At 41.2% G+C, this 144179-nt stretch overlaps 9 protein-coding genes across 22 annotated transcripts in view; 2 read left to right on the plus strand and 7 right to left on the minus strand.

Annotated features, from left to right (window-relative positions):
* Positions 1-3420: 3420 nt before the first annotated feature.
* Positions 3421-10961, minus strand: LOC143123115 (interferon-induced protein 44-like). 4 transcript variants are annotated; one of them, XM_076284270.1, is made up of 9 exons: positions 10880-10961; positions 8474-8506; positions 6649-7000; positions 6168-6201; positions 5333-5531; positions 4909-5055; positions 4414-4591; positions 4121-4221; positions 3421-4026 (listed from the first exon to the last, which is right to left on the minus strand). In XM_076284270.1, the coding sequence occupies exons 1-9, from the start codon at positions 10928-10930 to the stop codon at positions 3868-3870; spliced, it is 1254 nt and encodes a 417-aa protein (XP_076140385.1). In that variant the 5' UTR covers positions 10931-10961; the 3' UTR covers positions 3421-3867. The 4 variants fall into 4 exon arrangements, with proteins under 4 accessions (XP_076140385.1, XP_076140388.1, XP_076140386.1 ...); XM_076284273.1 differs by having other exon boundaries at positions 6649-6915; positions 10880-10951; XM_076284271.1 differs by lacking the exon at positions 10880-10961 and adding an exon at positions 10311-10845.
* An 8689-nt stretch (positions 10962-19650) lies between these two features.
* Positions 19651-20568, minus strand: LOC143122612 (proteinase-activated receptor 3-like). The gene has a single exon (XM_076283395.1). The coding sequence runs from the start codon at positions 20566-20568 to the stop codon at positions 19651-19653; it is 918 nt and encodes a 305-aa protein (XP_076139510.1).
* A 4258-nt stretch (positions 20569-24826) lies between these two features.
* Positions 24827-40122, minus strand: sapcd2 (suppressor APC domain containing 2). Of its 2 annotated transcripts, none has more exons than XM_076284275.1 (6): positions 39086-40122; positions 33580-33713; positions 29895-30041; positions 29089-29190; positions 28125-28241; positions 24827-27824 (listed from the first exon to the last, which is right to left on the minus strand). In XM_076284275.1, the coding sequence occupies exons 1-6, from the start codon at positions 39918-39920 to the stop codon at positions 27696-27698; spliced, it is 1464 nt and encodes a 487-aa protein (XP_076140390.1). In that variant the 5' UTR covers positions 39921-40122; the 3' UTR covers positions 24827-27695. The 2 variants fall into 2 exon arrangements, with proteins under 2 accessions (XP_076140390.1, XP_076140389.1); XM_076284274.1 differs by having other exon boundaries at positions 28125-28244.
* Positions 40123-44914: 4792 nt separating this feature from the next.
* tmem141 (transmembrane protein 141) lies at positions 44915-46523 on the minus strand. The gene is made up of 5 exons (XM_076283269.1): positions 46365-46523; positions 46179-46245; positions 46006-46089; positions 45747-45854; positions 44915-45430 (listed from the first exon to the last, which is right to left on the minus strand). The coding sequence occupies exons 1-5, from the start codon at positions 46416-46418 to the stop codon at positions 45369-45371; spliced, it is 375 nt and encodes a 124-aa protein (XP_076139384.1). The 5' UTR covers positions 46419-46523; the 3' UTR covers positions 44915-45368.
* A 13170-nt stretch (positions 46524-59693) lies between these two features.
* Positions 59694-67079, minus strand: zmynd19 (zinc finger, MYND-type containing 19). Its single transcript, XM_076284276.1, has 6 exons — positions 66850-67079; positions 65460-65519; positions 63378-63484; positions 63099-63239; positions 62423-62603; positions 59694-59891 (listed from the first exon to the last, which is right to left on the minus strand). Exons 1-6 carry the CDS (start codon positions 66898-66900, stop codon positions 59748-59750), a joined length of 684 nt encoding a protein of 227 aa, XP_076140391.1. The 5' UTR covers positions 66901-67079; the 3' UTR covers positions 59694-59747.
* Positions 67080-70409: 3330 nt separating this feature from the next.
* Positions 70410-79749, plus strand: bspry (B-box and SPRY domain containing). Its single transcript, XM_076284277.1, has 7 exons — positions 70410-70932; positions 71715-71813; positions 72593-72823; positions 73598-73623; positions 74015-74139; positions 77092-77315; positions 77600-79749. The coding sequence occupies exons 1-7, from the start codon at positions 70462-70464 to the stop codon at positions 77909-77911; spliced, it is 1488 nt and encodes a 495-aa protein (XP_076140392.1). The 5' UTR covers positions 70410-70461; the 3' UTR covers positions 77912-79749.
* Positions 79750-98130: 18381 nt separating this feature from the next.
* Positions 98131-126670, minus strand: coq4 (coenzyme Q4 homolog (S. cerevisiae)). Of its 6 annotated transcripts, none has more exons than XM_076284289.1 (7): positions 126625-126670; positions 106152-106292; positions 105104-105200; positions 104162-104264; positions 103696-103825; positions 102448-102541; positions 98131-101060 (listed from the first exon to the last, which is right to left on the minus strand). In XM_076284289.1, exons 3-7 carry the CDS (start codon positions 105196-105198, stop codon positions 100856-100858), a joined length of 627 nt encoding a protein of 208 aa, XP_076140404.1. In that variant the 5' UTR covers positions 105199-105200; positions 106152-106292; positions 126625-126670; the 3' UTR covers positions 98131-100855. The 6 variants fall into 6 exon arrangements, with proteins under 6 accessions (XP_076140404.1, XP_076140405.1, XP_076140401.1 ...); XM_076284290.1 differs by lacking the exon at positions 126625-126670 and adding an exon at positions 107722-107742; XM_076284286.1 differs by lacking the exon at positions 126625-126670 and adding an exon at positions 107604-107714.
* Positions 109732-133588, plus strand: traf2b (Tnf receptor-associated factor 2b). 5 transcript variants are annotated; one of them, XM_076284281.1, is made up of 11 exons: positions 109732-110031; positions 113495-113708; positions 117053-117131; positions 117341-117439; positions 124312-124473; positions 124887-124961; positions 125435-125509; positions 127410-127895; positions 129747-129924; positions 130193-130341; positions 130979-133588. In XM_076284281.1, exons 1-11 carry the CDS (start codon positions 109980-109982, stop codon positions 131198-131200), a joined length of 1791 nt encoding a protein of 596 aa, XP_076140396.1. In that variant the 5' UTR covers positions 109732-109979; the 3' UTR covers positions 131201-133588. The 5 variants fall into 5 exon arrangements, with proteins under 5 accessions (XP_076140396.1, XP_076140397.1, XP_076140394.1 ...); XM_076284282.1 differs by lacking the exon at positions 109732-110031 and adding an exon at positions 110057-110171; XM_076284284.1 differs by lacking the exon at positions 109732-110031 and adding an exon at positions 113889-113952 and having other exon boundaries at positions 113630-113708.
* Positions 133589-133662: 74 nt separating this feature from the next.
* Positions 133663-144179, minus strand: part of fbxw5 (F-box and WD repeat domain containing 5) — a 12143-nt gene continuing 1626 nt past the window's right edge. The window contains exons 2-10 of the mRNA XM_076284278.1: positions 144173-144179; positions 143617-143774; positions 143324-143507; positions 141747-141895; positions 140418-140762; positions 139505-139688; positions 138549-138696; positions 136002-136214; positions 133663-135623 (exon numbers count right to left, since the gene is read on the minus strand). The exon at positions 144173-144179 is cut by the window's right edge and continues 189 nt beyond it. Coding sequence (XP_076140393.1) covers positions 135329-135623; positions 136002-136214; positions 138549-138696; positions 139505-139688; positions 140418-140762; positions 141747-141895; positions 143324-143507; positions 143617-143774; positions 144173-144179 — 1683 coding nt within the window. The 3' untranslated portion in view covers positions 133663-135328. The remainder of the gene's footprint in view (positions 135624-136001; positions 136215-138548; positions 138697-139504; positions 139689-140417; positions 140763-141746; positions 141896-143323; positions 143508-143616; positions 143775-144172) is intronic.

Below are 144179 nucleotides of genomic sequence, written 5' to 3' on the forward strand. Positions count from 1 at the left end.
CAGTCATGGGTGTCACGGGACAGTGTCTAACTGTCTCGGGACAGTGTCTGGATGTTACAGGACAGTCATAGGTGTCACAGGACAGTCATAGGTGTCACGGGACAGTGTCTGGGTGTTACAGGACAGTGTCTGGGTGTTACAGGACAGTCATGGGTGTCACGGGACAGTGTCTAACTGTCTCGGGACAGTGTCTGGATGTTACAGGACAGTCATAGGTGTCACGGGACAGTGTCTAGGTGTCACAGGACAGTCATAGGTGTCACAGGACAGTGCCTGGGTGTTACAGGACAGTCATGGGTGTCACGGGACAGTGTCTAACTGTCTCGGGACAGTGTCTGGATGTTACAGGACAGTCATAGGTGTCACGGGACAGTATCTAGGTGTCACAGGACAGTCATAGGTGTCACAGGACAGTGCCTGGGTGTTACAGGACAGTCATGGGTGTCACGGGACAGTGTCTAACTGTCTCGGGACAGTGTCTGGGTGTTACAGGACAGTCATGGGTGTCACAGGACAGTGTCTAACTGTCTCGGGACAGTGTCTAGGTGTCACAGGACAGTCATGAGTGTCTCGGGACAGTGTCTGGGTGTCTCGGGACAGTATCTGGGTGTCACAGGACAGTGTCTGGGTGTCCCGGGACAGTGTCTGGGTGTTACAGGACAGTCATGGGTGTCACAGGACAGTCATGGGTGTCACAGGACAGTGGCTAACTGTCCCGGGACAGTGTCTGGGTGTCTCGGGACAGTGTCTAACTGTCTCGGGACACTACTCAGGACAGTACTAACAGGACAGGACATTTTTTGCTGTTACTGCTACTGAAAAATCGCCAGATACCGGATGTCAAAGATGGCAGCTTTTTTGTAGGCGAACTTCAGAGGTCTATAAACACAGCAGAACTTTCAGTCCTGGTAGGTGAAACAGACAGAGAAACAGGCCTGCATTGTAGCACATAAATTCAATATCAAGTGTTTTCCCTATATGTGTGTCTATCTATTTAGCCAACAGCAGAAAATAACAGAATATCCAAACGTTTTCAGTAGGCTAGCCTACCATTGTTGCAGAAATCACGTATAAGAAGGTATCCCTTCGATTTCTGTTTATTTTCGCATATTCCAACATAAGGAAGCAGCATGAGCCTCTAGTCATAATCGTCATGAGGACATTCCTCCCAAATGGCCCTATCACGTCTTTGAACTGACGTCATGAGGGCGTGTTTCAGCTCGTGCAGCTCGTGGATGGCAACTGCAAGATCTGTCTGCAGGCTAAGACTCCCGCGATATTTTAAGGCCATGTGACATGGTGTCACGGTGGTAAGTCCCTCCCCGGCTGACAGAAGTCGGACAGAATTTCTAACCAGTATGCATTGCGTCCATCCCAGTATGCATTGTGTTCAACCCAGCATGCATCACATCAAGTCAGATCTGCACAGATCTGCCGCAAGTCGAACTCCCCTACTATAAAGACTGATGCAGACAGGTGATTGGACGGAAGTAATGAATGATGAGTGACCAATTAAGTCTTCCTGACAGAACTAACGCTTACGCTTCCATTTCCCTGTTGAATAGTCATCGACCTACCCTATAAAACAAATCAGCCTTATTTCATTGCTTGTGTCATTACATGCAAATGCGCTGAACTAGCTGCCATAACTACCGGTAGTTGTCATAGTCTGTCTAGCATAACTATATGTGACCTGACAGTCAGGAAGATGTACAGTGGTGCACAGCTCTGACCAAGGGGTGTTTTACTGTATATTGGTAATTTTTCATTTGCATAATGCTGTAAAAGCATTTGCTTTCTTTATAGCCTACTGTCACAATGTCTGTCAACAGAATGATGACAGAATGTTGAAATGTGCTAACTGTTGTGCAAATGTTAATGATGATTCGAGAAATGAACCAAAGCGACAGAAAAACTGTAATTTCATTCTCACATACAAGAGGACTAGTAACAAACACACATCCACAAGAAACTCAGCTTCTACAGACTACACCTCACCCATACCACATTATTGTGCAAGCAGACCCGAAGCAAAGTTCACCTGTTGAAGATAACTTTGTTGATATAACTTTGTTGATGATAGTTATTTGGTACAAGAACATAGCACAATTCAATGCAAAACAGAAACAAGCACAAATAAATGATCGAAATAGGCTACCATTTGGTCTACATGAAGAAGAAACACATGAGTCTGAGAGTAGTGTGTGAGACTTGGAAATCATATCACACATACACACCTGCTAATGCAAACTGTAAGAGGTTTTGTCACTACAATGTCAATAGGTCTCCACATTCCTCTTGGGCTGTGCCATTTCCAGCAGTAAGGGAGGCAAACATGCAGGATTCAATTGTTTCATCCACAGAATAACAGTGCTGCTACCCTGCATTAAGTGACCTACCACTCAAGTGAAATGAATGACTCTATTGTGTGTGTGTGTGTGTGTGTGTGAGTGAGAGAGAGAAGCAATTTTACTTTGCTTGTCTGCTTTTAGTAATTTGTTCATTTGAAGATACACCCATGATGGATGGATGGATGGATAGATAGATAGACAGATATATATATAGATATTTACTTTATTTATCCTGAGAGAAATTAAGGTGATGACCGGCAGAAAAGTTTAAGATTTTAACTTCTGATGGATCACTCCTCAACAGTAATAGGCTACTGTAACCTTTGCTGTAGAGTCTTTTAGCAGGAGTGTTAATCTTATTTCTGTTGTAATTAGTAGGAAGAAAGGCATATCACAGTGTTGTGTTAGCAAATATGTATCAATTAATCTTATAAATGGCTGGTTAGCACTTCTATCTTAGGACTGCTGTTTCAACCCTTATTACTAATCATATAGCTATAGGCACCTTCTCTTATTATTGGAATTGATGCGATATTCAAACATGGTTGTGATACATTTTGCAACTGGATGGGCAAGTTTAATAGATTTAGGTGCTCACCAGCTCACACCTGTGTAGAACTGCTTAATTGTTCTGTTTTAATGATGCTGTTTATTACTTACCAGTAATCTATAACCTAGTAATGGTTAGGGTTAGTGTTAATGTAAGAGCACACGTAGATCAACAGATCAGTGTGTGTGTGTGTGTGTGTAGCAACAGACTGTAAGTGAGAAGGAAAGTAACACAAAAACAATTCACATGAATGCTAGAGCAATACACTCATGCAGATACAGCACAATGCAGCGTGAGAGTGAACATTTTCCACACCATTCTCCATCAGAGAACCGGGGTGATATTCATAACTTTATGTTCTGTTGTTTTACTGACTAATTATCAGATTGGAGTGGAAATGCGATTTAAGTGACTGACTGTGGACTTGGGAGTGGGATACTTATTTGTTAATCCTCCCTTTTATCCTGTCTCTTCCATCTACTGAAAAAGTGGAGAAAATGAGGAAGGACAACAACAGTCTATAAAAAAGCAAAATGTATTATAGAGTACAATGCAGTACACATTATAATGCAAAAGAAAAACATCAAGTGTTGTTCATATAAACAAACCTTTTAAAACAAAGCATTTTTAAAAAGAAGTTTCAATTATTATAAACAAATATAATTAAATTAGGAATTTATTGGACTTCATTTAAATGAATTAGGAAATGATATACTGGTACATGTTTTATATGAAATATAAGTTCAAATATTGTTGACATATTCTCTTCAGATCAAATCGGAGCACAACATTAGGAGAAAATCATCCAAGAGAATCAAAGTTTTTTCAGTTACACACAGGAAAAGTGCAAAAGTGCTTGTGCTATTGGTTGCAGGGCCCTTCCACAAAATTAGTGTGACATTTTAATTACTCATATGTAATATTTTGAATCGTCATTAACCACAAAATCACGTTTACTAAAAAAAGTTAGTTGCTCACATAGTCATCTGCAAAAGCAACAATTTGCTGAAGAGCATTCAGAATCAAACAATTCACGTTATCATTCAGATGTATCTCCTCATGGTAGTTCTTCACTGGGAAGATGCAATTCATAGGAACACCCAACTTGTTACTGCACTCTTGCATCTGCATAAACAAACATATGTTAATCTGTTATGTTCAGCAACAACGTCAGGATACACACACACACACACACACACAGTGCACCAAAGGAACTCACTTTGTTCTTGATGGACTTGCTGGAGTAGGTGTTATTTAAGTTGTCCTTCACAAGCGGACATGCCAAGTCCACATGTGTCATGAAGACCACTTGTGGGATGCCTGCAGAATCAAACACATATAAAGACATTCATACAATCACACCTCACCCAGAAACAGACACACAAAATACATGATGTGCTCTAATCAGCCCTATATGTAGTTCTCAACATAGAATTCTGTCAACCAGACTCCATTTTCATTAGTTGCATCTCCCAAAATTCCCCATTTACTAGTAGAATGGCAGATTCTTACCTAAGCCACAGGCATGCTCTCTGACATCTCTCATCTTCTTCATTAAATCATCATCTTCTTCTCTCAGATGGATGGTGTTTGCTGAGAGAACACTGACCAGACAGTGAACCTTATCATCCAGAGTAGGGCTACTGTTGTAGATTGTGTCTTCTTTGGACAGTGGGGATGTTGAATTAAACTAAACAAACCAGAATACATACACATATATGAGTTCAGGTTCCTTTCTGTGTGTGTCTCTGTCTGTGTGTGTGTGTTGTGTCTGTGTGTGTGTGGTCACATGTGGAAAAACTTCATTGTTGAGGGTTACTGTAATAATATACAACATAAATTGCCTGCATTTAATGTGTCACTGACACTCTTTTCAAACTCCATACTATCCAAACTATACTGGCATTCCTTAGATGCTGAATGATCTGAAAATCAACCACGCATACCGCGTACTGTGCACTTGACCTATTCACATGGTTGTTTTAAAAATGTGTACTTGATGCCTACCTTGTAATTCTCTTGAATGTGTCCCTCTAATATACTGATGATATCATCAGTGTGTACCCCTCCATCAAATTTCTCAAGTCCCATGATGTCACTGAAGACAAACGGCAGAAGCCCCATCTGCTTGTCTTTGATTTGCCAGGTTTTGTACTGAAAAGTAAAACAAGAAGACCAAATATTACATCCTAAACTTTGTGGTTTAGCACATTATGAAATACTTTAAAGTGAATTTATTATACTGCATTGTCAAAAAACCTATTAAAGAAAAGAATATTTAGTGGGATAAAATTCAGAGAGAGAACAGTGCTGCACACTGGGTTATTTTAGTTTGATTTTCATGCATCAAGTTTAATGCACGAAAATCATCATATTAAAATATCTGCCCCTCTTAGTGGTGCAGTACTACCCAAAGATTACTTGCACTCACAACTTTAGTGAAGCTGAATTCACTTGAAGTAGCTGCCAGTGCCCCCACTTTGACTTTGTCCTGGAAGATGCTGTTGATGGAGTTGATGATGCTGGACTTCCCTGCCCCCACAGGCCCATGCAGCAGGAAACGCAGATGTTTGGGTCCTTGGCCACTGAGTTTATACTCTTGCAGACTTTTCTTTACTGAGACACTCTTTCTATCAAATGTGTCAATAGACATGTTCACACATTATTTTGTGATAATAGTATAATAAGCAGAGAGACATTGGAATTTATCCACACAAAGTGCCAAGAAGCACATCAATTACTTGAAATCCCACTTTATTACACCTCGGCCTTCCCAACGTTCGGAGGTCTGTTAAATCTATATAACTACCGCTGCAAAGTATATAATGACCACTGTCAAGGGTTGTCATGGTTTTGTGCTTTTGATTCACTTCTTTCATATCATTCTGCAAGAAGTCTGTTCGCTTATTGCAATGGAATTTTGTGTGTGAAAGTCAGCTAGTAAGACGTTGCCACGCAACACCTGAAACTGTCAAGTTCTATCTGTGTGGCAAACTATTTATTTTGTCAGCGGAAGCCACGAAACGGTAGCAAAATCATTTTCAAAATCATTTTCAATCAAGATCCGCCGACAATACATTATCCCTTACTTAACTTCTTCTCTGTAATGTATTTGAAAAGTTATAATATACTGTATGAAAAAATGTCATTATGATCATGATTGATTGGCCTCCACTGACAGTGAACACAATAAGGTCTGCACTGGCCAGAGTATTTTTTTGTTGTATTTCATGAAGATGGATGTGGGTGGGAGGTTGAGAACTTACCCCCAATTAATAGTCCTCCAATCTCTGTCAAATTCTGAGAAACAAACATATTATGCATATTATGTGTTGTTTTTGCTAAAACTATTTATTTCTATTTTTTTCTTTGAATAAATTTGCTTATCTTTAAAGGAGAAATCTGGCCTATTTTTACCTGAATCTTGATCGCTAGATGTCACCGAGTATATACTGTCAATAGGGAAGGGCACAATGTTGGAAGCCAGGAATTGAGTCCACAACTTTTTTAGGCTACTGCATGCTAGCGACAGTACTCTGTGACATCTAGCGATCAAGATTCAGGTAAAAATCGGCCAGATTTCTCCTTTAAGATTGGATTTTTCCCTCATTGGTTTTACTGTGAGACTAAGACAAATTGCCAGAAGTATTAATTTAACACTGCTTTTTACTCAACTATACCAGGGGTGCCACAAATGTATGTGCACTATTAACTGAGATGTAGGCTAGATGTCAAATGATTACATACGGAGTAGAGAGACTGAAGCGGACTCTGAGGCGGTGCCTGTATCATTCTTCAGGTTTATTGTGTATTTCCCTTCATCCTCTTCCTTGGCTTTGCTTATCGTGAGACTCAAGTCTTTTCCACTCTTACTAATGCTGACACGGTCACCATCATATAGCCTTTGTCCATTTTTCTCCCAGGTGACTTCCAATTGGTCTGTATTTGCCTCACATCGGAAAACAATGTCCTCTCCTCTTTTCACCTTCTTGTCACATATGTGAGATTGAAATTCTGTTGGAATGTTAGATGGCAAACAGCTCATGCATGAATACTTGCTTACTCCACGTTTACATCCTGACAGTAATTTACTGTAATGCTGAAACACAAAACGTTTATGACTAAAGGTCAACATTACATTTCTATCCAAAGCGACTTATGTCAATTACATTACAAAGTCCATTGTCCCCAGAGCAACTCAGGGTTATTTGCCTTGATCAAGGGCACAACGCTGGAAGCTGGGAATTGAACCTGCAACTTTTTTTAGGCTACTATGCTAGCCCAGCTCCTTTTCTACCACTGCTCCAAATGCAGTTAATCTAGGAGTACAGCAGAGACTTCCATTTGGATAAAATGATAAAGTACTGTATATGCAAACACCTGGCAGTCAAAGTTGAAATCCCCCCCCCCCCCCCAACACACACACACAAATCGCACCCTGAATACAAGCATGCACCCCCTTACAAAAAATTAACTGCATTATTTCAAGTGTCAGAACCATACCTGCCAACATTTGGTTTTCAAAATCCGGGAGATTTGTGCGTGGACCCTTCGGCACGACGGGGGGGGGGGGGGGGGGTGCTCCTTGTCAATATTGCAATACCCATAAATGAAGACATAACTTAATTTATTGATATTTCTTTAGATTTTTTTCTGCGCTATCAACATTGCCATCTTCAGTTCGGCTTGCATCACGTTTTCTGTCTCTGTCTCTCGTGATGAAGGATGAGATCGCCTGTGTGCCCTTTATACTGGCCTCTTCTGCGCGATGGTGCCGCTGTGTTTAATGTGCTGACTAATGTCATTTTTCCCTCCGTGGCCTACATTAAAATCAACACGACACACCTTACAAAAAGAGTGGAGGTTGTCGATATGACTGGGTAAGATACACGTAAATTGTTGCGTCCAACATTGCTGAAATTTACAAGTGTAGCCTACTTCGGTTTCTTTGCGGGGACACCGCGACCGCCTTCACCTGCCATGTCTATCGGCTCGCTTAAACGCGACTGCGCAACTGGGTTATAGGTTGCCAGGTTAAGGTGACAAACGGGTTGAAATTGTATATGGTGTGTGTGGGTTGTGTGAATATAATGCATTTGATACAATATCTGGCAACTGGTCAACATTAGACAAACATATTGGTCCGATTCATAAAGGAGTTTGGGCCATGCAAATTACGGGAGTTTCCCGGGAGAAATAACAAACCGGGAGGGGTCCGGGAGATAGGGCTAAAAACGGGAGAAACCCGGGGAAAACGGGAGTGTTGGCAGGTATGGTCAGAACTGCAGTTTTCTGAATAATATAAAATTTGCAGTTCTTATACAGGAAATGCAGTATTTTGGACACAAAAATTGCATTGTAGTGCAAAGTACTGTACTTTACTGCAGAAATGCAATATATTGTACTGCACTGTACTGTATAACTGCATTGTAGCCTACTTCAAAGAAACTGCAGTTATTTTTTGTAAGACTTTAAAAGAAATAGCTGAGGAAGAATGTTTGTTGTATAAATAAATGCATCCATTGAGCAGGCTTTTAAAATGTAGGCAAGGTCCTTTTCTACTGTGATATACCTGGTTTTGGAAGAGATGATCCCATGATAGACACTGAAACAATAAAATATCACTGGTTAGGCCTTTTAAGTAGATTAGGCCTATGCATTTATGCACTCTTTTACAGGTATAGCCTACGTTTAGTTTTGTATATGAGCCCGCGAAGGGTCAGGGTGGGGATTTAGAAAAATAGTTTTACGTTCCCTTGCAATGTTTGTGCGTTCCCTCGCATTGGGCTCGCAATAACTTTTGCGTTCCCTTCATCCAATAACTTTTTGTGTTCCCTCGCAATAAAGTTCATGTTCCCTCAGTAGCCTATGGTGCATTAAATGGAAGCTGATAGCACAAATGCCGCTAACGTCTATAAAAATGTTTATGGAATAAAACTAGACAGTCACCGCTAATTGGTAATTGCTAAACTGCCATGATGTGAGCAGCCATCGGAGGTCAGTGGAGGGCATAGGCTACAGCAATATTGTGCGCCTGTCCTAATTCTGAAGCAGTGGCTACGGCCACCGCTACAAAATGAAGAGGAAACACTGCGGAAGGAAGTAAGTAGCCTATTATGTTTTTGCAATAGTCTACATTCAGGGCCCGAATTATCTTTTTGTCTTTAAGGGGGTCTCTCTATCTCATAAAAGGTTGGCACACCCCGCGCATAGCCTAACAAGGCGATACAATTAAATAGCCTAGGCGCGAGTGGCACTTTTTCGCAGTAGCCTATATGCGCACGATAGGCCTAGACACACGCACACAATAGAGATTTTTCATAGAAATTGATTCCTTTTAATTCATTTCAACATATTATTGATTGTAATATTCCATATTTAATTTCAATTTCACAATACAAAGATAGACTAAAGGATTTACTCTGAGTGCCATTCTCAATTTCACAACGTAGGCTAACTCATTCGAACCAGACCACCGTCTCAGATAGGCTATCCTCAGTGTCAAACACAATAATGCATGTAGTATAACTTATACACAGGGAAAATAATAAAGCCATTGCAGCCAAACTGTTCTAGTATTATAGGCTAATGTGCACATAACAACACCTGGGCGTTCAGTCGTCTCGTGTGTTGAACCGTGGGAATAAATAGACGAACAATTTTGGAATTTGCACTGAGATGTTGTCGGGTAGCCATTGAATAGGCTATATTCCACCATCAGAGATTGCTAACAGGTGTTTCAAAATATCTGGGAACTTTCCGGAGCTCTGAATGACAGAGGATAGCTAGTTCACAGAATCATTGAAGTAAGCTGCATTATGGGCCATAATTTATGGCTTTGTTAATAAACATAGAAGAGGCGCAAGTTCAACAGCAAACAGGACTTTTCCGCACGTATCAACCCATGTAGGCTAGCCCAATGCCTATGTAAACAGACAAAACATTCTCATCAAGGGTAACTTCTTCAGACTTGCGAGTGCTGTCAAATCGATCATATGCGGTTTTTTCTAGTGGTGGTGAAGTGTCATCATGCTGCGTTCAAGAGCGTAGGGTAGGTCTACGTCCCGAGGTAGCCTATATTTTAATTTCACGTCTGTAATGGTAAGAGATCGCACAGGGATAGATAATGAGCGGTTGTTTAAGATTAAATTACAATGCCAGACACCTTCAGATATCAAAGACCCCCTCAGATTTTTGACTTTGTTGCTTTCATGGGAGCCAATCCTCACTCTATGGGAGCTCGGCTCCCTCTGGCTCCCACGTAATTCGAACACTGGTCTACATCAATACAATGTGTGGAGTGAGACGGGCCCTATTACCATCTGATCTAGTTCTCTCGCATCAGTCACTGACAGTAGAATGCATCGGGAATAACACCTATCAAAAATACTTTTCTTTCATCCACTTACCTCAATTAAGCGAGACCTCACACCGTTGAAGGATGAAAACCGAGAACTAGCCTATCTATGTGAGTTTTCCACTGTTGACTGCCACCACGTCCGCATTTCCGGGAAAAAACGAAAGTGGAAGATAAAGCGAATAAACATGCCTTCCTTGGCTTGAGCACTGTTTACCGAACTGTGTTCCATGATGGCTGCGTAGATTTGCCGCAGAAAACTTCCAAATAAAATAAGTTATTGCCGTTGAGAATAGTAAGCAATCGGTGGAATTTGGAGGCTATTTAAAGGAGAATTCCGGTGTGATATTGACCTAAAGTGTGTTGAAACATGATACCGAGTGTGAACGTATGTCTCATAGCCCATCTCGGCTTGTCCCCTGCACTCCAAAATCTGGCGCTAGTTAGCCGAAGCTAACAATGGTGGTGCTCCGGCATCGGCCTAGCCATACAAATAAATCACTGTTTTACACCATTTACTAGGCTCAATGTATCTCCACACTTCATTGGTAGACTTCCGAGGGCCCTGACATTTAAAACGAGACATTGAGAACTTTGAAAAAGCACTGGTAGTTTACTTACAAGACGATTTATACAGACAGGTCCTTCACGAAGTTTAGCGTTTGCAGCCATCTTGAATTTAGTCACAATAAGTCGAGCGACGAGTAAGAATGAACAGGTATGATAAGGGATCAGATTCCAAAAATAATTCAGTGGAAATGCATGGATTCCAGTTGCTGCTACTGGAAGAAACTGGAATCCATGCATTTCCACAGAATTATTTTTGGAATCTGATCCCTTATCATACCTGTTCATTCTTACTTGTCGCTCAACTTATCGTGACTAAATTCAAGATGGCTGCAAACGCTAAACTTCGTGAAGGACCTGTCTGTATAAATCGTCTTGTAAGTAAACTACCAGTGCTTTTTCAAAGTTCTCAATGTCTCGTTTTAAATGTCAGGGCCCTCGGAAGTCTACCAATGAAGTGTGGAGATACATTGAGCCTCGTAAATGGTGTAAAACAGTGATTTATTTGTATGGCTAGGCCGATGCCGGAGCACCACCATTGTTAGCTTCGGCTAACTAGCGCCAGATTTTGGAGTGCAGGGGACAAGCCGAGATGGGCTATGAGACATACGTTCACACTCGGTATCATGTTTCAACACACTTTAGGTCAATATCACACCGGAATTCTCCTTTAACTCATATAGGCCTAGTCCTCGTTAATTGGTCAATAAATGCTGCAGCTAGAAAACGCCATTGGTCAAAACAAAGCGTAAGAGGATAGGCTAATGGTCGGACTTATCTACCATGGAGAATAACAGCATTAGGCTACCTGTCGAGATTGGGTTCTCGACTGTTGTAGAAAGAAATGGCTGATCTTTAATTATCAGACAGCAAACATGTATCCAATGTTCCAAAGGCAATCTGTTTACTAATCTGAATCATTTTAAAAGGCAAGCTGAGAAAACATGGGAGAAACCTTTTGCAATTATGTACTTTAATAGTCCATGAGCCACAGGCCCATAAAGGGGCGTGTCACTACCACTTGGGGGGGCAAATTCTCACTATATTTTTCTGAAAGCTACATATCTCTGGAGTATAAAATGGTATGATAGCAAGTTGGATCTTGTAGCTTTGTGGCTGTACAGGCCTTCAAAGTTGACCTCTGATTTGAAAAAAGACAAATTGGCTTTTTTTTGTTAAACCACTCATAAGAGCCCAGAAAATAATCCAAACCTCATTATTACTGATGCATATGTGGTGTTTGATGTTGGCATACATATTTTGAATCATTATGTGATTTTGCCCTTCATTTTGGTTGATAAAATTCAAGATTTATGTGTAATAATGAGCAAATCTATGTTTTCAGAGACACAACGTGTTGCAGCACTAATTGAAATGCCCACTACTTCATTAATCAATGTATTTATACCTTCCTACCTCCCAGTAGAGACACTCGGAAACACCCCAAAATTCAGTAAATTAGTATTTTATTGAAACTACCCATAAGAGATATTCCAAGAGATCAAAACATCATGATTACCAATCACATATTACCTTTACATTCAAGGAATACCATATGAAAATTGTTCACATCACCACATGTACCCAGCTTAACATAAATATTATAATTTTATAATGTCCACATGAAATACATACAGTAATTTCCTGTGTATTAGCCGTATTGTGTATAAGCCACAGGACAGTGTTTTATGCAAGTTAAAAGAAACAAAACCATATACCATATTAACTGCCCCCGTGTATTAACCTCCTAGCTGAAGAAATTTAGCAAAATCAATGTATAAACTGCAGCTAATAGTTGGGAAATTATGGTAATTGCTAGCCTAGAAATCTAGACGCACCCTAGCGGCGGCAAATTAATTTGCTCAGCCTGTACGTCTAGTATCAAACCATAGGGATTTCTATTGGCTGACGCCGTGGACGTCATCCAATCACAGCGCTCTATTTGTTAGAGAGTCTTAAGGCGGGTTTAACAGAATAACGACAGTCCTGTGACGGTGAACAACAAGGAAGGTGGCTATGGCGAACGAAGAGCGGTTGTTTGAATCGGCGTTGGTGTCAATTTTGGAGGAGTTAGACTTGTGCTTTTCTTTGAAAGTTGAGCAACACAATGCACTTAATTCATTCCTTTAGAAGAAGGATGTATTTGCCGTTTTGCCGACCGGATACGGATATGGTCGTAGCGCTGACCTATTGCATGCCTAGGCAGTTTGAAAGACAATTCTCTGCCCGCCCCTTGGATTAAGCGAGGTGAATGGTTCAATTCCAGACTATACATTTCAATGATATAGAATGGCCCGCCAGGCTAGGTAATTGCATCACAGGTGCTAAAATGATCTACATTATACATTTCAGTTGTACTTTTGACTAGTAAGAATGTGGGAATGAGATGTAGATGAACTGGTTGGTGAAAATATTCATACTTTACACATTGTTATCATTATGTACAATTATTATTATTATTATTATTATTATTATTATTATTATGATTATTATTATCATACTTAAAATTGTCTTTCATCTGATGTTAAAATGTTTCCATTGAAAAGAAATAATAACTATTTTCCAAGACTTGATCTACAAGTACATACATTTACAACAGTTTTAAAAATTCTACACAGTTAGATGAGACAGAAACTGAAATTGGATCAATCCATTTTCAGAGGAACATGAGTTAATTTGCATATCTACAGCAGGCAAAGCAACACAAGGGGTTAGGGGTGATCTGATTCAGGCTCATACTACAGGCAAAGATCATGACATAGAGGCTGGAGTCAGATACACCTGAGCACGAATTCCATGATACATTGACAAAGCGAAAATTAAAGACATTTACGAGCATGAGTCAAAAAAGAAAACACAGGCACATGGCAAGACCATCATGTTAAAGACTGGACATGAGAGAAGTCTTTTGTCACCCTCTTGGACCTTAACCATGGTCATTGGCGACACCTGAGGGGACCCCAAGAAAAACCTCTAAAGCAGCACTTGCAAAGCATTTGCAGAAACTTGCATCACTATCAGATAATCTTCCAGATGAATATAATACAGCAACAATCATTGATGGAATGTCTGGTCCAGAAGGTCAATAACAATGTCTCAACTTATGCAGACATTGCTGCTGCTATTCATAGCATGATCCGTAAAGAGGCAAAGCAGAGGCAGATAATTTTTTAGATTAAATTAGATCAGATTTAACTTTATTGTCATTGTGCAGAGAACAAGTACAGAGACAACGAAATGCATTTTGTGTCTAACCAGAAGTGCAAAAAAGCAGAAAAGTGCAATGTGATATACACAGTATAGACAGGTGGTGCATAGACAGGACAAGAAATATAGTGCATTGTAGACAGTAGTATACAGTTGTTTTGCAGAAGGTGGTTTAAAGTAGCATAAATTAAATATAAATATGTGCAGTGTATTAGCAGTTACCTTATAAGAGCAGAATAAATATGGCTATGTACTGTAATATGAACAATGTATGAACAACATGTACAGGTATGTGCAATGTAGTGGCAGTACCATTATAGTAGTAGTAAGAACAATATATATATATGCAGTGTATTAACAGAATATATTACAGAAAAACTGAATAAATATGGATATTTAGTATGAACCATATAGACAGATATGTACAGTATGTACAACTATGTGCAGTGTGGTAACAGTACCATTGTAGTGCAGAAACAGTAACATTACAATAGTATTAATAATAAGTGTATGTGCAGGATGAAAAACATGGCTATGTACAGTATAAGTGTAATTACAGTATGCACATTTGTAAATAAATAGATGGATGGGATAGATGGGTGGGATAGGGTAGTGCAGTTGTGGGGGGGTGTCAAGGTTGCCATGGTCGTGGACACCTCAACAGGCACAGGCAAGGAGGCATCAGGCGGGGGCGGGGCAGGGGGTGATGGGGGCTTAGTTTGTTGGATGTCACAGGGATGCAGAGCTAGAGTTCAGTAGGGTGACAGCCGCAGGAAAGAAGCTTCCTCTGAACCTGCTGGTTCGGATGCGGAGAGACCTGTAACGCCTCCCGGAGAGGAGTGGGGTGAACAGTCTGTGGTTGGGGTGAAAACAGTCTTTGATGATGCGCGCCTTACGCAAGCATCGCTTGCCCTGGATGGCCTCGATGGAGGGGAGTGAGGAACCAGTGATGCGTTGGGCAGTTTTCACCACCCTCTGCAGTGCTTTCCGGTCGTGGGCAGAGCAGTTGCCATACCAAACTGTGACACAGTTGTTGAGGATGCTCTCGATGTTGCAGCGGTAGACGTTCACCAGGATCTGAGGAGACAGATGGACCTCAGAAAGAAGAGACGCTGGTGAGCCTTTTTGATCAGGGTAGAGGTGTTGAGGGTCCAAGAGAGATCCTCAGAGATGTGGACACCCAGAAACTTGAAGCTGGTGACATGCTCCACCTCAGTCCTGTTGATGAGAATGGGTGTGTGTGTGCTAGCTTTAGACTTCCTGAAGTCCACAATGAGCTCTTTGGTCTTCTTGGTGTTGAGAGCCAGGTTGTTATCAGTGCACCACAATGTTAGGTGCTGGACCTCCTCCCTGTAGGCCGTCTCATCGTTATTGCTGATGAGCCCAATCACCGTAGTGTCATCTGCAAACTTGACAATGGTGTTAGAGCCATGTACAGGTGTGCAGTCGTAGGTGAAGAGGGAGTAGAGGAGAGGGCTCAGCACACATCCCTGTGGTACACTGGTGTTCGATGGTTGAGGAGGTGCAATTATCTAACCTAACAGACTGAGGTCTGTTGGTTAGGAAGTCCAGAATCCATGAGTTTGTTTTTTCTTTTATCACATACACATATATTGGTATATGTTTTTTCTTTACCTTGACATGTTTCGACGTATACTTCCGTCTTCATCAGAAGGTCACACGGTGGAGTAGTGTGACGCGTTTTTATCAGCTGATGTTGTTACGGAGGTGTGATCCACCTGTCAGTTTTTTGACAGGTGGACCACACCTCCTGCATGCCAGAGTCATTAAGCAGGAGAACAACCGATACCACCGCTGGATAAAGGAGGCGATTGAAATAAGAAAGCGGAGCCCAAAGACGATGAACAGAGATGAGGGAGCACATATGCTCTCCCATACCTGGAGTGCCGTCCTGGGGTGCGGCTGACTGACAGCAGGAGGTGTGGTCCACCTGTCAAAAAACTGACAGGTGAATCACACCTCCGTAACAACATTGATCAGCTGATAAAAACGCGTCACACTACTCCACCGTGTGACCTTCTGATGACGATGGAAGTATACGTCGAAACATGTCAAGGTAAAGAAAAAACATCTACCAATATATGTGTATGTGATAAAAGAAAAACCAAACTTATTTATTTATAGTGTAGACACAATGAATGCAATACAAGTAGTCCAGAATCCAGTTACAGAGGGAGGTATTGATGCCCAGTTCACTGAGTTTGGTGATCAGTTTGGAGGGGATGATGGTGTTGAACGCTGAGCTGAAGTCAATGAACAGCATTCTTACATAGGTGTTGCTATTGTCAAGGTGGGACAGGGCAGAGTGAAGTGCCATAGAGATGGCATCCTCTGTGCTCCTGTTCTGACGATGAATTCAATGAATAGATTAAAGATCTTTTGTACTCGTTTCAGCTACAATTTAAAAAAAAACATTTGTACTGCAGACCTATGTATGTCATCATTTAACATTAATTTCAACTCGCAATTGAAAGTAAGGAAGGTAGAATAGTAATGATCAATAAGGTCTGCATTGAGGTATTGCCATAACATGTTGCTCTGAAAAGTCAAATTAGCTTTTTTTTGCACATAAATCTTGAATTTTATCAACCAAAATGAAGAGCAAAATCACATAATGAGTCAAAATATGTATGCCAACATCAAACACCACATATGCATCAGTAATAATAAGATTTGAATTATTTTCTGGGCTCTTATGAGTGCCAATAGGCGGAATTTCCTTTTTTTTCAAATCAGAGGTCAACTTTGAAGGCCTGTACAGCCACAAAGCTATAAGATCCAACTTGCTATCATACCATTTTATACTCCAGAGATATGTAGCTTTCAGAAAAAAATAGTGAGAATTTGCCCCCCCAAGTGGTAGTGACAACCCCCTGTGGCTCATGGACTATAAGCACATAATGTTATCTGAAAACTGCCCTGCATAAAAAACAATGCAACTGATCTCAGCTGGTATTCTGTCTATGACGGAGTGGAATGGAAATTTCTAAGTGACCCCGGTAGTGTATAAAATCATAATAATACAAATATCATACAAATCATACAAAAATCAAACAAACTCAGATTCTACACCCTACAGCTCAGCCATAGGCTACCATATTATTGTACAAGCAGTCCCAAAGCAAACAGTTCACCTGTTTAGGATAAGATAAGATAGCCTAGGCTAGCCTACTTTATGTATGGAACACATTGTTGATGGTAATTGTTTGGTTCAAGACAATTCAGTGCAAAATAGAAACAATTACAAATAAATTAACTAAATATTGTTTAGGCTACATGACGAAGAAGCACATGAAAATAGTGTGTAAGTGGGATTGGGATTGAGTGTCATATCACACACACACACAAACACAAACACACACACACACACACACACACTGCAGGCTTGTGCAAAATTCCAGAATTTAATTGAAACTGGCTCTTAAATTCCAATTCAATTCTTGAATTTCACTGGCATTTCAATTGAGGTAGCAAACAGGAAGCAGAATTGCAATTCGAATTGTGCACAACCCTGACACACTGACACACACACATATGCTACTGATGCAGACTGTGGTTTTGTCACTCATGTCCATAGGGGGCGCCACATCCACATTTTTCTTTGGCTGTGTGAATTCCAGCACTAAGGGAGGAAAACTGCTGCCATCCTGTGTTCAGTGATCTGCCACTCAAGTGAAAGGAATGGTGCTAGTTTCTATCCTGTTGTGTGTGCTGTGTGTGCATGTTTGTGTGTGTGTGTGTGTGTGTGTGTGTGTGTGTGTGAGAGAGAGAGAGAGAGAGAGAGAGAGAGAGAAATTGGGCATGTTTACTTTTCTTTGTCTGCTTTTAGTAATTTGTTCATTTCAAGATACACCTGTGATTGATAGATAGATAGATAGATAGATAGATAGATAGATAGATAGATTTATTATTATTTATCCTGAGGGAAATAGGTGATAGCCGGCAGAAAAGTATAGGCTTTTAACTTCTGATGGATCAATCTTTAGTCAACAGTAGGCTACTGTCCATCGTCTCCACATTTATTTGTCACCTTTGTTGTCTTCGGAGCCTTTTAGCAGGAGTGTTTATCTTATTTCTTGTAATTAATAGGAAAAAAGGCATAACACACTGTTGTGGAAGCAAATATATATATATATTTGCTTCCACAACAGTGTGTTTGCTTATATTGCTTATATATATATATAAATTCATCTTGTAACAGGTGATTAGCACTTCTATCCTAGGAATGATGTTTCAACACTTATTATTATTAAATACAATGGTTGTACATTTTGCAACTGTATGGGAAGATTTAATAGATTTAGGTGAGCACCAGCTTAAATAAACTTTTTTATGCTCACACCTGTGTCGAACTGCTTAATTGTTCTGTTTTAATGATGCAGTTTTTTTTTACTTACCAGCGGAAATAATAGTAATAATATTTACCATGATGAAAGTCTAAGACCAAAATGTTGTAATTTCTAAAAAATAATTGCTTGCGGAATGGTCAGTGTGCGAGATTCTTTCTAAGTTCTTGATCTGCGACCTTTGGTCATATCCAACGCACCTACCCGACAAAAGAGGTGTGCAAAAAGCCTTCCTGTAGGATTACTTACCAGTAATAACCCAGTAATGGTTAGTGTTAGTGTTAATGTAAGAGCACACATTGTAGATCAACAGAACCAAGAGTAAAAATCCTAATACTGTAAAAAAAATTCTCTTTTTCAGTTCTGACAGATATAATACCTTGTGCTATTGGTTGGAGACTTCCCAGATGCATAATTGGCTCAAGATTTTATTGACATACTTCATTTGTTTGGAATGGTGATACACTTCAATTTGTAGATATATAAATAGACTAAATTATTTTTAAAACACATTCATTTCGATTGTATATTATTTTCTTAATATATTTTAAATAGTGATATACTGGAAATTCATTAGTCTTTTTAAAACATAGGGTCAACTTCTCATAACTTCCTATACATGGATTAAGCATAGTCATAACTAAAAGCCTTTTTCAAAGGAGATTTTCCATTTCTATTTCTCTTTTAGTCTAGTCCTAGGCCTAATCCGGATCCCATACCCTACCACACTCATTAACTTTTTTTATTTATTTGAACTTAACTTAACTGATATTATACTAATATAGACCTGTTGTTATATGAGTTTGAGTATACTGTATACATATATGCATGTTGTTATGCCTACAAATATATGACAGTAAAAATAATAACATAGTGTATAAAATATACAAAAAGATATAAATCTAAAATCGGTTAGGCTGTTATATACTGTATATATGCATGTAGTTCTGCAAAACACATTTAGTGAGATAAGTGCATTTAAATAATGTGCAGGAGTAAAATGTTGTCATCGGGTGATACTGAAAAAAGTACCTATTACATTTGTTTATATAAAGTTATTTATCTTCTTCCTCATAATTCTGGAAGTATTGTTTCCAAAATATTTCTAGACAAAATTACAAAAACATTTCCTGATATTGACAAAACACTGGGTGATATTGACAAATCTACCCATTACATCAGTTTAAATAAAGTTATGCAAAGTTGCAAACCTGAAATATATCATCCAATTTATTCTAGAAGTTTTTTCTTTCATGTGCTCACCTCCTGTGCAGCTTTGCCTCCACAGCAAGAGCCTTTACACTTTACACACAGGGAGGCATTGAGCTTCTCTTTGGAGAGATAGAGCATGGGCTGGATACTGCTACTGATGTCCATGAAGCCGAACGCAAAGTAGTGGATGTAGCAGCGGAACACATCGGGTACAAAGTACTGTTTGAAGGGGAAGAGGGCGACGGGCGGCAAGTAGTTGAAGACGATGATGGCCAGGATGATGAGCACCATCTTGAAGGCCCTCTTCTTGACCGGGTGCATCTCGTCGCGGCCGGGGCCGGACTGGCTAAGAGCCCAGAGGATGGAGATGTTGCAGAAGACCATGAAGGCGAAGGCGGCCAGGATCATGACGATGAAGGTCTTCTCGAAGTTGGGCACGGTGTTCACGCAGCGGGTCACGGCGTAGGCCAGCGTGAGGGCCCACATGGCCAGGGCACAGACTTTGCGGTGTTGGCGGTCCTTGAGCTCGGCGAAGAGGATTGGGTGGCGCACGGCCATGTAGCGGTCCAAGCAGATGCAGGAGAGGAAGAGCAGCGAGCAGTCTTTGACACCGTATACGAAGCTCAGGGTGGACCAGATGTGTCCTGTGGCCAGGTACATGAGGTTAACCAGCTCCAGTGGAGGCATCAGGCAGAACAAGATGTCCAGGATGGCCAGGTGTAGGATAAAGATGTCCGACGTGGAGGAGTCCCCTTTGTTCTTGTGGATGAGCCAGAGGACCATGACATTGGCCGGGATGCCCAGGGACAGGTTGATGAACTGCAGGCAAAGATAGAAGAGGAAGCCAGCGGGCATGTCCTTACAGCTCTCAAAGACAGTCTGCTGAGCTGGGGTGGTGTTAGTCAACATCTGGATGTGGAGGACGGAAGAGTTGAGGTAGACGACCTTCATAGCCATCCGAGCCAAGAGCAGAGGTCTGCTGAGCGAAAAGGAGAAGTCACTTTAGATCATGATGATTACCAGTGCCACTCCAGACAAAAGTACTGCATGTCAAAAGTTTGGCATTACATCAGAAGATAAAACCAATGACTATCCTTATTTTATATTTGTGTATATTTATTACACAAAACTGTGATGTGGTTTAAAATACATTTAAGTAAAACTGTGATGTGGTTTAGAAGTCATAAAAGTTAGAATTACATCACCTTTCGCGCCTAATGTCTCCGGAACTGACTCTCCTCTGCGTTGACAGACTATTTCAGCAAAGCGTAGAGTCAGTCACCTTTATTAGAAAGGCACTGATCTTGTATGTACCCCAACCAAACACAATGTGAGGAGGTGCAGAGGAGGACCCCAGCTGATCCAACACCTCTGGGATGCTGCTCCATCCAATCACAACCCACCACAGCTTATGGGCTTCCTACTGACGTTTCAAAGGCCGCCATTACCCCATTAGTCTTACCCATTAGAATCAAATTCTCCTTTATGTTACAAGATTAACCAAATGAAATGTTTGAGCACATTTTTTTGCAATGTATGTTCAACTAACATTTTAAATTTTCTCTAATTGTGTGGTTTTCTAGACCAAATTTTGAGAACATAGTGCCAAGTCACTGTCATTTACACGATTGGCAATGATGCAACGGTACATGTTGGAAATTGCGTCGTAAACAACTGATGCAATAGTCGAGTGATTCATTTCTTTGATTCAGTGCAACATCTTGTAATTACTTACATGAGGATACAATGTTATTGTTGCCTGTTCTTTTCTGTGGCCTTTGGGTAGCAGAAAACAAAAGGTTTTGAGGTGTGGCTGGTGACATTTGTGTTTCTATTGGTCATTGTATCATTGCATCATCTGACCTGTCCAGGTTTGTGTTCTTTTTGACCCTTATTGCACCCTGTTGACCTTTTGGCACAGTCCGACAAGCCTGCGCTGAAAAGGCCACTCTGTAGTAAAGAATCTGTACGGTTGTTGAATATTTAACCATATAGAGAGTATCATATACATTTCTCATTGTTACCTATTTACTAATAGTTTTACCTGAACAGCATGCAAAAGTATGTCTGAACTACTTTTATGCAATATCTTACATAATGATCAAGGAATAAACATGTCATTAATTGATTATTGGGGGCATCTTCATGCAAATCTATGAAGTTGCACAACTGCAGCAACACAAGATAAGATTTGTTGTGTGGTGTTATAGTTGTGTTTCACATAAGTATCGCCTTTCCAGAGTGTCATAATGTTGTTCACATGTGGGACAGGTTCATCCCATTTATTCACACGAAATGTGCTTCCAGTGGCACCTACTAAATTAACAGACCCCATGATCCACCTGAATGCCTCAAGTGTTTTATTTGTTTGTTTGACAGTGCATCATCTTGTATCCAATCAAAAATTCTAATGAATATAACAGGTACAGACGTACCAAGGCTCTTTAAAGACCCTATGACAACACACACTTTTTCTGACGGAAGGCTTACTGTTTTGATGGAATTATGTCTTTTTCATAAGACTTCTTGCAAAGCTGTACTCGTATAATTAGCCATCATTATAAGGGTTTTTATCCATTTTGTCATTTTAACTCATTGACATCCAAATCTGAAAATGAAGCGCTAAAACCTGAACCAACTTGACATAGAGGATGCACAGGATTATAATGGGGGATACTATTGTTCTTTAAGATGTACTGTATCTAACTCTTAAAGGCCCAGCAGCATTTCTGTGTACTGAAATAAACATCAAGTTATGCGTTTGATACATCATCCCGAAAACAATCTGATCACCATTGTTTTGTTCTTTAGTTCAAATGTTTGATGCAGTGCATCCAAGCGCTGAAGCCATGCTGGCATGGGGCTCAGGCTAACACCACACTCTTTCTACCCATATTAGGAGAGACTCACGGAGGAGTGATACATTCAGCACCAGAGTTTAAGACCATGCTTCACCCCACAAGATAACACTGTCGTGACCAAGCGATCCTACATCAACAGCACGGAGATGTGTTCTCTCCCAGAGTATGCAGTGGTGTTGTCTTCCAGATGAAAAGCCTAGTGAGTCTCTGCAGCACAAACTATTTAGTAATTTAGTAAACCTTGTAGGCCAGTGGTTCTTAAACTGGGGGTCGCCAAATATTTTGGAGGGGTCCGGATTAAATACATTTTTCTAAAGTTTTTTAGTCAAAGGCTACCATTGACATAATGCCTTTGGTGTTGACATAGCCTACCTATGAGAGAAGACATTTTCTGCCTCTGCTTCCAATGCCCATCTCACAACATTTCGAAACCAAATTCCACCAGTTAGAGAGAAGGGGGTCACGAGACGTGGCCCATGTTTTTTGTGGGGTCGCCAGAGAAAAAGTCTAAGAACCACTGCTGTAAGCTACAGTATTATGTGACAATAAACTTCCTTGTATCCTTGTATCCTTGTATTTGCACCTCTGGAATCCCTTGTAGTGTTGCATGTAGTCTTTGCTTACTCTTTCATTTATACTGTCTAGCCACGGAAGAACTCATACTTTAGTAACGTTGTGATTCATATGTGTACTTTGGACAAATAGAAGGATTGTGTCTAGAACTCTGCTCTTGATGTCAGTGCATAATTGTAAAAAGAGAAGAAAAATAAGAATAGTTTTCTATAGTTTAGCTTTGTGTTCCAAACTGGGAGCTTTGTACTGAAAAGCTTCAACATTCTTCCAAGAGTTTTGGATGGTCTGTCACATTTTGGTTTGGTTTGGCCTGTTTTCATTCAAGAAAATTACATGCTTAAATAACTTGGCAGAGACAATATGCAATAGAAACATTCTGCTCATAATTTTTACTTCCCAGAGGGGGGAGGTGCAAGGAGAGAGAGAGAGACAGAGAAAGTAAGAGGTGGAGGGGGCAAGGGATGAGGGAGAGGAGGGGCAAGAGAGGGGCATGGGATGAGAGAGAGAGAGAGAGAGAGAGAGGGGAAGGAAGAGCATGACCCTATTATATCCTTTTGAGAGCCATTATGATCTGATCAGATGAATGAGCTGACTGGTCAGATAGCTGGACAGTAATTTCACTGCCCTCCCATGAAAACACTGAGTCATGTCCAATGAAACTCAGTGCCCATGGGAATCAGTGACATGTCAAATCACATTTGAATTGTCCTTAACAATTCAATCATTAAATTAGGCTAAATTAAACTAACCGGGGATGAAAAATTAATTAGTGTGATTTACGGATAAGTAATATCTCATTTTATCTATAGCAAAAATCAGTTGGGGTATCCGTTTGTCAAACACTACTTGATACCATTTCTTAAACAAAGTTTCACTTAGGAGCAATGCTTTGCTTAAATGAAAGCATAATATGTATGTATGGCCTGATAATGAAAGATTGATCATGGTTAGTGTAGTCCACAGTGCAACTGATCCATGAAAATCCCCCACAAATACTGTATGCAGTTCAAGAGATTAATCTGGGAAAGGGAAGATATTCTGTGCTGGATTCGGTCTCAGGTGAGTTTAAGTGGAGTACAAGGATGAGTTTCTCAGTGCTATACAATGTTTTAATGTTATTTACACTCGAAAAGCAAGTAAAAGCATTTTTTACAGGAGAAGGGAGGAGGAAAGAGGAAGATTATTTTGTATAATTCTATGCAGGCAACAAACCTGTGCAGACACACACACACACCACACACCTTTCATACACACCATTAAGTACAAGAAGCATGAAAAGGAATTAACCAGATTTCCTCTACTACATCGACATAAAACAAGAAGTTGATGCTGAGTACATATTCATAGAAATCAGAATAGAATCAAATTTCATTTCAGCTGGCTAACTTTGAAACTACTTTCAGGAACTCACTCCCAGTCATACATATAAACTTAAAAGGATGCGGCAACACATCACTAGAAATTCTTAAAAGTTCAGCATTCCATTCTTAAGCTCAATCTTCCCAACGTTTTTTTTATCTTTAGTTGCAGGGTTCTAGTACTGAGGCCAGAATAAGGCCATACAGCATTAATTGAAGTAATTTCTGTGATGTACTAAAAGCAAATTGGGCTATACATATTTAATATATGTTTATGACTATAAAGTAAACAGTAAGGTCAGGTTTTTGTAAACCTGCATTCAAACAAAGTAAAAACATAAAAACATGGGAAATATGAATTATATTCAACACACATTCATTTGCTCCTGATACGGAGGTCATATACCCTGTTTTTTTTTTGTCTTTTTAGTCTCCCACAAATGCATTAACAGTTTAGCATGTAGTCATAGCGGAAAAACAGAAATACTTCTCTTTACCAAAGATCCTTTATCAACCGTCTTTGTCTTTACTGTAAAAAGTAAAAGCTATATTTAAAGCACATTTTACCCTGCATTTTTAATCCAAATTGGTTTGCATTTTTGCAAGTAACAAAAGTAAACTGTTTTACTTACACCTTTGGAATTACACAATAAGAAGCATTTTTATTGTTTGTCATTATAAACTACATGCGGCACCATTCTAGATTGGAATACACACCATTTAGTGTGTTAGACTGTCTGTGTGTGTGTGTGTGTGTGTGTGTGTGTGTGTGTGTGTGTGTGTGTGTGTGTGTGTGTGCCTGCGCTGTGTATTTAAATACACACTCCTACACCCCTTTGAGATGTTCACTCCGATAACATGAATCGCATGTTTACAGCTTCGCGGTGGCTGATGTCTGCAGGGTTAACTGTCTTGTTCAAAGGCACAACAGCAGTAAGCTCCATATGTTACATGTTCCTTAATACCAAACTCCAGGAAGTGGCTACCGATAAATCTGCCATGCTGACGATCAAGCCTTTGCACGTTCGAGATAAGAGGAAATAATTAAATGTGCTCAACAAAAAGAACACACTTAACATTTATTTGCACATTCCAGAGGGAAAGCAGAGGGGTGTTCAACATGAAAGGTTCAGGGGAGAAATGACGCACACAGAAAGCACCCTACATGAGTCAGTGAGCACAGGGCAACACAGGGATGGGGAAAAGAGGTCGGGAGAGGAAAAGAAAGAGAGAAAGAGAGATAGACAGTCTAAAAAGAGAGAGATCTTGTCAATGTTTCACTATACATTGTATCATTTAATGTGCCAAAAAAGCATCTTTGACTTGAGAAAGGAAGAGTTTGAGTCTGAAGAGATAGAGGGAAAAAGAAAAGACAGAAAGAGAGAGAGAGAGAGAGAAAGGGAGAGAGAAAGAGAGAGAGGGAGGGACATGAAGGAGAGACAGGGTGTATGAGAGCACACCACAGCAGCAGCGTCTACAGGAGTGAGCGGTTCTAGGACCATTAACTACAAGAACAGGAACGGAAAGCAGCACTTCATCTTCAACAGAAACCATTACAAACGGGAGGTGCCACTGATAGCAGCTAAAAACGCAACATGAAACTGTGCGGCTCACTGTAAAACCGACATACATCTTACTGTAAAACCATACAGCTCACTGTAAAACCAACAAATGTCTCACTGTTAAACCATACAGATCACTGTAAAACCAACATACATCTCACTGTAAAACCATACAGCTAACTGTAAAACCAACATATGTCTTACTGTAAAACCACACAACTCACTATAAAACCATACGGCTTACTGTGAAACTATACAGATCACTGTAAAACCATATGTCTCACTGTTAAACCATACAGCTCGCCTGTAAACTCCAGGATAAACATTTGGATCAATGTCATAACAATGGCCTAGGTATTGATTAACATGGGTTATAATCAAGCATGTTTTTAACTATATGTGTGTATGCACAATGCACATAATAAAATAATTTCATGGACAGTGTCCAAGGTCCCCAATATGCCTAATGCCTGTGAAATAACGCCTTTGCATTCACTTCTTCTTTGTCATTTTGTCGTTATTATTGATTTGCGCTCCATCCATCCAAGGACTGACTCTGTTTCCTTCTTCTGCATTAGCAGCCTTCAACAATCCCATCAGAGTACATTCAGTCAGTTCCATTTCACCTCCTCCACAGTCTCCTCCTCAAGCAACCTCTTCTCCTTCCCTGGGTCCAGCTATTAGTCCTTGGCATGCTATGGTTTGTTTTTAACTTCAACATCCAAATCAAGTATTAATCTCATGCTAACCATAATATGTAAAGTGGCAAATTGATCTCAAATAAGTCTTGTGTCATTGTCAATGGAGAATTTAGTTGGGTTCAATAGCCAAACGACTTTATCAATATGGTTCTTCAGAAATACCGGGGAATGCATTTGAGGCTTGTTTTAGTACACATCTGTGTCTGGATCATCAGTATGCCTGTTCTCCGAAATCTTTCTTAATACACTGCAACACATTGAACACATCCGCTACTTACTTACAACCAGTCGTGTAAAAACCTGCTAGCACATAACACAACTCACAAGCTGACCGGGCTGATCGCCCAAGATGTCTTCCTCCATCATGTCTCTACTACAATGTAAGGTAACATGTCTCTACTACAATGTCGTTTGGTTACTAGTGAGCAGGGGGAAAAAACATTTAAAAAAAGCTCAAAGCAAGGAAGAGGTTTCAAAAACCCTTATGGTTGATGGAAAAGGGTAAAAGGCTGTAGGGTCCTTGTCAATTTGGTATGATGACAGAACGGTGGAACCATCCGAGGTTCTGTACGTCCTTAGCATCTGTCCTCATGCTCATTTATTTGATTCAGGTTTTTTTTGTCTAATTGTTATTACTCACTGGACAAGGATAACCGTAGAGAAGACTTTTAAGTAGAGCCTGATTATCGAGGTCACATCATGTTGGAGAATCAAGATTATTGAGGTCACATCATGTTGGAGAATCATATGTAGCTCCACTTGTTTAGCTATAGGATTCTTTGATGGTGTCAGTCAGAAAGTTTGTTCAAAAAGTTCAGATAGCAACAAAATCCAGGAAAGCTGTCTTGCGTGAAGTGGTTGAATACTGATAGAATCCAGGAGACAGTCCGAAACACATAGAGTTTCTTTTAATCGTGTGCTGCTGCTAGCTGTCTCTGCCCAATGCATGCCGATGCTTGCTGGGTGAATGTGGTCATATGGTTATGTGGTTATGTGGTCGTGGTTGCCACTGTGGTTGTGGTGGGGATCTCAGATGAAGGTGGAGTCCAGGGTGCTGCTGTCGTGAGTGCTTCTGGCACGGGCCTCAAAGAGCTGTTTTATGAGGGCTGACTTCTCCTGCTCCAGCTGGGTGATGCGCTCACTCCTCTCTGTTACCTCCTGGTAGGGGGGGGGGGCAGAGAGAAGAAGGAGGGTAAACGATTGAACAAGGAGTGAGAGAGAGAGAGAGAGAGAGAGCAGGGGAGGAGGTGGAGAAGAGGAGGGTAGAGGAGGTATGAAGTAACAGAACACAATGGAAAACACAATGAAAGCATAGGCCTCTATAATCCAGACAGACTAAAATAGTGATGCCCACAGCGATTTCTTTGCAAATATAGCCAGCCTACTGCTGCAATAATGCCATTGGTATGAAGAGACAGAAGCTTGTTTAGCTCCAAAAAAAAGCCTTAGAGACTGTACCTGTGTAAGAAGCCGGTTCTGGTCTTTCAGTCTCTGGATGGCCTGTGGGGGGGCCGTGGCAGAGGACTGGGCACTGGGAGAGATGGTGGGGGGCTGTGCACTGGGGGAGAAGGATTGCTGCTGGGGAAGAGAGAACAAGAGAGAATGAGACAGAGAGGAAGAGAGGGAGAAAAAGAGAAAGAAGATGTTGAAGAGACTTGACTATAGTAGATTTGATAATAGACAGACTTTCAGTAAAGACTTGTTAGGTTAACAAGCTAGTTATTAAATTATGCGGAAATAAAATGTTGATCCAAAACTTTTTAGAGGGCAATATTAAGCTATTTTGGATTGATATTCTTAAAGTCCCTGTTTTTTGGGTCAACTATCCACCCACCCATTGAGGTGAAATAAAAACCTATCACAGCAAGCCAGTATCCCGGTCGATTACCTCTAAATTCCTAACCACTGGGAAACTACACAATGTTAACGCATGTGGATCAGATGGTTTAGGAGAGTTTGCTTTTACGGCTCTTACCGCAGACAGGATGAGCATTCTTCAGCTGCTAATGCTAACTGTGGAAAATCTTATCTAGGTTCTTTAGCTCAAGGAAATGCGACAAGATACAGAAAGTGCTGGCATGCATTTGTGTAACTGAACTGAACTGTCATTAGAAAGCCAGGTTGAAGTGTGAAGTTACCAAAGAGAAAAGACTATAGCAGATGACATGTTCCTATAAAACTTCTAAAGGTAAAGTCATTCATAAGAGAACATTATGAAGCAATTGGGGTTGTTTTGGCCTTCCTGTAAAGTTAGTGAAATGTCACTTACGCTTACTCTGGTTTCAAGCCCTCGATATGTAGCTCATATTTTCTCAGTATGTAGTGTCATTATGTTGATGGAGATTACCGTATATTAGCATAGTATGTAGGTGTAAAAACTTTCTTCAGAGATGTGTGATGAGAGCATGATTAAGTAACTCACCATTCCCGAACAGGATATGAGGTCATTAAGGCAGCGGTTGACTTCCTGTAGTTTGGGTAGTAGGACATTAATGCGACTTTGATTGGATTCGGTCAAGAAATCCTGTAAAGGGAGAAAGAGTCATCTTAGCATCATGACAACTTAACAAGTGATCCTTGTCACACAGTAACATTGCTTAACTTACTACCTCAGTTGACAATACCATGTGATTAATGCACATACAAAAGCAAAAGAGGAAGTTCTAGGGTGTTTGATTATTAATTTGTTGACTTGTGAACAACAGGGATGTTAACATGTGAGAACAACTGATTAAACGCATCAATTACAACACCAGAAGAACTATTCCGCACACACTTGAGACTTGAAGATAACTGATTTGGCAATTATATGGTGCGTAAAATTAGCTTAGTGTTGTCAGACCATCCATCAACACATGTTTCACTGGGAGTTCTCAAATGAGAAAGCGTGTTACCTCTTGCTCTAGACCAGTTCCAACTCTTTTTGTCACCTCCCTCTATCCTGCAGTTGTTTTGCCTCAGATTTCATTGGAGAGCAATCAGTATTGACGCTTCTCTCTGGCTCCCAGAGGTTTTTTTGGGCCAGCAATCAGCAACTAAAGAGGTTTGTTTGTTAAGTTGACGATGTGAGAGAAAGATGCTAACAATGGGCTACTGGGAGAGAGTAGCGTCGATACTGATTGCTCTCCAATGAAATCTGAGGGGAAACAACTGCAGGAACTGACTTGGAACTGGTCTAGAGCGAGAGGTGACACACTTTTCCAAGCCCTCAGCATCTCTGGAACGTACCGAGCAGAGGTTGCTTTGGCCTACGAGCCTCTGTCTCTCGGTGACGCTGTGGATCTGGGCCTGGTACCACTCACGGGCACGCTCCACCACCTCAAGCCCCGCCAGCAGAGAGTCCTTCTCCTGTTCCAGCTCCTTCATCTGCTTCAGCTACGAAGGAGAACAAGACACACAAACACTGATTGTTTTTTTGTTTTTTTGGGGGGGTGGTGGGGTTCCCAGTACATGTAAAGTTCACAGAGAACACACAAGTTTGGAATTTGTAGCATTCACATTTAGCAAGAGGAGCACTAAAAAGTTCAAATGGGCTCAGTGCCCATACATGGAGGAAGGAGACTTCCATTCTGGTTTGTGTTACTTAGCAATTAGTAGTGGCAATTGCTATATTCCAGAGCTGACAATATGATACTATCACAATGTCTGGGCTACTATACAGTATTATTCCAATTCTAACATATTTCATGACACAGCAAGTATTATGATTAAATTCTGCAGTACACTGTGATTTATTTGTTTTTGTAGATTAGATTCAACGTTATTGTCATTGTGCTGAGTACAGTATACAAGTCCTTGGTGTGTTAAATTTGTTCTCAAGTCTAACTTCTAATTTTCACTGTGAATGAAGAGAAGAATGAGATCTTGTGACATATTGAACAAGCAATAATATCATAATAGATGTTTGTACCAAAATAAAATACTAAATAAATTGCAGTATTGTGATAATATTGGATCAGAAAATATCACAACACTACACTGTAGCATTTTTTCTGTTCTTCTTCTCTATTAGCTATGCTTCTTTGGTGTTAAGAAGCCCTTGGTTTGGGGCCAGTGAAATCAGATCCACTGGACTGGAATAACACTAGGATGGGCTAAGCCATATCTGCTTGACTACCAGACCTCATTTCTCGTTTCCTTCTCATTTGCCTAAGGGCACATTCTTGAGACTGGATGTCGGCGCTAGCCCATTTGGCCAAGGGGTGTTTTGTCTAAAAGAGGCATGGCAACGATGGAAGGTATCGTGTTGTCTATTCAGACCACCGGCAGCCATATTTGGTTGAAAGACCTCTGCAGTCGGCTCCTTGCCGTCTCCTGGCAATAAAACACTTGTTGCCGTGTGACAAGCCGATTTCTCCTGACTCGTGTGAGTTTCAGATTCAGCTGGCTTATTTGGAGTTGAGACACCAAACGTTGTTCCCCCTTGACACGGTTAAAATATACTTACAAGCTCATGTCAAGGGCTACGAGAGGGGAAAAAGATTACATCAGTGTACTGATTTGAGTCTCTCTATATCTCTCGCTCTCTCACACACTTAGACACAGAAACACACATTCTCTCTCACACATACAAACACACACTCATTCTCTCTCTCTCTCTCACACACACATAAACACATTTTCACTCTCTGTCACACACACACACACACACACACACACACACACACACACACACACACACGGAAACCATCCTGCTGCTTCTGGAGTTCTAGCTGGCTAGCTAAGTGGATGAGCTCAGTGCGTTGGCAGAGCAGCGGTGGACTCAACCTGCACCATCGTCTCTCATCCCGTCCCCGGGCATACTAAACACCCTCTCTACCACACACACACACACACACAAACCCTTTGAGCGGCCGCTCCGCTTCAATGGGAGCGGGCGAACACAGAGGAGGAGCAACAAGTGAGATAGCCAGAGAGTGAGAGAGATGTAAAGAGCGAACGAGAGAGACAGGGAGAGAGAAAGAGAGAAATGAACGAAAGAGAAAAGAGGGGAGGGGGGGAGGGATGGAGTCAGGCTTTTGTGCTGGCTGGAATGAAGCATGACCTAGTGTCAGGCTGTGTGTTTGTGTGGTGGGCCACAACGAGGGTAAATCCTCTTTCTAAAGAGTGCAGGGGGCAGGCAGTGGTGTGGGGTGGGGTGGGGTGGGGTGAGGTGAGGTGGGATGGGGGGGGGGTAGAATACAGAGCTCAACAGCCTAAAGGGGATGCTTCATTGACAGGACCACTGCCACAGTTAAAGCGACACTTACGAGTTAGAACAGACTCAACTGAAAATGACGAGATGCAACAGACAACTTCACAGTTTAAATAGCAGCGCATGGAGAACATGTTTAGTTATAGAGCCATACTGAGTCCTACAATATACTTTCAATCTAGATCAATCTCAAAGGAAATCATTCACAACATAACGTGACAGCTGTGTTCAAAGGCAGTGTACTCATTCCTCTAATAGTCAAATTGGAGAAGATCAGCTACTGTAAGCATATCAACTGTACACAAACCACAAGCCACAAACTGTCTGATATCAACCTGGCTGATGCCTGTTAATCTGTGCCCAGCACTAAGTTACAAAGTCTCATTCAAGAGCCATAAATCACACACACAGAGAGAGAGAGAGAGATTAGGCTTTTTCTTCTTAACCAACTTCATTACTCCCAATCACCTTGCTGTCATTTTCACTTTCCACCTCTCTCTCTCTACTATGTCTGCCTGTCCTTCTCTATCTCTTTCTTTTCAGACTCTACCATGTTCTCTCTATTTCTGTTTAGCTTAACCCCTAATTCTACCTCTTGTTTGCAATCTCTCTCTCTCCCCCTCTCTCTCTCTCTCTCTCTTTCTCAAACACAACACACTGACTCTTGGCCTCTCTCCACAAAGTTTCCATTCCACTCACCCAGAGGAAAAAGTGCAGAGCCTTGCTGCTGTACAGGCTGGAGCTCAGGGGGATGAAGACGGTGGTGTAGGCTGCCCAGACCGCCGTCCAGGCTGGGCCAGGAGGGCCAAGCGAGTCCCCTGCTTCCAGGCCCCTGGGTCCAACCCGGCTCACAACCATGAGGACGGGACGTGGTCAGAGGAGGTGGAGGAGGAGGAGGAGGGGGAGGAAGGGGGGAAGGGGGGGGGCACGGTGAGCCCCGCTAGGTCTACTCACAGAGATGCCAGAGAGAGACGGACAGGACCACAACAAGGGAGAGAGAGAGAGAGAGAGAAAGATAGAGAGACAGGGAGGGAGGGAGAGAGAGAGAGTGGAGAGATACAGAGAGATAGTCTGTGAGGGAAGCAGGGTCGGCAGAAAATGAATGTCAGGAGAGAGAGAAGAGGGGGGGCAGAGGGTGTGAGCGAGAAAGAGTGAGAGAGAAAAAGAGAGAGAGTGAAAGAGAGAGGCAGAAATGAGTGCTGAGAGAAAAGGGGGAGTGGGCAAATGGGAGGTCTAACAGGAGAGAAGGGGAGAGGGAGGGGAGGCAGGGAATGGGAATGAGAGAGGAGGTTTTGAAAAGGGGGGGGCATGTGTGGTGGGGGTGAGGGGGGTAGTGGTGAATTGGCCACAGAGAGTGCAGTCTGTGCAGCACGCTGCTGTAATCCAAACCCTCCTCTATCCAAACTTTCCCTCGCACACAGACCATGCTCACTAACTGTGCTCACCAGACCAGGCACAACCTCCAATTCCACTAAGTACACACAGCCTATGGAGAAACGGTTGGAGGGACTGATAGCTCAGAAAAGGGGCTCCTTTTCTAACAGCGAAATGTAATGAGTTTCTAATAAGCAGGATTTTCTGGAATTTCCTGGTCGAACCAGGAGAGGGTATGCTTGTGTGTATGGCTGTTGTAGTGAGCACATATTTGAGGCAGAGAGAGGGGGGAAGTGAGAGAGAGAGAGAGAGAGAGAGAGAGAAAGAGAGAGTTGGTATTCATACCATTCCATAATCGACTCCATTAGTGATGGTGTGCCTTCTCTGTTCGTCGCGGCTCCGGCAGTGGCGCCTGGAGCCACTGAAGCCTGTGGTCGTCTCACTCTGTGATCGGGGGAGACCAACAGGCTCCACAGAACCTGACAAATTGGGGGTGGGGGGGGGGGGGGGGCATGGAAAGACAGGGGAGGGGGGCAGAGGGGGTAGAGTGATTAATATCTTTGGCTCACCATGACGATCACATTTTCTCAACAAAACAGTTCCAGTATAAATTGTACAAAAACTCAGAGAGAGCACTTAAGTTCTCAGACAACATTTTGACTAAGGAAGCAGCCTAAGGACCAATGCAGAATAAAAATGTAATTGAAACTTTGAAACATCCTTTGATTATGTATCTCAGCAACTCTTAGTCAAACAACAAGATGAACCAACTCTTTTCAGTAAATAGCATCAGTAATGTTTAACATCTGCTAGCAGACAATTGCCTCATCATTCGTTTCTGCTCTATTTTGAAAAATGTGGTGCATTTATATAAAGGCTAATGTGGGATTAGGTATCCTAATACTTAACAACAATGTTTTTTTTTTTTCAATTAACTGAAAAGTAATTTAAATTTTTTAACACTGGCATCAGATCCTTGTAAAAATACAGGTTTCACAGGTTTCATCATGCATGGTGGGTATAGGTGGCAGATGGTAATGAGGCTTTTGTTAGCAATTTAAAGGTGTTAAAGGTATTTACACTCCAACAATAACAACAATGGTTAAAGAAGTGCACCGCTAGATGTGAGCTATGGCTAACACCCATATCATTTAAAGGATTTCAAAGAGGCTGAAAGGTTGTGATTAAACAATTACAGTAACACAGATAGTGCATTTCGATAATACAATCAACCACACGAGGGCGCTACACCATCTACTGTCAGCGCTCACTCTTATGATAAGGGGCATGCCAATCAAAATGCAGAGAACAAGAGTGAGGCATACCGAACTTGACGGTGATATTATTTGTGCTGAGTGCGCTGAGCTGCTGTCAGGAGAAATAAATTACACGGAGAGAGAAGAAACACTCCAAGAGTTCACGGTCGCTGTCTGACATTCATCCGCCCTGCGTTAATTGGCAATGCAACACTTCTCTGCACAGGCCGAATGTTTTGAGGTCAAAAGCTGGTGGGAAAATATGCGAGATATGCAGGTTTCACACTCGCGTCAGAACGACGTATCCTCAAGGCTATCTTTGGAGGTGCGCTGGCTACGGGCCAGCAATTGCATACCGACAGTGAACGTTAGGTGCGTTCTTATCAGCGCGAGAAACGAAGGAGCAAAAGAGGGGGAGGAGGGGAATGAAAGTAAGGGAGAGAAGGAGAAAAAATAACAGAGCTTGTTTACTTTTCAATAGGAGAGCAGGGGTGAAGAGTACAGGCCAGAAAGATGAGCTCATCATATCCGGGTTGGGATCAGACGTCTCGAGGTTGAGAGAGGGAGATGCCATGGGGGCAGAACCATATCATTGTTTGAACTACAGTAACATTTTCTCACTGCACTCTTTAGAACATATAGTGTTTAGATAGCACATGCTTATCAAGTGTAATGTCAATCTACAACAAGTACTATAGGGAATTCAGTTAAGATCAAGGAAATACCGGCAATGAGTTGATGTTTCCAATGCCACAGTGTCTTGGGTGTGTGGCGTGTGAACCAAATGCTGGGTGTGAACACAGCCGTCAGGCAGGTCCCTGTCATATTGGCTGAATAGTGAATGTGAGTAGTAGACCACATAATTAGTTTTCCTCTGATTACAGGGCCTTGGGCTGCCAAAGCAGACAAGCCTTTCCCTATAATCACATAATTTACTATCGACAGCTGCTGAAATGTGGGAATTAGTAAACATTACTTTTCTTCCTGTGAAAACATTACTCATGAGTTTGACTATCAAAAACATTAGTTTTCTCTCTTTTTTCTCACTGCAGCAACCTTACTGTTTATAAGTACCCGACTATTGAGGTATAATAAATAATTAATACAGTTATGAGTAACTGCTGGATGTCTGATATTTTATGAATGGCACGTTTAGCTTTGTGCTGGGTAGGGCCAGTGGCACGTGACCCATTCACAGCCAGAGAGCCAGTCAGTCAGAACCAGAGGAGCAGGCCGGCACGCAGGCGGGGGGTGGTGGTGGTGGTGACAGCAGCAGGCAATCTCAGTGGAGACCAGGGAACCGCCTGAGGCCTGGGAGAGTGCTGTGTTTGGCAAAAAAAAAAAAAAAAAACACTAATCCCAAACGCTGACCTGACACATCCACTGAAACAGCTCCCAAATGAGCCGTCTCTCTCCGGCGGGCCTGAAGTATCGAACGTGACCAGAACTGACTAGCTGTGACTGGCAGTGCTGATGGGGAAAGGAGGGTGGCTGGGAAACAAGCGGAAGCTCCATGCTCCGCTGATGTTAAATTTTGCATTGCGTTATCTAAGCAGGATCGTTCCCCTCTCTCCCTCCTTGCCAAGGGCCCCACTTCACCTCTGACCTCATTCAAAAGGCTTGTTCTGTGAATCCCAGTGAGGTGAGTTCACCACCGAAACTCCCAGGTAGTCGCCTGCCGAGAGAGAACAAGCTCCAACAAGCTTGTGTTGTGCTCTGCTCTGCCTCCTCCACTCAACTTGTCGTTGCTCAGGGAACGAGTGAGCGCCCTGAATTACTGGTAGATAGAGAGAAAGAGAGAGGAAGAGTGTCGAGAGTGCACTCACCAACACATACTGCTTTTATGTCAGTCTGTTATTATAATACCTCAACAATGCGATTAAAGCTGCCAAATAATCTTTCAAAAAGTTGGACTGATGTGATGCAGTGCATAAAGGATAAATTCAGGAAATGTTGTGTACAAACATTTAAGAGCCAATGTTTGTGAAGAGATTTGGATTTATCATAACATTTCAGCCCTCTTACAGCCACACACACATTGCTCACTTAATCATCACCTGATCCCAGTTGGAATGGGAATATTTTACTTGACCTTGTAAATAGTTACATGGTGCCATGGCGATCAAATATTTAGGGAGTATTTTTCTTCAAAGGGCTAGATAGACTGTATGAGTGGGTGGATCAACAGATGATAAGATAGGTGGATGGATACATAGAGTATGGAGGGCTGTATTGCATCCCACAGTCCAGAGGCTGGAGTGTTGCCATTAGCCCCCCAGGGCAGGTGGCTTGGGAACCGCAGGGAAGCTCCCGGCCTCTGCTGCACTACCGTGCCTCAATTACCAGCGTGGCGTAATCCGCTCAGATCCCCCGGTGGCCGTGCGAGAGGGCAAGGGGGATTACATCACCGGGCAGTGCCAGCCAGCTAGCCAGCCAGCCAGCCAGCCTGCCATCTAGCCACAGCCACAGCCTGGGCTCCACTGCCAGCGATGTAAGTATGCACCCAAGCTGAGTCTGCCCCGTCCTGACAGGACGGCAAGGGAGCGAGGGACTAGCCGTGTCAGAGTTATAGTTACGGACAGTACCGCAGTATCCCAAAGGAGAGGAAGAGTGAGTGAGAAACAGAGAGAGCGAGAAAGCGGAAAAAGAGAGAGCGGAGAGATAGGAGAGGGGAGAAAGTGAGATGCTATTAAAGGATGAGAGCTCAGTGTGGAGGATGGGAGTCTGACAGGAACTAAGGAGAGAGAAAGAGAAAAAAAAAGTCTCTGTGTGTGTGTGAGTATGAGAGAGAGAGAGAGAATATGCATGTGTGTGTGTGTGTGTGTGTGTGTGTGTGCGTGTGCGTTGTGTGAGAGGGGCGGGATGATTCAGTGCAGTAATTTGTTAGTGACATTACAAAGCTCACTGCACCCAGTCCAAACGAATGAGCTCCCCATCTCCAAAGGGCACGGGGAGGCTTTAGTTCCCATCATCCTCCCTGATGACCAAAACTTGGTCCCCGCTGTCCAGTCCCCTGTCCCCCTGGTCTAAACGCTTAACTGGAAGCTGAGGGGATGATCTTTGACTCTGGAATACAGAATATGGGCTAAACATCCATCCAGCAAACCCCCTGGCCCATATTAACCCAAAAAGGCTTATCATATTAGGTCAATAGATTGGGGGTTTATCTCCGTGGCCTATGCGGTGATGTGAGTGTGTCCTGAATCTGTTGCTCTCTCTACTGCACGACCATCTTGTACAGCACTGTACAGGATGGATAGTCTGGCTTATTGCCCCTGGCGGGATGCCGGAAACAAACACAGTCACACAGCCGGTCAATAAACATTGCACCATGCACCCTGTCCAGCTCCCTGAAGGAGAACTCCACACTCTCATCCGTTAATAGGACTTACTTGGCACCTTGACATATCACATAGAAACTAAAAGGGAAGGTACTGTAGGTTAATTGAGGCCCTTGCTGGTTAATGTGTTGGAAGGGTGTCTGACAAGACACCACATAAAAGTGTCTTCTCCAAAGATATATCAGCAAAGGCCAAGGCTGGAAAACCAAAGAATACCAAAGAATACAAGAGCGAGTGCGAGATGACGTCAACACCTTCCAGCTCGGTATTCAGAGAGGTAGAGAGCTTGTTCATGAGAATCATTTTCTTCTCAGAGCGGTCCTGCTTGAAATGAAACGGGCTCCGACTCAAATAAACAAACACAATTCACAAATTACTCATGATTTTATCTTGGGCAAACACAGGGTACGCCACTTGTGTTAAAAGAGCACTGCACATGCTTAGGGGTTATCAAGCCGATTGTGAGAAAACCAACATGAACTTGTGGAGGCAGGTCAGTGAACTATAGCGCTTGACCCTATCCCAGTAATGACTATTGAACCTGCACATTTAAATACAGTCTGCTAACCCAACGTAGACATAATCCATGTCCTTAATATATATCATGCCAGTATGTTGGCAAAAGTAACAGCTGCTGTGTGTGTGTGTGTGTGTGTGTGTGTGTGTGTGTGTGTGTGAGTCCAGTAGGCGACAAACAATGAGGTGTGTGTCTGTGTTCTTTTGACTCAGACAGAACCTACTGGCACCTGAGAGGTTGGTCTGACCCCTTAATAACCCAGCTGATCCTATTACTAAGGATAGCAGTGTATTTCAGTGACAACACACCGAGACAGACGCGCACGGCCGAACACACACTCACTCACAGACACACACATGAAAGGCCAGTGAAAGCAATCATGGCTGTACTAGGCAGAGACAGACACAGGCAAAGATGGCATTCAAATCACCACCAGCACCTGTGGTTTTACACCGTTGAGTGGACCAAAGTGGGTATAATTGATGTGACTGCACAATGGCGCATCTCTCAGGCCAATGACTCGTATTGTTCTATTTTTAGTGTCATGCTCTTTCATGACTTGCCAGCTTGTGTGTGTGTGTGAGATGTCACTGATTTGGTGAAATTGCACTGATTATTTCACAGCGCTTTGAGAATAATTACAATATAACAATATCATAATTATAGTGTTGTGTGATGCTTTGAGTGTATCAACTACGGGTTCATGAAAGCATCAGAGAGCGGAATTGCCAACTTACTTTGCTTTTGGAGCTGTGGCGATTCGAGTGCCAGTGATTCAATAGACCGCATGCGGTTCTGATGATGGGCCTTTTTACCAACCCGAACCGACTCGGTCCGATACGTGCCGCTTTCTGGTACGACAGGAATCCTTTCTAAACTTCTGCCAGTTCTCTCGTAGCCGGTAGTCCCATATCGTTGAGGAGCAGGGGCCGATATATAATGGGAGTGTTCCCCTTGTTTGCTAGATGTGGTGTATCCGTCTTCGTGGTGCCTTGGTCTGCTTTGGAGAGAGGACGCGCGGTTATGGTGCATATTGGTCATATTGCTTGGTCCAAGTGGCCGAACTTTGTTCTCATAACCCCGAGACCCTACGGAGCACCCCGTGGATACACCAGTTTTATGAGTGTGGGGCTGCGACTTCGGTCCAGTTGGATATGACCCCTGTGTAGAAGGTGGGTGCTTGAAGTTACCATTTTCTGGATTGAGCATGGAGTTCCGGAGCCCCGCCACGAAGCGTTCGAAAGTCAGGCAGCCGTGCGGTGGGGTAACCCGCCTCAAGCAGTCCAGAACACCGCTGGGTAAACCCTGCGCTTCAGCACCCTGCCACCGACTTTCAATTTCAGATATGTGCACATATCCTCGCTTCGCATCATCAAGGATGTCAAAAAGAGTTCTCAAACTGTGAAGAAATGCTTTCGGCAAGCCCTCCGTGGTAAACTCCGCGTCCTTCGACTGCATGTTCATCTTACAACCGGCTGTCTTACTCTGTGTCCCTTCTTTTTTGGTACCAGTCTTGCAACTGCTCGCCAAGCCGTTCACTTTGCTACTGCGATCGCTTGCTACCAAAGCCATTAAGTTTTCCGTTTTTACCAAAACCAGATAAATTCTTCCGTCATCTAAATGTAAAAATAAAGAAAATGTGCTTTGGCTCGCCCCGGATGAAACTCTTCTGCTCTCGTCCAGTGATGTATCCAGAGGAATAAAGTGTATTGTAAGAATAGAACGAAAACAACACTTCTTATTGTATATCTTGCCAACCCACTCAAGCGATCTGTGGACCTTACTTATTCCGAGATTCTAAATAAATTTTTTAAGAGGACCGCCCTTCAAACGTCTGCGCAACCCTGTCAACCAGCGCTGTCATTGGTCATATTGCGCATTGCTGTACGCTGATTGGTTGGAGGTTGGTCAAAGAAAAGTTTGAGTTTTGTCCATTGTATTTTTTAAAGCAGTCGTTATGCCTGGAGCCTATAATTCATTCCTTCACCATTTCTATAATTCATTCCTTCACCAACACACTCAAGCTGTCTATTTGACCCTTTTTCAAGACAGCTTCCAGGATTCAGTTTGTGGCTATACACCACTGTTTGAATTACATTACAGATCCACAATTGGACATTTAACTGCAATGAAATCAAGTCCAAGACCAACAAAGACACAGAAGCCTTTCTTTTAATGAAGACACATGTTGACAGTTCTACATTGTGACACAAAGTGCCTTTTTAAAGCCTTTACAGTGAAATCCCTAGTAACTCACCACCGCCATCCAATCCAAATGTTTTACCTGACCTGGCTGGGATCCAAACAGTAAAGGCATCGATCTCAACTGAAACCTCTACACTACAATGTTATGATATGCTGCTTATTGGTTTCCCAGGAGGAGCACATGGCCCAACTAAATTAATAAAACATAACTGATTTGGGACACACACACAGAGACACACAGCCACACACACACACACACCCTGGGGAGACATGATTGCACACACAGAACACAGAGCCCACCAGGGAGAGTGATTAACCCTATAGCTGTTTGTGCCGAGGTATCGATCTTGAGAACGTTTTTAATCAGCCACGGGCAAGTGAAGCGCAGCTGATCTATACAGGGCCAGTGTGGTGCCAGAGGGGTAACATTGGGCACGCAGAGAGAGAGACAGTGAAAGAGAGCGAGAGAGAGAGAGAGAGAGAGAGAGAGAGAGAGAGAGAGAGAGGGAGGGAAAGCTGTATTAGTGCACTGCTCACTGCACAGTACAGCCCTTTGGCTGATGTGCCAGGGGGGTGCTGATGGTGGTAGCTCTGGGCTCTGCTCTACTCTGTTCTTCCTCTCGCTCCCTTTCTCTCTTACATACACACACACACACTCTCTCTCACACTCACTCTCACTCACACACACACTCACTCTCTCACACACACACACTCGTTCACTCACTCACACACACACACACACTGCATGGCCAAGTGTATGTCTTTTCTTGGGGAAATTCGAAATTGGTGCGTCAAATTCTCTTTGCTCGCTCTTTCTCTTTTCACTCTGTCTGTCTGTCTGTTTCTCTCTCTCTGTCTGTCTTTTTCTCTCTCTATTTCTCTCTGTCTGTCTGTCTGTCTGTCTCTCTCTGCCACAGAAGTTTGTGTGCAATGTGAGCAGTGAATCGCTCCCCTGTGCTGTTCATTCACAGGGTCATACACTTAAGCCCTCAGTCTCTCTCTCTCTCTCTCTCTCTCTCTTTCTCTGCCAATGCTCTCTCTTACCCTGTCTCTCTGTCACGCACATGCTCACACATACACACACAGACACACACACACTGCAGTGTTGGACCTTTGCAGATCATGACAGCAAGCTTAGCTTGCTGAAAGGGCAAATCCGTGTGTATACAACATTGTTTGTTTTAATGCTATTATAACCATATGTGGTTCCTCAGTCTGGCAAAGCCTGCAGAGTCACAGCACACGCTGGCGCAGAGCTAATGTTCACTCTCTCTCACACACTCTAGTTCTCTTACACATTCATGCATGTTTTCCCTCCATATCTATCACACACACACACATTGTTTCTTTCCATCTTTCTTTCTCTCCCTAACACTCACTGACACACCTTTTCATATTTATGCATATTTTCCCCCTCCATTTCTCCCAAATATAAGCCATTTTACACACACACACACACACACACACACACACACACACACACACACACACACACACAGAAGACTCTCACACTGCCACTATGCTAGTTATTCTGTCTCTCCCTTCAGCAATATCATGTGCATGTGATGACTGATCTGAGAGCTGGGTCACTGCATTATCGTCTCTGTTTTTTTTTGTTTTTTTGGAGGGTTGGGGTAGGAAGTGAGTCAAATCTTCAAATCTCGAGGCTTTTAATCAAAACTGAGTAGCAAGGCACTCGGAAGAGGGAGACAGAGGTGGATTAAGGCCGTAAGAGAGACGTAGCGGACTCGTTAGCTCCAGAAAGATGTATTTCCCTGTGGTAGGAGCGGATTGTCTTTAATCAGCAGGCCCTAGTTCTGCCCCAAATGGTGCCATGCATACCAGCTGGGGTCAGCACTTTGTGGTTTTTGCTCGCCTCTGGGAAAAAGCTAAGTAGGTTTCTGCTATAATTACCCCTGTTGTGCATCTGAAGAGTGGACTTTGGACCTTCAGTTCCGCCCAAGGAATATGAGGGTAAAATGGTGCCTTTGTTTTATTAACACTCTCTTGAAATGATTGTTTCAGATAGGATTGGGACCTTGTGCTGATCCAGGACTAAAATGACAAAATCCAAAATACATCTGAACCTCTCTCCAGTTGTAACAAGATTGTTTATAACTGTATATTAGATACAGCTTTAAGGACATGGCAGTCCTTGTTAAGAGTATGGCAATTCTGTCTTGGACCTCATGGCACTATACTGTGCTTTTGTGGAAATATTATAGTGTCCTTATCGTATACTTGTATAAATACAATTGGATGATTGTTCCTCTTGAATGTGCTTCAGTTGACTGTTCGGTTTAGGATTCACTGGACAACAGGACCCCTCTCTGGACTTGACCTAGAATCACTCTACCAGTAGAGCAGCAAAACCACTCTGAGGAGGTTATCTCAAGGGCAGTTGTTAGTGTGTTGTTTTTTCCCCTGATATACAATGTAATAATTTGGGCAGGGGTCCCTTGGCCGAGTTGTCCTGTTTGGGCATGAAAGTGACCCATGCCTTTATTGTGTGATTGGTAATCCTTGAATTCGGCATGGCAGGTTTTTATAAATCCTCCTATTCCAAATGCTCAGGAACAGCAAGTCCTCAGAACTCAATATTAATCCCCCTCGACAATGATTCACTTTGCAGATTATCTCTTGTATGCAGAACAAGTCCTTTTCAGTCCCCGCGGTGACTTAAAGACACCCACAGACAGAGAGACGACTGCAGCTGTTGCATGCAATCTTATCTGGACACTGGATGAGACCAGACTGGACTGATTTAGACCAGCATGCCGATTTTGAGATTTGTCATTGAGGCACGCATACTCTTAGAAAACAAAGCCCTGTATGCAGTGGTGTAGTCTATGTGATACGCAGGACAGTATACCCACTTAAAAAGCATCACCATCTCAGTATACCCACTTAAAATCGGCAAGGATACGTATTAACATTTGGGGTTGGGGTATACCAACTACAGTACACCACTGCCTGTATAATACACAAAATTATATGATCAAGGAACTTCATTATATGGCTTGGGTATATAAAGTGTACATTTCATAAGAGTATATACTATATACTTTTTCTACAAGCATATACAAATCTGTTAATATGTGGTAATGAACTAGAGATTTGCACCCACCATACATAATGCACTCTGATGAAATTACTCTCAATGACCTCCAGTCGGATATTTCAGTTTCAGATAGGAACTCTGAACTGGCGTTCCACTGAACTTTTTTGGAAAATCTCAACTTCCGAGTTTGTCTTACATGCAGCATATGCGCTGAAAAGAGGCCAATATCTTGGAAGGCCCAGCACGGCCTAATGACCTTACCTTCATGACACCTCTGTGATCAACGTCACACCATATGGGCTAAGTCACACCAGAAAAGTGTGAACGCATTTTCACATGTGCTTGCTTGAACGTAGCACGAGGTGGTCGAGTTGTAGTTCATCATGTGACATCTCAGTTCACGTTTAGCAACATAACCAATTGGTGTTACACAATCAATTTGACATCACGTAATGTCAGATGAGATTTCTATACAGGGAATTCACACACATACACAAACGAACATAAAAGTCTATGTCTGTTTGCCTATTTGATGGTTTACTTGATCAATACAAGTGCTGTTTATGCCCATAAGCTGCCATATACTGAACATCTACAGAAGGCATTCATAGGTATACTACCCTCTAGTGGGTAAATATCTAACTACAGTTCAGCTGAGCTTTAAAGTTCTTATTTAACAACTTATTAACACATAAATGAGGATAAAGTGCTTATATTTCAATCTGCTCGGTAAATGCATGCAACCATGAATCATCTACGCTTTTAAAAATGACAGAAATGTGGCACAGACTTAGTAAATGTTGGAAGACCAGTGTCCTTTTGAATCATGTGCAGCCCATAAAACATGTAACTGCACTTACATTACACAATTTATATCACAATTTATTTTATAAAATTGATACATGCTATTACTTAGATAGTAATCTACACATGACAAATGCAGCAAATGGATGACTGTAGCCAAATCTCTGCCTCAAACCAAAAAATCAAATGTACATGGAGGAAATCCCCTTTCACATTTGCACATTTCCAGTGAAGTTATCTAATTTCTACTAATCTCGATGTTTCTATTAAGGCGATCATCCAGGATTTTGCTCTCTCGCTCTCTATCTCAAACGCACGCACGCACACACACACGCACACACGCGCATACACACACACACACACACACAATACACACCAGCCAGTGCCAGTGTTTTAATATGTTACAGCTAAAATACAACTTTTGGAAGGCTCAAATGTGAGAGTGCTTGTGAATGGTTTAACTAAGACAACATATAAACATTAATTAAAACCTGGATGTTACAAATGGCACATTTATTAAATCTATAACTGTACACAGCAGCAGCTCAAACATCTTATTCTTACCCATGGCAACCCCTCAATAAACTGTACATTATTAACAAAACAGTACAGTGAGAAGAGTGTTTGCTGTCTTCACTGGTCAGGTCAAATAAATACACATTTTAATACTTTATTTGCTCGTTTATCCTTTCACACTGGATACAGGCTAAGATAGTGAGGTCAGATAGCTGTTCTACGAGGCAAAGTACTGGCTAATTTAGGTGACCTCAGGAGTAACCACTGATCTCTAAAAAGACCACTGGACAGAGAATCTGTGGTTTCAAAACTGCAATTTGTTTTGTTTGGAGATCATTGGTTAAGCTAGTAGTTACCAGGTCCAGTAGTTACCTGGATATGCCAGTAAGCTTGCTTCAAAGTACAGCCTTCTGGTGTCTACAAAATTGCTGTGGTTACTCCATCTTGTCCCCATACATAGTCATTTTAGGGCCAGCAGGAGCAGGGGGTTCTTCCTCTGCAAAAGGCAACAAGTAAGGGTCCAGTAAGTCTCTGAGGGAACTGACGGTGACATGCTCATAAACACACACGAATGAATGCATGAACGCACGCACACACACACACTCACACACTCACTCACTCACTCACACACAGAGAAAAACTGATGGAGAGATAGAGATTTTGAGTGAATGAGACAAGAGTGGGAGGATCCATGTCATCATCCATGGTGTCCCTTACGCCCAGAGCAAAAAGCAATCAAATCTAAATCTTCTTAACGTCAAAGCTGAGACTCAATCATGCAGGGCCTATTTGTACAACAGCAGTAAACTCACTTGGAACAGTTCTGTCTGGATAGCTCCCTTTCTCAAGGAAGACCCAGAGGTCTGTGCATTTCTGTGTCTCCCAGCGCGTTATTGCATAGCTCCCAACCGAAGAGGCCACTGTTGGATCAAGAAGGTCACAGGTGTTGGTATGACTTTTGCCACACTTAATGATTTCTGTCAATGACCTTATTATGATTTACTTGCTCAGTGAGTGTGACAATTATAGCAAGGACGAATTATGTCGATATGCAGAAAGGAAGCTACTCACCTATTGACACTAACAGGTTCCACTGCAGAGGGTACGGGAGTCGTTTTTGCACAGCTCGTTGAATGAGAAACAATGCACCCGTGCCTGAAATGCAGACAAAAATCATTATAGTTAGGCTACTACCATTGTAGCCAGTGACTGTCATGTAAGATGACAAAATACATTTAACTCACCTACAATAACACTACCAACTCCTTTCATGAAGGCATGCGACTGACAGGCAGCATACTGTTGCAAACCCTGTTACAAAGGAATTTTGTGCAAAATTAAATACAATGTGCTGATGTTGACAGCTGCACACTGGTCAATTAACGTTAACGTTACAATGTAGCATACATGCAACAGAGTTTGCTACTCACCGGATGCTTTGCTACAATTGCGTCATCTACTTTCGTAAGTCCGAGATTAACCATAATAACAGTTACTGCGGGGATAAATGTTAACCTTCAAAGAGAGATCTTAGTTCAGTTCCAGGTGTGAGTTTTGTTGTTATCCAACTTGTAACTTCCGCGTAGATAATCAAAGAAGCCAAGAGTGTGTGTGTTTGTCGTTTTCTACACGTAGAATTGGCTAGCGACATCAAGTGGACTGAATTTGTAAGTGCATGTGTTCATGTTAAATTTGTCTCAACATCACGTTATTAGTTGACTTGCGTTTACATTTTGAATCCGACTTAAATTAAGAATTATAATATGACGAATAGAGATCTCCAAAATCTAACTGGAGCACTGTAGTCAGCTTTAAATTAACATTTTAAATGACCGCTGACTCTGGCACTATGATCACTGCCACTAGATATGAAATGTACGACAAGCATTCAATTAAATTATTTGATTTAAAAGGCATCAGTGGTGGTGTAATATAGAGGAAATTGAACAGGATTAATATAGCCAGTAAACACATGCTGACAACTTGGGATCTTTTATTGTGACAATCAATATTAGAACATATGAATTCCAACAAAACACTCCACATATTTTAAATACACACATCGCAAACAAATAGACATAGCCTACTACACAATAATGTTACTCAGCACCGAAATACATGCGCTACCTCCGATTACATTTCTACCACATGTACCAATAATCTGTACTGATAACACACATCTATATCAGGATTTGGGGCAGAACATAGAGTTTGTTAGATTGTCTCTTTTACCGTCAACATAATTTTTGTTCAAAAACATATTTTTTTGAATGACTGAAAACCACTGGGGAAGTGCCCCTCCTCCTTTAACCTCCTTTTCAGTGCGGTCCAGAGGGTTTAAATGCTGGTCTTTCTCAGAGTGGTGTGATGGTGCCTTGCTCTGGCTTCACTGAGTGCTCTGGGTCTTGTCATAATTCTGCTGGGAGGAGAAAATAACGGCTTTACACAGTGACAGTTTATGCAAGAAACCCATAATGTTATAGGCAATCACTCAACCCTATTATACATTGAAATTCAACGGAATTCTCCTTGTAGCTATCCATCCTGTTTCCTGCGCTCAAAATTTATTAACCTTAACCGAGCAGTGCTCATGTTCCAACATTCCACCAGGAGCAAGGAGGTGAGGGCTGAGTTTTATTGGCTGTTAAACTCAAATATCAACAACCTTCCACTATGACTGAAGACTTCACCTTTAAATTATGTAGATTAATTTATTTTTAAAAAAAACTAGTTCTCACATATGTATGTCATGACATGACATGCCATGGGTTCAGTACCTGTTTCGAATCGCCCTGTTGGAGTGGTGTCCAGTCCAATCCAAGTCAGACCAAGAATAACTAACGGGCTGAATGGTCCTCACACTGCCTGTATAAGACATGAACACAGATACTAACCTGACACAACACTTCAGATAAGGTAGGGCATTCCATTCCACGCATCATCCTTTGGAAACTGTGCAGTCAGGTGCTTCTCAGTAGGACAAGAAGCTTTAAATTGAAGAAAGGGAGCTGGAAAATACTTGCAGTCTTTTATTTTGGCGCAAACAGACTAATCGATTGACTCTGAGGAAGACACGGTTGTGTCGAAACGTTAGTCTGTTTGCACCAAAATAAAAGACTGCAAGTAATCAGTGTGCTCCAGCTCCCTATCTTAAATTTACAACACTTCAGATACTCAGAAACAAGCTGCCTCACTATATTGATAATCCACTCTTCAAGTTTGAGCCTGAAAAATACATACACAACTGGATACTGATACTCACAGCTATGAGGATTGATAAGGGGTAATCTACCCCTCTTTTCCGAGCCTCTCTTAGTGGCACTCCACTGCAGTAAGGGCTTTGGGACAAATGTCTTATTTTCATTTTTTTTATACACAGTAACTAGAAGATGAAGAAGAAAGGAGGAGGATGAGATGGAGGCGTTTTAATGTTTAAATATTAAACAAAAGAAAGTTACACAGAATGGTTCGACAAACTCCTACCTGGACTGATTTTGGCTGTAATAAGAGCGCCATTCATCAGAGATGGCTGAGCCCACAGGTTAATCTCAGTCTTTGAGCGTCTGGACAAAGGGCATCTCAGGGGCACCATTAGTGGGCACTGTTCCACTTCAGCGCCCATCTCACCCCTCTCCAGGAGAGCTCTCACATCAAACCCACTCACAAGGCCCTTAGATAAGACCAGCGCGTTAAGGGAGATGTAAACAAGATAATGAGTTTCTCTAGACCTCCAGAAAGAGACATGGTAAAGGAATGGTGAAAAGGTCATTACATTACATTAATACACAGGATTAGATGTTAAAATCCCTTGTGCCAAAATCCAGGGTAAAAACACATTCAGAAGCCCCTGCTCAAATTTAACTTTAAAAAAGCACACTACCCACAAATCCGCCAACAAATGGTCACAAACACAATACAAATGGCCCATCCAACAGCAGTATATAGTATGCGGCATGTCATTGGGGTTATCAAGTGGGCACCCTAATTCACCGATGTTTCATGAAGGCTTAACAGTGAAACCAGCATCCTGGAGACACTCACCTCCATGCTGCCACCATATTACCACATTGAAATATCCAATACCCAAAATACTCTTAACCAGCCCAGGCATGGTCAAGGTTGGCTAGGTGGGTCCGTCCCGTTGATGCGGACTGAACCATAAACCATAAAAAACCTTAGCCAAGTACCATCAACCTAGGCACAGTCCATCACAAACACAAAACAAATGAGCCAGTTAGCTTACCTTAGCTTGCACCCCAGGAAGGGTAACTTCTCCTTACCCTCCTTTCCCAATACTTCATAGCTACCAGTCATCTTATTTTTTGTCAAGAGTTTTTTTTTCTACACATTAGTTTTTAAATAAATATGCATAGAAAGTACATTGACATTGGGAAATATACTGTATAACACAGTGTTTCTTAACTGGTGGGTCGGGACCCAAAAGTGGGTCGCGGAACTATTCTGGGTGGGTCGTGGAGCTTGTGGGTAAAAAAATAAATAAATAATCACCCATTTTAAGTGCTACTTTGTCAGATCTACAGTACTATCTTAATATCCTGAAGACTTCACAAATGTAATGCCAAACATCAGCATGTTCTAAAAAAGTAGGCCTACAGGCACTTTGCGTGTCTTACCATGTAGCTCACCTTATCTGTTGGCTTAAACACTAAAAAAAAAAAATATGGGTCGCGAGTAAATGAACATGGGAAATTGTGGGTCCCAAAGCCAGACCAGTTAAGAACCACTGGTATAACAGATGCCTGTTGTGTATAGATTTGCACATGGTGCAGTAATACCTGGATTGCTTTCTGAGTGCTCTCGGAGGCCTGTCCTTGCTCTGCAGATGGGGAATGCCTGGTGAGAGTAATAAAAGTCTCAAATAACTCAGCGCTGACTTTTATAAGCAACAGTCTCACCTCCTTTCTTTGCAAACCATGGTGACATTGTGCTCAGTTTTGGAAAATTCAACAAATAAAAGGGCGTATTAACTTTAGTTATTTTAACAGACTCTATGCTAAGATGTGTCAGCAGGACCTGTTCTATGTTGCTATGAATGACCTCAGTATATAGATTCCAGTCTTCAGCTGATTAAATCTGTCCCTTTCATAGTATACTCTCAGCACATTGTAAGTCATATACTGTATATATAACAGGTTTACTTGCTGCAGACAAACCTGTGTCTGTCTCTGATGGGGGTTTCCCGCCGGTGATGATAACCGGTGAGCTGGACCTTGGGCAGATGTTTGGGTGTTGAGTGTGACTTTTTGACCTTTTCCCTGACCGCGCTGGCCTCACGTGCTGGCGGAGAGGGGCCGGCCGTCTGGCGGCTGGGCGAGTACAGACATCTGAGACGGGGGACAGACGGACAGGACGGGAGACATTTACATCGGTAGTCTGGTTTCAGTTAAAAGGCTGAAGGTCACCAGACCACCTCTGAGTAACAAAAACCTGACAGTTATAACAGCATGCCAGAGGAGAAGCTACAGTATTTCAGTGAAAGTACAGTGAATATGAACCAATTGCAAATAATGTTGAAGGTTTTTGATCAAACCTTTGCTGTCATTCCAATAAGGTAAATTAATGTACTTTACCAATTTAAACAACATACTGTTTGATATCAATATTATCAGTTGATATCCATGATCAAACTTTATTTTATAATTTCATTAGTACAGTATATAGTAATATATTTGACCAACAATACTTTTATCAGTGTTATTTTATCCAAAATATTAGCCAAACCAAAAATGTGTATTGTTACCTCAAATACCCCCCCCCCCCCCCCCCCCCCCCACACACACACACACACACACACACACAATAAACAATAAAGCTGCCACAACATCAGCAAAACACTCATAATAGTAGCACTCACTCATAATACTCCAAGATGTTTACTCTCCGTCCTTACATATATGGAGGTGTAACAATAAGTGAATCTTGAACCTTAAATCTTATAGTGTGACTCTACCTCTGAGTGTGCTGATACTCATCTCGTGCAGTCCTCTTGGTGACTGGCTGGCACTCACAGCGCCCCCTGGAGGTGATGGCCGTGACAGTGCAGGTGTAGGCCGTGTTGGAGGCCAGCCTCCGGGCCGTGTGCACGCGCTCCGTGCCCAGGTAGGCCACGTCGCCGTTCATCCTCAGCTCGTAGTTGAACAGCCGCCCCAGGGGCGCCAGCGGAGCTCCCCAGCATACGTGCAGCTCGTGTCGGCCGAGTACCACCACGGTCAGCACAGAGGGAGCATGGTCCTGGGCGTCAGCTGTGCTGGCCTCCACCTCTGCAAATGGTCCAGTGGCGTCCCCCAACCCCAGTGCACACACACGCAGCCGGTACTGGGTGGAGGGAGAGAGCCCACTCACTATCACCCTGATGGAGAAAGAATGACATGCCAGTCAAGACTCAGGGAAAACAGAGAGAGAAGAGGCAGCAGCTCAGGAGTGTTCATATTGTGTGCTGTATTCAGGACCCAGACTCACTACTCTTTGTGATGTTTAATGGCCTCAGACAGCACTAGACAGTCTTACTAACCAAAAGCTAATTCACAAAAATACTCTCCTATAAGGTGGCAATGTTTTCCACACCAGCATAATAAGAATGTGAATTCACAAAAATATTCAAGCAGTTCATAAAGGTGGATGTGCTGTGTAGTTCAGTCATGTTGTATAATCTACTTGGTCATTTGCACACATGTTTTTTTTGTTTTATGAATAAATACCAGAAATGCTATTAATAAATAAACACTATACATAAATACAATACAAACTATGAATAAATAAGGTTATATTGCCCAAAAGAGTGTTAAGTGTCTCATTCTATTCTGCTTCCACGATTGCTGAAGCTCACCCAGGCTCGGCGGTGGTGTCCACCAGTGTGTCCCCGCGGTAGACGTGATACCCCTTTAGCCTCTGCTCTCCTTCAGGTGCCACCCAGCGCAGCCGCACCTGTGACGCCGTGCAGCCAATCACGCGTAGCTCCCGTGGAGGACCCGGCCTGAGTCTGGCCCTGTCTGACTCGACGACCACCGCCTCGCTGAGGGGACTGACATCCCCATCGGAGGTGGAGTGACTAAGCCTCAGTGAGAGTGCGGGCCGGTCCCCACGGAGGAAGGTTGAGGGTGGGATGGTGGTGTTACACAGAGGGCCATGGTAGAGCACTGTGTCTCTGTCCTGGAGACTGGAAGTGAATACAGAGATCTTTGTCTTACTAAATATCAGTCTGACACCCCGGCTACACCAGGTGCACAACTGAAGCGATCCGTTCGCACTTCGCAGAGCGTAAAAATCGTTTTAGAAGACTGTTTTTTTGGAATATATGCACCGTCCAATGATTACGGTGGAAGCTAATTGTTGCCGCAGACGCAACGCGAATGTCAACGCTTCAGTTACGTGCCCAGGGTAGCCTCCCTGTGATAGTGTTGTTTTGACGGTTTTCCAAATCAATCCAGTCAGCTGTGAGATGGCAATGCAAACTTGACTGTCCTTCAACAATCACAGTTTGCATTAAATAGAATTTATATCTATCCACATACCATCTGTTAACTTTGCCTAGTTCCCATTATGAGGCTGGGATACTTGTACCAGGTGATGCATACATAATAACTGCTCATGAATAAGAAGCAGGAGAACCTTTACTTAAGAACTCAAACTCGAACTCTTTGTCTGCTTTGGAAAGGTAGACAAATACAGTAGATGCAAATGTATTAAGAGAGGAAAATAATCCTCAAAAAGAAAAAAATATTTTTAACCATTCCACAATTACTGGCACCCCTGCCTCCCTTTGCCAACAAAATTGCTCTTAGTCCTCTCCTACAGTATAACATCTCATAAAGTTGGAAATTAAAACGCAGGGGATTTGAGAGCATGCTTCTTAACAGAATCTCTCCAGATTATCCAATTTTTTTATTTCTTCTCAGAATAAATTCACTACCCTTCAGGGTTGGATTTTTGAAAGATTCTTTATACCTCTTTTTACTCATCTTTACTAGGGGGTACCAATAAATGTTGTTATAACATCCACCCCCATCCTTGGATATAATGTATATCACACAAACAAACACACAAGTCAAAATACATAGAATAAAATAGAACTAAGAATTTATCCAATCATCTCACCAGTAAGTCACCTCCAGGCCGCTCTCTGGGGTGCACTTCTCCCACGACACCCTGCAGGCCCCCTGCAGTAGCATGTGGACAGTGACGGGAACGGGCTTAGGGAGGCGCTGCAGCTTCCTCAGACAGGCATTCAGCTCCTCCTGGAGCTCAGGCGCAGAGGAGGGAGAGAGGGACAGGGCCTGAGACACACACACACACACACATACACACACATACACACATGCACGCACACACACACACACACACACACACACACACACACACACACACACACACACACACACACTCACGCACACACACACACACGCACACATGCACACACACACACACACTCACGCACACACACACACACATACACACATGTATATACACACATGCATGCATGCACGCACGCACACACACACACACACACACACACACACACTCACGCATACACACACACACACGCACACATGCACACATGCACACACACACACACACTCACGCACACACACACACACACACACACACACACACACACATGTATATACACACATGCACACATGCACACACGCACACACACACTCACGCACACACACACACACACACACACACACACACACACACACACACACATGTATATACACACATGCACACATGCACACACGCACAAAACGGAGAAAGATGGATACATTTACTTTCAATTTTGAAAAGGACCAGGTTGTCTTAATGGCAGCCGAAACTGTTCAGGATGTTCATCGTACCATTACATAACAAACATACTAGAAAAAGAAAATACTGCCATGACGTAAAATACACCTGTTGCATAGATGCCAGTAAGGCAGTAACAGCTTTCAGCACAACATAGCCATATGAATTTAATCAGTGATATTTTGAAGGATAAACTGTGGAGATGTAAAATATGGAGAACAGGTGAACCTGTAGGTGCTTCTCCAGTAGACCATGTTCTCTCACTCTCAGAACTCCCCGGGGCCGGGAGACGAGCACTTTGGCTGTCCTGAATGAATATGAATGAGAAAGAGGGATGATGAAGATTCATTTAAGATGTTTAGGACGATTTTAACAAAAAGAGAATACTGTTTCAGACATGAATTTACAAAATTCAGCTTCAAAACTATAGTTGCTCTGAACATAAAAGCCAAAAGGCAACAATATTATGTTTTACACCCTAATACTATGTGTACCATTAATCAAGCATGCACACTTATTCATTGGCTTGTCCAAAAATTATTTTCAAAAACTGGAGTTGGAGCTGGGATTTGTGTCCCAATTATCACAAATTGTGTTTATATGTGATCGTAAAAAGCTACCGTGGTGATGCCTGAGCAATGCTTAAGTCACTTACAAAGCAGCAAACCAAGTGCTGTCATGCTCCGGTCTCTGCAACAGCTGCAGGAGGCCATCCATCAGCACGGGAAAGGAAGGACTGTCCAGCACTAGGGCATGCCCGTCTTCCTCCGTTGCCAGGCAACTGAGTGCAAAGCAGGCCGTCTGCCCTGGCTCTGGGCCCGCCCCTAAGCACAATAGAGCCTGCAGACTGCTGACCTGGAGGGATAAGAAGGGGCCTCATCGTCCACTTCAATTGACCCAAGCCTACAGCTCAAAACAAAAGGGAATTTGGAGGAGTTTTGCTAGTTCAGGTATGGGAATGGCACTGCTTGAAACTGTCACAACTCTGCAAGTATTTCAAGTCCATATCTCCAGTTAGGTCTGCTGACACCTTTTGAGTGGTGTGGACTGCAACTGATCTGTTTAAATACTGAAATCACACACCAATCCTTTTGTGTGGTCTGTGAGATGCAGCAATGTTCTGACCAAAATAACTTGACAGACTTATATACTTGATCTATGAAGTCCATTTGTTGAATTCATAACAAACATATTTTGCTACTTCTTTGTGCATAAGACAAAGAAAGGAAAAAACATAACTAACCTAATCTAAACAGCTCACGTGTGAAGACCTAAACTATTCCTGAAAATGGAGAGTTATAAAAGACTTGGATTCTTGTCTTGTTAAAAATCTTTCTATTTCAGCAATATAATATCCATTGAAAACAGAGTGATAATAAGCAAAGATATGTGTCAAACATCATTATTTTGTATATTTCTGTACATTTTGCTACATTTATATACCTGTAACCTAGTCTTGCCTCGCCCTTTTCCAATTCACTAATCCAGGCTTGCAAAACATTATGGACCCTAATGGTTACTGCACCTGCAACAACTTGACCAATGTCACATATGTTCCTAATAGTCTTTCACCTCAGGCGTCTTTGATATCTGATAGTGTGAGTGTGAGCATCTGTCTCACCAGCTGATGTTCTCTGGCCTGTGCCAAGATAAGAGTCCTGCCCTGCTCACTGCCACACAAGCGGCCCACTGCAAAGGCTGCATTCATAGCCGTGTCTGCAAACCCACCAAACAAACACACACACACACACACACATACATACACAGTGTTTAGCAAAGCATTTGCAAAATATTCAGTGAACCAACAAATTGAAACCCAGAAGTTTAAATGCAGACAAGTATAAAATGACACACTTAATTCATTATGAGTTGGGTATCACAAAACATATGTTTTTAAGATAACATTAGCTACACAGGAGAGTTGTGGGAGTTGTAGCTCGTTGTATACACACTCACCTGTGTCGCTGTGTGCCAGGCACAGTGCCAGTCGACTCAGGGTCCTGGTGGCCGAGGGCTGGCTCAACAGGCTGTGGCAGGCCTCCTCGCACAAGGACAGCTGGGCGAGAATCAGAGCAGCTGAGTTGACCATACCTTCCCTGGCGTGGCCCAGGAGGTGAGACAGGCTCTCCAGGACCTGGCCCAACACCTCCGGCTGGCCCAGTAGCCACTGACGGCCATCAGAGCTCTCCACCTGGTAAACAGGCATAATCAGATCACACAGAGGGAAGGAGGAGATAGGAAGAGGGGGTTGTAGTAAAGTCACATTAAAAAAAATGAAGGTGAGCATCAGAACTCTGGAACCTTAGGATAAGTCAGCCACAGCTGAGGGAAAGCTTATTTTCCACTTTACAGAGATCTCTCATGCATGCACTCAAGTAAACATTCAGTGATATATGATTTTATTTACATTACCAAAGAGGCTATGGCCCCTGCAGAATTCATGACGATGTCTGGATCATCTTTGGTCAGGAGCTGTCCCAAGACAGCCACCAAACTGCCATTGCTCTCATGACTACATTCTCTCAGAGTCTGCCGAATAGTCTCACTCTCCATCAGAACCCCAAACAAGTAGGCTGCGCTGCTGCATAGCCTGCATAAATATATATATATATATTTTCTTTTTTTTTAAATCACCTTATCGAAATATCATTCAATTTTGCCACAGCAGTGTGATTCTTACAACAATGCCTTAACCAATTGGAACAATCCACCAGACTTTTTTATTAATCAAACAATGCAACTATTCAACTGTGAAACCAGGATGTTTAACTGTGCTGTGGGCCCCTAAGTCCATCTTGACTCTTACATGCAAACTGTAGCAGAGCCACCATGCATAGTGATAGCCCTGGCCATAGTTCAGCTGCTAGCCCATGCTACCATGGAGACACACATACATGCTCCCAATTGGATAGCTTTAAAGTGTAAACACATCTTCCTGATCTGTCCCTGTGCTAAAATCAACTTACCTTTTTCAATAAAGATAAGTATCTCTACCATTATTATTGACTGGGGTGGAAAAACTCCTTTATGCAATTAGACTCCATTAAGAGAGAAAAATGAAATGCTATTTGTTAATGCACTCTGGCACTCATATCCATTATAATGTTTGGTCTCAGAGAAATTACACTCTGCTGGCCTAATTCATTTTGGCACCATAATGTAATAATTTCATCCATCTGCCCTCTTTGTTTAAAACCTTATGCAACAGGTTTACTCATAAATGTCACCTAATTGAATGGCCTCCCACACAACAGTTGTCTTGGCTAGTCTACTGTATTGGAAGACGTGGTATCCTTGTTCCTACAGTTGCTATAATAGCGCTTTTGATGCCTGCCTTTTCTTGTTGATGTAACTTATTAACAAGATATATCATAAAGACAAAATAAAATGTTAAGTATTTTTCAAAGACATATTTTTCACTGATACCCACCAGTGATCCGCTGAGCACAGAAAATGTTTAAGCACACGAATACAATCATTTTTCCTCTCTGCCTGAAGAATACTCTCCACCAGACACCGCTTACTCTCCTGAGTCAAGAGTATCAAAACTTCCACTGCAATCCGCACATGTGTGGGCTCAGAACACAGGAGATAGTCCAACACATTGTTTTTGTCACAAGGCGCCGGGCTGCAGGCCATGAACGTGTTTTGAAACGGAGTACCAGAGGATTACGCACTGCAAACAAACATAACAATGTTTTCATTACAGTAAATATAGGATACTACAAGCTTATAAAATCGACATAAATGAAATTAACCTTAAAATAAATGTTTTAACTGTTACCAGATTAATGCATGTCCCGATTATATTCATTTGAAGAAGATATCGCAACGTTTCATATCAGAAGAAATCCGGAAAATCCCATTCGAATGCAACATCATTTGTAGGCTACCATTTGCGCTACGGTGGAGCCAAATTTGTTGCAACACAAATACTAATAAGCTATAGACTTGTCTAGGCATGGAACTTCATCGCATCCGGCATCAATGGCTACTTGCTCTGCACTAAATACATACAATGTGCAAATGTGCCCTGCCGATGGCTCGGCGCTCCTACTGGCCACGACTTTGGCTTTAGTCCAGCAAAACGAGCGGTGGGAGAAGAGACCAGCCCGTTGTCTCTATGGTGATGCATGGGTAAAGGTTAATCATTCAATTTGAGTAGCTAAATATTAAACTGTCGGCCAGGGTTATTACGCTACAGTTGGCATACTACGCAAAGAAAGCAAACCATTTTTCTTTGTTTAATTCATTTTATTAATTTACAGTGATGAGAGATGGTCAGTTATTACCATCTTTATGCCCATTCACATATTCTTTACTCTATGTATTCTTGTACTGTAATATTCTTAGAAAAAAAATATTTCCCAGACAGCCCTCACTCTGACATCTCTCCCCCTAAACACAGATAAGTGTGAGAATACTCAGTGCACAGTGCTTCACCCAATCCAGATAAATAAGAAGTAAAAATCATAAGCAAAAAAAGAACAAATGAAACAACTTGTCACATGTATCTCTGCTGCTAATACGCTTAGGTGTGGGAGTTTGTCAGGGCTGGACCTTGATCGACCTTCGGCGTTTACGGAAGACACGCTTCGGGCATGTGTGCAAGTCCTTTACACAAACAGGTGGGGGATCTGTGAAGTGAAATTTATTATTATTATTATTATTAAGATAAGTTACCATAAGTTGATGACGTTAAAAAAGTGTGTTGTGGGGTATGGACAGACACAAATAAAACAAAACTGAAATCCAAATAAGTTCCTTTCTCGTATTAAAAAAGAAAGGGCAAAAAAAAACCACAAATCCATTTCTGAGTCAACTTAGGTTATGTGGATTTTTCAAGTTTTTCCCAGGACATCCCTCAAATGCGAGACTGGGAGACAAGTGGATGAGGACAATCAGCTGAAACGGTCAACTGGACACTGCGGCAGCATACGCAGAATAAATGCATCTGGATTTCATGATAGAGGGAACTAAACATCTTGACAAGTGAGCAAACCCAAAAGACAACACCCCCCCCCCCCCCAAAACATTTATAAAACAAATAAAAGAAAGAAAAATAAAATACAAAAAAAATAACACCCTCCATTTACAATAACCACTTCATACATGTCCTTCAGTCAACAAGGGCATCTCGTACACATGCACACACGTGTACACACATATATACACACACACAGACTATCTCTCTCTCTCAGAAACACACACACACACACATACACACACACACACACACACACACACACAATACTGGTAGTGTGAAGGGCCAGACGCGAGCATGGGCGCTCTTGGCAGGTGTATGACTGGGAGGTGATTAATGCGAGAGTTATGTGCGCCTGCATTCCAACAAGGAGAAGGGGGTGGTACAGTGAAGAGGTCCGTGATCCATAGCATCGGAGTTACAGCAGATAGTCCCTCAAAGCCAGCGCGGGCAGCTGACAAGAAGCGGGAGGTGGGGTGGTGGGTGGAGCCGGGGCAGGTGAGCGAGAAGGGAGGGGGAAGGAAAACGGATGAGGAGTGAGTTCACGTTGACCGTCGACACTTAGAAATGCAGTCCCGTCGAAGAAAAAGAGTTCAGTGTGACTTCTCTCTTTAGATTTTTTTTTTTCTCTTCGTCTTCTTTTCCTTCAAACCCAAAAACACACATCCATAGCAGCAGGTAGAGCTTTGAGGTTGCCCTTTTCAAAAGGAAAAAATGTCACCAAAAAAAATTCAAATAAAAAAAAAAAAATGATTTTCCCATGTTCCCCTAATGGCTAGGCAAGCCACAGGTGTTTGACAGTTCAGGGAAGTATACTTTTTCTTTTTTTTTTTTTTTTTACTCAGCCCATGTTACCTACCAACTTCACCCACCCCCGGTCAACTTTGTCCATCAGCAGATATCCCGCCCCCTCCTCAATTCATCAATTCATAGATCTCACCCCCCCCCACCCTCCCAAAGAAATATCCCCTTCTGCCCTCCTTTCCCAATCCCTCAGCTTGGACTGTGGGTTGGGCCGAACGGATCACCGCTCCGGTTCTGACTCTAGGGCCAGGACTCGCTTGCGTTCGCGGCACTGTTTCTTGTGGGCTGGCCAGTCTCTCTGCTGGCATTGGGAACCACAGTAGCGTGCCACCTGGCAGCGCCCGCAGATGTTGAACTCCCTCAGCTGGGGGGCAAGAGAGAGGGGAGGAAGTTTGAGATTTTCACCAAGAACAATTATTTAAGCCCTCAATTGTTACAATTACAGCTGGATGACCCTCTAAGGTTGTGGCATTTTCATAGCCTTTGCATGCATATCTACAAAATGACATTTTACAAAAATTCTAAACTTGACAGTTACACTTTACTTGACAGTATCGACATAAGGGTGACATGACACTGTCATGAAAAAGTCATAAACGTTTATGACATAACACTTCTGTTATTAAGTGACATTTGGTTTTTGTCATAACAAGTTAGGGTTAGGATTAGGGTTAGGTTTAGGTTTAGGGTTTGAGGTTAGGATTAGGGTCAGGGTTTGTGGGTCATGACAGTGTTATGTGTTCATGACGGTGTCATGTCACTCTTACAGTATGTCGATACTGTGAAGTAAAGTGTTACCAAAATTACTTCATGACTCTATGCCCGGAATAGAACATTACATGAAAAAAGTTATACTGGAAATGTACCCTCTTCAGAAAGAGATTACTTATTTCACCATCATTACACATCTGAAATAGTAGTTTGTGAACAACAGACTGTAACACAAGGACCATTCGCTGTACATTAATTATGCCATGTCCCAGGCTAAGAAAATGTCAATGAAAATCTCCACTGAAAAAAAGCTTTGTGTCTAGGACAAGGCTTAATCCATGTACGGGAAACTGGCTGCTAGCATCTAGTCTAACATAGTCTAGTCCAGTGGTCTCCAACACGGTGCCCGAGGGCACCAGGTAGCCCGCGGGACGGCTATGAGGCGCCCCCAGCGCACCTTCTAAAAATAGCCAACAGGTCGCCTGCAGATCACGCTCTAAAAACACGCTCCATTGTGAAGTTTTTAATAGATATTTAAGTCTAGACCAGAACCATTTTAAGAATGTATGTAGCCATACATCTGTAACATTAAATTGATATTGGTGATACCTTACAAATTGTAGCTGCGTTACATTTTTGCCTTTGGCTCCAAATCCGTTTCCCATTCAATCTTTAAACAACAACGGAAGCGGAGCGCATACACGCTGCTCGCATGCATAGACAGTAAAGGGGGAAAAAACTTGCTCGTCTGGTGTAGCCAATGGAAACATATCTTTGCAAAAGTTCTGTGGCCATTCCATGTTCGGCAAATACGGTTCTTGCATGATTGTTCAAGGACTGAAAAACAATTGCTTTAGCTCACAGGCCTTTTCTCCTCCGTAGGCTACTGCCGTATAAATAGCGCTGAAAAATTTGTGGCATGCATGACTGAGCAGGACTGTGCATGACCTTTTTTGTCAGATCATGGAGAGATTTCAGGTGTGCAATAACTTTAAAAGGAGTTTTCATATGTTAGGGTGGTGTGGGCGATTACTATTGAAATGTTAAAACCGAATTGTCCACTGAAATCAGGACTTAAACCCCTGAATTCATAATGGTGGGTGGGTATAAATTGGGTACAAATTGTAACCCAAATTATTAATTGCACAAAAATATTGTTTTTTTGTTTAAAAAAAATGGATTAGATTCAGCATGCAAACTTTGAAATGAACAAACTGAACAAAAATGTTGGTAGTGTTGCATAGGCTATTGATATTAAAGTTAAAAATACAGTTGCTTAATATATAAAGACTTATAGGCCTACACAATATTGATAATTTAAATGTAAAAATCACATAGGCCTATTATTTAGGAGGACTACCCTTGCAAAAAAGGGGTGAGGGTATGTTTGTTTAAAATGAGTAGCCCTCCATATGATTTCGGGTCTTCAGGTAGCCCTCATTCCCAAAAAGGTTGGAGACCCCTGGTCTAGTCATTAGTCAATCTAGTAGGTGTGATGTACACACACACACACAAAAAAAAAATACAATAAAATTACAGTTTGTGTGTACACCAGGTTTTGAAGTCACTGGTCGGTAAATGTTCTGTACAGTAAGTCTGTACTGACAGTATTGTTGATGTGCAGCGGGAACAGTATTTTGAAAAGGGTTCAAATTTTTTTGGACATGAATTAACTAATCAGTCATATGGTCCTCCACTTAATATGCTTCTTTTTAAACTTGAGTTTGAAACATGGTCTGCAAGCAAAAAAGCTTACTGTCGATTACTGTTAAAGACTGCACCATGTAAATTCCGCTTACTGTTGATTACTGTTAAAGACTGCACCATGTAAATTCCGCTTACCGTTGATTACTGTTAAAGACTGCACCATGTAAATTCCGCTTACCGTTGATTACTGTTAAAGACTGCACCATGTAAATTCCGCTTACTGTTGATTACTGTTAAAGACTGCATCATGTAAATTCCGCTTACTGTTGATTACTGTTAAAGACTGCATCATGTAAATTCCGCTTACTGTTGATTACTGTTAAAGACTGCATCATGTAAATTCCGTACACATCTGTATTGAACCTAATGTCCCTTACGAATACGTGTAGCTTTACACCCCTACGATCTAGTGTTGTAAATACTGAAGAAACATGTATTTGTGACAGTTGGGCAACAGTGGATGGTAAGCAGACGTACTCTCTTTTCGATGAGCGAGCAGGGTGGGTAGTGACACTCGTAGTAGGTGCATGAGCACTCCTCCTCCTCCACCAGCTCGCCGTTGGCGTTGTAGTAGCGCGTGCGACTCAGCTCCAGGTACTGCTCCTCTACGGGGTCGGCAGGCACCTGCTGGATGGCCAGCCAGTACAGGGACTGCTCTCTGGAGGAAGGAAATACACACACAAACACACACACACACACAGACACACACACAGATTAATACAAATCTACGGTGCTGTCTTTATTATGCTACCCAAGATAAGGAATCACAATATAATCGAATACATCTAACTACTCTTTCAGTCTCTCTTTTTTTTGTATGGCAAAGTTGAAGGATTGGAAAAGAAACGTAGAAGAGGGATATTTTATTCAATTCAATTAGCTTTACTGACATGACCATTCTTATAGTGTTACAAACGCAGTGTTGTGCTAAAACTAAATAAACAACAATAATGTTTTTAAATAATTAAAAAACATTTTACTTTAAAAAAAAGAAGCATCCAGCTCAATATACTGCAAATCTAGGACATATCAGCCAGAAGTATCTAACTAACAAGGCCACTGTTCCAATGACATCACCTTTGTTGTCACTCTAAGTTCCAGATCAAGGGTGTGTCTACATCCTGAACTCTCAGGACTGTTAGTGGCCAGTTACCTTTGTTTGCTGGACAGCTCCTCTGGTTTGGGAGTCCATCCCACAGGCACCAGGCGTAGGTTGTCAAGACGGTTGTCTACAGTGACCTGGTTTATGTGAACAACTTGAAAACTTGGAGCGATTCCACCTCTGTGCTTCTCCCTGTGGGGATAGAATTCATAATTACACTTAAGCTTAACACAAGGATGATGAAAATGATGATGAAGAGGAAGATAAAAAGCACTCTGCAGTGCTCCTGTAAGAGTAAAAGCGATGGTGAACACTGACGATTGAACTCACCAGAGAAGCTCGTGCAACGGCCGACCAGCCCAGCGGCCTTTGCCAATGTCGAAGGCATAGGCGAAGATTTTAGCCCCATTACCATCAGCATCTACTTCCATTCGGGCCTGTAGGAATTAGAGCAGAAAAACTGAGATGTATCCAAGGAGGTGATGCACTATTTTTAAAGAGAAACTATGCAGTATTGGCAATTTCTTTGCTGTTTTCCCGGTTTTTGCTTCTTTTCGCTGGCTCTGTCATGACGAATATCTGAGAAACTCCAGCGCTAGCTTGTTCTAGCGGCTGCCTGGCGTGTATGTGTATTTAAATGCAGTAAAGCAATTTGTTACACTCATTACAGTTCCTGACACCGAGGCCGTCGGCCCGCCGGTCCACAGTTTCAAGGGTGGTTTTTCAGCTCACAGGCGCTAGGTGGAAGCGAGACGGCCACCATTCAACCCGAAAAAAGTCATATAACCATTCCAATGACTCTGAAGCTGTTAAGTTATTATACAGCTCTTCACAATGCAGGTAGAACGCTCCATTGACTTGAATGGGATTTCCCAAAGTTCTACCGGTCATTATTTTCGCCTAAGGACCTCTAAATAATGACCGCTGTCAATGGCAACGGATCTCATTCAAAAGTGAAGGCAGACGGTTGATCAGCTGTGTTCTAAAGAACATTTGATTCAAGTTCAGCGTGTGTTACGAACTATTTGTTTCTCACCAAAAGCCACAACGAAACGGTAACAAATAAATTTAAAGAGACATCGCGGAGTTTATTTTTTCGTTTTGGTAAGTAGCCGTAGGCCTATAATAAGCGGGATAATGTATAGAACGCCGGTCATTATTGGGAAAATAAGTCCCTTCAGGGCGAAGCAAGACCCCTCCGCTGGCGCGTCTGGGTCCGGTTCGCCCTTTCGGGACTTATTTTCCCCATAATTCTATACATTAAGGTAAATTAAGCTAATAAAAAAACTTGCATAATTCATCTTTAAAGTCAAAAGTTATATCTGAGCAATGGTATACGCCTTACTGCTGACTACAGCAAGACTAAGAATCTAAGGCACTGTCCACACTACAACATAAAGAGTCACAAAACATTTGATAACCAGCTTCCATCCACGTTAGACACTGATAACATGGACATTTATCTTGTTATGAAATAACATTCTGCAGACAAAGACATATCAACGGGGGAGCAATTTAACCTTTAAGGTGAGTGCAAGTTAGATCCATGTCCAAGCAAAAAATATGTCTACTGCAGACCCTCTGACAAGTTATTGAGGGCTTAGGGCCGTCCCACCGTCAAATCGTAAAATACATGAGGGCTTGCTCACAGAGCTCTTTTCCATAAGTTGGTATTTCTGCAGACTATACCTAAAAGAATTAACAACAATTTGTAGCGTTGTGTTTTGAAAAACAGGTTGGCAATTGGGTTAAGCATGGACGCTTAAATCTTTCATGAAATGAAAATAGTATGCAATGTGGTGTGTGTCAGCTATGTCAAAAGTGTCCCATTCCCGTTAATAGTATTTTGAGCCCTTACAACCTCTCAAACTCACTAGATGATGTAAATTAAGTCTTTGAGAGTTGAGGGTTTAGACCTTAGGCGAGATTTGGCCAGTGTTACAAAGGTAGTACAACCGTATATCAACCATGTTTCAGTCCGTCAATTAATAGCAACATTACCCATTTATTGTCTTAACTGATCAAAAAGTTAAGTGTCTCAGTGCTTACTAAATGTGGTATTTATGTATCATGATACGCAAAATGATTATATTTTACTTCATGAAAAACATTATACTAGACAGATGCTTGAATACCAGAATTCAGGACATACAGCTTAAATGTGCAACAGGTGTAAAACAAGGAAAACCAAGTCACGTAAATGTGCTCTGTCTCCACAAAAAAAAGGTTAAATACTAACAGATGCATGCTTTTTTAATGCTTCAAGCTCAACAACCTTCACCCTCGATGTGCTGATAGGGATTGTGATGTATTTGTTAAACATAAATAGGCCTACAAACTAAATGTTACTGCACCACATGATTATCATAACTTCCATAGTGTGTGAAATGAATGCATCTGCACATCTCTTACCTCAAAAGCATAATTTTCCACCAACGGTATGTCCTGCTCATCAATCAGTGTGTATTTGGTCTATAAAAAGAAATGTAGAAATACAATTGAAATGTACATTACAAGATTCTACTAATACACTCCCTGCTTGCTCACACAAACAAAAAAAACAATGCTGAACAAGAGGATCCCTGTCGGCTTCCTAGAACATGTTATTGCTGTTATTGTGCGCTTATAGTGAAGTCTACATTACTTAATCTTATACTCAACTAAATGCCTTTGTCACGTAGATAATCACAAACACAGAATAATATACATTTAATGATGATAAACATAGCAACTCACACACTATTCAAAGACAAGCACAACACAGTACATGGACTTAACCAGATAATAGATAACTTTACAACATTATCCCGAGTGGGTCTCATGTGATGTGGTTGCATGTAGTTAGGATAAATCTGGAAATAACTTCACGTTGGGAAGTTTTTCCACATATCACTGCTCATCGGCTGCCCTCTAGTGTCACAGCCCAAAGGCCTCAAGCACAACAACGAGATTATGGAAAAATATCCATCAGCTAACCTCAACTGTCAACTGCCTATTCACGACATAAACAAAACCCGCAGGTGATATTTGCAAAATGGTTAACATAACAACGCAGACAAATGGCCGCGATACCTTGATGACTCGTGCTTATACTTGATTTGACGTTTACCCAATGTTAACCTAATTCTGTATCTCAGTGATGGAGCATCAACTGATTCTCAAAATTTTACATGACGTCTAGTTAGCAATACAACTTAGCCACTGTTTTCTAGTCACTGACAACACGCCGGTTCGAGTCACGTTGGAAGAGATTCCAGTCGACGGCTTCGATGATATTTTCAGCTAACCATCTCGGTGTGTTTAATGCTAGCTGACAAAGTTAGCAAGCTAATAGACGTTAGAAGTGAGATGCTCAGCTTAATCAGATTGTTGATGAACGGTGATTATTTCAAACATCCACATCAGCTTGGCACAAATGATATATCAAGTCACGTTAGGCAGGCTGGCTAACGCATGACATTTGGTGATATAAATGCAAGCCAAATGTTACGGTGTTCTCGTTGCTGGCTAACAAGCTAATGGGTAGGCACTACTGGTAGGCGGCTTCGTGCGACAAACCGAAATTCAGCAAACTAGCTAGTTAGCTAGCTGACTGGCTAGCTAATTATGCGCTCCCCAAAGGTAATTTATGTTCCGTGACAACGACTTCGACGCTGTGAACGGAAAAATTACATAAACAACAATTTCAAAACCACAGGTATCCGCAGGATTTCACGGAGAGCCCTCAACAAGCCATTTTGTAAATGGTTTTGCGATCCCCTCCCCTTCTTGTCGCACATGGCAGCCCCAGGATTCAGCTCACCTTCCCGGCCACACGGCCAAGTCGAACAATCCCAAGCTTGAAATCCGACATTAGGAGGGCGAGTAAGTGTGGAGCGATATGAGAAGGCGGGTGAGGCAAAATCCCAACTATTTAAAAGAACAAGTGAGGGCGACCCCGTAGCCCCACGTCGCTCTCAGTTTGGTTTATTAGGGTCAGCCGAAGCTCGACTCTTCCCCACCCGCTTCCAAACCTCCGTCAGACACCGCTGAGTGGCGTTGGAAAACGGGGAAACGAGTCGGTGTTAGGGGGCGGAAGCAAAGAATGTTAACACATGGTCCAATTGAAAACTAGAACAGAAAGACATGTGTCCAATCAGGAATATTGTTGTTTGACTTTAGATATTTGACGTACAAACACTGACCTATTTGTCCAATCAAGAAACGCGTATTTCTATTAACTACCGCCCCATTTAACTACGTCATCCCACTACTTCCTGTATGTTGAAAAAAAAGGTAATTTTAGCGCGAAAAGTAATGTTTGGGCAGAGAAGGGCTCTGGTTTGGGCGACAAGAACGACTGCCAAATGGCTACACCAGCTTTACAATGTAACAATTATTGTGTAAGCTAGTCTCGTCGTCTATGTTTTGTAAATACTTCACGTTTCTCACTCCGATTTCCCAATCATTACCATAAAAATGACAACCACAAGTGTTTCTCCAGCAGGCCTACAATTTCATTGATGATACATAGGCTAATGTTTTATTGCACTTGTGGAGATGTGAAATGTAGGCTAAGCAGACCTGTCTATTTTTACTTAGTCCATAAAAAAATGACAATGTCACTTGAAACTGCATGCAAAACATTGTGGAGGGTTCCCAAACTTTGTTGGCCTCAAATAACACTTCTGGCCAAGCACCCCCTTGATGTGTATTAAACCCATCGACAATAGCCTACTACGGCAAATGTAAAAATACATTAAGCTAATCCTAATAACTATTTTAGCCACAAGCACTTTGTGATGGAGCATACAGTGTGTATTGCATTTGGGGCTTTCTGCTATATGAAAGCTATCACTACTATTCCCAGTCATTATCATGGAAAATATAATGTTCAGATATGCGACAAATTATTATAATGGCATTGTATAACAACCCTCATAGTAATAGGTATATTTTAAATTGTTCAAATGTATTTATTGTTGCTTTTATTTTTCCTTCCAACTTGCTGAGGCCCCCCTGGCACCCCCTCGCGGCCCCCACTTTGAAAACCACTGCCTTAGGAACCTGCAGACTCACAGTTCGAATTTGGGGACCAACCCAAAATAGATTTAAAATAATAATAATAACAGTCTGGGGGGGGGGGGGGGTTGCAATATTCAATATATTCTTATTCAATATGTTCTTAATGTAAATTCCATTTCTGTCCCTCCCAAACTGCATTAAAATGGTGTGTTTAACAGCCAGAATTTCAAAATGTTGTCAGTGTAACAGCCTGGGCTATTCATGATCTATTGATGCACGTGCATATAGAGTGTGTATTGATGTAGTTTACTAGACTTGTGGTGGCAATAGATGTAATACAAGTGTAGCCTACACTCTTAATATTTGAATTGAAAAAACAAACTGCCGTTTGGCAGTCAACCTCCATGATTGTTGTATAATTCAATGTCTTTCTATGTTTTGTCTCCACTAAGCAAAATCAGCTTGCTTTGGTGAGAATGTGAGAATCAGCACGGAATCAGCAACTTACAGAGTGAGAACACACTGACAAAAGGAAACCAAAGTGTCGGCACCAGAAAGTTTCATGTGTGCATTGTGTGTGTGTGTGTGTGTTTGTGTGTGTGTGTGTGTGTGTGTGTCTGTATTTATTTATTTTTTTTTTCCTCCCTCTCCACGAAGACAACACAACTTTGACAAAAGTGTTGGAAAAACAAATTATGTTTAATGTTTTATATCCTTCACAGCCACAATTCACCATTTTGGGGTGCAGCCGTGGCCTACTGGTTAGCGCTTTGTACTTGTAACCGGAGGGTTGCCAGTTCGAACCCCGACCAGTAGGCACGGCTGAAGTGCCCTTAAGGAATACACCTAACCCCTCACTGCTCCCTGAGCGCCGCTGTTGTTTCAAGCAGCTCACTGCGCCGGGATTAGTGTGTGCTGCACTTCACTGTGTGTTCTGTGCTGAGTGTGTTTCACTAATTCACGGATTGGGATAAATGCAGAGACCAAATTTCCCTCATGGGATCAAAAGAGTATATATATTTATACTTATACCTCAGCTGTGCACTTTTTTATCATATTCTCATGGGGTAGTTGTCAGAATGCTTTTTAAAGCAAAGAAAAGCAGTCAACATGCTCAACATAGGCTGGGAACACCTTAAGGAAAACCATTCCAAGTGTCTAGGCTATATAAAGCTGGTTGAGTGTGTTATCAAAAGTGTGTTATCAAAGCCTATTTCATATTGTTAATCTTCATTATTGTTTTGAAATGAAATAAATAGTAAAAATAACTAAATAAAGAAAACACAGAAAACCCATGAATGAGTCAATGTAATAAATGTGACTGGTATAATATATGCTGATTTTTTTCTCTCTCAATATTTTTAGCCTGAACCTTGCTCTTTGGGTCCGCCTGGAAAAGATCCTTCGTTTTACAACTTAGGGAAGTATCCAGCTGGTTTTGTTGAATGCACACGATTGCACATGATTGTGATTGGATCCTGGATTTTGGTAATTCGTAAATTGGACGTAATTTGTTCACAGTAATTAATAAGGTCCGTTCAGTTCAAATGGTGTAGGATAAGCTTAAGTTAAGCTTGTAGTCAAGGTTGAGTAACCAGTTTCAAAATTTCCTGAATGTTTTTGACATGACTCTAAGTCATGTGGTAATATAATAGGCTACCTGGATAATAGTCTGGAAAAAGAGGAGCGGCTGAAGCTGAGGATAAAACTTCCTTACACAACCCAAACAGTCAAACTAAATCAAAACCTTTGGAGAAACTACTTGTCTTAACATTGATAATGAATTTGTTATAAAATACATATTATACATATATTACATTATATAATTAGATATTTGCTATAATAAGACATATTTAATTTGAGTACCAGTAACTCAATTATTTATATTCAAGGTCTCCTTGACCCTTCTCCATTTACCAGCATTCACTATTTAACTGCATTCTCCACAAGTCAAAGTGCCCTAAAGACACAGCCCATTGGTATTTAGTGCAGCCAATACTGCACACCATGACAACTATGTCGAACAAAAACTATTGAAAACACTTATAGGCTACAGCTCAGTTTGATTATTTTAATGTGCTTGCAAAGGATCATAGGACTCAAACACTCGAAAGTTGAGTTGATATTTAAATATGTTTTAGCTTTACAAATAATAATAGTTAGGACTACGTTTCGTATTTCAATTATTACTTTGTGATCATAGACTGTAGGCTATATAGTCTATGGTTGTGATGAATCAATATTTCCAGGTTTAACCCGGTTTACAGGACGTTGGCGGTAAGGCAGTGCTGCGTTACCTGCTCATCAACTCACTTTACACTGCCTACAGGGCTCAACTTCCGTGTTGTGCACCTGTGGCACAGGTAGCCTATACACCTGCACTGCGTGTTCATAAGTGGATACATCTTCGATGATCAAGGCGCATAATACGCTGTTATTATTGAGTAGCAGAACACTGTATCGACGGTTCAATCTAAAAAGAATAGGCCTGTCCCACACCATGACTGAGGACAGAGGAATTTGCGATTTAGCTGTGGTGTCCTTACAGGATAACGAGCCAGAGGCCGACATAGAAGACCGGGAGAGTACTGCCTGCCATCAAAGGAAAACAGACTCGAAACAACCCGAAGACACTTCTTACCATCGGTTAAACGGAGGAACGGATAACGTTGACGAAAGTGGACACGCTGTTGCTTTAACATCAACCAACAATCCAAAGTCCGACGCAGATCCCTCTCAAATGACCTGCGTTGACCACGACTCTGAGTTGGACTGGTTTTGTAGTTCCGAGGGGAAGCTTATATGTTCTCACTGCGCCATTGTGGGACCGTGTCAGGATCATATGGTGACACCACTCGGCACTCAAGCAACAACAGTGAGGGTGAGTGATGTTTAACATTATAATTTCAGAAGTCACATAATATCCTTTTGATGAAGCTTGAATGAATGAGGGAGGACGATGGGGCATACATTTCTATCAGAATGTTTCTTATTAATTGGCTGCACATGTATTGCAACAGGTTTTTGTATTTGGTGCTTGTTTTTACCTGGCATATAGACTAATCATAATTCTCTAAACCATAACCATTTTGCAACATTTGTATTTTGTTTGTCATTGACACAGGTAGGTTTAATAAAAATAACAGTAATCATGAAATGTTTTTACTCCTGGTATTGCCAGAAGGTTGGCTATTAAATGCATTTATGTCACATGGATGTTAAATCATAGTTTATGTCACAGTCATGACTCGGATATGCATGTAAAAACTGGAAATACAAGTTCATGCTGATATTTGAAAGACATGTTGAACTCATGCTTTGGATTACTCAGCTGTAAAGCAAGCTCTCCCCAACATTCCTGCCTTTGACCTAATATAAAATACACATCATTTTCAAATCTCATGGAAATATGTAGCCTAATGTGTAGTGTACTCCAGTATCAATAGATGACCCACTCACACTGTCAGATCAAAGTGTCCTTGTACAGATCTTATTGAACAACAGGAGCAAGGGACAAGTATTTGTAATCAGGAGGATTTCTGTCAGCATTGTGCCTCATCATCATTCTGTTTTTCAATGTAGGGTATGTAACATGCGGCACATAAATTAGTGAATAAATAATTCAGCTATTAATGAATTAATGCATTTGTTTCATGTGTACAGAATCAGCTTGTGGACATCTGTGAGAAAATGCAGATGCAAGCATTACGGATTGAGCGCTTTATCAGCCAAACCTTGTCTGTCAAAGAGAAAGCTATACAGGTAGGAACTGTGTGTGTGTGTGTGTGTGTGTGTGTGTGTGTGTGTGTGTGTGCGTCTCATGACTGAGACTAGGTGTGTTTGAATTTGTGTGGATTTTAATTCCAGTGCAATGCATGCAAATAAAAAGCCTTGTGATAAACATAATACAAGTCTTTAGTTTGTCAACATGTCTGTCCAGGTGTGTTTGTGTGAAAGAAAAAGACTCACAATAGTGAACTGCGTCTCATATGAAATACGAAAAGGTAAACAGCAATACAAATGACCTATACCAATTTTGTATCTTAATACTGTAGAAATAAATAAGTTAAAAAATACATGCTTAGAAATGTAAAAATTAGGTTTTGACAGACATTAAGATCAAAAGAAAGTTTGTGCGTAAATGCTAATATAGCCAGTAAAAGACCGAGTCTGAGTATAGTTTGGCATGACATGGTATAGGGGCAGAGCAGGCAGACTCATAACCAATAGTCACTTTCACCCCTCTATTTCTGTGAGGAGTTGAACAGCCAATCAGACTGGAGCTAGAACGCTCATTGTTATGTCTTCTAATCGAGCATCTACACAACAAAGCGTACAGGAATTTGGCCATGATGTCCACTGCCCACCAAACAAATGAATTCAACAACGCAGCTTCTTACCATGGCAGAATAGAAACAATATATTTTAATCACAGCCTCCTTAAATCTGTGTGTGTGTGTGTGTGTGTGTGTGTATGTGTGCATGTATTGTATATCTATGCTTTGGTTTGACTTTTTCTGGGTTCTGCTGACTGTGTGTAGGCTGATGCGAGTGCCGCGCGGGAGCGCGTGCTGGCCCAGGTCAGCGCAGTGCGGGAGGCCCTGGATGAGGAGGAACAGCGCCTCCTGGAGGCCGTGCAGAGAGAGCAGGAGCGTGTGGAGCAGTGTCTGCTCACGCAGCGCGCTCACTGGAGCCAGGCCCTCACCTCGCTCTCGAGCACGCGCACCAACCTGGTGCACACGCTCACACACTCACAGGATGCAGAGCTGGTGGTGAGACGTCAAGACACTTCATAGATCTTAGGACAATAGAAGGAAGCACATCTTTTGATAGATAGACAGATAGACAGATAGATAGATAGATAGATAGATAGATAGATAGATAGATAGATAGATACTTTATTCATCCCCAAGGGGAAATTCAAGATATATATAGAGTGATTCAATTCAATTCAAAATTCAAGATGATATAGTGACATATACAAAGGCAAGGTCTACAACAGAATCTGGAGAGATAAAGAGAGAGAGAGAGAGAGAGAGAGAGAGAGATATGTACTGCCAAGATGATTCCTTACATATAACACAGTGTTAGTACTCAAACATGTGTGCATGACAATATGTAATGATTGTTTTACAAAGTAATACTCTTCTACCATTGAAACATAAGGAATGCCAGTGAACCACAATTAAATGTTTAACAATAGGAAATGAGGGCAGTACATTTGGCAAGACTATTTCATAATGGTCTTTCACATTGGTCTTAGCGTATATGGTAAATTTGACTGGGTAGAGTATGATTTTAAAGTTGCCATATTGTTTGTATTAGGATATTTGTATTTGGGTTGTGAGACAGAGGAGAGATGAAGGAACATATTGAACGGCTATTCAGAGGTTTATTACAGCTGCACAAACTGATGTTTATGCCATGGTAGTTTGTCCCTACAGTATGTGAAAATGCTAAAAGATGATTTATTTGAAATCGATACAGAACATCATGAGATTAATTATGATAATGGTGTCACTGATCATATCAGTTTTGTTTTCCAGACATCCAGTCAACAAATAAATGACAGGTAAATAATGATTGTTTTGCTGAATACATTACATTGATTTAATGTTTTAAAGGCATTAAAGGACTTTTGTCAGATAGATCAGAATGTTTTAGTTCAATCTTATGCTGTATGTCATTGAAACACCATCAGGGAAAAGTCACATGCTGAGCTTGTGAAAAGTTACTCATTGATAAAATAAGTCACCTGACATTGTCTGACCAATTACCTGTGTGTCCCTGTATACGTGTGTGTGTGTGTGTGTGTGTGTGTGTGTGTGTGTGTGTGTGTGTGTGTGTGTGTGTGTGTGTGAGTGTGTGTGAATGTGTGTGTGTGTGTGTGTGTGCGTGCGAATGTGTGTGTGTGTGTGTGCGTGTGAATGTGTGTGTGTACTATATGTGTGTGTGTGTTTAAGGGTGGAGGAGGCCGAGGGAGTGGGGGAGCCACGTGACACAGAGCAGCTGAATCTCAGCTCAGACTGCAGCGACAGCAGACTCATGCAGGGCCTGTGGGCCAGTGCTCTTCTCCTGGGCCCCTCAGGTTAGTCAGAGGCCTACAGCACAGCGTACCGCGCATAGCCCATCTTCGCCAACACGGTGCTAACATGAAACATGCCACTGATGATCAAGTGCTCCCTTACTCCGATTGTTTTACTGTCCTCCTCCTCCTCTCTCTCTCTCTCACACTTTCATTCTTTATCTATCTATATGTCTATCGATCTATCTACCTACCAGGTAGGCTATTTATTATCTATTTATCTAGGTATGCATACCTTTATCGCACCAACATTGTGGTGTGATATTTCTTCTTAAATTCTGATTCTACTGCTTCTACTTCCTTAATACATTAATACAGCTATTACTACTACCATTACTTCTAGCAGTATTACTATCATTACTATCTTTAATTGTACTACGACTCCTCTCTTACTGTAAGAATACAGAATACAGTATCAGCAGCAGGTCCTAGGCCACTTCAGATCACTGAACCCAGGAAAGGACCGGAACGCATGAAAAACTTTTTCAAACTTTAAGGGCCTGTGGTCCTTGGTCGTCGAGAAAGAAGTGACATTGACAAGCCCAGCGCTGTTCTATAAGTTGAACAGATTTCAACTTTCAGCGCTTTGAATGCTGCAAGGAAAAACGATCAGCACCGAGGGTTTTTTAACGCCGAGGGCGCTGAGCGCTGGGAATGCTGAACTTCATAGGATTTGTAGGATTTTCCCCCTCTTTCCTTTCTGTATTCCTTCTTTATTATTATTATGTATTTATTTATTTTTTCCTTTCTCTCTGTCTCTTTCTAAGTTTCTGTTCCAACTAGAAAACGAATGCAAGGATGATCCGTGCAAATTATAAGGTTACTAAAGAAAAGAAAACAATAAAACAAAAAAAAGATTAAACAATTACAAGGCCCACAAACCAACCCCGCCTGGGTTGTCATCCAAAGTGGCCCAGGACCTGCTGCTGATTCTGTGGTCCTGCTCTCTGAGCACCGACGGGCCAGAGCCAAGGACAAGTGTTACCCATCTTATAGAACAGTGTTTCTCAAACTTTTTCAGACCAGGGACGACTTAATCAATAAAAAAAAAACCTCACGGGCCCCTGCCGTGGCGCAACTGGCTGGGGCACCTGCACCGTACGCCGGCGACCCGGGTTCGATTCCCGCCCCGTGGTCCTTTCCGGATCCCACCCCTGCTCTCTCTTCCATTCGCTTCCTGTCACTCTCCACTTTCACTATCATTAAAGGCATAAAAAAGCCAAAAAAATATACTTAAAAAAAAAAAAAAAAAAACTCACGGACCACCTAGCTAAAAAAAAGAGTAGATCTACTTCAACAGTTTATTACACAATAAGCTTACTCACTGAACCACCTTGCTTATTGTCTTTGCACCTTGCTTATTGTGTCAGAGGATTTATATGATTTAAACTGGCATAGCTTACATATAGGCAGCGTTGCAGAATTGTTTGGATTTACATACAAGTTGGTTCAATATGGCAAACAACTCATCTTATATTTTACCACGTCTGCTCGCGGACCACTTGGGATAGCTTGCAGACCACCAGTGGTCCCCGGACCACACTTTGAGAAACACTGTTATAGAATATAGTCTTCAAAATACATTGAAGACACATCTCTTCTCTCATCACTCACTTTGCCCTGACGGCCTCATGTTTTAATGCCACAGCTATTAAGAACTAAGTTTGCTTAACACAGTGGATGAAAATGCATGCAAATGCACATGTTTTTAGCTGATTATTATTAATGCACTTAAAGTATGTGAATGAGCTATAGACGCAGCTGAGAAATAGACCTCACTTGTCTCAGGCCAAGTCCAATTTAAACGTCAAGAGGTCTCAAATCTTAAGATCTTAAGAATGTATACTCTCGCCTGTTATATGGCGAGCTGGGAAATACCCCCCGCAAACATGCCCCCCCCCCCACACACACACACACACACACACACCACCTATGCTTTTTGTCAAAGCATATCAACAGCATTCTTCATCTACCACTGCCACTGTAACTACTTCTACATCATATAATATCACCCACAAATGTCACCAATGATGACTATATAACCTGAGAAACACAGGCTATCAGATATCAAATGCACAGTAATAACAGGATAACATGTGGTGAATGACACCTAACTATGCAATAAAATGAACTGACCTTCCAGTCCAACATAAAATGATCAAATAATTGCTAAAGCAACATTATAATGAAGGGTTTTCCACTCATCTTTTCACAACCCTAATGTGTTTTATTGCCAATCCTCTGTTTCCAACAGGATATGGCCTCTTAGGTGTTTCCCTAGATTATAATGAGAGAAATAACATGCAAGCACATTGCATTAACCTTAGATAGCAGAGGGTTAAGGATGGAATTTAAGAGTGTGCATTGTTGTGGGGCCAAGTGTCACCAATTTACCTTTAAAACAGTTCACATTGTTCGTTTTATCACTCCATGCCATCTATAAGTTGTCAACTCCCTCATTATTTTCCCCCAGACACTTAACTTTCCCTCTCTTTTTCCTATAATGTTTCCTCTTCACTATTTGGCCGATCACACAACTGTCTTTGGTATGAGTTATGCAGTCAGAGTATCAATTCAGAGACCAAAGTGTTGTAGTTCAACCACAGTTTTTTAGGAAAATCACCATTTACCATACAGCTACAATAAAAGCATTTAACAGAATGTACTATGTGCAGTAAGCCTAAATGTAACAGGACGGATTTTGGTGTTGATCAGGCTCAGAACTTGATTTTGAATATTATTTTAAGTTAAAAAAATACAATTAAGAAATACTTTATTAATCCCAAAAGAAATGTGGGAGTGACAACAGCGCCATCCTGTGCATGTAAATGAAAAAAGTAAAAAATAAGTAAACGATAACAAAAGATGAAAGTCACATTAGTGAGTACTCTGTAAGGTGTGTGGTATATTATTTTCATGAATATAACCGGAAACTTCTTTATAATCTCTGTCCAGCTCATGGGCCTGCCAACCTGCGTTTCCAGGAGCGTTCAGTCAGTACCATGCTCTCTCTGTCTGCTGATGAGTGCACGCTCACCTTCCTGACTAAGCGCGCCCGCCAGTCCCCTCCGTACGACCCGGCCCGCTTTGACTGCTGGCCGAACGCCCTCGGCACCCTGGCCATCTCCTCGGAGACCCACAGCTGGGTGCTGGATGTGGGCCAAAGTGCTGCCTACAAGGTCTCTCCTTCTTGCACTTCAGGATCGCTTCACTGTCCTGTCTTGTCTCTTGTCTCTGTTCTCTTTCTATCTCTCTGTTTTTCACCTTCACTGTTCTCTGGTCACTGCACATTCCATGACCTTTTACATTATCCATGTTGATTGTTTTATCACTTTTTAAAACCAATGTTCTATTTTTAGAATAACTATGTGGGATAAGAGGAAAAAGCTTTTCCAGTAACAACATCATCTTACTCCTTCTCCTCTTCTATATATCTTCTCACTCTCCTCCGTCTACCCTTTAGGTTGGAGTGTGCTATGCCAGCATGGACCGTAAGGGCTCGGGAAACGGTGCGCGGCTGGGCTACAACGACCGCTCCTGGGTGCTGTCGCACTACGAGGGCGACTTCACCTTCTGCCACGCCGGGCGCCACACATCTCTCCATGTGATCCGCAGACCCAGGCATGTTGGGATACTGGTGGATTGGCCCAGCCAGACACTTCTGTTCTACGACCCGGACTCCTACTGCGTCCTGCATGCCGTCAGTCACCACTTCACCGCCCCCTTGCTGCCAGCTTGTGCCGTTGCTGACCGCAGCGTCACACTGCTGCATTGACCAGAGCAGGGCAGATGGACAAAGGTGTAGCTCAATTTATATGGTAAAAAGAGAATGTAAGGTCTGCTTATAACTATTTTGCTGCTGCAGTGCAATAATCGTGAGCTTGTACTGGAGGGGAGCTGTGGTACAAGTGGCAGCATCCTGACCACATACATTACCCGATCCCATCCACATCTCTCTCTTCCACCTGGTTTCTGTCACTCTCAACTCTCCTATCTGTAAATGCACCCTCCACCCCTAATCAGACACACACACACACACACAGATGAACATACATACACCTTTTTACAGCCTTTTTAGTCCGGCAGTCCTTCTCATACTCTCTGGCTGACTCATCCCAGCATTTCAGGATTAATGATCAATCATGACAATAATAGCTCTTTCAATGTAAATATGAAGATCCAGATTCTCATAAATTAAGTTGCAAGAGTCACTAGTGAATGACACCACTGAAGACTATTTCCCTAAAGCCACAGGTGTGTTGAGCATGTTGATTGACAATATTCATGTTTTTCTCTTTTTTTATCTCTTTTTTTACTTCAAGCCATTACTCTTATCCAGAGATTACTGAATAATCATGTTGGGATATGCTATATCATGCAATGTGATTGGGATGTTGATTATTGATTGATTAGTGTTGTAGATATTTCATTAATGCTGTTTTTGCATTATTCATCAATCACCTCACCTGAAAGTATTTATTTTGATTATAGCCTACTGCCTATTATATTTTGTGTAGTTATGATTGTGTAGAACTAAGTATATATTATGTAGTAACAATTTGTATGAAAGTGCAGTGCATTCATTGAGAAAATGATTCACCGGTTTTTCTAAAAAAAAAATCTCTTAAAGAATTGTTTGACATTTAATATAGATTTGTATATTTATTTCATGTTATTTAATAATGGCATTAGTTAAGAAACTAAGACTTTTAGTTTTTGTGTCAGTACCATGAGACAACAACAAAAAAGAAAATGAAAGATAACAACCAGCAGATGTCAGTAGTGCTTGAAGGCATGAGAAGGTACCATTATGAGTCATTACAGGTTTCAAGTGGAAAACTGCACACCGCAAATAAAGATCTGTGAGGAAAGCACCACCAAATCCTAAGTGCAGTAAATCTATGTGTGATCTGCAATGTGCAGAGGTGTATTTGGTCTTTTTGGTTTGTGTCTGGTAAACTGATTGATATTTTGTTAATGTTGTTTTTTGCATCATTAATCAATTACCTAAAAGTATTTATTTGGATTGTAATGCTTATAATATTCTCTGTAGTTATGATTGTGTAGAGCTAAGTATGTACTATGTGGTAACAATTTGTATGGAAGCGCAAATGCAATGTTATTTACATTTTTCCTCAGTTGCTTTGGTGCATTTCTCAGATCAGAATTGAAATTCAAACTCCATATCATCTCACTTGTGCATAAACATAATTTTTATTGCCTTGAACAAACAACAAATGCTTTAGTACATCCAGGCACTTGATTGTGTACAAACGTCTGTTGTTTTTCACATTTTCAATTTCTAATGTCATGTTGGTCAAAATGCACTATACTGGTCCCCTGCTGAATAGTCATACCCCATAAAACTTTAAGGCCTTATTTCATCGCTTGAGTCATTACTAAATGTGTTGAACTAGCTGTCATAGTCGTCATAGTCTGTCTATATACATATATGTGACCTGACAGATAGGAACGTCAGGATGTATAGAAAGTTGTACAGTGGTCCACAACTCTGAACAAGGGGTGGTTTACTGTATATTGGTTATTTTTCATTTGCACAATGCTGTAAAAGACTTTGTTTTCTTTATACTGTCACAATGTTTGTCAACAGTAAAAACTCTGAAACATCTCTACTCTTTTGCAATCAACGCCCACATACAATAATGTAGTTTTGAAATAGCTATGCTACACAGAAAATAGTGCTGCCTTGTGCATTGTTCATCAGAAATTTAGAGTAAAGTGTCATATTGACAACAAAACAAAACAGTTTGACTATCTCAACATTAACAATGGCATAAGGACGTGTCATTTTGATTGCACTGACAGTTCCATTGGTATAAATACTTGCTTTTGAGACACAGACTAAGCATTTTGAGCAAGATGCATGCTTTTGCAGGTACACTATGTGGTGCAGTTTGTTTTGAGAAATGCAATACAGCTCAGTACCATGAGAAACCAGTAGATGGCAGCAGTACTGGTTTCACGCAGAAAACTGCACACTGCAAATACAGTTTTCCTCAGTTGCTTTAGCGCATTTCTCAACTCAAAATTGAAATTCTCAAAACTGCTTGTTCAAACTCCATATCATCATCTCACTTGTGCACTTCATAAACACAATTCTCATTGATTTGTACGAACAGCAAAGGCTTATGTCCTGATTGTGGTCTGCTGTTTTTTACATTTTCAAATGCTAATGTCATGTTGGTCAAAATGCACTATATGTTCCATGCTGAATAGTCCTACCCCATAAAATAAATGCACCAAAGCGTCTGAGAAAAAATTATATTACATAAGAATACATGTCCATATCAAAATTATATTTCTAACAATTCTTAATGAGAAAATAAGTTTGTTAATTACACTTCAGTTATCTCATTAATTCAGAAAAATATTCTTGTTTTCTGAATTAATTAGATAATAAACTCATTAGTTCAGAAACACAGGTCAATAATAATACAGTTTTTCTCAGTCGCTTACATTTCTCGAATCATCCTTGACATTTGCAAAACAGTAAGTGCATTTCTCAAAACAATTCGTACAAATAGCAAAACACAATGAATTACCTGCAAAAGCCACTTTCTTGTTCAAAATTATCTCTCAAAATTAAATATCTGTGTCAATAAACATGTCAGTGCCATCAGAATGACAAGTCCTTGTGTCATTGTGTACAGATAAGACAGTCAAATAGTCATGTTGTCAATATAACAGTGTACTCTGGAAGGATGTTCTGATGTAACGTTTTAATGACAATTATTGTAAATTTAGGTTACGCCTTAATGTATATGGGAGTTTGAGTCCAAGAGACTGGACAAGATTCACATTTACGCTTTTACTTTTGGTCATCATTTGTTGACAGACCATGTCATTGCGATACAGAAAGGAAAAGATAGCACTGCATAGCACAAAGAACAGAAAACAAAAGTAGAAATGTGAATATAGGACAATCTCCTTAGGGAAAACTGTACTTGCAGTGCTGTAGGAATTACAGTGCAGTCTTCCTAGACTTAGACCTCCTGATGTTCCTGTCTGTTGGGACACAAATTCTCATTCACATCACAACGCAATATCATCTTGCAACAGAGACCCATTCAACAGAGACCCATTATAATACATTTTGATCAACATGACATAAGCAATTGATAATGTAGGAAACCACAGTGAATTGTACATAATCATTTGCATGGATGTACCAAAACATTTGCAACTTGTTCAAAGAAAAGAGAAACTGCTTTTCTGATTTGCATAATGATGTGAAGATTGAACAGGTAGTTTTGAGAATTTCAATTCTGATCTGAGAATGCCAAAGCGATGGCTTCATAACTACAGAAAGCACTTTGGTGGTGCTTTCATCGCAGATCTTCATTTGCGGTATGCACTGTGCAGTTTTCCACTTGAAACCTGCTTGAAACCTGTAATGATTCATAATGGTACTTTCTCACCGAGTACTCAAGGGGCAAAATGGTTTTACAGACATGGAATGTTGTAAAAGGTTGTAACCCAGAAATGATATCTAGGACTTTCAAGGATCACAACCAGGGTGCACAACAGGACCGGTTCTTGCAACATAGCAAAGTGGTGAAATTGGATCAAAATTGACATAAACACCAACAAATTAAGTAGTAACTTTTAGGTTGCTCACACACACACAATACACTCCCTCTCAACCTATGGCTATGAGATGTAACAGGCAGGTCAGCAGTTGCTATTTGCAGGTTATGGCATGTCTCCTTGACATGGGGTGTTTGGTAAAAAAAGAGGTGGGAAAACTATAAATTCTGTGATCAGGCGGACCATGACGTGGTCACCGATAAGGCATACCATGGTATACCGGTGTGTATTCTGACCACATCACTATAGGCTATTTAATGGTACCAAGGGTATCATTATGGGTGTTCTCTCACAGGCAGTCACTATTCAGTTCCTACATTAATCTAATTTCATTGTTAATTCCAGAAGAAATAAATATGGTTGAAGTCTATAAAGTTTATTAAATCACAGTAAAGAGAGAACAATAATGTCAGGATGTCGTCAGTATGACAGAATGTCTAATCACATGCCCTTAGCCTACACATGCTAAAGTTGACTAAAAAGAGGAATAAAATCATCTTTTGGAAATTGAGCAAAAATCCAACCTTTAAGGACAACAATTTTCTTTGTGAATGAATAATATATTGTAAATAAATAAATGTTCTTCATTAAAATACAAGTGCTCATAAGTATACATACCCCTAGTATGTTAAATTCCCATAGAGGCAGACAGATTTTTATTTTTAAAGGCCAGTTATTTCATGGATCCAGGATACTATGCATCCTGACAAAGTTCCCTTGGCCTTTGAAATTAAAATAGCCCCACATCATCACATTACCCTTCACCATACCAACAGATTGGCATGGTTTTATTTCAGTTAGCCTATTAGCTGGTTTGCATTGAGCTCTCTAGGTATGGTGAAGGGTATGCGATGATGTGGGTCATTGAGTCCAACTGCCACTGGCCGATTCGACATGTCAAATCAGCCAAAATGAACACTGACTTGAACGTGACTGACGATGGCATATGATATGATCGATGGTGTTTTATGCCCCCAACGTTGTCTTCCAGGCAGCGCTGCCACCGCTGACTTAAAGGCACCTAATCCTAAACCTAACCCCAACCCTAATCCTAACCTTAACCCATGCCTAACCCTAGTGCCTTTCCTTGAAGACAACGTTGGGGGCATAAAACACCAAGAAACCATGTGACACACCGAACAGACTCGAGTCACCAACCTCGCCCGCCTGTCCAACGACGGCCGCTAATTGCAGGGGTGTAGCTACCGACGGTGCAGCCCCGGGGCCCACTTCCACACTCCCGATATGGGCCCCCTCCTGTCAGTACTCGGGCTCATCGCGCAATATTGTAAATAACCTAGGTACTGCATAAGTAAATCTTCCTATAACTCCTGACATTCATGTCTGTCAGGCCACATATCCTTGACAGATTATGACAACCAGTTCAACACTTTTGCCGGCAATGACAGTGACAGTGATGAAAGAAGGCCTGTTTTATGGGATCAGACTAATCAGCATGGAAGCCGTGTAGTGTTTTGACCAACATGACATTAGCACTTGAAAATGTTCAATAGAATGTTTTGGACTATGAACCAAAGAAGTGCTTGGGTGATTCAGAGACATTTTTAAACAGACAATATCTGTTCAATAGTCATTTAATTTTGTGGCAAAACAGATATAGTGTCACCCTGGCATTACTGATTTCATTACGTAATTTCATTCATTCCACGGCAACTAACTAACAAGTCAATGAAGATTGTTTTAGTCTTTTTTTTTCCGTTCAAAAGATCAGACAAGGCTCTATACAAATTTTTTTGAGGGCCTACCTCTGAAGACTTGGATTTGGAAGGGTTGAAAGATCATCAACAATAATTAAGATAACAATGCTTATAATAAGCAGGAATACAGGAAACACCCCCACAGACACACCCACAAACACCCCAAAACAACGGCTTTTTGAGCATTGTGCTAAAAAAAAAACTTACAGTTTCACTTTTGATTTGACTAAATTGCTGGAGTTATAATAAGTTACAATTGTTTCAGCAAGGGCCATCTGTGGACTTTATAAATCAAAAGAAAAATCCCCTGCCTTTTTATTATTCTTGGAGCTGTAACCGCCTAAAAAGTGTGATCCAACCAGTGATTTCAAATACATATCTACTTCAATGATTGGTTGAAATATAATGTTTAGGTCACTTATGGTGGACAAATTAGGAGATATTATCATCATTCATGTCTAGTGATCAAATCCAAGCTATATTTAATGTCCTGAGTGCAATATATTCCTTAAGCCTTAAGGCTTGAGGCATAGCTCACCCATAGGTCCAATTTTTGCAAATGTGATATCTCAAACATATCTCAGGGCTAGAAACTAGTCACTTGGACTCAGAGAATAACTTGTGAGACCTTTTGTTCATCCCTGTGCTGTACTGTTCTGTTCATACTGCAATTTGTATGCATCATAAACACAATTGTCATTACTTCAAACAAACAGCAAATGCACTTGGTGAAAATACACTATTGGTCCCATGCTGAATATTCCTAGCCTGACATTGTCATACACAATTTGAATCTGATACCTCTCCATTCTTTCACATAAGCTTACGTCACTTGGGAGGTGCAAACAATATCAGAGTTTTGGTTGGTGCAAAAGTGTGTATCTTGCTCAAATTTTTATAGTCTCAAAAGCAAATTTATGCCAATGAAACTGTCAGGTTTAAAAACCCTGTTCCGCCTCAGATTCAGATTTGACACATTAAGCATTAAGACAGTATGCACACACACACACACACACACAGTCACACACACACACACACACCTCATCTTTCTGTGCAATCCTTATGGGGACAAGTTGGCAGTAGTGCATTTTTGTATTTATTAATCTTATTGTTATTTATTAGTGGATGTTTTTTTCTTATTGAATGAGTGATCCGCACAAGCATTCCAATGCGCCTGTACGTTATACTCGAGCAAATGGCAAAAATAAACACTTTACTTGACTTGACTTGCCCTTACCCCCCCTCTTTCAATTTCAATTTCTTATAAACAGGGGCCTTTCTTAGAGATACATGCACCCATCCACACATGCCATGCACCTCTCACACACGCAACCCACTCCCCCCCCAAAAAAAGGGGGGGGGGGTGGAGTTATAAATACAGCAGGTGGGTGCTACAGCAGTATTCTGAAGCTTGCTGAAAGAGAGGTAAGTTCACCCAAGGGCTTGGAGGGGGCTTTTCATGGTGTTCAAATTTTTTTAGTTATTTTCCTGTTCTTCTTTGTGTCCCTTTTGGAGTTTGGATTCTGGTCACAGGAACAGCCTGGGGGCATAAGCATTACAATGTAATGATGGTGACATTCAGTATGAATGATTTTCCACAAGTTTTCCAGGATATGTAAACTGAGTAGATTATGTTTGGCAACATCATTGGCCAGGGTCCTGAAGCGCCTGAAGACAGGTGATGTAAGGGTTGAGTAGTTGTTGATGTTGTGTTTATTTTCCTACATCTGTAAGTTTCGTGGGCAGTTTATACAGTATGTCTCACCTGCTTCATGGATTGTAGCATATCATCTCAGCACACCTGCAGTGAAAGTCTTGTGTCTTGAGGGGACTTTGAATATAGCACTGTCTCGGTAGCCCCATCAGGTTGGCCACCGTTACCTGAGCATTTGCCTGCTTTCTGGTTAGGTGGTAGAAGCCAGGCAATTGTACTGTGGGGTCTCTCAACAGGTGTGCCCTTCTAATAGGAAGCTCCCTCTATTCCACTCTCAAGGTTTCCTTGATGTTAAAGTGTTCTTTCAGTGGTTTATAAAACATGATTTAACCTAAAAGCCCTTTTCAGTGGAGATCTTCACTGAAATTTACTTTAGGACTAGATTTAGCCCATGCATGGGAATCCTGCCCAATTTTTGTTTTGTTCAAACAAAGTCACACACTATATGTCTTCCCTTGTCATTTACTCATCTTGATGTATGATCTTTTGAATACTTTCTATATGGTCAGCACCTTATTGTCAGACTTTCCCTTTTTGACAACAATTTGAAAATAGGAGCTTTAAAGAATTGTCAGGCCTTCAGAAAGTTACCAGAATATAATTAACAGTAATAATTATTCGCTGTGAAATATTCTCTAATATCCAACTTCATCTTTGTTCACCTCATTGTCATCTTTTACATTCCAGGTTGATGCAAAATGTCTTTCTGGAATAAAATTCCTGTGGTGGGCCATGTGAAAGGAATCATTCAAGTTGCATGTGGAGATGAGGAAGGGGGTATGAAAGCCCTGAAGGAGAGCAGCAGCAGTGCTCTTGCCGTAACAGGGGCTGTTGGTGGGTTTGTGGTTGGGCGCCCAGTGGGGGCTGTTGCTGGAGCGGCGATTGGAAGTAAAATTGACGACAGTGTTAATAAAAAATAGAGGACTTATTTGTAGAAAGATAATTCATCTAAATGGCCGGAACCAATTCAAGTGATCTATGCAGGAAAAGAGGGGAAATGCTGAACAGAAAACCAAGGAAGGCACAGACAGAGTGCCAGCTCTATACCACTGGAAACTGACCCAATGCTTGGACTCTGACTGACCCAAGCCAAGGCTTTAATTGTTCCAAGGCTACATTCATTTTGAGTATGATTAAACCCAATGAACACATAGATGTCAAGGTGAAAAAGCCAACTGCACCATAAGGACATGTGAACTTTTAGTATTCACAGCAATCCCACAATGACCTGCTCATCAAGTTATGATTTACATCCTGCATTTCTTTGCGGTCTGTATGCCTGTTGTTCTAAACCTCCTCTCTTGTAATTTGTCATTTATTTGTAAATTGAATGTAACTGATTTATTCATCCTTGGAATGAATCGTTCTTTGTGATGTGATCATGGCCAGCAAACTGATCGTCTTTTGTATTAATAAATGGATCATTCATGCAACTCCTTGTATGCCTTGTTTTCACTTTGGACCAAACAAGTGGCGTACATTTTTTGGGTGATTAACCAGAGATATTTCTTTAAACAGAGATATTATCCCTAGTCATTACAGTTATTTTTGGCAAAATTGCACAAACCTGTCACCTGGCATTACTGATGTCATCATAGCAACTAAAGTGAAAGGTTTAGAATAAAATTCAAAACACAAACACAAATGATCAACACAACCCAAAGACACTTTATGATACAGACAGGCAGCACTATTTTCTGTGTGGATTACCTATTTCAAAAAGTTCTACAATATTGTGGGGGGGGGGGGGGGTGATTGCAAGAGACTGGCTATGTTTCTAAGTTGTTTCTATGTTTCTACTATTCATACAATTTGTTGACACATTGTTGCAGTATAAAGAAAACAAAAGCTTTTTCAGCATTGTGCAAAAGGAAAAATGTCAAATTTATAGTAAAACAGGAAAAAACCCTTGGCCAGAGCTGTGCACCACTGTAAGGTACTAGGTAAATCTTTATATAGCTCCTGACATTCATGTCCTGTCAGGCCACATATGTATGCTTGACAGATTATGACAACCAGTTCAACACTTTTGCAGGTATTAGCAGTTGAAAATGTTCAATATATGTTTTGGACTATGGACCAAAGAAGTGCTTGGGTGTTTTTCCAGAGATATTTTTTAAACAGACAATATCTGTCTGATAGTCATTCTAAATTAATTTTATGGCAAAACAGCAAAATAGTGTCACCCTAGCATTACTGAGTCAGTAATTTAACTAGATGTACCGCATAGCGGTACAAAATATTACCGCCGCTCAATCCTGTATCCATTCCGCGAAAATAAATTATATTAATGAATTTGTCTCCATCTTCTACTCCATCCCCCACTCTTGAAACTTTTGTGTATGCTTGTTTGGAATGTGTGTTTGCGGGCCGCACACAAAGTAGCCTACTGGCGCTGCAAAGGTTAATAGATTTGTAGCACTTGCCAAAAAATTTGTAGCATTGTTATAAAACCTTTAAAATATCTAAACAATCACAAGTAGGGCAGTTCATCACAGTCCATCCATTGCAACTCGACTGATGAAAGGTACACCTGTAGGCTACATTGTATTTGGGAAAAGCAGAAGGTAGCAGCATAATGTATTTATACACCCTAAACACGCACTTCGAACAAACAAAAAACGTCTCAGTCTCACGGTATAGCCGTTGGCAAAACTGTATTGGACCGGTGTAACGTTGGTACTAAATCATCCATCGCTAGGAATGATTTTTGTAGCACGTGCAACAAATATGTGTAGCCTAGGTACAGCCCTGCCCTGGATACATATCTCAACGTGCGCTCTAAAACATTTGGTTTAAATGGAGATGTAGATCACGGTGCGTTAATAAATCTACATTGCGGCGAGTTGACACAAATTATTCACTTTGATGAATTTCTGTAGTTTCAGTCCTAGTTACTTTACTTTGAGCCATGCTCTTCCCTACTTGAATCACCTTTGAAAATAGAGGATTGAAGTAGCCTATATGGGTGTTTGGGAATGAACGTTGACTCAGATGCTTTTTGAGACTTTGAGCTAAATGTCCCAGCCAGGTGTTTAGGATGCATCATAGACAGGTTATCTTTCAGGTAGCCTATATATTTTCCATTAGAAAACCATCACGTAGCAAACGTGTTGTGGCTAACACACTCCTGTTAGTAGCCTAGGTTATATGGTCATAAGCAAATGAGATGACAGTCGAAAGATGCAATTAGTGCTGTTATCAATTTTCTTGGTAGCCTATAACCGCATGGTTTTCTACAAATACATCAATAATCAAATTGGCCTCCATCACTCAACCAATGCTAAAGGTAACATTATTTTACCTACTCTAGGCTATTGATATAACTTAAGATTAACGTAGCCTACCTGCAGTAAAAACCAAGCATGTCCGATAAACATTCTCAGATTCATTTCGGCTTCAAGAAGAAATGGGAGTTACATGTCATGCAGAAATTATCCTACCCTTATTAGATGTTCTCTGCGGTAAACTACAGTCTTGTCCTTGAAGGAAGCTTAGTGTCTTTCCAACCCACTTTAGATTAACTTCCAACAAAATTACGTCTCACTGCAACGATGCGCCATCTGGTGGACAAACGACTATGTGATGCCAATACTGGAAATGCAGCCAAATTATTATGATGAATATTTGGTTTTCCTTTAATCCTGCTGAATTTGTAATTATGTATTGCCCGTTGTAATTGCCGATACTGATGTGCGTGCCTGTGTGTGTGTGTGCATGTGTATATGTGTGCACCACCATCTACAGGCCAATGAGTGTACAGTCACTAAATGTACACATGCTTTTAGACCCCCCCCATGGATGAAATTCTACTAAACTTGGCATACCCCCAGAGAATGTCAGGTTAATCATAGACATAAAATTTGGTGCAGTTCTGAACATCTTAACTGAAGAGAGGGGCGATTAAAGCAGAATGATATTGCATTTTCATTTTTTACTGGGGGGGTGCAAATCACAAATGAGTGATTATGGGCTAGGTTGATGTGGGCCCTTGAGACCAACATACCATAATTATTAGTTATTTAGGAAAAACTGCATTTTTTGGGTTTCGGGGGGCCCAGCGCGGGGGGGGGGGGGGGAGTGGCCCCCGGGGACCAAACGAAATTTTTCCGTAAAAGTCTAGTGGGGCTACATACCCACCAAATTTCATGTGCCCCGGTGGTTCGGTGTCCCGGGTATCGTTGACCTAAAATTCAGGAAGTAGATGACGAAAAAAAAAAAAAAAAAAAACCTTTGACAATGTCTATATGACCGCTTCGCTAGCTTTGCTAGCGGCGGTCATAATTAATTCCATAGCAACTAACTAGTCAATGAAGATTGTTTTAGTCTTTTTTTCAGGTCAAAAGATCAGACAGATGAAGGCTCTATACAAGTTTTTTTTAAGGGCCTACCTCTGAAAACTTGGATTTGGAAGGGTTGAAAGATCATCAACAATAATGAAGATTACAATGCTTATAATAAAGCAGGAATACAGGAAACACCCCCACAGACACACCCTCCAGTATAAAGAAAACAAAGGCTTTTTGAGCATTGTGCTAAAGAAAAAACCTTACAGTTTCACTTTTGATTTGACTAAATTTCTGGAGTTATAATAAGATTACAATCGTTTCAGCCTATGAAAGGGACATCTGTGGACTTTATAAATCAAAAGAAAAATCCCCTACTTTTATTCTTGGAGCTGTAACTGCCAAAATGTGATCCAACCAGTGATTTCAAATACATCTACTTCAATGATTGGTTGAAACATAATGTTTAGGTCACTTATGGTGGACAAATTAGGAGGTATTATCATCATTCATGTCTACTGATCAAATCCAAGCTATATTTAATGTCCTGAGTGCAATATATTCCTTAAGGCATAGCTCACCCATAGGTCCAATTTTTGCAAATGTGATATCTCAAACATATCTCAGGGCTAGAAACTAGTTACTTGGACAGTTGGACTCAAAGAATAACTTGTGAGACTTTTGTTCATCCCTGTGCTGTACTTTTCTGTTCATACTGCAATTTGTATGCATCATAAACACAATTGTCATTGCTTCAAACAAACAGCAAATGCACTTGGTGAAAACGCACTATACTGGTCCCATGCTGAATATTCCTAGCCTGACATCATACACAATCTAGTCAGAATTTGAATCTGATACCTCTCCATTCTTTCACACAAGCTTACGTCACAGATCACTTGGAGGTGCAAACAATATCGGAGTTTTGGTTGATTTGACCATGAGTTAACTTTGAAACAGGCAGTTTACTTTAAAGACCTGGAGAAAGTTATTCACACTTTTATTACATCATGGCTGGATTACTGTAATTCATTATACCTAGGACTACCTCAGTCACTTATTTGACGCCACCAGCTGGTCCAGAATGCGGCAGCAAGATTGCTGACCGGATCTAAAAAGCGGGAGCATATTACCCGCATCCCTCTCTCCACTGGTTGTCCAGTACAGAATCCATTTTAAGATTTTATTGATGGTTTTTAAAGCCTTAAACGGTCTGGCTGGCCCAATCCATATCAGATCTCATCCACTACTATTCAGAAATAGATGCCTGATAAGTGCCCAAAAAGTGTTGCGATATGGCTGCTGAGTGGAGGGACTTGCCTAAAAGGACTTTGGCAATACACCATAGTCAAAAAATCTAGACTGGTGCATTTCTCAGATCAGAATTGAAATTCTCAAAACTGCTTGTTCAAGCTCCATATCATCATCTCACTTGTATACATCATAAACACAATTCTCACTTTTTCAAACAAACAGAAAATGCTTACACACCCATGCACTTGATTGTGTACAGTACAAATGTCCTCTGTTACATTTTCAATTGCTAATGTCATGTTGGTGGAAATGCACTATACTGATCCCATTCTGAATATTCCTACCCCATAAAACAAATAGGCCTCATTTTATCGCTTGAGTGAGTCATTACATGCAAGTGTTGAACTAGTCTGTCTAGCATATGTGACCTGACAGACAGGAACGCCAGGATGTTTATATACAGTAAATCTGGCTTAGTGCACAACTCTGACCAAGGGTTATTTTGCTGTACACTGGTCATTTTTCCTTTGCACAATAGACCTCTGAAGTTCGCCTACAAAAAAGCTGCCATCTTTGACATCCGGTATCTGGCGATTTTTCCTATGGGAAAATAACATGGGGATTTTGAATAATCGCAACTGTTAAAGTCTCGTGGGGATGAAAAAGTCTGAAATGCATACGTTTTCCTTAACACACTTTTGTCCTCTGCCTTCGAGTGGATACTGTGATCTCCGGTAAGTGAAGGTGGCACACAATTTGCCATAGGTAGTTAACAACCGGATCTCCTTATATGGGCAAAGATGGCCGTTTTGGATCTTTTTTGTAGGCGAACTTCAGAGGTCTATGCTGTAAAAGCTTTTGTTTCATTTATGCTGGCACAAGAGATAACCAGTAGATGGCAGCAGTACTGAAGGCATGAGAAATAGTCAGGGCACATATCTATCTATGCTAGACACACTAGGACTACTATGACAACTAGTTTTTATTTGTAATGAATCAAGCAATGAAGAGTCAGGTTAGGACTTTCCAGCATGGAACCAATTTAGTGCATTTTGACCAACAAATTAGCATTTGAAAATGTAAAAAACAGACAAAAGACATTTGTACACAATCAGTTGCATGGACGTACTAAAACATTTGCTGTTTGTTTGAAGAATTGTGTTTATAATGTGCACAAGTGAGATGATATGGAGTTTGAACAAGAAGTTATGACAATTCTGATCTGAGAAATGCACCAAAGTGATTGAGAAAAACTGTAAATTACACTGAATAATTAAACATGTCCACATTAAAATTCTAACAATTCTTTAAGAGAAAACCTGTAATTAACAGTTAGTAATAGTTTTCTCAAAGTTAACACAAGCATTACAGTTTTTTCACAATTGCTTTAGCCTAATGCTTGCGTCAACTCTGACATCACACACTGAAAAAAAGAAATCACTGGATTTATTTGATTTTATCATGTACATCGGTTGCACATGAATGAAATGTCTAGAAATAGTCCAGCATTTCTCTTTCGGTTTACAAAATTGATTCATGTTGTGAACCCAATTTGATCAAGTTATTCCAATGAAATTGATTAGGCTTACATGAAATAGGCTATAAATGTAATTTCAACGTGATTGTGTTATACAGGTGCATGTACTTAGAGTAGGCATCCAGATGTACTTAGCATTGAAACATCAATGTTATAGGAAGGTCACCGAGTACTGTCGGTACAAAAAAAAGGAAAAACAATCAGTTTTATGTAGCTCGAGTTGCTGCAGCCAACAGCTAAAGCAGCCAGGCAGTTACAGCGCTAGGGGTATGAACTATGGGGGATCATGACCATGCCCCCAGAGTGTAGCATAGCTGACTGGAAGCTCTAACTGTTGGCTGTAGCTAGGTAAAACCAATTGTTTATGTTTTTTGTTTCGTACCTTAAATACATATCCAAGCAAGGTATATGTGTTTAAATATGACAGCAGGAGGGACGTCAACATTTTATGCAATTTGGGGGGGTTTTGGCCTAAAACAAGGAGGGGGTCCTAACTCCACTTGCATTGTTTCAAATTTTGAACTTTGAATTTTGGCTTTTTGAGTTTGGACCCTTCAAACTGGTCAAGTTTAATCAAACTCGGTGATGTATCACCCCCCGCCTGGTCTTCTCATGGACATCTCTGCTATTCTGCAAATCACTTTGTTCATTTAAAGCACATATTTTTTTTGGACATGACATGGAGTCAGCACTGGAGAATTTACGACGGAGTATTAGGGCCACACATGAAGGAAAAAATATTTTTGCCATGATGAGATTAAACTCGACATGTCGATTTTAAAGTCGCCATGTCGACATTAAACTCGACATTGGCAAAAATATTTTTTTTTCTTCATGTGTGGCCCTAATACTCCGTCGTAAGAATTACATTGGGAATGCATCGGAAATAGAGAAAAATTATTTGAGAGATGTATCGGGAGTCTTAGAAACTTCCCAAGGGCCCAGTTTTTGCTATGTGTAGTCTTTCACAAGATATGATATGAGCTAACCATTTCTTGTGAAACCAAACTTATCTCTGACGAGAAAGTCCTCACACCCATGTGGATGATAAGCTTCCCACAAAATCTGTTGCAACTAGTATGAAATAAGCCGAAGGACAAAGACAGTGATGAAGCAATTGATTTACCAGAAACTGACTGAAGCAATTGATTCACCAGAAACATTGGCAAACATCAGTCATTTGCTGTATCTTATACCTGTCTTTCACACAATGGGCCATATCATGACAGTCAAAAGCGCATCGTCACTCGTCAAAAGCTTATTAAAATTTAGTAGGATGTCCAGTCCACATTGGGAGGGTTTTCATTATCAAACGTCGAGCGCATGGCACAACAAGGTGTTCCTAGGTTTTTTAATCAGTCATGGGTGTGTTTGGGGCGTATAACATCATTTAAACCAATGAGAATGACATCTGTCATTCCCAGGGGTGTAGCCAGGATTATTTTATAGGGGGGGCCAGCTGGGTCCAGACTTTTTATTGGGGTGGCACTTGGGAATCAAAACTACTATTTGAAAACTACTCAAAAAGTTTTGAAGATTACAGTGTCGGCTACCCAGTCTAGGCTACCCAGATCTGTCACCAATTCATATTAATACTTGCATTGATTTGATTTGATTTGATTTTTAAATAACACAAAGAGAAAAAGCATATTATACCATTCTTATTTTTAAATGTAGCCTATCACTGTCAGCTGGACATGACTTTCATCTATGTGTAGGGCAGACTGTCCTGAATCTGGCAATATAAGAACCATGGTGGAGGGGGGGTTGGGGGCTGAGCAATTTACAGACATGTGGTGTGAGCCTTACAGAAATAAATAGCATTTTTTTAAATTTACTAATGAAAACCTTTCTGCGCTGTACACTCATGATGATTCTGAAACAACTTTTTACTACATTGTCATGAACAAAGTGAAGACAAAAAGGTGTTTCTTTGTCGAAGAAATTGGGATGCAATGTGAGTCTCAAATTGAATGCCATGCAGGAATTTGCTAGGATCTCAAAACCGTATTATGAACATGCTTTGCCATAGAGAAACACATGATAGCGTTGGATTATGATCATGCTTTGCCACCACAACACACAAAAAACGTGGGGTAAGTCGAACTATATGAAGTTATTACTTTGATATCATTTCGTCTGTTTTATAACCCAGAAGGATGTACTTGGTATCAAACGATAGCTCTGTGTCTCCTCTTTCAACTGACATGCGTGGCATATCCGATCACGGGGTCGTGAGTAGGGCCTAATTCAGAGAGTAATGGGTGTGCAGCGTTTTTGTACATGATGTTATTTTGCAGTCACGTTGTCTGTTTGTATAGCCCAGAAGCATCATATACTTGGTACCAATAGATAGCCCTGTGTCTCCTCTTTCTTCTGATATGCTTGCCATATCTATGCGATCACGGGTTCGCGAGTAATTCAAACGAGAGTAATGGGTGCGCAGGTGAACTGTAAATATGAATCAATTTGATTTAATTTCATGATTATTTTTTATTTTCGTACTTGATCGCACAGACAAGTGTTTATTCTCGTTGGAAAGCCCCACTTCTGCTCTGTCACGCAATTAAGGTTTCATCTCGCTGCAATGAAAAATTCCGGAGCAATGTAACAAAGAACTCAGGCAAAGCAGCCTGCCTCTGTCTGACCAGCTATGGCAAGAACCACACGCCGTCAGCAAATTCGGTTTTTATAAAGTATCCTAGGCTAGGCCCTATTAGCCTACTTTTATTAGAGCCATCCGGAGATATGTGCCTAATAGGCTTACATTTCACCCGAATTTGTACTTGGAATTTTATCGAAATATTTTTGTAACAGCGTTACCGCGGGCATCCGATTATTTTTTATCAGCCCCACACTTCAATGTCAGAGCCTACGTAACAAGGACAGCCCAACTTGGCTATGATTCGTGACACATTCTAACATCTTATTAGCATTAATGTTCCAACTCATCATTAACTCACATGTTGTTACTGAGGTTAAGTAGTAGTCTAGGCTACTGTCAAGTATTTATAACAGATGACTTGAATTGTCCCGCTGCTGCTGCTGCACTATAGGCCTACTCACGATTTGATCAGAACCATAGGCTACACTTCCTGACTGGGCCAATGGTCGTAGAGTGCAGTAATTGGTTCAGTCCCTGCTTTGCAAAGTGTTGGCAAAGTGCCGTCGAAAACGGCAGCAATTTTTTTTTTTTACTTTTCAATGAACGGAGCTGGGGGGGCCAGCAGGCCACCACGTAGCTCCGCCCCTGGTCATTCCCTTTAACGGCGCAAAGCGCAATGTCAAATAAATGCATCGGTATTTTGACATTCAACAGCGCATTTGAAGGAGGCTGCTTGCGAGACCGTATGGAATAGTCATTCCACTAAATCATAAAACCTAGCATAGCCTTCACACATTTTTGCACTTCTCTATTATTTGAACTCATTGGCAAAGTGAAACTAACTTCACCATGGTGTCAGTCAACGACAAGACAGTTATATGCAGTTACTTTCACTATTGACTGACAATGGGTTACCACCAAAAACATAGGCTGGAAAAAGCAACACTTACCCTAATATTGCTATATTATATATATATATATATTTATTATATATATAATAAATATGCTATATTTATTATATATATAATAAATGACTGAATAAAAAACATTTATCCTGCAGAAGAGTTGCTTATGTGGTGACAGTGCGTCTTCAGCTGTGCTCCATATGTGTCTCTCGCCTCTCCCCTAATCACTTTTAACCGTCATTACCAATTTGCAAATGATGGTGAATAACTACTCATCATGAGATGTACGGTATTATATATAATATTTTTATTCTAATTATGTTTCCCATTGTAATCGTGCAATTTGTAATGTTTTGCATGGACGTGCGCTGGTGTGCGTTCATGGATAATAGAAGGACGGTGCGTTGTGCACCCGCCAATATGACTGTTGACAATGCGCTCTTAAAACTAGATGTACCGCAGAGCGGTACAAAATATGACCGCCGCCCAGTCCAGCACATTTTTTCCACAAAAAGAAATCACGCTGAAAGGCCTATATGATTCTAACTGTCTCACTAAATTGCATTATCCACACTCAATTCTCACTGGTATCTGCTAGACAACAAGTACCAAAACATGATTAGTTCATAGATTTCACATGTAAAATTTATTTTATACAACCCCACCTCCATCTTGCCTGTTTATAATTCTGAGAAATTCTTGATTGTTTGTGTTATGTTTATGTTATGTGTGTGTGTGTGTGTGTGTGTGTGTGGGTGTGCGTGCGTGCTTGTGTTTGTGCCTGCGTATGTGCCTGTGCATGCAAGCGTACATATGTCTACTGTGTGAGTATGTGTCATACGTATGATTACTGTGAATGTATGTGTCTGTGTATCTGTTTGTGCACATGTGTGCACATGAAATGGGTTAACATGACCCCTGGAGGCAAACATACGGAAAAAAATGGTCATCATAGGCCCTACAGTTCTCAAGATATTCACAGAGAACTGTGTCTGCCCTACCCTCCTTTCGGGGGGTCCAGTCCAGCGGGGGGGCTACAGATAAAAACGAAAAATGACGGTTCCATGCTATCCATGTGGGGGGACATGCCCACCAAGTTTCGTGTACCCCGGTCTTTCAGTGTCCCGGGAATCCTTGTTGGTGTACGTCACTAAATGTACACATAAATTATTTTATTGTAAGGCCCCCCATGAACGAAAGTACACAAAACTTGGCATGCATTCGGAGGGTGTCATAATGATCCTACACTTTTCATTTCGTGCAGTTTTAACCTTGTCAGCCAGAGATATTGTGATGAAAACACCTACTTTTTTGCTTTTTAATTTTTAACTAGGTGGCGCTATACATGAAATAAGTGGTAATGGGATGGGTTGACATGCCCCCTTAAGACCAACATACATAAAAAAGATGGACCTCCTAGGCCCTACGGTTCTCGAGATATTCACAGAAAACTGTCTTTCGGCCACCTACAGGCCAGTTGGTGTATAGTAACATAAATTAATTTATTGTGTGGCCCCCCATGAACGGAATTCCACAAAATGTGGCGTGCATACAGAGGGTGTCATAATGATCCTACACTTCCAATTTCGTGCAGTTTTGACTATGTTAGGTCACAGATACCTTCAATTACAACACCTCATTTTTACTTTTTTGTGTTTAACTAGGTGGCGCTATACATGAAATGAGTGGTTATGGAATGGGTTGACATGGCCCCTTGAGATCAACATACAAAAAAAAAAAGGTCCTCCTAAACCCCACGGTTTTCGAGATATTCACAGAAAACTGTGTCTGCCCTACCCTCCTTTCGGGGGGGGGGGGGGGGGGTCCAGTCAAGCGGGGGGGTTACAGATCAAAACGAAAAACGATGGTTCCATGCTATCCATGTGGGGTTACATGCCCACCAAGTTTTGTGTACCCCGGTCTTTCAGTGTCCCGGGACTCATTGACGGAAATTTGGGCATGCGAAAAAGAAAAAAAAAAATCTGACTAAACCTATATGACATAATAACATATAAACAACTCGCCATAGACTTCTGACCAGGTGTACAATAGCGATAGCTCCCTAAGTTGTTAATTGCCACACACCTGGGCGCATTGTTTAAAAAATAAACGTGCAAAATAAGGAATTAAACTTTGTGCAGAAGAGAAACAGAGAGCACATGGTGCTTTTTTGGCATATAATGTACAATGCATGGCATGAAATTCAAGACACAATGCCATCACCACTTGTTTGACTTGTTCCCATTTGCCAAGATCTGTCTGTCTGAATTCTTGTTTCTGTCTTGTGTTTCAAACTGGGGATGTACAGCTTCAGATTTCCTCGGTTACTCAACAAAGTTGTGTAAAACCTGAGACAATGGAGCCATGTTCATTTTTACTCAATTATATTTGTTCCCAAAGCACAATTAGCACATAATTAACACAAATTATAAACAAGCATTGAACAGAACCTCACTCACTTGGACAACAAAATATAAAGTTTAGGAGAAAAATAGGAATACAGGAGCAGATAGGGTAAGGAATAACACTATACTCTCCCTATAGTGCTGGAGCCACACTGAAGATATTGTGAGACTATTAAAATCCATAGGGATGGAACCATTGCCTCTGGAGGCCCTCACACTAGGTCCATCCTGGCCACTACGCACACAGTGGCACATATACAGAGTGATTCAATAAAGTAAAAATAACGACAGAATATTATGACTACAATCCACCATGCTGTGACTACAGAAGTTTCCTGGAAACGCCCTAGAGAGCAGGGGTGGTAAAATAAGAGGTGGGTAAACTGAATTTGCGATCACGGTAAGACTGTGCCATGCGGTATCGGATTTTAAAAAAAATGCATTCAGAACATGTTTTATGGTGGTGGAGGTTATTTTCCAATGTTTATAACAATACCAGTGGTATTGGTTGCTATAGTGTTGATGAGTGTACATATTATGAATGTGTGATTTTTTTATGTTAAAAGTGGCAATTGGTGAATAAACTCTTTTGAAAGGTGGATAAACTCTAGGTGGATAAACTCTATTTGATAGTATTCACAAACAGCTTAAATAACCCAGGGTGCTCAGACACATCCATTTTCCATCATTTAGATTTAGCTTTTGCTCAATAGCTCAAAATGCTATTAACGGGACGGTACCTGTGACACATTAAATTAATTACCCCAAAACACGTTTCGTACTATTTCTGTTTGCTGTTTAGTGAGTAATCTGTTAAGCTTCTGTGCTTCCCCTATGGGTAAACCCAAGTTTCACATCACAATGCTAATTGCTGGCAAATCCTTTTGGTCAAGTCTACTGAAATACCAACTTACAGTAAGGGCTCAAAACACCCTAAACCCTCTGTTGATCTATGAGTGTGGAAATTGCATTGGGCCTAATTGTCATTATGTCCTAGTGCATGCTCTCCCAGGCTCTTATGTCCACAGGGTCCTATATTTCCCAGCTCTGGTAAAAAAAGTACCCTGGGAACTCAGGACACTGGAAATTATATAAACACTTGTTCTGCTTATATTTAGCTACAGTGAAAAGTCCTGTGGCAGTGCATTGCATTGATCCTAATAGAAGAGAATTGCTTGAAATAAATGTGGTGTATTATGATTGAATATCAGACAGAGAAAGATAAACAAGATTGACGGGCCTGGAAACTACAGTAAGATTTTGCTTTTATGAAGGACATCATTTCTTGAAAACAACAACTGAGATGATAATCGGGGTCATCCCTACTGCTTAAGTGGTTTTCCCCACTGGGTAAATTAGCTAATTTAATTTCACTGATGTGCTGAATAGTGTGTTTTGTACGCTGTAGGATACTATGTTAATGTATGATGTCTATCACCATCCCTCCACAATTTCCTGCCTAGGGTGCATTTTTGATTCGTCAGAAGTGGGCACACCTGAGTACACACAAGGGTGTTTTAACCAAACTAAAAGTAGAATGAAGTGGGTAGGCTACGCCTGCTGATGTTTCCAGTGCTATCATAGCCGAGGCTACTGCAGCAACAGCGTTGAAATAGGCTTTCTAAAAGAAGAGAACCAGAATAAAGCAGTTCATTCAGTGGCTATTAATATTGTTTACCTCTATCGTACAAGCTAAATAACATAACAATACACTAATCTAACAGGAAGCTACAGTACAAGTCAATTGAATATAATCAAAACTTCCTCAAAGGGGAACATTCTTCATAGTTACTTGTTCCATTTCACATCCACATTCCTTATCTTCCCAAAGGGTTCTCAGTAAGGAAGTCAATCGTACTAAAATTCCATTAAGCAAAATTTGACTTTACCAGAAAGCATTCCATTAATACCCACTGTAACCAGACAGAATATTCTACCATATGACACATGACTCACATGTGGCCTAATCGAATCTAATCTAACAAAGTTTTTGTTTCATTGATGAAAACCTGTGAAGAATTCCCCTATTCATCATTGCAAATGTCAGTCCAAGGAACCCAATACCTCACTGAAATGGTATACCGGTACATTTATAAATGTGAATGAAAGAGTTACTCAGATTCCTTTTAAATAAGGTTCTTCATTCCAGATATCCAGAGGCCAAGCTTGTGACTCTCAATGTGCAGCTCAGCTTGTGACTCTCAATGTGCATCTCAAAACAACAGATAAACAACCTCTTGTGCATGGCCAACACAAACATGTGACTTGTCACAAGGATATGGTAACCTCTATACCATAAGAGACTTGTGACAATGAGACAGCGTTTATGACCATGAGACATGGCAAGTCATAGTTATGGCAAGTGAGTCAGCCAACTGTCTACAGCCCTCTGTTTCTATCCACACAGTGAGTCAGCTTGTAAGGAATTGTCTACCCCACAAATTTGATACAGGATGCGCACAGGATGAAGATCAAATTAAGGCAATTCCCAGCACATGAATCTACTTCTTTCCCCTGCCGCGGCAGGATATCCTCCATTTGAAGCATCTTTCAACATTATTGATGAGCATTCATTCTACTCCTGCAGTACTATGCTGTGGCCGGTTCCCTCCACCAATAAAAATTGAAATTAATGAAACACGCATACAGTACATCACACACAGATACATGTTATATATGGCTCTTGCTCATGAAGCTGTTTCAAAGTTTGCTGCAGCTTTCTTATTTGTTGCTGAGATGATCAGGGGCGGTGGCTCAATGTCCAGTTCTTTTCGGAGGTCCTCTAGGTTCTGGTCCCATCGGCGCTCATAGAAGATGCTGAGGACGCATCGCGCCCTCCGACCGCTACGTAGCGCCCACGGGCCCAGAGATGTAGCTAACGTCTGCAAACGACTGGTACAGAAACACGGAGAGAGAAAGAAGGAAGAATAGAAAGAAAGAGACAGAGAGAGGAGAGAGAGAGAAGGCATGGATGAAATGAAGGGAGAGAGAGATGAGAGGTAAAGAGGGGGGTGATGAGGAAATGAAGGGGAGCAGGATACAAAAAGATGAGAATGAAATGGGAAGGAGGGATATAGGGAGGAAGGAAAAGAAACAAAGGTGGGAAAACCGGGATAGTATGAAAATAAGGAAGTCAGAAATAAGCAGATGGAAAGAAGTAAAAAGGGGGAAGAGAGAAGCTGTCAGGGCCTATAAAAAACATAGTCATGCGAATAGGCTATAAGCTACATCTGGTGTTATTGAAATAGAATAACACATGGTCTGTGGTCATTTCTGAGGAGTTCTATTTGAAGCTCTAGTTAACATAGCATCCATCACACACACCCACACACACAGAGAAGTGTGTATAAAAGGTATCCTGCTCTGCAGTAGCATGCAACGCTGACCGTATGTCCAAAAATGGTGATTAAACAAAGCAGCACGTCTTTTAGTCAGACTGTGTGTGAAGTGTAAAGTGATAACTGAACATTATATGAGTCATGTAACAAAAACTGCATTGGAAACACACACAATAGTCAATAGTTTCACAATGCAAGGAAGTTTTCAGGTTAGAGCATTTGAAAGAAAACTCCCAATACACTTCCTTGTCTGGCTTTTCTATTTAGCTTTGTGTTAATTCTTAAGATTTAAGCAATAAACCCAGAGAGGCCGCAAGTTACACTGATGTAAGAACAGCTATGAGACTTTGTTAGGCACGATGCTCCCACCTTAGCTGTTCTAAAATCAATGTAACCTACGGACTCGAGTAGCTTATTGCTTTTCTAAAACGGTTACTACATATATCCGACAAGATTTCATAAAATAATGGCACAGCAACAAGAAATGTAACGATTTATTCATAGATAATCATTCTTCCACCAAGAAATATATTTCCTCTAAAAGGTTGCCAAGCAACGTTGAGGCGCAGCAACTTCAACTTTTGTATCAAGTTATGGTAGCGCAGTAATATAGAACGAAACCTGGTCAGGGTGTATGTTTGTGCTGGATTTTACAATGGCATCGAACACGATTCAGCCAATCATAATCAAGGACCGGAACTATCCGTTTTAGAATTTCATTTTAACTGACACTGGGGAGTATCAACATCAAAACAAGGGATTTAGATGAGGCTATGAGCAATAGTACACTTATGCTTTGTATATACCAAAACTATGAGTAAAACCATACTCATGCTTTGACTATCTAAAGAATGTACTGAGTAATATATCAAATAAACTGTATCATGTATCACACAGACCACATAAAACAAAACCAAAAGCTTAAGTAAAGGGATAGGCACCTTGAGGACAGACGCAGCGGTCCTAGGGCTGCTCCCATAATGCACATGGGTAGACCTGTTTGTGCAGCCTCAAACCACTTCACCGCTACTTCACCTGTGAGACAGATGACAGATGGTCAACAAAAATACCCACTATTTACCCACCTCCCCATACATCATAACTGATGTTTACTTAGAAAGGTCTATGGCACTCAATTTTATTATGCAGAACCAGATAACATCTAGGTGTAACAGAACTACACTTAGAGGTATACTACACAAAAGTAAGAAAGTAAAAAAGAATAATTGAAAATTAAAGATTCTTCATTCAGGTAAAATCTATGTAAATGGTTCAATATCCATCACATAAAAGAACAAACACATATGGCCAGGTGCTGTAAATGTTTGATGTGTGTTTTTGTTACGTTGCTATGTGAAGAGTAGCTTGAGGAAATTAAGTTATGTTAGGACAGACAGCCACAAATAGATGTGTTATGTATCTATGGTCACACAAAGATACCAGGCATCTTAATATGTTGGGGGAATTTACTTTACAGTCATACAATAAACTGTCATTTTGACACTAGATTGTTGCCACCCCAGCTACATTACAGAAAATGCACTGGTTACATTAAGACATACAGTCACGTGACAAAGTTAGCACACCCATGCTACAGTTGACTAAAAAGAGGAATAAAAAATCATCTTTTGGAAATTGATCTTAATGCCTTAATTAAAAAAATTAGTAAAAATCCAACCTTTAAGGACATCGATTTTCATGGGGTACTTTCCATAAGATCATCTCTTAATGCAAAACCAGCTATTAGGCTAACTGAAATAAAACCATGCCAATCTCTAGGTATGGTGAAGGGTATGTGATGATGTGGGGCTATTTTAATTCCAAAGGCCAAGGGAACTTTATCAGGATGCATAGTATCCTGGATCCATTAAATAATTGGCCTTTAAAAATAAAAATCTGCCTGCCTCTATGGGAATTTAACATAGGGGTGTGCTCACTTATGCCCCCTGTATTTTAAGGAAGAACATTTATTTATTTCCGATACATTATTCATTCACAAGTAACATTGGTGTCCTTAAAGGTTAGAGATTTACTCATTTTTTAAATTAAGGCATTACGATCAATTCCTAAAAGATTATTTTTTTATTCCTTTTTAGTCAACTTTAGCATGGGTGTGCTAACTTTGTCACGTGACTGTATGTTAATCTGATATAATTTGTCTTTTTTGATTAATCATAATACAATCTCACCCAGCATGTTGGTGGGCATTCCTAGTAAAGTGTGCAGAAGGTCATGAACTTCTCTGTATCGCTGCATGACATATGCCAACTCCTCATTATCCACAAACTTCACATCCGCTCGGGAGTCTGGTGTTACTCTCTGAAATAAAGAGAGCAATGGGCTTATACAGGTATTCCAGGGTCTGGCTATGAGTAATGAAAATGGCCCAACTCGAGGGGCGGCACCAAGCATTCGAAAATATCACTGCACACAATTGGATAACACTACGACCAATGTTTACTGAGTGACTCGCTGAGCAAATTCATATTGTGCTCTTACGAGAACTCTGGATTTCCAGGGTAATCTTTCTCTGTAGTATTATCAACAATTTAATACAAGGTAAGTTAAAAGTGTGAGGCCTTAGTTGGCAGTTGTATTATTTTTACACGGTATATGTCTTACTTAGGACCTTCATATTCTGCCCGACCCACTTACATTTTCCTCTAGGAAACGGAGGTATTCCCTTCCAAATGAGCCATCTGGAAGGGTAGCCATGTGGGCCAAGTCCAGAGTAGATAGGCGGATACGTGGCCGCTCTCTGAAATATAATTTTTCAGAATGGAAATTAAAATCGACTACAGACTACAGTTGGAGATATCAACTACACATAATAAAATCCAAACTACAGTCGCATTGAATGGGAGGCCGAAGCTCTCAGTATCGTTTGCATGTTACTTTTTATTGCAGTTACACTGGCTGTACAATCATTACATTACATTACATTTGGCTGACACTTTTTAACCAAAGCGACTTCCAACAAGGGAAACAATCAAGGTAGAGTGTGATAAGGACAATTTAGTGTAGTAAGTGCTACTTCCATACAGTCAAATGTCTAGTCAGTGCTAGAATGCCTGAGTTTTTGCTGTCTTTCCACTTAAAGATGTAAACGCACACAGGTATATCTCTTTATGTAGACTGACAGTTGTAATTATATTTTTAGCCTAGTGAGTGGTGGTGAAAGAAGCAGTTTACTTTGACGGTTTCACCTTGCCATATACGTTTCCATTGTAAAGACATAACAGAATATAATAAATAATATACTTGAAAAATGACAGCAAGCCTAACATGTACTATATAATTTAGTATACAATGTAAATTGTATTGATTAGCCTAATTAAATGTAAAGACTTACAGGGAGGCTACACTGGGTGCGTTACTGAAGCGTTCTGTTAGCGTACTGTAGCATAAAAATAGTTGTAGCGTACAAAGACTTTTTCGAACGTACGTGCCTCTTTCACGTCTGGTGTAGGCAGTTTCATTGATTACAGTGCAAGCTTATTGTAGCAGACACAGCGCAAACAGAACGCTTCAATTACATGCCCCATATAGCCTCCCTGTTAATGGTTTACTTTTCAGCAGTCAGAAGCAGAGGCCTACGTGAGAATAGTGTAACCTTCAGGGTCATTCTTCATCCGATCACGCAACTTCATAAGGGCCAGGTGTCCTGTGGTTTCCCCAAGAACTGCAACCATGTCTGTAATTTTGAGTTATGGACATCGTTCAAAGCAACAACAATCCAAATGTCCACAGCCCTCTGGTAAAACACCTGGTCACCACCACAAAAGGTGATGAATGAACACGAATGATCCAAGCTAAAGGATAGCTGTTTGAAAGGCCTACGTCACTAAAAGAACCCTAGATGTCAACATCTGTGTTTGTTCAGTAGGGCCTATCCTGTCATTAGTCACTTTTGTTCTCACATGAATAATTGGGTAGAATCCCTTAATCTTCATAGCCAAATAATAACAATCTAAATGATTCAGTGTAACTTTTGTGTAACAAACTCAGGTAACCACAGAGTTTGAATAGAGGTGAGCAAATTAGTTGGGTACTTTCCAGAGAAAATACTATATGCAAGTCAGGTATTAATTGTTCACGGTCAAAATGCCTGTGGTGATAGTCGGGATAAACAATCTGAGTATGGATTGGATTGACAGTAAATTAAATAAAGGTTTATCACACATAATTTTAGACAGCCAAATTACCTTTAAACCAAGCTACCAGTGTCCGACAGTGTGGTAAAATGAATGGAATTATTCATGATGAGAGATGAATAAACTTAAGGCTTTCGAATGGGGGTTGGAGGGCATCCAAACAAAATGTAGAGTAAATAATGTTTCACATTATGTAATTCCTCAGTGCTGTCAATATTCTTAATGTCTAAACACCACTGAAGCATTACTTTGACTATTATTAGAGCTGTGTCAATAACAAGTCTGGCTGGTATCAAGCACTAGCTGAGAAATGTCTGACATTGGGGTGATGATCAAAAACACATGTTTAATAACATTATTCAAACAGATCTGTCAGGAGTATCCATATTCAATTTTATTTACATAAATTAACTTCATATATCAAATTATTGTAAGACCTATTATAGCAATGGAAAAAGTGGTGATTGTGTTGTTGTGTAGCCTACTCTTACCATGTCTGTAAGGGTTCTGAAGAGCTGCAACCCCAGATCCAACTGCTAGGAGAGCTTTTTGAACGGGGTTAGTGGGAATGTGTCCTGGGTATAAACAGTGATAAGGGTTTTCAGGAAATGTACCATGTTGTCGGGAGGGCACTGAAGGAAGAGCAAAGTTGCAAGATCCCAGTCAACTTACAATATTATTAAGACACTGCTTTTTTGTTTATGTAAAGCACATTGAATTACCTGTGTATGAAATGCGCTATATAAATAAATTTGACTTGACTTGATCCTAATTTCTTGCGACGTTTACAAAGCTGTGTTCTTGACACCCCCTCCCCCCAAGTTTGTATTAGCAAACCTACTGAGTCTGCACATTAACTTTTTAGTGCTCTCATTCATAATGCAATTGTATGGTATGGAGTGGTCAGATATTTTACTTTTCATTCAAATATATCTACACGAATACCAAACCTCATAGGTCATGCAGAGCTAAATGTTTCTGTCCCTCTCTGCTAAACTGGGCAAGCTGTTAAAACCCCTGTCATTCTGTGATCATGCCTGCTTTTAACCCATGACATTTTGTCACAAGAGTAGCGTACACATCATCATCAATGACATAGTATATTTACTGACTAGAGTACAGTCTAAAAGCTAAACCCCAAGTCCCAAACATATCGTGTCACTTTGCTAATAAAGCATCTGCTCCCGTGACTGCCTCATATCAACCAAATAAAGGTTACAACGGGACGTCAACCTTGCAGTGCCAGATCTGGGCATTTTATGACTGGGTAACGTTACCATAACAGGTAATGTTAGCCGACCCATTTTAAATTAAGTTACATATGACCAGTTAATAAACTGATGGCAACACTTTTAGTTACCGGAGAATAGGCTACACGCATACAGCATCATTGTTGATGTTAGCTAACAGCTAGCTGCTAGTTGTCTAGCGTGCAACAACCAAAACAAGCGAGACTAAAAAATAATAATAAAAGCTCCCTCGTGCCTGTTTCCATAACACATCATACCTCCACATATTCCCGCTAATCTGCAGTTGTGACCTAACGTTAGCCACAAACTGGACCTTGATATGGAAAACATGAGCAGGCAGAACGGCGTCCTTCTCTGCGGACTGGGCTTTTCCTTGTCACTGCTGCATATGCGCACAATGCGCAGGCTATGTTTGAGTCGAATCGACGGCGTAGCCCTCTCCGTCTCGTATTCCCTCCATTCCAAGCCCTCCGCCGTCGCCTGTGTGTGCACCCCCAAATAATCGTCGTCGAGATGAGACAGATCACAATGACTGTGATTGTCAACTCGCATGTGTGTTGAACCATGCAAGCGCAATGCAGTGGGGAAAAAAACTCACAATCCACTGTTAGAAGTACAACTGTAATTCTGCTACCTCAACGCACAGTATGTCAATCGAAATTGAGCTAAGACATTTTGAAATGTGTTCCTTACTGCTGTCATGCATTACTATCAAACACTGGATAGTGGGTGACTGGTAGCAGCATTTTAGCTGACAGAACCACGGCAAATTAATCAAAATGCTATTGGTTTGCGCTACAGTAGCACGTACATAACAAAGCAGGCAACGGCGTCACTGCGTGGAGTCGACGACAGTGTTGCCAGATGCCAGCAAGGTTTTCCAGCCCAAAGCCTCGTCAAAAACCGCGAGAATGCACAAAAAACCGCCCAAATTTGCTTTTGCTTGTTTCTCATTTAAACACATTGAAATCATTAACAAGCTTTAAAATTACCCATTTTTGGACTTAGCCTATCCAATTTCAGAAACAATATTCAATCAAATGAACGCAAAAGTAGGCTACACGGACCTCAGTCAGACTATTCTTCTATAAGCTTATGTTACGGAAAATAATGCAATAAACGTAGACTATCAATGAGTCTGTTTGTGTCAATAGACGCTTGGAACAAAAGCATTCAGTAGGCTAGCCTAACATAAAAACATTGAGTGGATATATGAACATACAAAATAGCCTAACGCACAACATTTCAATTATTTATAATAGCAACATGACATGCATATTCATGTATAACATTAGATGAAATCGCATTGATTATAGAACAGGGGTGTCGACTCTTTGCAGAGGCAGTGCGTTCATAACTGGTGGGCCAACTCTAGGCTACTCAAAAAAATATTTTCATAGGCCTATGCCAAATGTAGGCTAAAGGCTTGAGTTAAACTTGAGTCTGACACCTGTGATTTAGAACAATTAATTAATACATAGGCACTATCTATTCCCTGAGACAGGCAGTTAGGCCTAGAGTTTTCATGAAAATCGCGCTGAACATAGGCTATTTAGGACAGTGTCAGTGCGCTCTTTGCAGAAGCAGTGCGTTCATGCATGGCAACTCTATACACGCAAAAAATATTTTCATACGCCAGATATAGGCTAAAGGCAAACTTGAGTTTGACACCTGTAATTTAGAACAATTAGTAGACCTGACAGGCAGTTAAACCTAGAGTTTTCATGAAAGTCGAGTTGAACGAACAGGGGTGTCAGTGCGCTCATGCAGAAGCAGAACGTTCATGCATGGCGGGCCATCTCTACACAAAAAAGTTCTAGTAGGCTTTGTCAAACTTCCTCAACAACTGTCGGGCTAGACGGAACGTGGGCCGTAGTCCTATGTCAAGCATTCGCGCAAGACCTGTGCGCACATCCATCAACCCTGAAAGAAGGGAAAGTCCATCCTGTCTCGTAGGTAATCTTTCAGCAGTGTGCACCCTCATGAAGAGATTGACTGTAATGAGAAAATGATCTTTGCCCACTTTGGCATATTGATATTGTCAGTCAGCTAGCTAAATTTGAAAACCCCGCGAGCTGTGTGTTTGAAGGGCGGTCTGCGCCGCAGTAGGGGAGAACCAGACTGAAACACTTTTTAATTAAACGTAATTTACAAAGACATCGTAAAACACTGAAAGCTAATATTTTGTCACAAGCAACCTACATCTGTCCTCTGTCAAATACAGTTGCATTTTCAGGTCTGAACAAAACCATTCAGGAGTTATTTAAGGAGAAATCGAACGTGCGTTTTGTTTCATTCGTCCTGGCCGGGATAAATGAAACGACATGGGGGACGAAATAAACATACAGCTTAAACTTCCCACAACTTAAATATTTGACAACATCATGAATGGTACTTAATATGTGTTATTTTAGATAAATTACTGCTGGGCTTTACTGTCTGCTATGAATATCTAACAACTAATTGCCGTCATTGTGAAGCGCATATCTCGCGGTTATGGAAATACCATGCACTATGCCATTTATAGCTAGAATGCATGTTTCGATACATAAGGTGACGTGAGCTGAGAGTGTCTGTTGTGAGTTTAGGGGGCACGTCAGCCAGAGGGTGTGTGAGTGAGTGAGTGAGTGAGAGACTGCTGCCTGCTGAGGGTCGCTGGAAGAAGGGTCTGAAGTGCCTATGTGTTTCGGCTACAAAAACCCGCCGAACTGATCCGAAACCAGCCCAATTTTTATACACCCGCCCAAACCCATTTTTGCCCGCAAAATAGATTGCAAAACCGCCCAATCTGGCAACCCGACGAAGCATGAAACCTACGTACAGTACTCAAGTATAGGCTACATTAGCTGGTTTTAGTCCGATTATTTCACCTCACCCCTTACTCACTCACTAAACGAAGCTTTCTGTTTAGCGAGAATCCCTAGCATATGCCTTTGAATAGAAAGCGAAAATAATATATTCTCCATTGCTATTCTCTTAACGTAAAAAAGCATGTAGACGACCTACTAATAACCTTAGCAGTGCATAAGGGCTGTTACGAAACGGGGAGTGGCTCCAGGGCTACTACATATGTTGACGTACTTTGCAAGCAATATAAGCTTGGGAGTCTGTGCAACATTCGGTAAGTGTAGCTCTAAGTCTTCGTATTTACGCGTACAGTAGGACATGTTCAGTGCTGGCTGGACAGTCGCAATTTGGCTGTTTGTCCACGCTTTAAACCAATAACAAACTGGATTTTTGAGGACCTGACTGTTAAGATTGGTAGTCATTTTCTGATATATCCTAATCCCTGCATCTTAAAACGAATTGAAGTGACTAATTATTTACCTTTTTAAAAATCACTTGTTTGTGAGCAGCTATCTGACAGTGCTGGTTGTATTGGATAGCCTAGTTGCCTAGCAGCAAATATGGTAGCCTACTATTACGCAACGTTCATATTCTGAATTGAGCAACTTTTTGCCACGTCTTTTACAGCCGCTTGTCGGCTATAAAAAATGGCAGGGAACTCAGTGTAGTTAACACTTGAATATTCACTTGGATATAGCATTGTGATCAATGTGAAAACATGTTGGACTTTAAATTAGCTTATTCACTGTCTCCCCTAGAGTTAGATATTATGATCCATAGCCTACCATTTTCGTGTCTGTACGAGCAGTAACTCTACATACAGCAAGTCTGAAGCACCCACCGTTAGCATATCTTAGCATAGTTATTGAGGTGGGCAGTTTCAACTAGCCTATAGCACCCAAACTTGCAAAAAGAACTCCCAACATTTTCTCATTTACATGTTATGACATGTATTATCATCTTATCTAACTTAACTTATCTAACTCGGGGAGAGGGCAAATAAGCTAATTTCCCAAAATGTTGGTGTGTTCCTGTATATCTGATCAACCCTAGGGTGTTCAACATAGCATTTTTATCTCTGGCATTAGATACAGACCTGAGGCTTTGTGTGAGTGAAATATTGCTCTCCTGTGTGCACATTCTCTTCGTAAACTTGAATGCAATTTGGTCCATTACTACTTGTAAATTGAGTGCAGATTGTTGCAAGTCACAAAGTGTATTAAGCTAAACCTGTAAAAACCATTTAAAAAGAACCTCAGGAAACATAAACAGCCTATAGGCTACCTATTATAATTTATCATTCTTTAGAAGCTAATCAAGTTTGCTCCAACTGGTATTCCATGATGGAGAAACACCAAAATAACTAGGCCTATGTTCAATTGGTTTTGTAACTTAATATATGTAAAGTTCAATTGGTTTTGTAATTTGTATTAATTAGGCAAAACTAAATAAATTAGCCTTTGTTCCTGAGGGAGAGTAATGTAGCAAGCTATGAGAGAGAGGGGAAAAAAGTCCGCAACACCAGTATATGCTCCCAAGTTATTTATTTACCGTGACGTTTCGGGCCAACTCAAGCCCTTCATCAGACGTAATGTAGCAAGCTACCCATAAGATAATGCAACTTTTTCTACTTCAGCACTTCACTAAATTTGTATAATTACAAACCTCTGCTGGACCTTTTTGTTGCAGGTTTTTTTTTTGGATGATACAGTGTCACTCACAGTAATATGTGCAAATTGCCGATTGACACTCACCACAGCCTTGAAAAATGCTGTCTGGAACATTAGCACACAAACTTAAGCATAAGTAGCATTGGTTGACACAGATGCTGAAGCCTACCCTGGCCCCATCCACCTACCTCCTCCTTCTATCACTTTCTCCTCCTATCACACTTTGACTAGTATACTTATAATGTAGACACTCCTATCCTCTAGTACTAGTATTGACAGATACAGTGGTAATTCCTAGCTAGGTCTCCTCTGCACTATATTATATGTTATTCTATTGCTGTAAGTCAATTTGGATAAAAGCATCTGCCAAATGAACAAATATAAGTGTAAATGTATCTGCAATGCCTGTAAATATATTAAAAACTGCAATTGGAATAATGTGTAAATGTATATAGCATGAATGCTGAATGCATTGTTTTATTTACCTTTATAACTTACTTGTTATTTACTTATTATTTAGGCTACAACTTCATTTATTTTTATTTACATTATTATATCAGTTTGTAAAGGTTAAGTACAGTAGGATGCTCATTCACTACAGTAGGTGCAACACCCAACAGGTAGCCTATACCCAAGGCATTTTTATGTAGAGATTGCATAATATTCATGGGGAGAAAAGACGCATTGTTTGTCTAAAAGAGATTAGTATGGATGTAACGATACACCGTGAATTGGCTAAAAATCGATACACACATGTGAAGATTACAACCGGTTGAGAAAAAAATTAATCGCCATGCAACTATGTTGTCCAAACATAAATAAATAAATAAATAAGAACTTCATAGCTCTTTGATTGTAGAGCTAACATTATGTGCAACTTTACCAAAGACAAAGAGTGAAGGCCTACCTTACACTGCCTCTCCTTGCCCCGTGCACTATTAAGAGTAATATGAAATTTACACTGCAAAGAGTTGTTTTGCCCCTAGAGTTAATTTTCATTAACTTACTATAGTGTTAAACAGAGTAAATATTTTACTCTCTTGGGAGTTAATGTAACTCTGAAAATGTTACTCTGGGAGCAGTGTTGAAATGACACTCTGTGGACTGGGACCATAATGTTATCTGTGGCAGAGTTAAAATCAACACTCTAAAGAGGGTTTTCGCTGCTTCTTCGCCGGCTCTGCCATTATACACAGGTTTGCAACAATCGCTAGCATTTCGTTAGCCTGCCTCTCTGCTGGGGATGCAGGATGTAAACTGATCCTGCTTTTCGCGATGTCTGAGACTTTGTGAGACCTAAGGTCGGCGGGTACGATACACCGAACTTGCAAGCGGGATATTCTTCCTACAGGCAGTAGGGGCGGGCGAGAGAGTCTTCATTCGCCCTGTAATGAGTCATTTAACCATATACCGACTTACGAAGATGATTAATTAACACAAAAACGTTGCCTAGTGTCCCTTTAAAGGTTTACAACGCTTCAGATGTAAAGTTACTCGCTGTTAAAGTGACAGTTTCCGAATGTTCGCTTACCCCCTTGACTGTGATGAGCTAGCCAATTAGGCTACATTGTTTACAATATTTTCAATATTTACAATACAAGGATACAAGGAAGTTTATTGTCAAATGCGGATAGTTACTGGAAGTAGGAAATGCAGTGAAATTATGTCTGGTGTCAGCCTATTTGTGCATTTATGGGGGGGGGGGGGGTAAAAGGTGCAGTAGAATAGGGGTTTAGTAGATTAAGTGGCAAGGGCTGCTTAAGAAAGGTGGGGGAGGGGGCACCAACAAGGAGCACCCAAGAGCAACAGGGGCAAGGAAAAACTCCCTTACCAAGGAAGAAACCTTGGGCAGATCCACGGCTCAAGGGGCTAACCCAACTGCCAGGGATCTTGGTGTGTGTGTTGGGGGGATGACAGGGGAGATGGGATAGTGTGCTGTGTATGTGGGGAGAGGGCAGTGTGCAATATGTGTGTTGGAGAAGCTTCCTCATGAGACAATGTGCTGTGTATTTATGTACACACATAAGTACATAAGTAACACATTCTGTTTGTCTGTTTCATTTGCAGGGTCCTCTGTAGCACTGGATGCATGGATGATGATGGCACGGAGTTCTTTGCCCTCCTCGCTGGACTCCTCGTTGCCGGGGATCAGTCGGTCCGTTCTCACTGGACACATGGAGAAAAAGTACCAGTGCCAGCATTGTAACAACATCCTAAGAAAGCCAGTTCAAGCACAATGCGGCCATCGTTACTGTGTATTTTGCTTCAATCAGCTCACCAGGTACCCAAGGATGTTGCCCAACTCCTCAGTCTGCCCAACCCTTTCCCTTCCTTCTAACTACCTGAGTTATCCCACAATCACTGGGCTTGCTGGAAGTTGCTCCACTGATCCTGTTCATGTAGCTGGCTTCATTTGTTGCTCAGTCACTTCACTACCACCCTTTCACTTACTTTGATGCAGCACTATGTGATGGCTTCGTCTTTTGATCTCCTCAGTAGGATACTGGCCAGGATATATTTCTCTGGTGAGTGTGCTACGCCACAGTTGCACACTTACATTTCCATTTGGCTAAATAGATGGGTGACCTAATCAACTTTTTCTTAGTTTTATCCTTAAAGAATTTTCCTAATTGTAACAAGTAAGCTATTAACTCTGTATGCAACTTACTTCAGTCAATGGACTGGTTCAAGTGTAGTTACCCTATAACCACGCAAGAATTTTCCTAATTGTAACAAGTAAGCTATCAACTGTGTATACAACTTACTTCAGTCATTGGACTGGTTCAAGGGTAGTTACCCTATAACCGAGCAAGGCCTTGCTTTGAAACACTAGATAATTGTTTTGCTTTGTTAATAAAGTATATAATGCATTATTTAAATCCTGCACTGTATCAGAAGTCAGATGGAAATCTTGGCAGATGTGAAATGTAAGGTTGAACCCCTCACCTGCCCTTCACGCTCACTTATCCTAATCAAGACCCAGGGTGTATTTAAAGTATGAGGAAGTTCTGTTGCATAGAAATACAAAAAATAGAGAAATTGTTGTGTAAAATTGTTTTTAAGTCTTTCTGGAAGGATCAGTTGATGAGTACATTTGAAGAGTTGAGATGCAAAACCCTCTAAATCCGTCTGACTACTTTTCTTTTAAATGAGCATTTAAATTCAGGCTCCTATAGGTTTTTGCCTATAAATCGATATTTCAGACCAGGAAGAGAGTGGTATTTAGTGGGTTTAGAAGTTAAATTATTTGATTAGCGTATACTATGTGTGGAGAGCATCCCCTCACCATCATTTGGTCTTGTATACTTACTGGGAATGACAAAAGAAAGGGCAGCTTCAGAAGGTGGTGTTTCGTGTCCACATATTCGTATTCTAGCTCACGATTTTGGTTTCTTGGTTGTAGCCATGTTTTCCGAGGTCCAGGTAGCTTTTGGTCGAGGGCATTTTAGGACTTTAGGTGCTCAGAAATGATCATACCAGTGTTAAAGCAGCACTACCAGTGTTAAAGCAGTACTACGGAGTCCAAAACTAGCGACCTAGCTTTCTAAAAGGCATACAGAACCTTTCAAACACCCCTAGAAAATGTGAAATTGCATATAGCACCACCAGCTGGATCAAATGTGTAAGTGCCATAATAGATGTCCAAAATGCAATACGAATTATGCATTCAATGAGAATACGATTATCGTTTCAATCCGTCAAAACTGATAGTGGTTAATTTTTTTTATTTTTTTCTGGCTCAACCATTCAGAGATTCATAAAAAGTGTTGTGCTGAAGCCCAAGTGAAAATGTGAGGTAGCATACAGCCACCATCAACAGGTAGGAAGATTTCGGTACCGTACCGGCTGTTCAATCTGCAATCGGACTTTCCGGCTGACTGTGCCCAAGTAGTGAGTTCCAGGGGATGGCATATCACACCATAGCCTTCACCAATGCTGTAGTCTCTGATCTCCTAGGAAAATGAGAACTGGTATGGGAGATAGAAACTGTCAAGATGATAAGATCTGGTTGAGGGACAAGGCTTCTCAGAAAAGCTATCCCTTATGACCATGTGCCACCTTGTGTTGGTTCCCAGTGGTAGACCCTTTATTTATTTTCTTCAAATCGTTGTATCAGGAGTGTTTTTGCACAACCCTTAGCTTGCTGGTGTGGTGCAGAATGACTCATACCGGTGGTTTCGCAGTCCGTGACACTGGCGTTTGGATAGTTGCCAATCTGATAAAAGCTTGAATGGGCTGTCTTCCTTGTGGTCTAAGGAAAACTATATTTGCATTCTTCAGATGTGGACTAAGCCCTGTTTGTATCAAAGAGTTGGCCCTGTGAATGCAGCTGTAAATGTTGAATGATAATGAGTATTGCTGAGCCCATGAGTTAATCTCATGATGCCTATTACATATGCATAACAGTTCGATGGTGATGTAAACGGTAGCATCCACACAGCTCACTGAAGCATGGGTGAAGGAAGAACCTGTTATATTTTGAACTGATTCAGACTCGCAGGCTTACTGAGACTTTTACTTACACCAACATTGCCATATACCGGGTTCCTGGAGTACATGTACAAATTTACTTTTCTAAAATGTAATGGGTTCTTCTTTGGGCCATGCTACACTTTTCCACTAAGTTTCTTAAGAATTGGGACTGTAGGCTTTGCATAATCTTGCTAACAAACCAACCAAAAATGGACAGATGTGAAAACATTACCTCCTTGGTGGAGGATCTGTTAAAGGTACACTATGCAGGTTTAGGTATTTTTGGTGACTGTAGAGCTCCCTCTAGAGTCGTAATATATATTTTACTATGCTGTTGTAAATAGCAAACTTATTGTGACTTATCCCCCCTGTACACAATGGAAATGCTTTTGTTGTGGAGGTGAAGGATTAACAACAGGCAAAAACACAGAGCTATATAGTGACAAGGTAATGTTTCACGATTCTCACGAGATTTGTCGGGCAGCCGTTCCTGAAGTTGCATGGCTGGTTTTCTCAGTAGTGATTTGTTACATCGATGCGGTATAGCTATGCTGGTGAATGATTCGCCTATTGCAGGTTCATTACCATCAAATTGGCTTTGTAAAGATGAAAATCTTGCATAGTGTACCTTTTAAAGATCCAAACAGCTTGGCAGAGGTATGCACCATTCTAGCACGCAGGTGTACCACTGAACGTCATTCTTTTTTAGAAATGGGGTTGTAAATGTTCTTGTAAATGGTTGTGTTTGTTCTTGTAATGTTGACACATTTCCTCTATATTTCAGTGAAGCTTCCTCATTACAACTATTTTCAACTCTTGGAATTTCTGTACTGCAAATTGTAGTACTTTTCCTTCTGTGTTGCAAAATTGTGGAATTATTTTAGGGTGTTTTTTGTCGTTTGGGCTTTTTTGGCATGTGTTAATTTGCAAACTGATGTCTTCAAATTAATGGGCCATATTATCATTAGTTTTTTTTACAAAGCTTATTTTTCCATTAAATCACACCTAAAAATTGTTAGTTGACTAGTTCAAGCATAATATATCTGGCCAAGAGAAATGTAGTTTACATTAATTTGGTTGGCCATCTTTGCTGCTCCTAACTGGAAGGCTTTAAAACAGCGACACCATACATGACTATATGTTTTTATGCAGCTCCGGCCCTAAACCCTGTGAAGCATGTCGTGTGGAGGGTATATTTGAAGAGTCTCAGTCCATGCTGAATGGAAAAGAAGTAAGTTTTTATTTTAGCCGTAACAGCAAGAACATCTTGCTGTAGATGGTAGATGTCTCCGATAATGAGATTTCTCTACCCCTCAGCACAAAATCCTATGTGGGGGTGGGGGATTTTCTGCTGTACAGTTTCTTAGACTCAGAACACAGATAAGTTTTATTTACTGTAATCATACCTTTAAGATAATAACACCATTCCTTTGTCTGCAGGCGTTTCCAGACAATGCGGCGCGCCGAGAGATTGATGGTCTTCCAGCAAAGTGCCCAAATGAAGACTGCACATGGGCTGGGACCATGAAAGAGTTTGAGGTGAAGATCATTCTCACATACAATGCTTTGTCATGATTTGTGTGCATCCAGAGATTGCAATGGTGTCCTTGTGTCAGATGAGCGTTTGTGTTCAGTTGTCATATTGGCCAGCCTCACAGCCTTGGGATTTTTTGTCCAACTTCCTTAAGCACATAATGCATGTTAAGCATGATCACAGCTTTGGATCACCTGATCTTCAGAACTGCTGGAAAGTTGTTTAAAATGAGCTAACTGAGCTAAATGTAACGGATGCCAACTAGCTTAGCTGTGCGGGTGGAACGTTGGTAAACCTCACTCCCGACGCCTCAAGAGTGCTGCTGTCATAAAAGCTAGTAGCCTGGGCTTTTAGCTCGAATGTCAGCATGCTCGACTCCCGATCTGAGTGGCTGCTGTTTCGCAGGTTCGAGTCCGGGCGTGTGCAGGGCTGAACCGCGCGGGTTCAACACAATGCAGGTTGTGAAGGAACTACTCATCCTATGAGCTTTTTCAAACTTACACATTACGAACATTTGCAGCCTAACGATAGTTTAACATGCTAAGATTTTAATCTCACACAAGAAGATTCCTTCTAAGAACTTCTTACCATTTCCATTTAGTAAATAAAAAAAACAGTTTTTATCGGACGGCCACACATCAGTTTTGACAGCCTTGGTATCCATCTTGATTCCAGCGAGTACCGAGACGACAGGTGCGGTAACAGTGGCGTAAACCTTTCCATGGCCACAGCGATCTCTACCAATCAAAGGCTCTGCTTTTACTGGCTTTTACATGTTAGGATTTTAGGTAGTTTAGTACTTTTCCGTTAAATCACGAATAAAAACTTTTTTTTCCTCAAAACAAGTGTCGTGGAAAAAGTCCACTTCCGAATCCTGTAGTAGATAGCACTTAGCTATTAGCACTAATTAGCATTAGAACCAAACGTCCGAAAGAGAGTAGGCAGGAGATTTTTGGCAGGACATTCTGAAGCCGCACTTTTACACCTCTGCTATCTCAGTGTTTCTCAAACTTTTTCAGACCAAGGACCACTTAACCAATTTAAAAAAACTCACGGACCACCTAACTAAAAAAAAAAAAGTAGACCTACTTCAACTGTATATTACACAATAGGCCTACTGACTGAACCACCTTGCTAATTGTCACTGCACCTTTCCTCAGAGGATTCATATGATTTCAACCGGAGTAGCTTACATTAGTTCAAGTTGGTTCAATATTGCAAACAACTCATCTATATTATATTTTACCACGTCTGCTCACGGACCACTTGGGATAGCTTGCGGACCACCAGTGGTCCCCGGACCACACTTTGAGAAACACTGTGCTATCTTAATGTATAGATAAGCTAGACCGTTTTCACTTTGAGTATGTAACTTTTAATCTTACTGCTTTATGAATACCGACTGTGACCTTCCTACCAGTTTCGTTCATGTGCATGCACTCACATAACCCACCCACGAAATGTTTGTTGTGAACACCCAAGCATGCAGTTAAGCAGAGCCAGAGGCGTTACGAGAACAGATGTGAAAAAGTTACCATGTAGAAATTTCCATCTCAGATTACAGAATACAGTTGAATCATAGACACTTCTGTTTTCTTAGAACATGTGAGAGGTCAGATCATAAAGTATCCATTTATCCTTCTTGATATGACAAGTATACGATTGAATGATTGAAATTTGTTCATTGTGCATAGGTGCTGCCTTTCTTGGTTAGGGCTCACTTGAAAAAAAAAGACTTCTGTCTCAATGTGACTACTCTGGTTCAATAAAGGATAAATACAATATAAATATATAAAATAAAATAAAATAAAAACAAATTATATTAGCCTAGGTCCATTCCTAAAGGTGGCAGGAAAAGACAGTCTTTTGAACATTGCTAATTTGGCTGCAGCTAGTTTGTCAAGCTGCTGGAACCGTGAGATACGGAGCTAGGCTATTCTATTATCTATACTTTAAGAGAGCAGAGGTGTAAAAGACCGGCTTCAGAATGTCCTGCCAAAAGTCCTGCTACTGCTTGTAAAGCTATGTTACAAGCTGTGTGTGTTCACCACCCCATCTATCACCCACTACAAATGAAATATTTCCCACCAAGTTTGACTTTTTTTTGTGCCTCAACATGTCTAGGGGTGAGGCAAACAGTTGATCGGTTACGTGGATACTGGTTTTCTGGAATGTGGTTTGTAGTTTTTGTGCATGGCTCATGTAGCTACAGGGAGTGGGCTGACCATACCTGCTATATACAGTCATTTATGTTTCACAGTGAAGCATTCAGTTGCATGCCACACACCATACAAAACCTCCCTGTTATTTCCTGTGTAGGCCTGTGGTGTGAGACCTAGAGTGTTTAATCATAAAAGTGCATGAGTCAATCAGCCTACATTAGAGTGTGTTGGGAGAGGCAAAGGGAATGAAGAGGGAGGAAGGGGGAGGGAAAGAAGAGGAGGATTGAATGTGAAAGATCAAATTACACAGTTGAGTCGTTGGGTTTGGAAATCCCCTAAAAGTCCGCCGAAACACACACACACACACACACACAGAGATGTAGCAAGGAAGTAAACAGAGTTGTTATGGTTTGAATTTGCTCAGAGCTCAGGGTTCTGCTGTTTCAGTAGGCTGTGAGCAGAAACAATGCATGCAAAAACAGGAAATGGCTTTCCGTATCCTTCCTCTAACCAGAGGAAAAAAATGTAAACTAAAGAGAATACTTCCACTCCGAAAGCAAAAACGGTATACCACAAGGTCAGGTTGGTCCGACCGGCTGATCATGCAATCTTTTAACTGCCATTCTCAGCAGGATTCAACCAACCACGGCCTCATGCTGTTTCTAGTGTGCACACTTAAAAAGGTTCAAACTGTGTAAATTTTTAACAGTGCGGTTGTTTGACGGTTCTCTGTGACCGTTTAAACTTGCCTAGTCATTAAAAGACTTGGCGCCAGACATTTTGATCTAGAACATTCCCTGCCCACTTAACTATCTACCCAGATAAGCAAATGGAAACTCACAAGCTCAAGGGAGGGAACATAAACCCATTCAGTGGCTCAGTTTGAACTTTATCAAAGCAGTGAAGCTCAAGGGTTATATTACAGCTATAGTCATTGATAGGTTTAGTATACCAGGCTACTAAAGAACAGAGCAAACAAAGTTCATGAATGACATCCATTGCTGTATTCCTGAACCTTTACACAAACATGTGATTGTGAAATGCACATTGCATAAAAAAAGAATTAGGTTGCGCAAAGGGACTGCAATTAAGTTTATTCATGGAATACACAGACTTAACATCGAAGAGTCCTATGCATTTGTATGCAGATTGCTAAAAACATTCCTTCATGCAAGATTGATTCTGACATCTTCAGTGGAAGAAACTGGCAGACCATGCCAAGTTTTTAAACCCTATGTTTTCACAGTCAAGGGAACGAGTGGTACAGTACAAAACAAAGCAGTAACCTTCATTTAGTCATTTGTTCATTCATCAATTCAATACAAGGTTGTTTTAGTATAGCGCATTTACTGCACTGAAATGCATTGTATTTTTTTATACAACAATTAGGTTCTATGGAGCTATTTATTTGTTTCTGATTGGCCGAGAGACGTTCCATGAGTTGGAATATCCCTGGACATTTCAACTCAGACTTTGCACAGCTAATAATAAATAACTCCGCGATACAATGCGAAGATTTGACACAATGTTCTCATCCCAGCTCTCCACTATTTTAAGCAATGTGTTACTCTTTAGCAAACCATAACGAAACAGTGCTTCACCACATCGGATTAAGCCACACAGTCAACTCAATGTAAGTAAGATAAACAAGGATCCTAATTGTTTTTCAGCATTGCCATAATATGATTGTCACTTGGAGGAGACTTGTAGATAACTAACGTTAGCATAGTTAGCTAACCGCTGCTAACGTGCTAGCATCGTGTCAGAAAAACATATGGGGCTGTGCACAGTAGTGTAGTGTAACATTTATTCACCATAAATTGATAAAGTTGAGTGGTTCTGCAATGTAGGCTATGTTTCCGTTTTTTTTGCAGTACCATGTCCCTTACATGACATGGCCCAGTGTCCTTGTAACATGCATGCAGCAAAGCTAGATATGAATGTGATTTCAGCCCGACTTTCAACATTTCTTTCAAGAAGACACGTAAACCACAAAGACCCGTAACGAGGATCTGGAATGTTGGTTACCTAGCAACCAAGACGAAAAGGGAACTATTTTTGATCCATAAGAACGATGTCGAAATTAACATGTTTAAACAATAAGGGTACGTTCAGACTTAGCGTCTTTTTCTGACAAAAGAAGTTATGCAGACCGCTTTTTCAGTTTGAAAAAAAAAAAAATCTGCCAGCGTTCTTGTTCCAAAAAGCAGCCGGAAGCGTCTTTTTGCGATAGACAAAGTGACTAACGTTACGTGTGTATTCCCACGGCTGTTGTTGCCTGCGCCACTCGGCCTCCGGCCTCGTGGCTACGGCCGAACAACACCCGTGGGAATGTCCATGACCAACCCCACTCTCACTCGTGCTATATTGCTTAAATGTGCCATGCAGTAACAGATTTTCAAAAAAGGCATTCAGAACATGTTTAATGATGGTGGAGGTTATTGTCCAATATTTATAATAATACCAGTGGTATTAAATGGTTCCTAGAGTGTTGATGAGCGTACATATTGTGAATGTGGATAATACAGGTTGATTTTCGAATGTTAAAAGTTGCAATTGGTGAATAAACTCTTTTGAGAGGTGGATAAACTCTAATAAGAGGTTTGCGAAGAAAACTACAACTAGGCCTGGCCTGTTCACTGTCAACCAACAAATAAGCACCGTAAGACTACTCATAACACATTCTATTGACGCATTCAAGGCATCATGTTTAATTAGCCTACATGATGACAAATAACAAAATCAAAATGTGCAACAGGCCTATGGGCTCTCACACTAAAAAAACAGTGTGGAGAACAACATTATGAAACCCAAAGAACAAAGAGAACATAGGCTAAAGATTTAAAGGAACCATATGTAAGAAAAATATTTCAATTAATCATAAAATGGCCCTGCTATGTCACTAGACATTAAGAAATCATGTTCATTTCAAATACTTCACTGACAACAGTAGTCCGGCCAGGATATTGTCATTTAAAAAGTGAAGTTGCAGCCCTCAACTGATGATGTTGTGTTTTGTCATGTCATGTTGTGTTTTGGCCTGATGCGCCACCCTCCACCTATCTACTAATCACGAAGTCAGTAGTGTTTCGCCATCAGGGTTGGCAACCTCGAGTCGGGGGGGGGGGGGGGGGGGGATACACCGCTCTTCAGTATTTTGAAAGTGATGCAGTACCAGTTTTGGCCACAATCTTACATATGGTAAGACATTTTCTGACATTGCCCTTTTCATCTTGCGTACCCCCTAGTGGAAGCTTGCGTACCACCGGTGGTACACGTACCACAGTTTTGAAAACCCTGGTTTAGGTACACTATGCAAGATTTTTTACCTTAATATAAACTCTCTGAATTTGATGGTAAACAAACTTGTAATAGGGGAATCGTTCACCTACCATACAGCATAGCTGTACCGAGTTGCTAACGAGAGAACCAAGTTCAAGAATTGCCGACCCGAAGACATCTCTCGACAGTCGTGAAACATTATCTTGTCAGTAGATATAGCTCTTTGGAGATAGTTTTTACCTCTTGTTAGTCATTTGCCTCCACAACAAAAGCATTTCCATTGTGTACAGTGGGAACAAGCCATGAGAAGTAGACAAAGTAAAAAATAATAAATATATTGTGACTCTAGGGACAGCTCTAGAGTCACCAAAAATACCTGAAACTGCATGGTATACCTTTAATAGACAATTACATAGCAGCTGAAGTAGCTGCAGTTAGCTCCTTCATTCCGGTAACCCATAACCGGCACTAAAATTATACTTTGAGGGGGATAAAAGGCCTTCCCTTGGTTTTGTAATAACCACTTAAAAGGTTGCATGGCAGCTGCATTAACCATCCAAAGGGAAAAACCTTACTGCTAAAATTGTCTTTCAAATTCACTGACCATGCCTTATGCCACATAATTCAAATGTATTGTCATTTCTAGTGAAATGTTAAACGAAGGAGTGCTAGGTGAATAAATACACGGCATTTATATAACGACAAGTTGAAACCTATTGTGTGCTCTATGCCATGGTTCAGAGAACTGCTAAAACAGGCTTGTCTGCTTTCGGTTCCCCGCCTAGTTATTTAGAGAATATACAGAACTTGAGTAGAGTCTCACCATTTAGACACCGAAGATGCAAAATTCATCACGTGAATAAGATTAGAAGAACATTCACTATAATACATTCAAAAAGGAAGGACATATCCCTCCACCTTCCTATCATATCCCTCTGTGATCCCTTGGAAACTCCCTGCTTCAGTGCGCAGCCTTACTACACAGTCAAAGGGGATGGTCGTGCTTCTCTGTGGACCAAAAAAAAACTAGGTTCATGAGAAGTACCTTTTAATAGAGCCAGATACCTGGGTCTTTCAAATCATCCAGTAAAAGGAACCAGGAAGTCCTTTTCATTATGATGAGAACCATCCTACCTCTGCTTGCAATGAGACCATTCTACCTAAACACTAAGCCTCCGAAAGCAGATGTAATTTATGACCAGTACTACTGTGCTTGCAAAGAAAAGAAAACCTCCACTGAGTCCACTCTAAATTACTGCCAACATCAGGACACAGTTTGTTATTAAAACTGAAGAAGAATTAAGGGGAAATCCACAAACAAAAAACTAGAGATGTGAAACCCGATGATTTTGTGCACATGAAATTACCTTTTCAAAATGGCATGCATGTGAAATTGTGAATGTGAAACAAATGTTTTGCATATTTGTCTCCAGGGCCAGCATGAAGGCCAGTGTGACTTTGAGCGGATCAGTTGTGAAGCATGCCAGCAATGCATCCTACGCAGCGAGAAAGACCGACACAACGAGAGAGAGTGTGAGGCCAGAACCCTCAACTGCAAATACTGCAAAGTTTCCTTCAACTTTAAAGACATAAAGGTAACTACCCCCCCCCCACACACACACACACACACACACACACAGCCTCTCTTTTTTTGTAAAATAAATAAATCAATCCAGGGTGTGGAGTGGGGCATTTATATGGACATGACCTTAGAGATATTAAAGGAAGTGTGTGAGTACTTTTGCAGAGCAGCTAGCTGGGCAAGGCTGGCTTGGGCAGCCAACTGAATTTCCAAGCTTGAAGTCAACATGGATGGAACATCATAGATCACTTGCCTCTGAGCTAGTTTGGTCAGATCTGTCAGGCTACAGCATTTGTCGGTTTCATGTCAGTTAGCCTCTAAGGGGTTCTGGGAATGATATGAATCAGAATGTGGTGTAAGTGAAATATGGTGAAACGTCTTGTTAGACCTGATTCTCAACTTGTGATTCTCATGTTTCGCCCACAGGCTCATGATGAGATCTGTATAAAGTACCCCATGCAGTGCAAAGAATGTGGAAAGAAAAAAATCCCACGAGAAAAGGTCAGTGTTGGCCTTCACCATACTTTTATGTGGCCTTGCTGACGTGTGTGTGTGTGTGCGTGTGTGTGAAAGATGTGGGTGTACAGAGCAGTGCTTCATTGGGTGTGTGTATTTGCATGTACATATTTATTTTGTGCAAATAAAGGAGGGAGGGAGACGCTGGATAACCGGTTCCTGTAGGTTTGTGTGTTAGTTAACTATTAACAAACCCTCTCCCTTCTAAAACAATATCCAGGAATAGCACTGGCTTATACTTGTAACTGTGTAAATGGAGTACTCTACCTGAGTTTCTCTTCTGTTTTCACAATGACACACTTGATGGATAGCTGCACTTATTGGAATGGATATAATTCCCTCTGGGCTTAGCTTTATCAAGCCCCTAAATACATTTTCACTTTCCCTCACTGTCCATGTCTGTCATAGTGAAACCTATGGCGATTGGGCCCCTTACATTCTCTTTCCTTTCTCTACAGTTTCCAGAACATGTTAAAACGTGTGCCAAGAGCAAGACGGCATGCCAGTTCAACAAAGTTGGCTGCCAAGCAGTGGTGCGTAAATAAAGGGTCTACTTTTTAACCTAACCCTATTGTCCTCAACTAACAATGACTGCCCTATCTATCTGTTAAAGATGATTCACTCTTAGCTGTGGTCAAAGGTTGTCTGTTAATCTATGTTAGACATGCAATGGGCTGTAAGCCATTACAGGGAAGTCCCAAAGTTTATGCATGAGCCAAAGGCAGTTTCAATGGTATTTAGAGCGTCTGTGCTTCCCCTTCCTCCCCCACAGCTGTGTGTTATGTCAAAAGATCCTATTGTGGAACAGAGTGTTCTTTTTTCGGGTTCTAGTTCCGTTTCTTCGAACACAAATTTACCGCTAAATTCCCCCCACTGATACAATATTTGCAAGGTTGTGTGTTTCAAGAGCAAAGTTAGTCTATAGTCTGTTATTTATTTTCTATAGTCTGTACTTTTCTTTTCTTACTCTTCAATGTGATTAATGAACGAGAATTCATTCCAAAAAAGGAATTCATCCGGTTATGATGTAACACCCCTCATACAATATTTTGTGTTATCGAGATTACGGATAAGACCTTGATTTTCTATTTGTTGAGGAAACATACCGTGTCCCTCATGCCCTTGTTCTGACTTGTACTTTGTGAAATACTTGGACCGGTTGAGACTCGAAATGTGACTTAACCGATTCTCTCTTTGGGCTCAATTCCACTCATAGCGATTCTCTGTAGTTGCCTTAGTAGAGCCCTTTTAATGATAAGCTAACAATTAATCTCCCATGAATTGCCGATAGAGCTTCTGTACTTTGTGAGTCATTGCCACAAGCGTGACGCAAGTGTATAACATTTAAAAACTGGGAATTGTGAGTCACTTTGATCCCAGTATTTTGTTCTGTAACTTTGGTCTGGTAGTTTTCCTATTGGTAATTTTTCTTACCGCGTGGTAAGAAAGTTATAACGTACTGAGACGTTGCTGTTATTACATGGAAAGTTCAAATAGCACTGGAGGCTAAACTAGTACGCAAACAAGGTTGAAGCCATGTGTAGAAAAAAGTATTCAAAGCATGCAGAACATTTTAATCAGCCTTAACATTTACCACAGTTAGCTGGTTAGTTAGTGGTTAGCTGACTGTACAACAGTGACTACGTACCTCATGACGATCCTCGCTCTTCACTGTTCTGGACTGAAATGAGTCTCTAGTTTCATTTTCAAATTCGCTTGAGGTTGCTTTTGCAGCAGTGCCCTCTTGTGCATCATGGTTACGCTAACATGATGCACCAGTTGAATACATCCTATGCATGTATTCAACTGGTGTTTTCTATATGTTGCACTTTTTGCAACCAGTTTTGAAATCTAATTAAACAATGACTTTAACTGATTACTTACTTACTTACATAATAATTTAGTTTGTTGAGTGAAAGAGGAAACATGCATAGTGCATCATGAAAATGATCAATATTAAAGGAACCGTATGTAAGAAATGTAATTCAATTAATCATAAAATGGCCCTGATTTGTCACTAGACATTAGGAAATCATACTAATTTCAAATACTTATATCACTGACAATAGTAGTCCGGCCAGGATATCGTCATTTAAAAAAGTGAAGTTGCAGCCCTCAACTGATGTTGATGTTTACATATTTGTGTTTTAGCCTGATCCGCCACCCTCCACCTATCTAGTAATCACAAAGTCAGTAGTGTTTCGGCATCTGGGTTGCCATCTCTGCTCTAGTTACCACATCTGCGGTGTACACCGCTCTACAGTATTTTGAAAGTGATTGTAGTACCAGTTTTGGCCAAAATCCTACATACGGTTCCTTTAAGACTTAAACACTTAAACACTTAAATTCTTTATGCCTATTTGTGGATAGCGTATATCCAAACCTTACATACTCATGTCTGATATCCCATTCAACTGGCTTTGGTTCCCACAGATTGACAATGGGAAGCAGCATGACCACGAGCAGTCCTTCATAATGGATCACCTGCGGCTGGTCCTGACCACTCTGACTGCCCTGACGTCGTTGAACAGTGTGCAGAGTGATGGCGTCGGTGAGTACCAGGAGGACTGCGGTGGGCTGGGCCTGTACCGCGCGCCTGAGGAAGGGGCCGTCGGAGGCGCAGCAGCCGCCATCGCCGGCGGAAAGGCCTCTTGCAGCAACGGGCTCAGTGGACGAGAAGGACGGAGGAGTAGCAACGGCCTGGGTCTTTACCAGGGTGCAGACGAAGGGACGTCAGTGGCCAGTGGAGGGTTGGGGAGAGGAGGGAAGAGCACAGTGGGGCTGGAGCTGAAGGTGACCGCACTGGAGAATATTGTGTGCGTGCTGAACCGAGAGCTGGAGAGAACGTCGCTGACGCAAGAGGCCCATGCACGCCAGCATCGACTCGACCAAGAAAAGATTGACTCCCTTCACAACAAGGTAGAGTCACTGTCTATGCATTTGTGTGGATGGGTTGTGGGTGGTTCATACCATGCCATGTCAGTCGATTAGGGATCTCTATGCTTGCAGTTGTTACAGTGAGGTCCTGAATGATAACTGCAGACATTATAATGTTTAAAGCAGCACTATGTAACTTTTGGTCTAAAACTAGTGATCTAGCTTCATAAAAGGCTTGCAAATGCCACCCAGAACCTTACAGAAGCCTTAACATGCTAACTGTGTCTCCCGGCAATGTAGTCAGCCATGTCATGTTGTGAAAGGTTTTCTTTTATTTTTGTGGTGTGAAAATGCATAGTGCATGTCCTGGATGGCTTCACATGACCATATACCATTGAAAATAAATTTGAAGCCCATGCTAAAACTAGTTTGGCTGATAAGAGCATAGCTCAACAAAAAGGCAAATTGTTGCACTGTGCTGCTTATAGAAACTTGACTTACTTGTTTATGCAGTTCCCTTTATTTTTCCCTCAAACACATCTCTGCTATTCAAATTCAGTTTCTTTATTGTAAGGGTAGAAGAATGTGCATATTTGAGTTAAGAGATGTGACAGTATGCTCTTTCCATCTCGAAGTGCATCTCGTATCCTCTCGTTTTGCTGGTGAGATGACGACATTGGCATGAAACACCGTGGCTGAAGAACAAAGAGGTGGGACATGAGGAGGAGGAGAAGGAGGAAGAGTTTTTTTTCCTTCCATGAGTATGGAAAAAGCGAAAGGATTTCTTGCGATTGAATGCTGGGGATACACTGCAGTCTGACAAACGTAGTTTAGACATAGTGAACGAATCAACAACATACTCATGCCGTTTTATTCAGTGTCAACTGAGATATGGACATTTTTTCTTAACTTCAGCTGATTCAGCTGAAATGAGTTGTCGTAGGCTTACCATGGACACAGAGAGCAAGGCTCACTATGCAACTGTGCAGTACCAACACACCTGTGTTCACCTTGTGACATATTTGGTCATGAAGTTTGAGCCATTTTTGAGCCATTCAGCCTCGTCACTAACAGTGTATCCCCTGCATTTGAAATAAAATCTGAAGTTTTTCACACATGCTTTAAAGTAATTTTCCTTCATCGATGCACAGGTTTAGTGATTTGACATCCATAGGAGAAGTGCCTCTAAAGGCCCACTGCTCCTTTGTGCTTCATACATCCACTTCACTCCATTGGTGACTTAACAGACAGATCTTGTCCTTCATAAGAGTGGTTTTGCCTCCATTTGCCAATGCGTAGAGAAGATTGTTCGGACCAACGTGCACACATGTGATTATATTTTAAACTGAACGATGGATTGATGGTGTATCCTGGAAAGCACCAGACCTTATCCCAATTGAAACTGAGATTGGGTCTGGACAAGGTTCATTCACCTTCCATTTTCAAGGGGCATCACTACCGGACGCTGATCAAAATGTCTCTGCACGCAATTGGATAGACCTAAAACCAATCAGAGCAATGAAGGACAAACCAATGAACAACAAACCAGCATTTTTCAAAAACTGCTTCGATGTCATCATGTTAAGCCAGCTTCAACAGTTGTGATTGGTGCCCGAGTTTTAGGAACATTGGAAATGGAAGTGAATGGCCTCTTTGCCACACGGACCTGCACAGCAAATTCAAATTTGCTAAAGGTTCGTCTGGGTTCGCCCAGGTTATAGATGGTGGGAATGGAGGGATATCTACATTGAACAATTGATTAACTCAAAATGTTTGCTTTGTTTGTGTGTGTGCGTGGGTGTGGGTGTGCACTCTTGAATACACTCCGTGTCTTGTGGTGCTTTGGGGTGGTCCTGTGTGTGTGTGTGTGTGTGTGTGTGTGTTTTGGTGCAGGTTCGTCAGCTGGAACGTCAGCTGACCATGAGGGACCTGAAGTTGTCAGAAACAGAACAGACTCTTCGCGAACTGCAGTACTGCACGTTTGACGGTGTGTTCGTCTGGAAGATTGCAGACTTCAGCCATCGCAGACAAGATGCTCTTGCAGGACGATCTCCAGCACTGTTTTCTCCAGGTGAGGCAACAGTTTCACATACTTTAATGCAAATACAACTTAACATAATGCAAATACATTAATACATATGCAACTGTGCAACATATGGAAAATGTGAGTTTGTTTTTCTTTTGCTTTTCTTTTGCCCAAGAGAGGCATTACAAATTAATGTAATGAAATTACAGAAGACTCCATATTTCTGTTGCCATGGTGCCACTGTCATGACATTATGAACTGATTGTGGGTCTTCCTTTCATCGTCTTCTTCTTCTTCTTCTCTTGTTGTGCAGCATTCTACTCCAGTAAGTACGGCTATAAGATGTGCCTGAGGCTCTACCTGAATGGAGACGGCACAGGTAGAGGAACACACCTGTCTCTGTTCTTCGTGGTGATGCGTGGCAAGTACGATGCCCTCGTCAAGTGGCCGTTCAGTCAGAAGGTTTGTCCAAGTCTACATTGTGTCACTGGTCATGTTGTGTTGCATGTATATTCCTGCAGTACACCCAAAATACAAACAAGATTTTCCTCTTTAAAAACAAACTACGCGATGATACCTTAAACCCATCACAAATCATACATTATTTACTTGCTATGTAAATAATGTATTTTGTGTTACCAACACAACATATAATACATGTGCATATATGGGTGCATTGTAGGTTTTTTCAGTCTGCTGGAATGAAAATGGATCAGCCCTCTGGAAATGCCCTTTACTTGACAAATATTATGATTGTAATTTGATTTGCAATATCATTTTATTAAACCAAAGTCAAGCTTCAGTTCAGTATTCCAAATTTCACTTTAAGTAGGCCCACTTCTGATTAATGTGCATGCCTAGTGCATAAGAAGCACAGCACTTCTGTTAGGTGACCTTCACTGTCTGACATGACTATAAAAGTCATATGTTACAAGATAGAGTTGCAAGTTGCACGATTAATTGCAGCCTTTGTGATTAACTAATTGTATTTATTAAAATTGTTACTAAAATTAAAATAACCATTGTGATGCCCTACCCACTCACTGATGTTCAACTGACCATCTGCTCTTCCTTCTCGTCCTCTCCTCTCCTCCGCCAGGTGACCCTCATGCTCCTGGACCAGAACAACAGGGAGCACATCATTGACGCCTTCCGGCCAGACACCAGCTCCACGTCCTTCCAGCGGCCCATCAGTGAGATGAACATTGCCAGCGGCTGTCCCCTCTTCTGCCCGCTGGCCAAGCTGGCCTCGGCCAAGAACTCGTATGTGAAAGATGACACCATCTTCATCAAAGCCATAGTAGACCTAACAGGTCTTTAGAGACACAATTGCATCATATATTATGGCATTTAATATGTAATATATCTATATATACTTATTATTATTATTATTATTATACATATGACTCTTATTTATATGGATTTGTGTATACATATGTGTATATGTTTATACATACATCTTATGTAAGATCATTAAATAGTGTTGAATGCAGCGAAGCTGCTGCCAATCAATACTAGAATGGGTGAAAAAAAATATTGCTATACAAAGCCATGATGTAATCATTTCTGTGCAGACCAAATTATCACCACCAAGATTCTTAGCTAAGTGAATTAGCTTTCACCCCCATTATATCTGCTATGGAAGCGACAAAAATGAATACTGATTTTGAATCCTATAACATAAAGCATACAAAACAACAGGATATGCTGTCTACTCCCCTGTATCAATCTGCACAGATTGGTGCATCCACATAATTATTATTATTGTTATTATTATTATTATTATTAATATTATTATTATACTATATTATTACAGTATATGGTAGCTCAGTACTTACTTGCTGCCTATATAATCAAATATACATTATAATATTATATCAATTGGAATAAAAATGTTTGATTTATTGAACTATATTGATGAACCAGTGATGCTTGGGCTGTTTCATAAGAGTAGCCAGTGGTTCCCATGAGTGGTCACAAGCTTTTATAGCATAGCAACCACCATGTGACCATTTGATACTACTCACTGAATCAATCCATAATGGGAATTTTATTAATCATACTGGGGCTGTACTGTCTGAGGGCTTATGTCACTGTTTACTGTGTGACTGTGTGAACAGCATTTTGTGAGTTTTTTTTGGGGGAGTGGTGGTAACTTCATTTAAAACAGCTTCATTTTATGTACTTTGTTATGCATTTTATTCTTTTATCTATTTCTTCTTTCTATCGTTAATAACATAATCATGTGATTGCTACACAATGATACCGTATTTGGTTTATGATGTACCCATGCAAAGCACAGTATCAAGGGGCAAATAAGAGAATTATTTGTTGCATAATAACACATAATTTTTGCTTCACTTGATTTTTATCACAGTAATTGCTAGAAGGTAATATACATTTCTGATATGCTATATCATGCATTTGTACTTATACAATGTAATGAAACTAGGCTAATCTACGGTGTACTGTACTGCTTGTCTTTAGTAATAATATACTATGTATTACTGATGTCTGACATTACAAATTTTTTTTTTAAGTATATTTTTTTTGCCCTTTTATGCCTTTAATTGACAGGATAGTAGAGAATGACAGGAAGTGAGTGGGAGAGAGTCGGGGCGGGAATCGAACCCGGGTCGCCGGCGTACGGTGCCCCAGCCAGTTGCACCACGGCTGGGGCCAACATTACAATTTTATAAAAGTCGGATATTTTTGTATTGTAGCCCTAGTTCTGGGTTATACTCACCATAGAGGGTAGCAGTGCATGGGATGGCACAGTGATAGGCACAGAAAACTACAGTATGTGAAAAACCTGAAAACATATGTATGAGTGAGTTTGCATGATTTTATGATGTATTCTAGATGTGACACATTTTCACAGCCTTTGAGAATGTTCACTATGCTATTGTATTGCATCTAAAACTTAGTTGTTGGGGATGTTTATTTCCATCTGCATGTACCTGAGCTTGCAGTGTCGTGCATGTGGTGTGGAATATGCCACCTCTCTATAGAGCTCAACAGGAGAAATTGTATTGAAGTCTTACTTCCGGAATTAGCGGTGGGTGGGACTGTTGAACTCTATATGCTGTGACCTTGGCGAGGTGGAGAGGCTTGAGTGTCTTGGACTCTGAGGGCTACACCGGGTAGGCGTCCCCTAGCAGGTTTAACCATACCGGCCAGGCCTTGGGTCAGGGGCAGGACTAACCACAGCATGTCGGTTATAAAACACTGGATATTATATGTGCACTCCTCATGACTCCAGTAAAAAAGGCTACTTGGAGAAATGGAGATATCAACAGAATCAATATCAATAATATCAAATATGCAATGCATGGGAACACCAGATACAGGAGACAGGAAGGAGAAATGATGGCAGAATGTATCCAACCCTGCGTCCCCTAGCAGGTTTAACCATACCGGGCAGGCCTCGGGTGAGGGGCGGGACTAACCATAGCATGTCAGTTATAAAACACTGGATATTATATGTGCAATATCAATAATCGACAATATCAAAAATGCAATGCATGAGAACACCAGATACAGGAGACAGGAAGGAGAAAAGATGGCAGAATCTAACGGTGCACTCCCACCATGAATGAACCCAGACCAGCTCAGAATTTGTGAACATCTAAAGATGAGAAGTGTATAACATCATACATGATTTACACCTGCATCAATGAAGATTTGAAATAAACACCTCACAACTCTAGGTTTATGGTCCAGAATATTTTTTTGTGTTCTGTTTGTGTTTTGTCATGTGGTTTTCAGAGCCATCACGCAGGATGAGATAAAAGTGAAATAGTTTATTTCAAAAGTATTTTAAACATCACACAGGCGGGTTTTTTATTTCTCAGTACGCAGGATAGGACAGTGACAAAAAAATGGGGGTTGAGTGAGACAAACATGCTAAAGAGGAAACAAATACTTAAAGAAGGGGAAAGATGCAGAAAGCACCAGGGAGAAATTTGACCAAACCATTTTGGGGTGTTCACCAAATCCACCGAAAGCCATATTTTTCTAACATTAAAACAAAATAGGGAAAATACACAATTGTCACTCACACCAAATCACTACACGTGAGTTAAGTTTTTTTTTCCGTTTTTTTTTTTAAATCTCACTTTGCTTAAAATTTGAAAGAGTTGGTATGTAATTACCAATGATCTTCTAGAGGGCCTCACTTTTACCTTCAAGCCTCCACTCCACCAAACGAGGAAAATGATTGCATGCTTTTACAGATTTAAGGGCAAATTTCACAACACAGGCATAGACCAAACATTTTTAACAGGGCGGGGTTATCTTATTAACAGCAATGAACATAAGATTTGTTGTGCCCTAGATGGACTGATGAGCTTCACTACTCAACAGTCATGCGCTACAAGTTGGTTGAAATGGCATAAGGTTTGTTGATTGTTTCTCCTTTGTCCAGATTGAATATGAAAACAAAAACAAACCTATCCAGATGATTGGTCATGAGGTACTTCTAAAAGATGACTGGCTAGGCTAATAGGATTGATTGCCTTTAATGCATTCCGTGGCTTAGCCATATGACTGTATGAGAACTGTAGTGTAGAGAACTGAAAGGGGTGTCTATAGTTTCTCACTATATTTATCCTGGGTTCCTCCTCCTCTCTCTTATCCTGTGCGTGGTTTCTTTGTGTTGACACAAATTTGAGCATTATAAACAACTCAAAACAAAAATCACGAAAAGTAAAACAAACCTGAAGCTGTAACAGTATAATGTACATTCATGCACACGTGCACGCGTTAATGGAGGTCAACACTGTTGGATTGTGAAGGGTTTAAAACCTGCATACGTGAAGACACAAAAGTGATCCAGCACACACGTTTCTCAGCCACACAAATTTCTCACTTCATCGTTGCGTCATCTCTTACCCTCTCCTTACAACTGAGAACATTTTCCGCCATTCTGTCTCTGAGACAGAACACCTGATTTATCCTTTCTGTAATCATTGCAGTAAAATAAAAACACCATTTTTTTTGTCTTTCGCACTGTAAAATCCTTCCGATGCCTTGGCCTTGCAGGTCTTGCAAGTACTTCCTGTCTTTCGCAGGACAACCAGGACACCCTAAGGTTAATTTCACCTCAAGAGCCGGACATTTCTATAAGATCAGTCCAGCCTTGCCAGATGTTTCCCACCACCCCCCTACTCCCCCTCTGGCAGTAAGAGCTAAGCTGTTTTAAGTGCGCCTCATGGTGGCTCCGACCTGCAGTAGTCCTCCAAGTTCCCATGGGCCTTTGCAAGAAACTGAGGTTGGAGGCATCGGTCTCAACAGAGGGAAGGGGTGGGGGTGAATTAAAGGCAGCAATGTGGATGGAGTCAAGAAGTCGTCACCAGCCCCCTCCTCCCCCAAACCCTCCTGGAGTGTGAGTTGGGAATCCTCTTCTCCCAAATCCTTCCTCAGCTCTCTCTCTCGCTTGCCTGCTCGGTCAGGGCTTGCCATTGATGTTGATGTTGCCGTTGGTGTTAAGGTTGGAGGTCCGGCGGCTGAGCAGGGACGCGAGGATGTTGCGGGGCCGCGTGGGCCGCGACGGGGACTGGGCCAGGCGCACCATGCGGGGCGAGCGCCACACCTTGATGGTGGAGTCGTCGCTGGCCGAGAGCAGCAGCTCCTGGTCGGCCGGACTGAAGGCCACGGAGTTCACCACGTCTGTGTGCTGCAACTTGGCCAGACAGATGTTGTAATGGCGGTCCCAGATGTAGCCGTGCTTGTCCTCTGCACCACTGGGGACAGAGCCAGAGCAGTCAAGAATGAGAATGGAGGGTGGATCATGTGGCATTTGGCTTTAGTCAATTGGTTGACAAATATTGGTTGAATGTATATATATTTTAATTAGAAAATACTTGAAAATTGGTTGACACAATATGATACTGCAAACCATTTCATCCGAGTAAGGCTAAACTTTACATTGCCAAAAATGTTGCCTATAAAATAAAATGAAATAAGAAATACTACTTCTACAACTAACTACTAATTCATATTTGGTTGAGAGACATAATGCAAGGAAATACAGATATTTGGACACATGGATAATAATCCCTTATCAGAAATCAGCTTGGGAGACCCCAGAGTGCACACAGGGAGTGTTAAGACCAGGTTACCTGGCAACGAAGTCCCTGCTGACGTCCAGGAAGATGAAGAAGCACTCGTCGTTGGGCGTGAAGGCGCGGTGGGCCCTGAGGCTCCGCCTCTCCTCGCGCAGGCTCTTCAGGTCGATGACGTGCAGGTCAATCTCCTCGGCGATGGGGGGCGGAGACATGGGGTCAGAGATCACGCAGTTTGCCGGCCATGCTCTGCTGTTCACGTACAGGTACCTGAGAGGGGAGAAGGGCCACCAAAGGACTTTAGTCAGAGACTTTCTATTGAGGAGACACAGCACTCAAAGAATCTCCCATAGAAATGTATGGGGTTAGTTCCTAACGCAAATATGGTCGTCTACACATATTCCGGCCCATCCACCACCTAAAGTTGACATGTAAATACATCATGCCAATCATGTGGTATGTTGTGAATACACTGTGCCAATCATGTGTTGCAATCTTGCAACGCAGTTCTGCCCGAAATATATGCCCGATAAGTGCCCAAAGTGCATTGCAATATGGCCGCAGAGTGGAGGGACTTGCCTAAAAGGATTTTGCTTTAGTTTAGTTAGCAACAGTCACTATGGCATCAACCTATGACGACATCCAAAAGGTACAGTCCATGATGCTGGCAAAACAAAGTATTTGACTACATAACAAGCCAGTCAAATTACAACACTCCATCCCATGCTCCTGAAATCCCCTTTGGCTACATCACTATCTGTAGAGGTCAGGACGATGTAAAACCTCCTGCACTGAGGAATTGCTCAGCTGATAAAGATCTAACCTGTTTATATATATATATATATATATATATATATATATATATATATATATATATATATATATATATATATATATAATATATAAATAAAAGATCTGAGACATTTGGCAGCAAATTGCCTTTTTGTCATCATTTGACATTGCACTGACCCATTGCAACAGTCTGGTCACTCCTAACAATTAACAGACTAGCTGTTTAGTATGATGAGTGGGTGTGTGGGGTATTTCCCTTGATTACGGTCTGCTGAAACCACATACCTACACTACTCACACTAAAACAGTGACACATTTGTTTATGTTTTGGGCTTGGGTTTTAAGACTGCAGTCTGACAATCCAGACAGGAAGTGTCAATGAGAGCTAAAAATAGAAACCACAATGACCTCAGACAGACACGTCATTACAATAACACAATCAAAGGTGACCTAAGACTTCCCCCTAGGTTATTGTTTTGGCAGGGCGACTCCACATAGAAAGATCTTATTGTATTGTATCACCCCATCTACAGTATTCCATTGGCAGTGCCGTTGTTTTTTGTTTCCATGTTAACAATGACTGTAAATCTATTGCATGAAATGTTTTCTTTCAACAGATGGCACAGCCAACTCATCAGCCCTGGGGCCTATTCCAGAGAGCAGGTTTTGTTAAAAAAATCTGAGTTTGTTAAACGTGAGAAGAGGGATACTCTGGGTTTCCCGTTCCAGTAAGAAACTTAACTCAAACTTTAGATCAGTTACCACAGTGACTGACTGTGTACATAACCTGCTCCCTAGCAGGTTTTCTGGAACAAACCAAGTGTTTCTCCATATCTCCTCCCTCCTACTGAGCTGTTATTGAACACATGGGTTGTCATTTTCTCCTCTGTCATTGCCCCGCAAGGGCGAATTAATTTGCATAGCCTAGGCTAAGCCAAGGGAGGATTTTGAGATCACAAATATTAACCTCAATCAAACGTTATCATTTTGTAATTAACATATCATTTTATTCAGTTGGTTAGTAGCCTATAGGCTATGTCACCACTTTTTCCACCTATAATGTTATTTAACCCATTAGTTATTTAATGTTATTTAAAATGAATCAAGGCTACTTTATTAAACTCATTGACAGGTGCAGCAACATAGTAGCCTAGGTTAAAAATAGACCCTATACAAATAGTAGGCTAATATTAGGCTACAGTTTGTGATGCTTATGCCATAAAAAAAAAAATCATTTGTGCTGCTTTTGAAGTCATTTTTAATTCACTGGTCAGAAAATATAGCGCTCATAAAACAATTAACAGCACAAACAATTGTAATAATTTTCTGATGACGTGCAACAACCAGTTTAGCCTAATACTATGACTGTCCTGCATTTTCCTTTATTGTGTACACCGTGCTCGTAGGGATAACTTCTTAAATGGAGTGACGTAGGAAGTAGTTTTCTAACCAGTTGCCATGGTGACTCGTCATTTCTGAGCTCCATTGATGATGGCTTTTCCTATTCATTGGGCACACACTGTACTCAGAGTAAACAAACTCTGTGTAGACTGAACTAACCCAGGTTGATCAACCCAGAGATCAGGGTTACACAGAGAGTTTGTTAAACCTCCTTTCTGGAATATCCCCTGGTCTTTCCGTGGATGTGAAACCAGTGCTGTGGTACATTTGTTGCTTGTGTCTGTCTCTCTTGTTAGAGTGGAGTAAGTGTGGTTTCTCTCAGTGTCAACAGACACGTTACACATGTAAGTGTTGTAATTTAAAAACTGAAAATTACAGACCCAAGACCCTAAGGTCATCTAACTGACTCACCTGTGGTCCGGGGAGAGGCCCATGCCAATGATGTGGCCGTGAATGTCGATGACGTGATCAAGCGAGTCGAAGAACTCGTCTGAGCTGCGCTCCTCGCCCAGAACGGGCCCACAGGTGGTCATCTGGTCCGGCATGATGCGTTTGATGCCTTCAAAAATAGAGGACATTAATACAAACAACAACAACAACAACAACAACAACAACAACAACAACAACAACAACAACAACAACAACAACAACAACAACAACAACAACAACAACAACAACAACAACAACAACAACAACAACAACAACAACAACAACAACAACAACAACAACAACAACAAACAACAACAACAACAACAACAACAACAAAAATGGTCTTAACCTCTTAAGTAAGTATGAATGGGTTAAAGCTCTGATACGCAATTTCAAGTTATAAATATGCAATCTTATTTTTTTTAATTCTCTGCAATATCAGGTACAATTTCAAGTAAACACTCTGGAATGAGATCAGTCGCCTGTCCAAGGCCCTGTAAACACCCGCTGAACAATTTCAGGACCCATGTCTGTGCCCATATCTTTATCAGAAAGGACAAATATTTTAAGGGTTTTTCAACAGGCCCACCAATCATGTTGTGGCAAGGAAAGGAGAGTGCAGCATTTAAATATGCCAAATGAAGTTCAGTTCTCAGTGTTTATTTAAATATCTAATACTAATAACCAACTAATAACCACTTCAGATTTTAGATCATGTAGAAGAGATACGAATGCAGACGCATTTACCACATTGTTATAGTGAGGTTAAGTAACAGCCTGAACATGCAAATAAAAACAAAAACAAAATAAGAACACATGCACACACACATCCACGTTTGGTGAGGAGAATATGTTCGCACATACAGTACATAAATGCACATACACACACTTGTCAGGAGTATTGACAAGGACATTTATACACATACACACACACACACCTATTTGGTGGGGGGAGTAGGTAAGGCTGCCGGTGGTGAAGAGCAGGTAGGTCTTGTCCTCGGACCCCTCGGCGCCGCAGTTGGAGAGTGCAGACGGATCGGACGCTTTGGTGTGAGACTGACCCATCAACTTGGCCACTTTAGTCTCCAGCTCGCGCTCCTCAGTCACGCCACTGCACCGACCCTGAGAGAGAAAGAGAGAAGGAGAGAGAGGGAGAAGGAGAGAGAGAGGGAGAAGGAGAGAGAGAGAGAGTTAATGACTAAACAAGAGGAGAGAAAATAAATGACCACACAGCGCGACAGAGAATAAATGACTAGAGAAGAGAAATAGGAGAAATAACCGAATGAGAGAACAGGGTGTAAGAGTGAGGCAATGAAATGGCAAGGAGGAAAGAAAGATGAAAAAATATAAAAATGAAAGATGAAAAAAATCTAAAGTTGAAAAATATGCAAAAGGAAGAGACACAAAAGCACATAGTGTATATAGTATCTACAAAAGAAAAGCAACAATAACTGATATACATACATACACACACACGCACACACTGTCACCAGAAAGTATAATTTACCCACATCATTAGGTGTGCAATTAACATATTCCTATTACATTCTTATTATAACACCAAGCGAATTGCCAGATATTTACCTTTTACAAATAGAAAAAATGGGACTCTGAGAAAGACGGTGTGCGTTTAAACGGTAGTTGGCACCTATTAAATACCCTGGGTTCAGTGGCGCAGGGCCTGTTGCTGATTCTATGATCCTGTTCCTTGAGCACCAAGGGGCTAAAGCGCAAGTGATACCCATCCCATTGCTTTTACAAATAGTGTTGAACACAAACTTCAATCTGTCATCCTTCTTTGTAACGACCCTGCAAGTGCACTGCCATCTGCTCCCCGCACCCCAACCTCACCTGGATGACGCGCTCCAGTGGGGCAAGCTTTAGCTGGGGCACGTGAGCCGCCAGCGGCCTCACACCTCCATGCGGCTGCTGCTCGTCTTCCTCCTCGTCACACCCCTCCTCTTCCTCCTCGCTGTCCGTGCCGCCCAGGTCAAAGAGCAGCGGCTGGTGCTGGTTCTTGTGGCCAGCCTGCTGGGCCAGGGCGCGGGCCTGTGACTGGGCCTCATAGTCCAGCAGAAGGTCCGGCGTGTCGTGGCGCCGGCAGTGGGCCACCATAACCGTGCGAATGGTGCTGGCGTTGATGTTCTGGATCTTGAAGAGGCGCTTAACCACGTTCACGTTCTCAGACTCCACATCCTGTCCGAGGAGTGGGAGTGTTTTGTTAAGTTAAAGATTTATTATATATTTTATAATAGACAAAGTTACATTTCAGTATGAGTTTGAACTATATGTGTCTTTGTGTCGGGGAGTATGAGGAAATAAGGAATATAAGGAAAACACAAAGTCATTCAACAATTTCTGGTCCCTTACTTACTTGGCGTAGGTACTACTTTTAGTAGGTACCTACAATCTTATTGCAACTTGCATGGATATAATAGTAGAAGGCTATTTGACCACTAGAGAGCAATACTGCACAATTCTATTTAAAATCCTTTTAAATAAGGGTATACACTCTTACACTCAAAATTCTTACACACACAAAGGAACTAACAAAATGCCATTTCCCTATCATATGTAATTTAATTGCAACTCATCATGCGATTATGTTAATAACACTACAAGTATCAGCAATAAACATGGTGACTGAATCCCTCTAGTGGATGAATGACACATTGCAGGTACACATTCAAAAAAGGAGGCATCAGACCAAATTCTGATGAACAGTTTCCCTTGTGATACAGCAAATATCTTAAAAGGTCAATACTGTCCTTGACTACAGGCCATAATTACTGTCAATATTTGGCAATATACATATTTTATATATATATATATACATACATATACATACATATACAGTTACATCTTTGCCTGTCATACAGGCGGCCTGAAGTGCAGCCAGTCCAAACAATACACTGCTCACAAACATGCTTCAAATGTTTTAGCCTTTAATGGATTACACAGAGAGGGTGGCCTGCATGTGAAACAGAAACAACTCTCCAAACAATGCGTATCTGATGTCACAGGACTGGCTCTACAGGATGCGTCTGTATCTTTGTGTGTATACAATATACTGTATATGGATGTGTACTTTTGTGTCCTTCTCTCTTATGCAATGTGTGTGAATGTAAGTGTGAGTGTGAATGTGAGTGTGAGAGAGGGAAAGAAAGAGAGAGAACAGACCTGGAAGGCTTTGTTGAGCCAGAGCACAGAGCAGGAGGTCATGTTACCGATCCAGTGTAGATTGCCCGAAATTAGATGGGTCTCATTCAGCCAGCAGCCAAAAACATCATAGGGCTTATTCCGCACTCGGGACAGAAGTGTGTAATTTTCTACAAACAAAACACACACACAGATATGAACTAACTTGCATAAAACAATGTATAATGCATAGTGTGCACATTCGGTGACCAGCAGGATTACTGAAATGTTATTTACAATTTAAACATACCAACCAACAGGATACATAACACATGCTGTAACCAGCCACACATAGAACAGCCAATAAAATCAATGCATTACCTACAATTTCAATGGCTACTCTATATATATCCCCAACACATTGTTGCTACAAAGAATTTAAATTTACAAATGATTAATTAGTTATTTCTTAAAGTCGCCCAATGTAGTTTTGGGTATTTTTGGCAACTCTAGAGCTACCCCTAGTTGCAATTTATATTTACATTTTACCTTGTCGTTGTAAATACTTCTCAAGGCTTGAGTGCTTCCCTCTGTATACACTGCATGTGCTTTTGTTTTAGAGCCAAAGTACTAGCAACAGGAAAAGACTATCTCCAAAGAGCTACCTGTATATCTACCAACAAGGTAATGTTTCACGATTCTCGCGAGATGAATCCGGGTCGACAATACCTGAAGTTCCAAGGCTGGTTTTCTGTCTGCGGGTCACTAACCAGCTATGCTCTATGGCTATCTCTATGGCTATGCTAGGTGAACGATTACCCTACCACCTAAGTTTGTTTACCATCAAATTGGCTTCAAAGCTTTTATATTAAGGGTGCAGTCAGGGATTTTACGCGATTTCAAGCCCAAAACATTTTTTTTGTCACATTCAGTATTCATCTCCTCACGACCACTAGCTCCCATTCCGTGAGTACACCGTGAATTTCTCTAGGAATACTGGAGGTTGATGTGAGCTACTTCTCTGGCATGTTTCCTTTGGTCCTTGGTTAAAATATAACGTCCGTTTTTTGCACAAAAGCATCTGCTAATACATTTAAATATGAACATAAACACAAACAAACACAACTTCCTGTGAAATCCCTGACTGCGCCTTTAAGGTTAAAAACTTGCATAGTGCTGCTTTAAATCATCCTTGAAAACTGAATATCTTAACTGAAATAATCTATTCAGCACAGTCCTTTAACCATAATTTATGAGGAATATGTGTTTGTTTGCTTATGTTGATTTGTTGATGCTTGATTTTACAAGGTAATGTCTACCTCAGATCAAGCAATTGACTAATTTCATTTACAGTGGTCATGTGATGTAAAGTCCTGAGCCTGAACACATAATCAAATAGAGCCCCACCTCAGCCATAGAGGCCAACAGTATTGTGAATGTGACCGAGACAGGAATAGAAAGGGAGAGAGAGTGAGAGAAGGAAAGAAAGAAAAGAAGAACAAGCCAGAGAGAGCTGTGAGGTCTGGGAGAGTGAGAGAGGTTGTTTACACTCTTGACTAAAGACAATAACCAGATACAGAAAGACTAGAAAAAGGGACCGAACAAGAGCGAGCACCCACCTAAGCTGATGACGGCGATCTCCCCCGAGGAAGAGTGGTGGGGGCCTAGGTAGACCCCGGACACCAGCAGAAGGGTGTCGTCAGCATTGAACTGCGAGAACTGCGTGTAGCCCCAGTTGAAGTCCCGCATGCTGGAGCTGTGCACCAGTGCGATGGTGCCGTCCGGACGCTCTGTGTCCCAAAGCTGCAGTGGGCAGCAGACGGACAGGGACAGAACGATTCAGAATAAGAGGCTGAAATAACAACAACAGACCAGTCAGTATGAATTGCGTATGAAAGCAGATGGGGCGTACCTTGACAGTGCAGTCCTTGGAACAGGAGGAAAAGCGGTGGCCCCGGTGGGAGAAGGCCAGGTGCAGCACCTGGTCATGATGCTCCTTCAGTGTCTGCACCTCCACACACGGGATACAGTCGTACAGACGCTTGAACTCTCTGTACCAGGACACCGCCGCTGGGTGGTGGGGGACAGAGACGGAGATGATTCAGAATACAGGATACAGAACCACTCACTACTGGAGATTTCTCCTACACTACTGCTCCTTCTAATAGCTAAGATATCCATCATCATCATAATAAAGGACCACTACTAATAAAATAATTACAGGCAGATAACAAGAATTATCATCATTTGTTTAGCATTGCTATAAGTGCAGTTCAAAGTGCACCATGATCAAAAAGAAAAGAAAAACAGAAAAACAAACAAACAATAAAGCTTATAAAATGTGTAATTGCAATAATAATAATAATAATTTTAAAAAGGCAAACACATCTTTCTCATGGCATAAACAGTAAACATCTCGCCTTTGGAAGTGCACAGCTCCAGCCAAGGTATAAAGATGTAGGTTATACCTGGATG

Source organism: Alosa pseudoharengus, unplaced genomic scaffold (genome assembly GCF_046254945.1).
Source record: "Alosa pseudoharengus isolate Yale_2024_CS ecotype anadromous, Long Island Sound unplaced genomic scaffold, YU_APseudo_1.1 YU_APseudo_1.1_scf_14, whole genome shotgun sequence".
In the NCBI taxonomy this organism is placed as follows: Eukaryota; Metazoa; Chordata; class Actinopteri; order Clupeiformes; family Clupeidae; genus Alosa; species Alosa pseudoharengus.

Coding starts and splice junctions, on each gene's coding strand:
- LOC143123115 (XM_076284270.1), bottom strand. CDS start 10,930: ATGGCTGCAAACGCTAAACTTCGTGAAGGACCTGTCTGTATAAATCGT. Junction 6,202..6,648: donor CGCTTCAGTCTCTCTACTCC/GTATGTAATCAT, acceptor TTTGTTTCTCAG/AATTTGACAGAGATTGGAGG. Junction 4,222..4,413: donor AGAGCATGCCTGTGGCTTAG/GTAAGAATCTGC, acceptor TTGATTCTGCAG/GCATCCCACAAGTGGTCTTC.
- LOC143122612 (XM_076283395.1), bottom strand. CDS start 20,568: ATGGCTATGAAGGTCGTCTACCTCAACTCTTCCGTCCTCCACATCCAG.
- sapcd2 (XM_076284274.1), bottom strand. CDS start 39,920: ATGGCTTTGGTAGCAAGCGATCGCAGTAGCAAAGTGAACGGCTTGGCG. Junction 30,042..33,579: donor ATGGAGTCGATTATGGAATG/GTATGAATACCA, acceptor TCTCCTTCGTAG/CTGAAGCAGATGAAGGAGCT. Junction 29,191..29,894: donor GCCAAAGCAACCTCTGCTCG/GTACGTTCCAGA, acceptor CTCCCTTTACAG/GATTTCTTGACCGAATCCAA.
- tmem141 (XM_076283269.1), bottom strand. CDS start 46,418: ATGGTTAATCTCGGACTTACGAAAGTAGATGACGCAATTGTAGCAAAG. Junction 46,246..46,364: donor CAATTGTAGCAAAGCATCCG/GTGAGTAGCAAA, acceptor CCTTTGTAACAG/GGTTTGCAACAGTATGCTGC. Junction 45,431..45,746: donor TCCAGACAGAACTGTTCCAA/GTGAGTTTACTG, acceptor TGCCTTTTGCAG/AGGAAGAACCCCCTGCTCCT.
- zmynd19 (XM_076284276.1), bottom strand. CDS start 66,900: ATGTCGGATTTCAAGCTTGGGATTGTTCGACTTGGCCGTGTGGCCGGG. Junction 65,520..66,849: donor TTGGCCGTGTGGCCGGGAAG/GTGAGCTGAATC, acceptor TTCTTTTTATAG/ACCAAATACACACTGATTGA. Junction 62,604..63,098: donor GAGCTGTCCAGCAAACAAAG/GTAACTGGCCAC, acceptor TCCTTCCTCCAG/AGAGCAGTCCCTGTACTGGC.
- bspry (XM_076284277.1), top strand. CDS start 70,462: ATGATCAAGGCGCATAATACGCTGTTATTATTGAGTAGCAGAACACTG. Junction 71,814..72,592: donor TCAAAGAGAAAGCTATACAG/GTAGGAACTGTG, acceptor GACTGTGTGTAG/GCTGATGCGAGTGCCGCGCG. Junction 72,824..73,597: donor CACAGGATGCAGAGCTGGTG/GTGAGACGTCAA, acceptor TTTGTTTTCCAG/ACATCCAGTCAACAAATAAA.
- coq4 (XM_076284285.1), bottom strand. CDS start 107,462: ATGCGAGTTGACAATCACAGTCATTGTGATCTGTCTCATCTCGACGAC. Junction 102,542..103,695: donor AATGCCCACCAACATGCTGG/GTGAGATTGTAT, acceptor TCTGTCTCACAG/GTGAAGTAGCGGTGAAGTGG. Junction 101,061..102,447: donor CCGCTGCGTCTGTCCTCAAG/GTGCCTATCCCT, acceptor TTTCTGTACCAG/TCGTTTGCAGACGTTAGCTA.
- traf2b (XM_076284279.1), top strand. CDS start 113,425: ATGTGCTGTGTATTTATGTACACACATAAGTACATAAGTAACACATTC. Junction 113,709..117,052: donor TGCTTCAATCAGCTCACCAG/GTACCCAAGGAT, acceptor GTTTTTATGCAG/CTCCGGCCCTAAACCCTGTG. Junction 129,925..130,192: donor TCCAGCACTGTTTTCTCCAG/GTGAGGCAACAG, acceptor CTTGTTGTGCAG/CATTCTACTCCAGTAAGTAC.